We start from the raw sequence: 143,005 nt of genomic DNA, 5'->3' as shown, positions 1-143,005 counted from the left end.
GCGCCCACACGCCCCACCTCCGCCGGGCGCCGCGCGGAAGGGGCGGCCGGGAACCGACGCCCCCAATTCGCTTCCAAGGAGGAGCGACGGCGCGACCACTCCGGATTTCTCAGGAAGGCACCAAGGTGTGTCCGCGCCTTCGAAAGGCTTCGGCCATCGCTTCCAAGGGCTTCTTGCTGCAAGCCGAATGCAATTTGCAAGGTGTTAAGAAGCGTCCCTTACTCCTCCGCCTCCTTACTCCCTCTCCAAAGCTTACGAACCCCTAAATTTGGGACACCCTCCAAACCTTTCGTGGGGCGAAGACCGCGTTTTGTAGGACCACCCACTGAATAATTGATCCATCAAACCGGGGGGACGTAGTATCAATTACTCAGGGTTTTTTTTTGGGGGGGGGAGGATCTACCACGGGTGCCAACCTGAATAAAATATTGGAGGGGGGCATATCACATGACACGCTGCACGCACACCATTTGAATGGTAATGTCCATCAACTTTGGGGAGCCCTGCCCCCTCAAATGTTTTATTGGGGGACTGAAGACCCCTCAGCCCCAGAAGTTGGCTCCGACCTGCAGAGTGCAGGGTTTTTGCTCCAAACTTTGACACAAGTTTGGAGTGAATGGGACAATGTTGGGTTTCTGGGGGATACCTATGACCCCCAGTCTGAGTGTCAATTACCCATATGGGGGGCCCTACAAAACATGGGATTTGCCCTACAAAAGGTTTGGAGGGGGTCTCAAAGTTCAGGGTTCATAGTTAATGGAGCTGCATTTATTTGGTGGTCCGAATGTGTCTCCTCAGATTCAGCGCCTGGTTTAGCCTTGCTTACCAGGGAGTAAGCCTCATTAAATGCAGTAGGACATGCTTCTGAGTAGACCTGGTTAGGTATCTGCAGCTAAGGAGTAAACCCTACTTTAATCCAGAGCTGAGTCCCTAAGGCGGTTGGAAGCGCCTTGTTCACCTCTTTCCAGCAGCTCCTTCTGCCAAGCTGGTGCCAAACATCTCGCTCTGCTTTCCTTTGGACCACATCAGGGTAGGCAGGGAAGAAAAGAAGGATGGAAGGAACATAGGATCATACAATGGGAAGGGACCCTGGGGGTCATCTAGTCCAACCCCCTGCAATGCAGGAATCTCAACTAAGCCATACAAAAAAAAACCCAAAAAAAACCAAAAAAGCTCCTTTATAGCTTATTAGACCATTGGTCTATCTAGCTTAGTACTATCTGCACTGACTGGCAGCAGCTCTCCACGGTTTCACCCCCAGGTCACCCCCAGCCCCACCCAGAGACGCTGGGGCTTGAACCAGGGGCCTTCTGCACACAAGGCAGGTGCTCTACCGCTGATCCATGACCCTTAAAGGGAGGGATTGCTGTCTGGAAACATCTGTGGTGATACATTGTGGCAACATTTCACAATCCTGTAAAAGCCTTTGCTGTGGGTGAGGGTGGGGCTAGGTCTGGCTGCGTCCTCCAGCGTTATCAGAGCCCCACGAGGCAGCATGGATTTCATAACCCTAAAGCTACGTTGGACTTTGTAAGGGCGTTTCTGCCCAGAAACACCCTGTGCTGTCTTGTGTTGGTTTCTTTAGCATTAAACCACCAGACCTGCCACCTGGTGTCCTCCCAAAGGCTTTCTCACTGAGTGGTCTTCAGCTGTTTGTTCTACAACAGTGATCCATGCGATGGTCACCTCCAGGCTTGACTACTGTAATTCGCTCTACGCGGGGCTGCCCTTGAAGCTGTCCCAGAAACTCCAGCGGGTACAGAATGCTGCAGCGAGGCTCCTCACGGGGTCTCTGCCATGGGAGCATATTCACCCAGTGCTCCCGGTGCAGTACAGGGTCAGATTTAAGGTGCTGGTTTTGACCTTTAAAGCCCTTCACGGCCTAGGACCCTCGTACCTACGGGACCACCTCTCCCGGTATGCCCCACAGAGAGCCTCAAGGTCCATAAATACCTAGTGGTCCCGGGCCCTAAGGAAGTTAGATTAGCTTCAACCAGAGCCAGGGCCTTTTCAACTCTGGCTCCAGCCTGGTGGAATGCTCTGCCTCATGAGACCAGGGCCCTGCGGGATCTGATTTCTTTTCACAGGGCCTTTAAGACAGAGTTGTTCTGACTGGCCTTTGGCTTGGAGCCAATTTGATTCCCTCCCCCTCTTTCTTTTTTCTTTTCCTTTCTCCTCCTGCGATGAGGCTACATTTTAATATTTTAATGTTTCAGTATTTTAATTGTTGTATTTTAACCTTGTTTTTAAGTTGCATTCATTCAACTTGTTTTTATTATTGCTTGTTAGCAGCCCTGAGCCCGGCCTTGGCTGGGGAGGGCGGGGTATAAATAAAAAATATTATTATTATTGTTATTAATACAACTCCCATCATCCCCAACCATTGACCATACTGGCTGTGATGGAAGGTAGTTGCTGTCCAGAACCTCTGGAGGGCACCAGGTTGGAGGAGGCTGTTGTAGATTCTTCATCAGCAGACCTGACTTGGTGGTGAAGCAAGATTTCCCCCCTCTTGTTAGTACAGCAAATTCAGTTGTGAAGGCTGAGGTCACACATCTTCAAGCCTCCTCCAAATCTCCCCATAGAGTTTATGTAACTCAAAACAGTTACAGTGGTGCCTCCGGTTGCAGACGGAATCTGTTCTGGAGCTCCAGTAGGATCCTGAGGTTTTTGCAACTGGAGGTGCCTGTTCCGTGCATGCGCGTGACACGGTAGAGCACTTTTGCACATGTGTGCACAACGAAACCCAGGAAAATACTTCCGGGTTTGCTGTGCGCGTATCCTGAAGGATACATAACCAGAGGTGCTCGTAAGCAGAGGTACCACTGTATTTCCCATTTTGGTTCAACTCTCATCTCCGCAGATTCACTCAGATGCATCTCCCAGTACCTAATTTTGAGGACAAATCCTGCATTCTATACTGCAGCTCAGTTAATACAGAAAAAGAATGTGAACTAATTCCTTTGAGCACACGCAGAGTGCTTTTCCCAAGGAGGGCTTCAGGCTTTTGTGGACCCGTGAGCCGGATACTGTATGTAGACCTCTCAAGCCCACATTCACTCTGCCCACCCATGGTGGGACTTTCACCTGGGCATCTCCAAAAAGGAGGACCAAAGAAGGTACAGATTGATAAAACCTTTTTAGGAACAATTACTATAATTAAGTAAAATTATAGTTGGGAAGACTGTGGCTAGATGATGTGTAGGCCGTTTCCGAGCACAATTCAAAGTGTTGGTGCTGACCTTTAAAGCCCTAAACAGCCTCAGCTCAGTATACCTGAAGGAGCTTCTCCACCCAACTCTGTTCTGCCTGGACGCTGAGGTCCAGCGCCGAGGGCCTTCTGGCAGTTCCCTTGTTGTGAGAAGCAAAGCTACAGGGAACCAGGCAGAGGGCCTTCTCGGTGGTGGCGCCCGCCCTGTGGAACGCCCTCCCATCAGATGTCAAAGAGATAAACAACTACCTGACATTCAGAAGACATCTGAAGGCAGCCCTGTTCAGGGAAGTTTTTAATGTTTGACGTTTAATTCTATTTTTGATCTTTTATTGGAAGCTGCCCAGAGTGGCTGGGGAAACCCAGCCAGATGGAAGGGGTATGAATGAATGAATGAATGAATGAATAAATAAATATTACAGGCCTGCTCAGCCTTCTCTCCAGGTGCAATGCTAACTGTTGATGGGCAAATGCAAATGCCACACATCTGATCTTTCCCTTGACCTTTACAGGTTTCTTTATTTTTGAACTGGTCTTGGATCAGATTGCCCTTCAGACACTGCCATATGTAAAACATTATTCCCATTTATTACATTTTCAGTCCTGCCCTTTCTCCAGAAGGAGCCCAAGGCCACCTAAGCTCATGGTAGGGCTACCAGGGCAGAGGGAGAGGAGGAGATGGGCGGGGCAGCAGCGGGTACTCCAGGCAGCCTGCTTGGGGCTGATGCGAGTTGTAATCCGAAGCCACTGGAGGATGCTGGGCTGGCAAAGCTAAGAACAAAGACATGAGAGGAGCCTGCTGGATCAGGCCAGTGGCCCCTCCAGGCCAGCATCCTGCTCTCACCCTGGCCAACCAGATGCCAGTGGGACACCTACAAGCAGGATCCAACCACCAGCGCCCTCCCCCCTCCTGTGGTTTCCAGTGACTGGTACTCAGAAGAATTGCTGCCTCCAGCTCTAGGGGCAGAGCAGAGCCATTGTGGCTGGGAGCCATGAATTTGTCTAGTCTTCTTTTAAAGCCCTCTAAGTTGGTGGCCCTCACTGCCTCCTGTGGGAGGGAGTTCCATAGTTTAACGACATGCACGTGGAGAAGTACTATCCCTTAGCACTGCCTATGATTAGGAGATGCCAGTAGGGTTTTTTTAATAATGTGTACAGTTGTTTGCTTCTATTATAATACCCTTAAGAAGGAACAGTAAAGTTCAAAGGACTTAAGGTCATTCTCCCCCCCCCCCAACAACAAACTTGTCTTCTCCAATGCTTTCCCGGTGGTTCTTTCCACCTCCTTTTTAAGCTATGGATTGGTTGGTTCAAGTTTGCTTGTTTCTGGTCCAGTGGCAGCTAGCCAAATGCTTCTGGGAAGCCTGTGAGCGCAGTAGGAGAGCATCTCCCTGCCCCATCATTGTCCCCATCACCTGATGTTCAAAGGTGTGCTGCCTCTGAATGTGGGGATTCCATCCAGCAGTCAAGGGGCCCGTCCAGAGGACAGATTTATTGTGCATTCTTCCCCACTTGCTTGAACAAAGTTTATGTGGAGGTTAGATTTTATCTGGCCTTTGTCGAGCATTTCTTCCGGTCCGTTTGTTGGGAGACTGTGTTGGGAGTCCCTTTTTCCAAGAAAGTGCACTTGTCATGCTAGGGTGGCAGAGCACTTTAATCCACTTTAATTGCATTAATTAAATTTCCCGGTATGTGAATCCCTTCTGCAAAATGCTGGTGATCTGGAGGTGCCCATAGCCAGATATCTGCATACATGGGCACTGTCCCAGAAAGAGGAGACAGCTGAGTGCCATTTTGATGGTAGGTTGCCATTTTCTCCCTAACCCCCCCCCCCTTTAAACTCCCTGACTCTTTTTGCCTTGTGGAACTTTCTCATTGGCTCTTCCATTGTGGCATGTCAGCCCATGAGAACCTGAATGGGGAGTTTCTCTGACTGGAAACTTCAGCTGCCCACTGATTCCAGTGAGGACTGAATGTACAGATTGAGAGAGGCCTTATAATTGCTCCTGAATTTATGGCACTGCACAAAGCCATAACACATCACAACTAATGATCTTAAATGGGCCATTGACAACATACCTGTCTCTGTTAAGCCAGTGAATTGTCTTAATTTTCTGCTACGTACCCAGTTAAGTATTTTCTTGTGTAACAAACCTATTTTCATGCTTTTGGCTATGAAATGCTCTTGTTACCTACCAGAACCATTACATATACTCAGCATCGCACAGGATTATATTGTCTGTGCCCTCTAGGTTTTGTGTGTGTGTGTTTTGCTTCTAGTTCTTAATGCATGTCAACCTGTTGGTGCACCTAATGCCCTGGATAGGAATTCTTTTTGCCATGGACTATTTTTAACTGTCCCTTCTACACCTGTGCATTAACAAACAGCTTCACCTGCAGGCAATAGAATGTATCTCCATGTTGCAAAAAGCTTCAGCTGCCAATTACTGTAGCTCAGGCTGTTCTTAAAGGCACAGGAGCAGGGTGGTCCATCTTTTTTCCTGGTCAGTTGGCAACCGTACGTATTTGAGAAAAGACTCCAATCATATGCTTCTTTAAAATGGGCTGCTGTCAGGTCCCATTCATATAAATGAGAGCCAGTGAGAGCCAGTGTGGTGTAGTGGTTAAGAGCGGCAGTCTCGTAATCTGGTGAACCGGGTTCATGTCTCCGCTCCTCCACATGCAGCTGCTGGGTGACCTTGGGCCAGTCACACTTCTCTGAAGTATTTCAGCCTCACAGAGTGTTTGTTGTGGGGGAGGAAGGGAAAGGAGAATGTTAGTCGCTTTGAGACTCCTTCGGGTAATGATAAAGCGGGATATCAAATCCAAACTCTTCTTCTAAATGTAATTCCTCCCCCACACCCTACTCTTGGTAAATGGGATGTGGGTGGAGAGAGGTAAAGAATCTATGGACCAGATTTGCCCCAAGGACCACTGTTGCTGATTCCTTATCAAATAGGAAAAAAATGTTATTCTTTGGGCATTGTAAGAAAAGAAGGTTCTGTGCAACCAGCGGAAGGGGGGGATTGAAGGCGCCAAGGGAATTTAAATTATTTAAAGCTTTGAATATTTATTTAAGTAAAGTTAAAATAAGGAAAGACCCTTACCTAAGCTCTTGGAGGAGAGCAGATGACTCAGTGGCCTGACTCTGTTTAAGCAGCATCATATGCGCAAGTCTCTTTTTTGAATGGTACTGTATCAGTATTAACAGAGAGGCCAGAAGCAATGTTGGTTTGCAGTCCCTCAATAAAGAACTACTTTACTACTATGCATTGGTCACTACTACCCATTGGCAACCTGAGTCTCTCCAGATGTCCTTGGACTCCAACTCCCCAAAGCCCAAGCCAGCATGTGGTCCAGGATCATGGGAACTGTAGTCTGATAACATCAGTGCCACAAGTTCTATATCTCTGGGAAGCTACTAGTGTAGACAAGACAAGTTTAACTATTAGTCGGTCTTAATAGCTGACCCAAATGTTAGGCCAATGATGACTAAGGTAAAGGTAAAGGTACCCCTGCCCCTATGGGCCAGTCTTGCCAGACTCTAGGGTTGTGCGCTCATCTCACTCTAGAGGCCGGGGGCCAGCGCTGTCCGGAGACACTTCCGGGTCACGTGGCCAGCGTGACAAGCTGCATCTGGCGAGCCAGCACAGCACACGGAATGCCGTTTACCTTCCCGCTGGTAAGCGGTCCTTATTTATCTACTTGCACCCGGGGGTGCTTTCGAACTGCTAGGTTGGCAGGCGCTGGGACCGAACGACGGGAGCGCACCCCGCCGCGGGGATTCGAACCACCGACCATGCGATCAGCAAGTCCTAGGCACTGAGGTTTTACCCACAGCGCCACCCTGGGTGACCAATAGGAGGATGGTTGATCCTGCCTCTTGGCTTCAACACTTGCCGGCCATTTTTGTTGTGCAATTGGAAGAGAAATTGGGAAGGAAGATTCTCCCAAGGTCTGCCAAATGGGTAGCTAGGCATAAGTGGGCAGGACATTGTGAGAGGAATGTGAGAGGTACAGTGGTACCTCGGGTTACAGACGCTTCAGGTTACAGACTCCGCTAACCCAGAAATAGTACCTCGGGTTAAGAACTTTGATTCAGGATGAGAACAGAAATTGTGCTCCGGCGGCGCGGCAGGACCCATTAGCTAAAGTGGTACCTCAGGTTAAGAACAGTTTCAGGTTAAGAATGGACCTCCAGAATGAATTAAGTTCTTAACCCGAGGTACCATTGTATATTTTTCACTAGACAACTTGTTAAGTGCAGGTGACTAGTAATTTTACAAACCTTTATCATGCCTACTCAAAACTACTAGTTGCAACCTTGCAAGTCTTGCTTCATGAGGAAAATGTTCCACATGCTATCTCACCTCTCTGATCACCCCTCTGGAAGACAGCAAGGTATATCCAAAAAGAAGAAAGTGGTTGAGCACAAACCTTGAAGATGGGGAAACACGAAACCCTGTCCTCATTCTGAGAAGGGTAGAAACAGGATAGATTATTAACCTTCCGTTTGCTGCAGCTCTTAATGTTCTTGTAAACCATTGTGAGATTTACTTGACATACAGATACGGTTGTCATTTCAGTGCTGACCTCAGCCAAGCTCTCAGCAAATCCACTCTAAATCAGTGATGTGGCTCCACAATGGGGAAATAATTTCCCTACAAATGAGGCCTGAGAGTTTTAAACAATGTAGAAAATTCATTAGTCAAAGATTGAGATGGGAGGGGGTATCCACTTACAGCTGATCCCTAGTGGAAATGTATCCTCTTCTGATAACATTGTAGTGAATAGTTGATTCAGTGTGTTTAAGAGGATTCCCCAAACAATAGATAACTCTACTGGTGTCTTTTAATCTGGGGAACCCCATATCGTCATTAAATAAAGGCCATAGCCATAAAATTGGTTAACAGCAGGGAAGTTAACTGATTGTGTCAGATGTTGGCAATGAGGACCCCTGTATCTGGTTTCTCAAGGCTCTCTCTGCCCCCCCCAAGTGGTGGCACGCGGATCAGTTGTCACAGAGAATGGGCCAATCTGTCCATTCCAGTTCTCTTTCTCATTTCCCCCCATTATTAAATTCAGTTCTCCAAAAATCCTCATGATTTTTCATCAGCATTTTAGTGCAGATTCCTCCTAATAAGCATGTACAGTGGTACCGTGGTTTAAGTACTTAATTCGTTCCGGAGGTCTGTTCTTAACCTGAAACTGTTCTTAAGCTGAAGCACCACTTTAGCTAATGGGGCCTCCTGCTGCTGCCGTGCCGATGGAGTACAATTTCTGTTCTCATCCTGAAGCAAAGTTCTTAACCTGAAGCACTATTTCTGGGTTAGCGGAGTCTGTAACCTGAAGCGTATGTAACCCGAGGTACCACTGTAGTCATATGCAGCTTTGTCCAACAGATACATTTTTGCAAGCAGTTTCCCCTAATAGAATACTTTTTTGTATGTTATTTTCATGAAAATATTTGTGTTTTTAGGCATGTTTCCCCACCTCACATGTATGCATTTTGTACATAGCATTTGCTTTGAGAACTACATCGTAAAATTTGGAGAAGTGTGAATTTCAAAAGATACCTGTTTCACTTCGTGAAGTGCAAATTAGACAGTTGCTCATTAAAATGTAAACAAAATCCCTAGTCCTGCCAAAGTATATGCGGAGCAGTCATCGCCTTCACCAGCTTGCCTGTTTAGCTGAATCTACCTTTGTGAAAAGGAGACCCGTTGAGCAATGCTGTGGCCAATACTTAACTTTTCTCAAGAACTGTGCCCCACAGCTCAGGGACAGAGCACACCTTTTTACATCCTTGGTTTAATCTCTGGCATCTTCAGACAAAAGATCTAAGACTTCAGGGCTGGAGAGAACATGGGCCTGAGTCAGTATCTCTCAAAGCTCCTAGCAAGAGGCACATTTTTGGATGTTTCTAGTATTGACAGGGGCCTGAAGCCAAACACAAAGCCCTGCCCCCTCCCAATCCATGAATAAAATCTGACTGGGACAGCAGTAAAATGCTGGTGATGGAATAGCATCCTCCACCACACCTGAGGGTATCTGGCAAGCTTGAGGGACAGAGGGCAGGCCATGGGGCAGACACAGCTCTGCCCTCAACACCTCACAGTTGCTCCTTGCCCACCAGCCTCTACTGCATGGAGCAGCCGCCATACATTTAAAGCGCATGACTTTCCCTCAAGAATCCTGGGAACAGAAGTTTGTTAAGGTGCTGGGAACTGAAGTTTTGTGAGAAGGAGTAAACTACAGTTCCCAGGATTCTTTGGGGAAAGCCAAGCCTGTTAAATGTTCGGTCTGTATGCTGGGTCTGCATAATGTAGGCCAGCTCTGTGTTAAACTTCATGTGTATCAAAATGGTGATATATAACAGCATTGGGTGGAACCAGAGCCAATAGCGGGTCTTTTTCTTGCTTTCTCCCACGTTGTTTCTGTCTCCCCTCTTGCCTCCCTTTGCTGCTGGGGGATGGACAGATCATTCTTCCAAGAAATCTCATCTGATTGCTTGCTGGGGGCTTCTTCCTCCTGCTAGTTTTCCATATGTTTTGGCTCCCCCCCCCCAGGTTCTCCCTTTCTTTCCCCTGTGCCTTTGGCCTCTCCCTCTGGCTCCCTCCACCCCCTTGAAAATAAGTTTGAGGGCCACATGAAATTAAGATAAGGGCCACACACAGACTCTGAGTTGCAGGTTCCCCTGAGGTACCACTAATGCCTTTGCAGTTTTGCTGTCAGGTGTCAGTGAGAGAGTGAGTCCCAAGTATCTTTCTCTAGAGCAGGGATGGGGATCTGTGACCCTCTAGAAGTTGTTGGGCTCCAACTCCTATCAGCCCCAGAGAGCATGGCCAATGGTCAGGGGCGATGGGCGTCGGGGTCCAGCGGCACCTGCAGGGCCACAGATGTCCCCCATCCCTGCTGTCGAGGGAGCCTTGCTCACTTGGCGCATCTTTTTCCTGACTTCTGTGGGTTGCCACACCCTACCTGCGGAATGTAGCTGTTTCAAGGAAGGAAGCGCTCCAAGCGGTGTGGTCCCACCCTCTGTCCTGCCCTGAGGAGCAACATGCTGATAAGCAGGAGGCTGTGCTGTGCGCACGTACAATCCTGCTGGCCCTCCAGTTAAGCAGGAAGCCCACACCTTTTGTCTGCCATGGGGCCCACTGCATTCCTGGTTTATCACAAAGGCATCAAATGGAGAGGCATGGCCCTACACCAACACACTCACATCCCCCCCCCCGCACACCCACATGGTGCTCTGATCACCTTTTGTAGGGGCAACACTGCCAATTGTCACTGGAGTACAAAAGGTCACAGGCCAATACACCCAGTTCCTTGCATGCAGGGGTGAGCCACTCATGTCTCATCTTCAGGGATCATTATGGGGTGCACGGAGAGGTCGCTTTACAAGGCACTTCTGGGCTAATTGCAAACTCCAGCCCATTCCTGCTCCAGGGGTTGGTTACCTCCTTAGCTGTCTCTTTGATCTCTTCTGTGGAGGAGGTATTAGGGCCATCAGTTCAAAATGACAGGCAGAAGCATCACCTCCACCTCCTGTTCAGGGAAGTTTTTAATATGTAACGCTGTACTGTTTTTAACACTTGATTGGGAGCCTCCCAGAGTGGCTGGGGAAACTCAGGCAGATGGGCGGGGTATAAATAATAAATTATTATTATTATTATTATTATTATTATTATTATTATTATTATTACTCCAGCTTTTGCAGCAGTATTTATTTACCATTCCTCCCTCAAACAGCAAACCTTGAGGCCCTATGCTGAGCCTTCAAACAGGGCCACTCCCAGGCAAAGTAGGGTTTTTTCTTGCATAATCGAGGGACTCCCAGGGTATGTGTGGAATATGGACTTTTAATTAAAAGAAAAGGAAGAAAAAATGAAACCAAATTAGTTCATTGCCCTCTAGGAGCCATGGGCAGTTGAATGTCAGATTAGCAGGGAAGGCAACCAGGGAGCAATATCTTTTGGAGTGAATACTGTGGACCCCCATCTTATGCTCAGCCACTATATATGTGTAAATCAGGAGTGAGGCATCTGTGGTCCTTCAGGTCTTGGTGGACTCCAGCTCCCATTAGCCTCGGCCAGCTTGGCCAATGGTTAGGGATGATGGGAGATGAAGTCCACCAACATCTGAAGGGTGACAGGTTCCCCACCCCTGGTGTATATAAACCTTTTAATATAAGGTTTATATACACCAGAGGTGGAGAACACCCTGGGCTCCTTTGGGAGGAAGGGTGGAGTATAAATTTAATTAACATATTACCCAAATGCCATAAATCACCAGTGATCGCATTCAAAGGGAACCAACCCAGGATATGCATTGGAACTCCTGAGGTCCCGTTAGATATTAGCTTGCTTGTAACAGTATCATTATCTTCATCTTCTTAAGACAAAGTGGGCAGGCATTAGATTTCTCAGTTTGGGTGCCAAAATGTCTTGGGTTGGGGTGAGGATGTGCTACTCAGGAGAAGGACAGGAATTGGCAGCAAAACCATTGTTGTAATGTGGAGGCTGGTGTTTTATGTATTGATTTGATTGTTCCCATTTTTATTGGTTGTAAGTTTTTTGTAAGTTTTTCGACTGGGTTGTAAGTCACTCAGAGATTGCCCTGTGATAGGCAACTGACTGACGATATTGTGGTTTCACAATTTTCTGATTCTTTTTGAGTATTTATTGCTGTAATCTGCACTGAGCTCACTTGACAACGATAATAAGCAAGCAAGCAAACAAACAAACAAAAACCCCTCGGATTTGCTAAGCCCTCTCCAAGGTGACCTGGCTGGGGTAGAACTGGTTTTCTTCTTTGGGACGCAAGAGTTAAGACACATAAAGCAATAAGGAAGAAAAGTTAACACCTGAGTGTGTGAAGAATGCTTTCCCCTTACCATCAAGTCATCAAAGACGTTTTCATACATTTATTTACTTATTTTCATTTATTATTGCATTTGAATCCCACATTTCCTCTAAGGAGTTCAAGGTGGTGTACATTAAGGTTACCAGACGTCCCCGTTTCCCGGGGACAGTCCCCGGATTTACAAACCAGTCTCCATACAAAATCCATTGAAGTTGAAAAATGTCCCCGGATTCATTGAAAAAAATCTGGTAACCTTAGTGTACATGCTTCTCCTCCTCCCCATCTTCTCCTCACAACAACCTTGCAAGGTAGTTTAGGCTGAGGCACAGCCCCAGTCTTCCCTGGCTGGAGTCGATGGAATTTTTTGTCCAACATCATCTGGAGGGCCGATAGTGAACTACCCCTTCCTTGCCTCCACATTTTAGACCTTTGGCCTCTCCTTTTAGAGACTGAGCACAGCACGGCTCTATATTGCATAAGGTGCTCAACCATGAGAACCAACACAGGAAGCAGAAGCTGATAAGCTTATCAGTTATGACAAACTAGATGGGAGAACTCACCTTGAGGGTGTGCCCCATAGAAAGGGACTAGAGCTGAAACGAGGGTTTGTGAATGGGGCCTTAATTTTGTGCGCGCCTGGGTGTGGACTTGCACTCCAGTCGGAGTGGGTGGCTTGGGGGGGGGGAGGAGTGGGGAGTGGTTGTCAGAGTTGGCAAATGGAGCAAGCAGGGTCAACAACCCCTAGTAACGTACAAAAATAAAGCCCAACCAATCAAGAAAACAGAGCAAGAATAATAATCACAACAGCATCAAAACATACAAAATTGTCCAGCGCTAGAGAACAACAAAATGAGAAAAATTTAAGGGCAGCATCCAATACCACTAAAAAGCACAGTCCAGAGGAGTGGTCTTTACCTTCTGCCTGGAAACTCTGCTACAGGAGGAAAGTAGAGCCAAAGCAATCTGGGTCCCATCACTGAGGAGGCCTCTGCACACGTCCTTGCGCCCTGAACTTCACACGACAAGTGCGAAAAGTCTCCTGAAGATCTCAGAAGTTCATACGGGAGGGAGTGGAAACAAATCAGGGGGATTTTAAATTACACAAATCTTTGGGAAGGGCCAAGGCTCAGGAGCAGAGAATCTGCTTTGTGTGTAGAAGGTTCCAGGTTCAATTTCTGGGTTGGGCTGGGAGAGTGACCCCTGCCTGAAACCTAGGAGAGCCCTTGCAGACAATACTGAGCTAGGGGGACCAGCTGCCTATGTTCCTGTAAGTTTAACATACCAGGCCAGCTTCCATGGGCCAGACTCCTCTTGGTCTGATGCATGAAGTGGTTGTCCTAATGGACAGTAGGGCTGGTTCTAAGTTAACCCCCCCCTCAATGTTCCCCTTATATTATTGGCCCTCTCCAATGTTGGTGTCCTTACCTGGTGGTGATGGAGGAATCAGTAGGGGCAGTGCTGTGATTTGTGCCAGCTTGCTGCAAGCCGCCTGCCATTTTAAATTTCCCACAATGCATCTGAGGTAGCCTTTCTCCAAGGCGGGTGGGGACTTTGAATGGCAGGGGCTGCAGATGCCAGTGGCAGGTTCTTCTGGCACACTGGGGCTTCCACCAGCAGCTCCCTGAGAATACTGCTTGTTGATGCAGGTCCCGGCAAGTGTACATATACATATATATCTCCTGAGTACAGAGATTAGAAGGGGAGTGGAAAATGTATGTGTGCATTTCTAAGCCAAGTAAAGCCAAAAGGTCGAGCAATACAAGTCATAGCAATAGGTGTGTCACACTACTGTGCAGAGCACTCCATGCTAGTGGCCTCTGAAGATGAATAGGCAAGCAAGATCAATATTGTAAATACATACCTAAAGAGGGACAATGACTTTCCATTGGGAGCTTGCCACTCCCAGGATTTGTTGAGCCCCAAAACCAGAATATATGATTTGCTGGCAAGTTCCAATGTGACACTTTTTTGAGGTGTAGTGTGGGTTAAAGTACGACAAGGTTAAGACCTTGGCTTCTCTCCCCCACTCCCAATTTCTGAGTGCTACCATTTTTAGATCCCTATAGTGTCCACTTATCCTCTTCCTTGCAGACGGTTCCATTTAGCCGCTGGCAAGACATGATGAGAATTGTAGTCCAGCAACATGTGGTGGGCCATAAGTTCTCCATGTCCTAAAATAGGTGTTCAGATTTTAAAAGAAATGGGTCCCCAAATCCATATTTGGATTAAAGGCGGTTTCTGGGCCTGAAATGGTTTGAGGATGTAGAGCAGGGTTTCCCAACCTTGGGTCTCCAGCTGTTTTTGGACTACAACTCCCATCACCCTTAGCTAGCAGGACCAGTGGTCAAGGAATTGTAGTCCCAAAACATGGGAAACTCTGATTTAGAGGGCCACAGGCTCCTCACTTCAGCTGTATGGGAACCTTGCCTGGTATCAGGCTCTTTGCCCTCAGTAGTAACCCGCACTGCCTTCTGGAGCTAGGATAATATCCTGCTGCCGCATTCCTCTCTTCGTTGTGAGATGGTCTGCTTTGCTCTCCCCTGCTGGATTTTGCAGCCTCATCACAGATCTTCTCCACCACTTCCCTCACCACACCCATCACGGCCAGCTCCACTCCTTTCTGAGTGTTTATACTGCAAATATTTGCAATCTCTCTCTCCCTGGTCAGCTCCTTTGTGCAACCGGACAGATTTGTTTCTTGATCTTCTCATCCCTTGAGCATTTAAAAATTCATGTTAAGCTGTTCTTCTTTTGGATAGCCCTACAGGTTTCGGAGAGGTCAAAGATTTGCTAAGAATAATGCATAGTATTCTGGGGTGCGTCCACAAGCAATGTAAAGAATAAGGCTTGACCTCTTTCTTCTGGACAGCACAAATAATGGAAAGTGCCCAGAACTGTATTGTTTTGTTATATTTGTTCTCTTCTTAAAAGGCCACGAGAATTGCCTTGCCGTTTATCCAGCAGCTCTTTTCTAACAACAGCCCAGCCAGGTGCCCTTGGGAAGCTCACAATCAGGGCCTCGTGGCCCCTCTCCAGGTGTTGTTTTTTTGCCCCCAGCAGCTGGCATTTAGAGGCATTCTGTGTGTGGTACATGATGGGTCATTGTAGTTTTCAGTGGGATAGGCTTCTGTCTCCCCAAGCCTAATTGCTCCGTGGGAAGATGGCAGAATCTCCTGGATATTGCAGCTGGGAAGTCAGTCTGAAAATGTGTGTATTGTGAGTGAATGAATAAATGGGAACAGATGTGCATAAATGGATGTTTATATGCTTGTGTGTGGTTGTGTATGAATAGGTGTGTGGGGGGGGGCTGGCCACTTTGCTTTGGCCCTGCTTTCTATTGTCATGTGGCCTCTAGCAGGTTAGCCATGAGGGAATGCAGCTCTCAAGCGGAAATAAGAGATTGCTCATTCCAGTTTCAGGAAATCAATCTCTCTCTCTCTCTCTCTCTCTCTCTCTCTCTCTCTCTCTCTCTCGAATTTGCCACCAATCCATCTTGCAGTAATGAGTTTCCCAAATTAACCATGTGTTACAGGAAGAAGTGCTTTTTTTTGTCTGTCCTGAATCTATTGCCTATGATCTTCATTGGGCTATATTATTATGAGAGAAGCAGAAAATGGTCTTCTCTCTAGACTGTGCAGTCATACCTTGGAAGTCGAACACCTTGCAAGTTGAATGTTTTGGCTCCTGAACGCTTCCGCAGCTTCCAATTGGCTGCAAGAGCTTCCTGCAACCAATCGGAAGCCACGCCTTGATTTCCGAACATTTTGGAAGTCAAACGGACTTCTGGAACAGATTCTGTTCGACTTCCGAGGCACGACTGTAATTTTATAAACTTCTAGCATACCCCTCCCCCACCATGTTTGTATTCAAATGATACTCATAATCATTCCCCAAATGGCAACTTACCATGTTGTATATTAGGGATGCAAGCATATACAGTTTCCTGGGAGTGAATCCCATTGAACTCAATGGACTTATTTATGAGTAGACATGCATAGCATTGTGCAGTAAATCACTTAGCAAGATGGCAGCATTGTCCCAAGTGGTGAGGAGCGTTTGCCCTAGTTGCTCGCTTCTCTAGATTTCTCCCAGAGTGTCTTTATATGGTGAAATTGCTCTGCTTACATGGCAATGTATCACTGACCATGCACATTCCACAACAGTGCTGAAGTCTGCTCTTAGTTCTTTGTTTGCACAGAAGCCTGGAACACAGCACCATCAGATAATTCAAAAAGAACAAAAGTGTATATGCCCTTGAACTTATTTTATACGTCAAAACAAGCATTAGGCTATTTCATATCATATATCTGCATGACTGCAGGGCTGTCCTCTTCAAGATTCAAAAATATTTTCTCTACATGACCACTTGGTAATTTGTCATTTGAGTTCAGCAGGGATGACCAGTTATTCACCATTTTCTGGTTAATCGTCACATCTGTCTTGGTGTTAAACTCTTTCCTACATTACACATCAGACATCACAAAGTTTCTCCCTCTCATTCAGTGGCAGCCCACCAGTCTTGAGTGCTGGATGAGTGAACCTGTATGGTACAAACTTCTTCAAGCATTGGTCCATCACATTTATGCTTTACATTTTGAGGTCAATACATTTACAATACACTTACATTTTGTCTTAGAGACAAAAACAAGGCACAGTTCCCTTAATCCCCCCCACACCCATTTATTTGGGTCAAGGCAGTTGGTGGAAGGGAGCTGTTTGCTTGTGTTTTAATTATGGGGCGGCTATATAAATGAAGTGAGTAAATAAATAACCCCACCAACCACATTATTTCCCTGATCATCGAAACCTCCCTCCCAGAATCTGCTGCTAGCCTGGCAAATACCTGTATGGTGCCATACTTTTTAAAATCTGCTGTGCGTATAATATCAGCTTCAGAGGGGCAATTTTGATCAGGGAGCCAGTGTGAGGGCATGGGTTGTTTTGTTTGTTTCATTTCATGGATTTAGGGTGGCCTTGTAAGCAAGTCAACTGATATCATTGAGTCTACTCTTAACTTAGGTGGACACCACCCTTCTATTCCACCCTTCATCAAGTTCTGGGGTGAAATGCTCCCTTCCCCAGTGCTCTGATACTGAGCCCCTGCACCCCACACGCTGCTTTAACTGGAGGCCAGGAAGGGAGCTCTGATCACAGACCTCCAGACTTGCATCAGTTTTAGCCCTCAGGTGTGCATGAAATAGCTTTCACTCAGACATCCCTCCCCGGAGAAGATCTCTGGCAGATGCCTCTGGGGTTAATTCTCTACATTTCCTTCCTCGTAGCTTTGCACAACCAGTGACTGTGGTTCTCCCTGATTTATGGTCTGAGTGGAAGCTGGGACTTCTCACTCTCATTCCTGGGTGAAGTCATGAAGCATTCCAGAGAGAAAGCTTTATCAGTTCAGCAACCAGCCCCCAAATTCTACAAACCCCTAGATGGGAATGGCAGAATCTCACCTCAGTGAATACTGTCAAGAGGCAGCATCTGGCCATAGCAGTGGGGGTGCAGGGTGAAGCCTCCCTCCCGACGTGGGTGGTTTTGCTGCGGAGGCTGAGGTGGTTGCAAGGTGGGGGCATTGGGCTTTTGCTAGTGGGATCATGGCCAGTCTGGCACTCCCTCTGGGGCTCACTGCCATCCCTCCCCATCCCAACAGGCAGCAGCAGATTATTTATTTATATAATTTACTCAAAACATGAATAGGTAAAGGTAAAGGTACCCCTGCCCGTACGGGCCAGTCGTGTCCAACTCTAGGGTTGTGCGCCCATCTCACTTAAGAGGCCGGGAGCCAGCGCTGTCCGGAGACACTTCCGGGTCACGTGGCCAGCGTGACGAAGCTGCTCTGGCGAGCCAGCACCAGCGCAGCACACGGAAACGCCGTTTACCTTCCCGCTATAAAGCGGTACCTATTTATCTACTTGCACTTAAGGGTGCTTTCGAACTGCTAGGTGGGCAGGAGCTGGGACCTAGAGACTGGAGCTCACCCCGCCGCGGGGATTCGAACCGCTGACCATGCGATCGGCAAGCCCTAGGCACTGAGGTTTTACCCACAGCACCACCCGCGTCCCAAACATTAATACCCTGGCTTTAAAGACCCAAGAACGACTCCCACTGGAGCAAACCACAGGCCCATCTAGTCCAGCATCCTGTTCCCACAGGGACCAAACATGATGCCTCTGAGAAGACCACAAGCAGCACCTGAGGGCAACAGCACTTTCCACGTTCCCTGAGCTACTGGTAAGGTCACTCCCACACCATCTGTTTGAAGCACATGACTTACAACCCTGGGAACTGTGGTTTACCCCTCACAGAGCTTCAATTCCCAGCACCCTTAACAAGCTACATTTCTCATGATTCTTTGTGGGAAACCATGTGCTTTGCATGTAGGATGTGGGTGTGGGCCTACTGCCTCTGGTGGTGAAGATATCACCGTTAGCCAACAATCCTTCTCCTCCATGAATCTGTCTCATCTTATTTTAAAGCTGTCCAGTCTTTGCTGCACGGCGGCTTACAGCATCAGTTAAATATAGATCTATATTATAGAATAATGGTAACAAATAATAAAAGAATAATGTCTTCCATAACTTCATCCATGCTGCTGCCCTTTTCTGATGTTCCCTAGGAGCGCACAGAGCAAGAGCTTGCAGAGGAAGGAGTTTGTGGTTGCAGCACCACGGAGAGCTCCAAAGGTCAGAAGCAAACCAATCCCTTCTGAGTTCCTGCCTTCAATTTACCTCTCCTAGGCTGTGCCCTGGGGAGCCAACCCTCTGGGCACTTCTCCTGCATTCCAGGGCCTCCTGGCTGGTGCCTTTCCTGCCTAGGTGGACTGAGGAGTAATTGTGGGAGGCACTCAGTTCCTCTGGTCCAGGGGAAGGCACCCACCGGGACCCTGGCTCCAGCTCTATGGGTCCTGGTGCTGTAGGAGGTGGTTCAAAGGACTCCTCATCTTCCAGTTTCAGTACTCTCCTAATGCAATTTGCTCATTTGCTTAGAAGCAACTGTACTTCTGCAAATTTGCACTGTTCTCTGCTTTGACTGCCCTATTTAACTCAAAGTAGACTGCTGTCCATGTTCCCCCGCCCTCTTTCTCTCTGTATTTTTGTTGGAAGCCACTCAGAGTGGCTGGAGCAACCTAGGCAGATAGGTGGAGTATAAGAAATATGTTGCTGTTGTTATGTCAGGAGGACTGGGTAAAAGATTGGCCACTCTGTCTAGAGTCTCTGATTTTTATTTTTATTTTTAGTTTCCCATCTGGTGTACAGAGCCAGAGAGATTGTAGAACCTGAACTTTCTTTGATCTTTGTCGCAATGGGTGTGGCAGAATCTCTCTCTCCGATCTAGCCTCCTTTGTTTGCACATTCCTGTCTCTTTGTTGCCTCAGATTGCAGCAGGCTGCCAAATAAAACAAAACAATAATAACAATTATATTTAGAAAGTCTTTCCCAAACTAGAAAACCAAAAAGCTTGAATGTGATCAATCCAGAATGCCCTGCTGGTTGAAAAGGGGAAGGGAGACTCTTTGCTCCTTAGCCTTTCTCTTTTGTGTGTGATTTGAATGTTTCAGCTTCTGGTTTTGAATGTGGCTTTTTTAGGAGTTCAAAGAGTCTTTATGTACCCACAGATGGTGCTAATACATTGCCAGCAGATGCATCACCCTTATTCCAAAGCTTTCATAGTGAAATGCAAGTTTCCTTTTCTTTTTCTTCTTTGCAAGTTACTTTGCTTCCCCTACCACGTTTCCTCCAAGGAGCAGGTAGTTTGCCTGTCTTCCATTTTATCCCAACAACAACCCTGTGAAGTAGGTTAGGCTGACTTGCCCAAGGTCAACGCAGGAAGCTTCACAGCTGAATGAAGATTGAATGGCACTCCCAGTTCTAGTCTCTCAATCCACTATAATGTGTCTCCTGATCTACCTGATTTGGGCTTCATTGAAAGGGGAGCAAATGGCTATTATTTAAATTTCATATTAGTGTATTTTTACTGCTACAGAGGGGCACATGTTGGATTTTCTGTCCAAGGTGCCAAAATAATTTAACTGGCCCCCGGGGGAGGACACAATTTGTTGCTTTACCTCAAGCTCTGATCATTCTGTGGCCACATTTCACACCATACATTTAAAGGACTATGATATCTCTTTGAACAGTCATGGCTCACGGCTTCCCCCAAAGAATTCTGGGAGCTGTAGTTTGAATTTCTTGGGGGAGCCATGAGTGTTCCAAGTGGTATCACAGTGCCGTAAATGTATTAAGTGAACACTCTACTTGCCAGTGAATCCAGGCTCTACCCAGCACTGCCTCTTTCCCATCTGGTCACCGTCTATGTTGTAGTCAACCATTTGTGGTTATCAGATGCTGTCCAGAAGGACATGATGGAGATGCCAGACCTATATGGCAGAGAGTGTCACATTTAGTCCATTGACAGCACTGTGCCATATGGTGAACTAGGCCACTAGGCCAAGTGTTGGGAGGGTGGTGGAAAACTGAAGAGGGGATCCATAAATCACAGGCGGCCCATCCCAGCTTGTTAAGAGGAATGTTTCCATTCTTCATGTCACCCATAAAGTTTATCTCTACACTCTCCAGGTCACTGGAATTTATTTAGAGGAAGGGTGATAAGTCTTAGAGAATTTTTTTCTTCAAAAAATTGCCTGAACTCAGCATTGTTCCCCTAGGTGTGGCTGGAATGCGTGGAGGGGGGTAGTCAGGGGCTATTTCAAGAGAGAAAATGTGCTTTGCTGAAATGCGATGCTTGGCTCAAAGACTAGTTTTTGCTGGTTGGTGTGGAGAGGAAACAGGATCCCATTCCCCAGCTCTTCTAGCCTGCAAGGTTCCTCTCTGGGACCTGTGTGAGCAGGATGAGAAACAGATGCAGGTGATGCAGCACGTAGCTTTGGCTCAAACCATTTAAGGCTTTAAATCAGAGGTGGGGATCCTGTTGTTGTAAGATGCTGTTGGACTCCAGCTCCCACCATCCCTGACAATGACTGAGACTGATGGGAACTGGAGTCCAACAAAATCTGGAAGGTCACAGGTTTGCCTTCCATTACTTTTAAAACCAGCACTTTAAACTGGGCTGGAAACCATCGTGGCTTGTGCAGCAAAGGCATTAACAAAACTGCCCACCTCACCTCCATCATCAGCAGCCACATTCTGCACCAAATGAAGTTTCTGAACTATCTTTAAAAGTAGTCCCAGGCTGGGTGAATTACAGTAGCCAAGCCTGAATGAACATTCTACGGACTAAAGATCTGCAAGACAATCAACCAACACACACACACACTGGATTGGAGGGGGGGGGAGTAAGAAGGCAATAACCAACTTGACTGCAAAATGTTGGTGACATGTTCACGCCCCAACCCTGTCCTTGCACATAGAAAACTAGCTTGTTAGGTAGAAGGCTAAAGCAGACCAGTGTAAGAACCAAACGGTGGACTAGATGAGCCTTTGGTCTCTTTTCCCCTTCTTCTGTTCTTATATGTACTAACTCAATCTTATGCATGCCGGCTCAGAAGTAAGTCCCATTGCATTTAATAGGGCTTATTCTAGGGAAGTGTATATACATTGCAGCCAAAGTTGAGTTTCCACACAGAATTGTGTGTTGTTGTTTTTTAAAAAAACCACTGGGATTTTTTATTCTGTGGTGCTTATAACTGCCTTTTTGGGTGTTTCATGGACAAAAGACAGTATATCAAATCAATAAATCAACTTACTCAACAAAATATTGAGTGATTGGTCTGGCTTTCTGGAATGTATGTTCTAATGAAAATGTTTCTTTGTTGAGACTTGACTTTTGAGATATATAAAATAAATACATTGTTGTACTCAGTTATAGACCTGGCATGGAATTTTCTGCAATCCAAGAAACTTTCTTCCCAAGTGTGCATTGGGATTGCAGCCATATAAACACAAAGGTAAGTCTCAGTAAATAGCCAGGATAATTTTCTATCCTCACCTGCTGCTTCTCCTGGATCTTCCACGCTAAGGGATGCCAACAGAGGCAGGGGAGCGGATAGAGGCTGCATAGGGTGAGTGCTGCAGAACAGCAATAAAATATGGATGGAGAAACAGGCCAAGTAGGCACCTGGGAAGTCAGAATCTGACTTCGGTCCCATATGCACCCATCACAATGAACATGCACCGTGGGTTATGCTGAATGCTGTAGGATAGTTTGCTAGTGTGCTGTGCACGTGCAAGAATTCAGCAATTTGCAAAAACTCTGCTAATTTAATGCACCTTCTAAGCATCAACACTAAAAAGTATAGAACAAGGATGTGGTCCTCTAGATGTTGCCGGGTTCCAGCTCCCATCAGCCCTGCCTCAGCCAGAGGAGAACTGCAGACCAGAGAAGCCGGTATAAGTTGCAATTTCAGCTGAATTTTGGGGGGGACCACTTGAAGCATGTGTTGTGTTGAGCTATTTCAATTGCTTTTGTTTGATTTGCAAACAGCTGTAAAAGTCTGTAAATTTTGATAATAGACCCGATTTGCAATGGGGGTTGAATAATATTGATTGCAACTGTATATATATGTTGTGTGTTTGTGTGTGTGCGTGTGCTCTTATTTGATTTTGGTTTCCATTTCTTGTCACTTTGCTGTTTGCCATCCGGGGTTGCTTTGGGAGGAAGGGTGAGATACAAATTCAACAAACAGACATGTACCTGGGAATACGTCCCACTGAACTCAATGAGACTTAACTTCTGAGCATAGGCTTGCACATTGATGGTCCTGCTGCTCTAGAGCATCTCTATGCCAACCAGGCATTTTGCAAAGACATTTGTTTTTCATTTGTATAAATAAATGCTTATGCTACCACAGTGTCATGTCACACTCAAATGAAGTCAAATAACTTTCTGGGTGAGTGCAGAATAAAAACTCAAGCTTTTAAAACAATATTGACAATACCAGAATAATCAACATCAAAACGCCCTGCTGAAGGACTGACATTTTGGAACTATTTGCAACAGTTCTTTAGCCTAACTGCACAGTGTCCATGTTGATGGATTAGACAGTGAACCTGTTAAAAGGCCTGCCTGGCTATGGGCATGAATGAAAGGGTGTCACCTTGGCTGGGATGCATGCTGACTGGGCGAGGCAGGTAAGTAAACCGTCTTTTGCCAAGCTGAAAGTTGATCTGTCAACACGGCACGTTCCAGTATTTTGCATTTGCTTTTGCTTAAGCAAATGAATGAGCTACCTATGGGAAGCCAATAAACCATATATTACTCATGCAATGACATTATTCAGTGTCTCAGGAATTGGGATTGCCACTTTGCATTTTTTATGTTGGTTTCATCAGCTGGAGTTATATTAAAAATTGACAAGTCACTGGTTCTGGGTATATACCCCCAAGTATGGGGCCCTTTTGGTTTAATTTTCATTAGTTCCAGGAGGTGACCCACGTCTAGCACCAGCCCTTGGTCAGATTGGGCACTAGCCAAGGGCCCCAGGACTCAGAAGGGGGCCTCAACAGCTCAACCTGCCACTCCCTTGCTCATTGCCAGCTCCTTCCTCTCAGAGCCTGGCATGAAAGACCATATTCCCTCATACGAGTATGATTCTATCTAGAGTCTGAGATGCTCCGGAGAGGCCCTTCTCTTGGTCTTACCACCTCTCAGGCCTGTTTGGTAGGAATGCAGGAGAGGGCCTTCTCAGTGGCTGCTCCCAGACTTTGGAACTTCCTCCCTAGAGAAGCTAGACTGGCTCCTTCTTTGTCTTGCTGCCAGCAGCTAATGACTTTCTTGGTAACTGATAGCATGGCACCAGACCTTTCATGAAAAGCAGTTTCACATTGGTATGTGTCAGGGAACTGCCATCAGCTCAGAGGCGAGAGGTGGAAGGGCAGTTGGGTTACAGGGAGCCTCCAAAGATCGTGAGAAGCAGCACGTCCGCCGTGGAGGAGGGAAGCCACGCCTCTAGTGGGTAAGAGATGCAGGGCTCGGAAGATGCAAGGGAGAGTCAGAGCACCGTGCGTGAGCAAAGCGGGAGGGGGGGGAGGCAGGTCCCCCTTTGGCCATGCCCTCTCTGCGCAGTCAGTTTACATGCAGAGGAGAGGCGTAGGATGGGGGTCAAGAGACTACTCTGCTGGGGAAAGTTCAAGGACCGCCCACTCTCAGATTCTGCTAGTGACTGAGCAAGACATGGAATTGAGACGTTCTGCACTGTGAATGTTTTTGCACCGATAATAAAGCCTTTGAAAAGACCAGCGGGTTTTTGAAAAGACCAGCGGGTCTTTGAAAAGAACCAGCCTGTTCGCTCTCAAGCAAACACACCGGCAGGCATAACAGTATGGTTTTAATAGATTTTATACAGTGGTACCTCAGGTTACAGACACTTTAGGTTACATATGTTTCAGTTTACAGACTCGGCTAACCCAGAAATAGTACCTCGGGTTAAGAACTTTGCTTCAGGATGAGAACAGAAATCGTGCGGCGGTGGCAGCGGGAGGCCCCATTAACTAAAGTGGTGCTTCAGGTTAAGGACAGTTTCAGGTTAAGAACAGACCTTCAGAACGAATTAAGTTCTTAACCCGAGGTACCACTGTATATGTATATGTATACAGTTTTAATTCTAGCAGTTTTATAATGATTGTTTTTTCCTATGTTTTTAGTGGTTCTTATTTTTATCTGTAAACTGCCTTGAATTCTGTCAGAGGGAAAAGGTGGATATTAATAATTCCTTGTGCCACTACGACAGTTTAGTGTGCTGGCTGGAAAGAGTTTTAAAAGGTATGAACATACAGTATACATTCTAATTAAAAAGTCCTCCTAGGCTCTGCAGAAAACCCTGGTGCCAACCCAGGCGCTCTCCTGGCCACCTTAACACCCGGCTTCTAAAAGCCTTCTGCCTTGGCCCTTTCTCAGAGTCCAGGTGCTGAGGGAAGTGGCAGAAAAGTCACCATGGGAGGAGGAGGAGGAGGAGGAGGAGGAGGAGGAGGAGGAGGAGGAGGATTGGTGGCGCTGCCACCACAGATACGACGGTTGTTGGCTGGGGGGTTAGTGGAGGGGCCCCAGTGGCTGGACCATGCACGGGCCTCATGCGGTCTGGTGCTGGGCCTGAGGTGTCAGCCTGTGGCAGCAGGTACTAGGAGCCAGAAGCCGCTGCCCCTAATTCCTCCAGAGCCAGCCCAGGCATTACCCTCTGTTCCCACATAACCTGTCCTGAGCCCCCTAAGGTGCCCCGATGCCTCCCTTCATGTGTGGAGGAGGACCCCATTCCATCCCCGGTGTTGACGTAAGATTCAGCTGCCAGTGCAGAGGGCTTCTCTACAGGAAACGTGAGAGAGAGGAGGGATTGTGTTCTTCGTTGCCTCAGGCTAGTTCTGAACCGAATGCTGTTCTCATTTGTAGTCCTTTGCCACTTATTCACGGGGTAGAGGGCGGGCTCACCTTCCTTTGGTGGTGGAGGTGACGGGCGACGACAGCAGGACTCATTCTGACGGCTGCTCTGGGTGGCGGCTCTTTCATTTCCCCAGAATTTATTTGATTTGATTATCTGCCTCCACTGGTTGAGGCAATATGCTAGGTACTGGGAATTGCCAGTGGGGGAACCACCCCTCTCCTTCTCCCTTCTTTCCCAGTGGTGTTCTGGTGGAACTATGTGAAACTAGGACCTGGGATGTCAGGGTTCGAACCCCCACTCGGCCATGAAGCTCACTGGGTGCCCAGGGGCCAGTTGCTGTCTCTCAGCCTCACCTTCCTCACAGGGTTCTTGTGAGGATGAAATGGGGAGGAATATTGGGGCATATATGGGGAACACTCCTCCAATCCCGCAATGCACACCTATTCTGAAGGGCTGCTTTGAGTAAATGTTGTGTAAGAGATCTTTGTTAGGGGCAAGGACAGGAGCAATGATCCTCTTGACTGCAGGATAAATCAGATGTGACAGTGCTGGGGTTTTCCTCAAGGGAAGTTTGGGAAAGACCCTATTGGGGGCCTTCACTGCTGCTACACTTAAGTCAGTGATAACGATTAGGAGTTGTCAGCTGATTAAAACCATTTTAGTGGGCTCACCTTCTTTACAATTAGGGCTGAAACCCTTTCCTCACCAGTTTTCAGACCCATTTGTGTGTGGTGAAATGGGATGGGGGTGGGGGCGGCGATGGTGATGTCACTGAGTTTCAGAGTAGCTCAAAACCCAGGGCTGTGGAGGCAAAACACACCCACTATCTCTGGATCTCCTTCTGGTGGCTGCCATTTCCCCCATCTCCAAAACTTCTGTGACCAATACTGATCAAAATTTGACCCCCAACTGATATTTCCTTCCTATCAATTCATCAGCGAAAGCTTTCTGCTCCTTTCTGTGACTATCTAGTGCAGAACCACTTACTGACAATATAAGCAAACATATGGAAATAATTGGATTTGCATAATTGATTTGCATAATGTCAGCACACAGCAGGACCCATCGTTCTTTGGTGCAGAACTTGGAGTATGTTGGCCAAAGTCTGGAGGTGAGCCGCTACAGCCTGGTTTATTGCACTGTAACACCAGAAGACACTCCAAAACAGTGGCGTGGGCTGTGCATGCTGCCCTCAGATGTGGTGGGTGCTGTGTTAAAGTAAAATTCTGGTTTCTGTGTGTGGAATAGAGGAAGGCATCACTTTTTCCTCTGACAGGCTCAAGCGGCAAAATGCCTTGGACCAGCCCTGCTTTCATGATACCCTAAAATCAAGAGCCAGAGGCAGCTACTCCACTCTACCTAATGACAGGACTGTCTCAGAGCCTTTGTTGGACAAGTTTGGAGAAAGGAAGAATTAATAAAGCAAAGAGGGTTAGCCATGGTGGTTTCTGGCATGGAGGCCATTGGGCTCTGTCTATTTCCCAGGGAAATCCTTAAGAGCATGATGGGGTTTGATTCTGGAATCAAGTCAAAAGCTTGCTCCCTATCCAGTAGTCACTGAATATTCTTGAAAATCAAGTAGTGGTCAAGTAGCAGGATTTAAGTTGAATAAGCAGAAAACTAAAGTACTGGAGAAAAATCTAACAGTGGTTGAAAGAGAGAAGTGAAACTGTCTTAAAGGTGGCAAAAAAAGTGAAATATTTGGGGATTAATTTGACATCTAAGAATGTGAACTTATTTAAAGATAACTATGACAAATGTTGGACAGAAGTAAAGAAAGATCTAGAAATATGGTCAAATTTGAGACTTTCCTTGTTAGGCCGAATTGCTGTTATTAAGATGAATGTTTTGCCTAGAATGTTATTTTTGTTCCAAACATTGCAAATCGTGGACAAAATGGACTGTTTCAGGAAGTGGCAGAAAGATATATCTAAATTTGTCTGGCAGGGCAAAAAGCCCAGAATAAAATTTAAGATATTAACTGATGCAAAAGAAAGAGGGGGGTTTGCCCTGCCGGACTTAAAACTTTACTATGAATCAGCAGCGTTTTGCTGGTTGAAGGACTGGCTACTTCTTGAGAATACAGACATTTTGGATTTGGAAGGGTTTGATAATAGATTCGGTTGGCATGCATATATATGGTATGACAAGGTAAAAACTCATAAAGGTTTTAAAAACCATATTGTTAGGAAAGCACTATATAATGTTTGGATTCGCTATAAAGATCTGTTGGAAAATAAAACCCCAAGGTGGCTGTCGCCAATGGAAGCTAAGGAGGTGAAAAAACTTAATATGGAAACTAAATGGCCAAGATATGGAGAAATTTTAGAACAGGAGGGTGACAAAGTGAAATTCAGAGCTATGAGAAATTGAAATCGAAAGTACGAGATTGGCTCCATTATTTTCAAATAATGGAGGTGTATAAACAAGACAGGAAAATTGGCTTCCAGGTGGAGAGATCAAAATTAGAAACAGAACTGTTAGAACCCAATACTAAGAATATGTCAAGAATGTATAACTTGTTGCTGGAATGGAATACACAAGATGAAATGGTTAAATCAGCTATGATTAAGTGGGCACAAGACATTGGTCATGACATTATGTTTGCTGACTGGGAACAGTTATGGACCACCGGTATAAAGTTTACGGCATGTAATGCCTTAAGAGAGAATATCATGAAAATGATTTACAGGTAGTACATGACCCCAGTCAAGCTTGCTAAAATTTATCATTTGCCCAATAATAAATGTTGGAAATGTAATGAAATTGAAGGTACTTTTTATCACCTTTGGTGGACATGCCCGAGGATTAAGGCCTTTTGGGAAATGATCTATAATGAAATAAAGAAGGTACTTAAATGTACTTTGCATAAGAAACCAGAGGCTTTTCTCCTGGGCATGGTTGGCCAATTGGTGTCAAAGAGAGACAGGACGGTCTTTATGTATGCTACTACAGCAGCAAGGGTTCTCATAGCAAAGTATTGGAAGACACAAGAACTACCCACGCTGGAAGAATGGCAGACAAAGGTGATTGACTACATGGGACTGGCTGAGATGACTGGCAGAATCCGTGACCAAGGAAAAGAGACGGTGGAGGAAGATTGGAAGAAATTCAAAGTCTATCTTAAGAACTGTTATAAAATTAATGAGTGCTAAAACGCCAAGGGTAGGGAAAAAAAAAGAGATTACAGCTGTAAATGATTAGGTAAGAGAGAAGGGAAAAAATGAGTAATTAATTAAATTAAGTGAGGATTTGCTGAAGAAATTTTGAAATAGGGATGCAAAAAGGGGAGGTATGGGGAAGTCGGAGAAGTAAGATTTATGAAAAGAAGGTTTTGAAATTATACGTGTTTATGTGTTTGTTTGTTGATGTATTGTGTATTGTATTGTGTTTAATATGTGTTGGAAAATTAATAAAAATATTATATAAAAAAAATGAATATTCTTGAAAATCAAATCAGTTGATTTTACTAAAGAAGACCAATCCAAATCAGGCTAGGCGGGGTTCACCTCTCACTGCTCACAGGAACATAGGAAGAAGCTACCTTGCAGCTTGTCAGACAACTGGTCCATCTAGGTCAGTACTGTCCACAGTGCAGACTCCACACACTGACTGACAGTGGCTCTCCAGCGCTTCAGGCAGGGGACACTCCCAGTCCCACCAGGAGATGCCAGGGATGGAAGCTGGGGCCTTCGGTAATGCAAAGTGGATGCTCTACCCACTGAACTTGTGGCCTTCTCCAAAATGGAGCTGGTGAGGAACACCTCCTTACAGAGGCTCATTAAAAACCGTGAGCCTAACGCAAACATGGGGGTATTTTGAGAGAAGTCCTTGTCAGTATATCCAACTTCACAACAGTATAACGAAGCCCCCAAAGAAACAGGGATATGTATTCAGCAGCCAGCCCTTCCCAAGTTCCCATCACCTCTCTCACAATGCAGAACATTCCTCTGTCCGCCCTGCCTCCCTCCTAACTGCCAAGAGAGCCTGTCTGACTACGCCAAGAATAACAGGCACTGTCTTTATCCCACCTAATAGCTGCTGTGTAAATATTGCTTCTCCTCATATCTTAATGTCTTCAGACTAAACACTGTTAAATTTGACAAGCTTTATGAAATCTTGGAAAAACAATTGGAGGAAAATCCCAGAGCGATGGTCAACCAGGATAGTCTAATCTACAGAGCTATAAGGGATACAGCTGATAGTCCATAGAAGCGTCTCTGTATCTTCTGGGTCAGAATGCTGTGGACGTGATTTTAGGCTGAGAGCTTCTTGAACAGAAGCTGCTGTGTTGGAGTTTTTAGTGCACCTTCATTTAAAAAACCTCAAAAGAAAGGTCAGAGAACCTTCATATGCCAACAGGGCTGTGCTGTTGCAGGAGTCACTCACCATTCTCATGTGAGGGGCAGGGCTGGGAGGCAGCTTCTGAAATGTTGATGTCTGTGCCTGTCTGCTTTAGGCAAGCTGATCAGTTTTTTAAACTCTTGAATTTTATTCAAGTAATTTATATACCACTGTATATTTCAAAGAAAATTTCAAAATGGTTTACAACATCCTAAAAAAGACCACGAATAAAAGCATTTAAAATTAAAAAACCCACATTCTAGAACACCACAAATAGACAAGATCAATTTAAACTGAAACAACTGGCATATGAGGAGCATAAAACTACTAGCAGATCCAAATTACAAGAGACTTTCAGCCCCACCCACCAAATATACAAGCATGCATTTATAGGTAGTGGCAGGGCTCTCAGCTGCTCAGCTGTAGTTTACAGGGTGTGTTGTTTCAGCACTTTAGCCACACAACCACACCAAAGTCCAAACGTTGCAGTGTGGCAACATTCATGTTGCTGCACCAGCCAGATGGTCTTGCATGGCACTGGCCCAACTGCCCTACCAGGAGGGAGGGGGCCTTAGGAGAGTTAACAGCACCCCCAGATCCTTCCTGTTCATGGACCGCTTCTATGGAAGGCTTTTCTCATCATTGGCCAGAGCAGGACGCCTCTACTGTGAAGTTTCACCATCAAGTTTGATCCTGGGTGGCTATACTGTACAGGCTGGTTAATTAGGCAGTGAACTACCAGGGTGATGTGGCTATACTTCTGCACACCATGTTCTGTCGGTAGGAGGGATTCAAGCAGGACCTGCCCAAGACATTTTGTGGCCTGAGGGGAAGGACAAGATGGCATCCTCCCCCAGGGCACATACAGAAGCCAAGTGGATTGGCACTCACAGCTTGGTTCATTCACTGCACTTCAACACCTGCAGCCTGAGGCAGCTGCCTTGGTCTGCCTCATTGCAGGACTGGCCCTGATTCAAGTTCCTTGGGTTTGCTTGGCCTGCCAAAGCTCCTCATTCCTAGAAGGGCAAATTGCCCCTCTGTTGCAAGTATCTCTCTGTTTATATTGTTCTTCAGGGAACAGAACCGGGACAGTGCAGTCTCTGCAGCTGGCTTGCCCTGCCTTTCTCTTGCCCTTCATTGTGTGTTGTGGCTATCATAGTTGAACGGCAATTCCGAAATGGTCCTGCATTACGTTTTTCTTTTGTGCAAAGTGGAGAATGTCTCTAAAGCTTTGCATACACCACAAATTTAAAGCACATTAAAAAAATTCCCCCAAGGAATCATTGGAAATTTAGATTACTCCGATATAGCTACAACTTCCAGCACCCTAAAAACACCACAAGTCCCAGGGTTCTTGGGGGGGAGGGGGAGAGATGTGCTTTAAATGTTTGGTGTGTATGCAGTCAATTTAAGCAAGGATGGGGAATCTGTGGAACTTTAGATGTTGTCAGACTCCAACTCCCACCATCCCTGATCAGTGGCCATACTGGCATCCTGAGCACATCCAGCCCAAGGAGGACAAATGGCCGGTAGTTTCATCCTTAATTGACAAAGCAAAGTGCTTACAGTAGCTCCTAAGGTGCACTGAACACACATACACACATGCAGTTGGCATGTGTAGTAAGTAGCTGGCATCTTCTCGCCAGGCTTGCACTCTGAACTGGGTTGTTGAAGCAACAGCATGACCACGTTGCCCCCACCCAAAATTAAGTGCCCTTGTCTAAACCTGCGACTTCTCCTACACAGAAGGTGCTGTTATGCCTGCCTCCTCAAGACCCTCCTGGTCATTGGAGATAGCAGGAAAGAGGATGGCAGAGATTTTATGGAACCGCCCCTGGATCAGCCTCTAACCCCCCTGCCTCTGCCACCCACTCCTCAGAGCCCTGCCAGACCCTGACAACTGGCCAGCGCTGAGGGGAGTTGGAATCCAACAAATAGTATATGGAGGACCACAAGTTGCCCCTCCAGCCTTAGACACTGCCCGGACCTTTAATTTATGGGAGATAATGGGGATCCCTGTTCTATCAACTTGGAATACATATCACACCTTCTTGCTAGCATGGGGGACAGGATCTGTTTTTGCCTTGAGAGTGGACACAAAAAAGCAGCAGGGTGAATTTGGGCTCCAGTGTGTTGAGGTTGCTTTGAGGCAAGTACGGCTGCCTGTCCCTGTGCTTGCCTCTCCACTCCCATAATTCCTGCTCAAACTGGTAGATTTGTAAATAAACAGAAATCAAATTCACCTTGCTGGTGGGAAATGCACCAGAACTCTAATGCAGCCTAACAGCCTTGCCTGCTGTTTGCTAAACACAAGTTAGACCACACCTTAATCCACATCTAGTAGCAGAAAACCAGGGGTGGCTGCCCTCTTCTCGTTCTTCCTACTTACTCTTCTGCCAGGTGAATAGTTATCTGCACAGAAGGACAGAATTCTCACTCCAGGGAGGCTGGAGCTGCTTTGGCTGAGAAGTGGAGAATACATTCCACAAATCAGCCGAGTTCCTTGTTTCAACCATTTGCCACCAAGTGTACGCTCAGAGTAGAGCTGCAGACAGACCTGCCTGGCCAGTGTGCAGCTGTGTACACAAATGGCAGTTTCAGGTGGACTTGATGCATCCCAGGTGGACATGTTTTTTCATCCACATGCTGCTGCCCTCATCCAAGTGGCAGGTTGTACTTTCCCTCCGGTTAATTTTCCCAGTCCAAGGATAATCTGATAAAAGAAAAAGATCCAACATGCACCTCAAAGGTCCATCTCCCCTTCCTTGCCCTTCATAGCACCTGCCCTGGCATTCTCCACAGCTGCTCATTAGCGTTATCACCACTGCCTGCTGAGCAATGCAATTTGGCAAAACACAGGCCTAGAGGAGCTGATCTTATCCAGCTGGTGCCAGGCTCCTGTTTGGTTTGGTTGAAAAGCAGCCCCACGCCTCCTCTGCACTCCATCTCTCTTAACAAAGAGATGAGGAAACTGATGGACTTTAAGGGCAAGCAGTTCAAAGCAGGCTGATCAAAGCAACATTCCTTTTGAAAACATAGAAATAAATCTTAGCTGAAGCTGGAAATTCCCTCTCCATTAATCCAAGGCTGGTTCAAGTTTGTGAAGGGAGCATCCCCCACACCTGCTAGTACAGAATTAATTTGGGGTGTGGAGAAAGTGGGGAGTAGATTTGTTTAATGTGGCACAGAAGCTTCTTGGTCCCAGTTTGATGCAGGATTGTGATGTTATTTGTAAATTTAGTTCTTTTTCTTTTTAATGGCTGCTCATGTGAATTATATTTTCCATGCCTGTGGAGCTATGTTGCTGCCATTGGTGTGGACTGAACGTAGCAGGATGTGTCCATCAAAAAGGTGCATTACCTCCAATAATGTGGGAAGTCCACTGCAATTCCACTTGCAGTTCACAGCAGGAGAACAATTCTTAGGAAGTGCTAGGAGCTGCCTGTCTGGAAGCATTCCTAGCTGCAAATTGTTCAAGGAGATGTACAACTCAGCACAGCTCACCTAAGAAGGCTGTTGGTGCTCTACAAAATAGTCAGTGGGATGAATAAAGTTGGTTTAGTTCTGTACATGACACTACATCAAACTATGGCTTAGCATGAATGAGTAAACATGTAGGTTCACAGAGTGAAGATTGCAGCCACAGTCCCCCTATTCTGCTCCTGCTGCTGCCATCCTCCCCAGGGATAAGCCATGGTTTGGCTTAGCATGTACATCCCAACCTGGGCTCATGCAAATCATGAGCTTTAAGAAAGGTTTGCGCTTGGTTTACTGCTCATGATTTGTCTGGAGGAGACAAAGCATAAGCCTCGGTTCAGCCATAAGTTATGTATACTTGACTTGCAAAGGAACCATGGTTTGTCCTCTTAACCAGAGTCTGTGCCAGTGCATGATTAATTATGAACATTTAGAAGAGAGGGGAGAATTGCTCTAGAGTGGGAGGATGGGGTATGCATCCATAGGTTGGCAGGTTACAACAATTTAAAATTCAGAATTAAAAAGAGTTAAAAACAAATTACAGTCACAGGAATAGGGTGGGTCCTGAAAACACACAGTGTTAAAAGCCAGCGTAATTGCAGTTTCCCAACAAAAAATGGTTACAAAAAAGTTTATAGGGACACAAAAATGTGTATATTAGTTAAAATAACATACAAATTTGCATCATATTATGACAGTGTTTGTGCTCAGTGTAGCATATGAACAAATTTGCTGAAATGGACAGATCCGTCCATCTATTCCAGTGAACCAGAATGACAACTACGTCAGGCCAAAATGTCGTCATGACCAAACCGGCCCTCAGCTTCACCTTGAAATCCTGCCTCAGTCAGATCAGGGTGCAGGCTTAATCCTGCTGTGTTTTCTTCAGATGTAATCTGGATTAGCAAATCAAGATTCACTCAAGACGACCCAAATGTTATTGCAGATGAGCACTGGCTCCTTCCCGGCTGGGACAACCCTGGTCTGATTAGGTGCTCATTTATGAGCGAAGGCTGCACAGTCCTGCTTCCTTTTATTGGCCTGTCAAGCCTAAACTGCTGGGACCCATCAACTGGATGAAACCCAAACATCAGATAAACCTCAGTGAATCTCCTCTGGGTCTGCTTCTGCTTCAGTGAGCCATTTGCAAAGTCAAACAAGTATGTCCCCAAACAAGAAGAAAGGCAGGTTGAGAGTGAGTAAAGCCACCCTAGAATGAATTTATTGGACCTTTGTTTTTATTGCCAGGATGTGTCTGAAGTGTTTTGAATGTTTGAGTGACATCCCATCTCGTATGTTTCATAGAGAGGAAAGCCCTGTGCAGATAATTAGATTTATTTTATTTTATTTACTTAAGAAGATGATAGTGATCTTTGGTCTTAACAAGCTCCCAGCCCTGGCAAAAAAAGTGGTTTATATAAAACCTCAATGTAGCCTTACCTGTAAATCTTGCAGGAGCTGCTGCTTAGGAGGCCTGGAGACAATGGGGATTGTTTAGGAATTTCTCCCAGGTTCAATTTCTTTTGCTCTATTGGTATAAAATTTTGTACCTTTATTGTTGAACCCTATTGTGAATTATGTGAGGATTGCTTAATTTTATTGCTTACTTATTCAGATGTTTTTGTTCACTGCTTACGACTACTTAAACTTGGTTCTGTTTTTGTAATCATGTAGACCTTTCCATCTCCTTCATGGATCACTGCCTTGCTGTGGCGAAGTTGAGGCTCCAATACTTTGGCCACCTCATGAGAAGAGAAGTCTCCCTGGAAAAGACCCTGATGTTGGGAAAGATGGAGGGCACAAGGAGAAGGGGACGACAGAGGATGAGATGGAAGTTCTGCGCAGTGTGCTCTGCCCCGGCTTGCCCCACCCTGGGTGCAGGGCATTTGCACCGCCCCAGGCGCCTGAGCAGCTAGCTATGCCACTGGCTGGAGTTTCAGCACACTTGCCAAGGGCAGCCCCATTTCAAGCGCATCACAGTAATCAAATTGGAAGTTGACCAAGGCATGTATCACTATGACTAGATCTGCCATTTTAGGAAGGAGCACAGGCTGATGCACCAGTCAAAGCTTTTGATCTCAATGCATTGATGGGGTTTTAGGCACACATACAGGTTTATGTACATGCAAGTTATATGTACACAAACTCACTCTGCATGATCCTTACTGTGCACACTCCTCTTGTTGATTATCTTCCAAAATATCTGTGCAGGGAGTCAGTGCACTTGAAATTGAGAATATAGACCCCCCCCCAAGAATCTGCTGTTGCTGCCTGGCCAGATCCAGCCTATGAGATTAAGCAATTGCCAAGATTTGGCCTCTTCTTTCTCCAGATTCTGGCATATCCAAATAATTATGGAACATTGGAGCGGGACTCCATTGGGGCAATCTTAGATACATTTATGATCCATATCTCATGGAGTTTTTTGGTAAAAGGTTTTGAACATTTGTTACTGCCACTGACTTTATTAGCAGCTGGGTTCTAAAAGTTTTGCATTTTCCCTGCACTCATATAGCAGGTATCAGGGAGGCCCTAAGCTTGCATTCCGTGGCCATACTTCTTTCCAGCTTAGTGTGAATCAATTAAACATAGCTGCCAAAGGGCATCTGAGCAAGTAAAAGGTGTCATACAGGGTTGTAACACAAGAGAAAGTGTAGGGTATCTTCAGAATGTTGCAGTTACTTGATAGTAGGTTTTTGAGTCATCCCAAGAAAGGGGGCTTCTTACTTGGGCTTTGAAAAGTTCTCTGTTCGCAGGGAGATGGCTTTGCAGGTGGTTATCTGGAGGCAATTTCCATGTTGACATGCCCACTGAAGAATCTTTACATGTCTGCCATGGAGCTTATGTCCATTGCTGGATTTGGGGTGGGAGGAGATGCATATCCTAAGGTAGGGATGGGAAGACATCACGTTTCTTTGATCTACTTGGTTCCCAACACCCCCCCCCCCCCGAATCTACCCACCACTATGTAGAACCAAATGGTGAAAATGTTCCAGAAGGTCTGTAAGCACCATCTTGGTAGTCTATTTAACCCCAAGACTAATTGGTAGTTGCTGCAAGAATGAGCTCACATATCTTTATGCACTTGCTTTGATATATGCTAATTGGCTTGCTTTGATGTGGTGCCTATCTGTGGGCTTGGGATGCTTGGTTATTGGCATAGGGAGGGGAGCTATCCATTAGCAGGTGGACTGATGAGAGGCTCTGGCCAAACTGATTTGGCTGTTTTTTGCATAAGTAATGCCTAAATGCTTTCCCAGGTGTGGACAAGTCATGACAACTGCTTGCTGTTTCAGTGTTCGCCCTGAGTCTGTAACTGCGGCAAGACTTTGCAGGCTCTGTTGTAAGATGATTCTTCTAATTAAGCACTAGAACTGATCACTCTCAGGTTTTTGACATCCTTCTTTGGTTTCCCTGCACGAAACCACTCGCATGGGGCCTGTGGATCAGGACAACCACAGAGCCTGTTAGAAATAAAGAGCAGGGTACTTCTGAGCACATTCAGAGCCTAGGGCTTTGTTTTCAATACCAGAAGTGTTGTGACGTGGGGTTTGTGATTTCAGCTCTCTTGACATAATATGCTGGAGTCAGTTCTCTAGTAACACTTCTTTATTAGAGCAAGCAAGACTGAGACCTGAGGAGGGGAGAGCTACATTTATAGGGACAGGGAACTAGCTAGAAAGGATACATTTCGGAGGGAACAATATCAGGCAATCACAGTCCTGCCTTTTGGAGGGAACCAATAAGACAGAGGATCCAAATACAGCAGCTTAAATGAACCAATAGTAGCTGTACCCTCTGGAACCAAAAGGCAGTTACTTTACCCTAATGCAAATACAGACAATAATAATAATAATACAGACATAAAATCCTTTGACTCAATACACAACAAGAAGTGCGCTGAGTACTGCTCACCACCCTTTCACACAAAAGTCCACTCCTGGCAAGTGTTCCTCATTTCAGCAGCCTAACTTAGGTGTGAAAGATCATTTTGTTCTTGCTGTTCTTAAGCAGTTGCTTTTATTCTGATTTTCTACTATTTTTTTAATGTTTTTTTATTAAAGATTTTTCTTGGTTTACAGAAGTACTGTATGTGCATTGTCTCTTTTTTCAGGTTGTAAAGTCTTTTCTACAGATCAGTTACATTTGTTATGAGTCATTAGTGTTGAGTACAGTTTAAGGTTGGGGAAGAAGGGGGGGAGAGGAGGGGTGGTGCTGAAACTTATACTCTTTTTTACAGTGTATGTGTGGGGATTATCTACTATTGTTGAAAGCTACCCTTTGCTCTATGCTGTGGAGTAAGGGTGGGATTTAAAACTATTTTAAAAAACGATATAATAAAACAAACAAACAATCTAAACAACTGGGAGTCAGACACCTTTTCCGACCAGCCTTGCAAATCACCTAGAGCGCCAGTAGACCCCAATCCCCTATCTGTCCAATCCTCTCTTAAGGCACAGTTAATATGGGCCAGGCCTGTCGGACCTCACAGTTGCTCGTTGTAACGGGAGGGTGTGCCTGGGAACGCTGTGTGCTCTGATGTGCATGTCATGTGCAGTTTCAAACCTACCATTCTAAGCAACTCCTTGCTCTTTGTTTGTTTGTTTCATCTATTAGGAATTGCTTCCTGTGAAGCATCTTGAAGCGAATTCAATGGCTGTGCTCCACCTCCACTGTCAGAGGCAGTGTGCTTCTGAATGCCAGAGGCTGGGGATCCCACATGGGGCAGAGTGTGGTTGTACTCAGGTCCTGACTGCGAGCTTCCCCTAGGGGCATCTGGTTGGTCACTGTGAGAACAGGATCCAGCAGGGCTCCTCTGATGGTATTTTGCAGTGCAATGAACACATATGCAAAACACCATACCTGAGTATGGATGCCAAGTGATGGACGATTCCACCCAACCTAATTACATTGTCAGTGGGTTTTGGGCAAATCTTGCCCACCTTTCCTTTGCCTGATGTCATATCTGATGTCCAGCATGGGAAACTTGGCTTGAAATTTCAAGCTGTGGCTAAAATGAAGAAGCCTACTATATGTGTGCTCCTGATTCTTTGCATCAAAAAGATGTGCTTCCCGAATTTGGCACTGTTTTCTGTCACTCTGCAAATAATCAGAAGTAATAATAATAATAATAATAATAATAATAATAATAATAATAATAATATCTTTATTGTCATTACCCCTCTCGGGGACAACAAAATTACTTGACTGCTCCATAAAAACACTAATTAAAACAATACAGTATAATACAGCAAGGAAGATTAGATGACTTTCAAAGTCCAGGCTTCCCATTCAGGGCCGAGATCGCTCTGGAGAAGAAGCTGTTCTTAAGACGGCTCGTTCTTGTAATTGCCTTAATCGCCTTCCTCCTCTGCAGCCTCTCTTCTGTTTACGGTCTCTCCTGTGTCTCTTTACTCCCCAGTTCTTTGAAGTCAAAAAATCTTCCTTGCAGACGCGGAGACACTCACAATTTGTGCAGCACTCACTCCGTAGCAGAATAGATAACATGTCCTGCCGACTATAAACAAGTCTATTTTGGCAGGACAAAAAAGGCAAATTCTGAGTTGAGGAGCAACCAGCCGCTGCATCTACACGCGCCGCCATCTTTTACTGCACTTAGAGTCCGCTCTCGATTCTTCCTTTGAAGTGCTAGTTTGAATTCAAGCCGACAATATAAAGGATCTACCTTTGCAAGCATAAAATGAGCAGCATCTATAAAGGGTCCTCCCCCCCCCCCCCAATTAGGAATTCAAAATCAGACTTGTTGTGTCACCTGACATCATGGTGACAACAGGTGATTGACAGGGGGGCAGCCTTGCCCACTTGTCAAAATGGCCCCAGGGGGAGCTCAGGATCCAACCTGCCAGCTAGTTCCTATTCTCCATCTTGGCTGCCTACACTTACCTCAGAGTAAACTTCATTGAACTTGGCAGGACCTACTTCTGAGAAGACACTGGTTGTATTTTCAGAGATTTAAAAAATCAGTTCACTTTAAAACAATTATTGCACTACCAGCATCATAATAGAGGCCCCTTTTTGAGATATTGAATGAAACCCAACATAGCTTAAAATGTTAGAATCATAGAATCATAGAATCATAGAGTTGGAAGAGACCACAAGGGCCATCGAGTCCAACCCCCTGCCAAGCAGGAAACACCATCAGAGCACTCCTGACATATGGTTGTCAAGCCTCTGCTTAAAGACCTCCAAAGAAGGAGACTCCACCACACTCCTTGGCAGCAAATTCCACTGTCGAACAGCTCTTACTGTCAGGAAGTTCTTCCTAATGTTTAGATGGAATCTTCTTTCTTGTAGTTTGGATCCATTGCTCCGTGTCCGCTTCTCTGGAGCAGCAGAAAACAACCTTTCTCCCTCCTCTATGTGACATCCTTTTATATATTTGAACATGGCTATCATATCACCCCTTAACCTCCTCTTCTCCAGGCTAAACATGCCCAGCTCCCTTAGCCGTTCCTCATAAGGCATCGTTTCCAGGCCTTTGACCATTTTGGTTGCCCTCCTCTGGACACGTTCCAGTTTGTCAGTGTCCTTCTTGAACTGTGGTGCTCAGAACTGGACACAGTACTCCAGGTGAGGTCTGACCAGAGCAGAATACAGTGGCACTATTACTTCCCTTGATCTACATGCTATACGTACTCCTATTGATGCAGCCCAGAATTGCATTGGCTTTTTTAGCTGCCGCGTCACACTGTTGGCTCATGTCAAGTTTGTGGTCAACCAAGACTCCTAGATCCTTTTCACATGTACTGCTCTCAAGCCAGGTGTCCCCCATCTTGTATTTGTGCCTTTCATTTTTTTTTTGCCCAAGTGCAATACTTTACATTTCTCCCTGTTAAAGTTCATCTTGTTTGTTTTGACCCAGTTCTCTAATCTGTCAAGGTCGTTTTGAAGTGTGATCCTGTCCTCTGGGGTGTTAGCCACCCCTCCCAGTTTGGTGTCATCTGCAAATTTTATCAGGATGCCCTTGAGTCCATCATCCAAGTCGTTGATAAAGATGTTGAATAAGACCAGGCCCAAGACAGAACCCTGTGGCACCCCACTAGTCACTCTTCTCCAGGATGAAGAGGAACCATTGATGAGCACCCTTTGGGTTCGGTCAGTCAGCCAGTTACAAATCCACTGAGTGGTAGCATAGTCAAGACTGCATTTTACCAGCTTCTTTACAAGAATATCATGGGGCACCTTGTCAAATGCCTTGCTGAAATCAAGGTAGGCTACATCCACTGCGTTCCCTTCATCTACCAGGGTTGTAATTCTGTCAAAAAACAAGATCAAGTTAGTCTGACATGACTTATTTTTCAGAAATCCATGCTGACTATTGGTGATCACAGCATTCCTTTCTAGGTGCTCACAGACTGTTTGCTTAATGATCTTCTCCAGAATCTTCCCTGGTATTGATGTCAGACTGATTGGGCGATAATTATTTGGGTCCTCTCTTTTCCCCTTTTTGAAAATAGGGACAACATTTGCCCTCCTCCAGTCTGCCGGGACTTCGCCTGTTCTCCAGGAATTCTTCATAAAACTTAGGGAAGTGCCGGGTGAGATCCCATGGACAGTAATACTAAAAGGAAAGGGAGTTCATGATGGCTGGGAGTTTGTTAAGAGGGAGATAGTAAAAGCACAACTTCAGGCAATACCAATGAGACGGAAACATGGAAGGTGCCTAAAGAAGCCAGGGTGGCTATCTAAAGAACTTTTAACTGAGTTAAGACTAAAAAAGGATGTGTACAAAAAATGGAAAAGTGGGGAAACCACCAAAGAGGAATTCAAACAAATAGCCAGCACGTGTAGACACAAAGTCAGAAAAGCTAAAGCACAGAATGAACTCAGGCTTGCTAGAGAGGTTAAAAGCAAAAAAAAAGGCTTTTATGGGTATGTTCGTAGCAAAAGGAAGAACAAAGAAACAGTGGGGTCACTCAGAGGAGAAGATGGTGAAATGCAAACAGGGGACACAGAAAGGGCTGAACTACTTAATGCCTTCTTTGCCTCAGTCTTCTCAGATAAAGAAAACAATGCCCGACCTGAAGAATTTGGAGCAAATGATTCAGCAGAGGAAACACAGCCCAGAATAACTAAGGAGATAGTACAAGAATACTTGGCTAGTTTAGATGTATTCAAGTCTCCAGGGCCAGATGAACTGCATCCAAGAGTATTAAAAGAACTGGCAGATGTGATCTCAGAACCACTGGCAGTCATCTTTGAGAATTCCTGGAGAACAGGCGAAGTCCCAGCAGACTGGAGGAGGGCAAATGTTGTACCTATTTTCAAAAAGGGGAAAAGAGAGGACCCAAATAATTACCGCCCAGTCAGTCTGACATCAATACCAGGGAAGATTCTGGAGCAGATCATTAAGCAAACAGTCTGTGAGCACCTAGAAAGGAATGCTGTGATCACCAATAGTCAGCATGGATTTCTGAAAAATAAGTCATGTCAGACTAACCTGATCTCGTTTTTTGACAGAATTACAACCCTGGTAGATGAAGGGAACGCAGTGGATGTAGCCTACCTTGATTTCAGCAAGGCATTTGACAAGGTGCCCCATGATATTCTTGTAAAGAAGCTGGTAAAATGCGGACTTGACTATGCTACCACTCAGTGGATTTGTAACTGGCTGACTGACCGAACCCAAAGGGTGCTCATCAATGGTTCCTCTTCATCCTGGAGAAGAGTGACTAGTGGGGTGCCACAGGGTTCTGTCTTGGGCCTGGTCTTATTCAACATCTTTATCAACGACTTGGATGATGGACTCAAGGGCATCCTGATAAAATTTGCAGATGACACCAAACTGGGAGGGGTGGCTAACACCCCAGAGGACAGGATCACACTTCAAAACGACCTTGACAGATTAGAGAACTGGGCCAAAACAAACAAGATGAACTTTAACAGGGAGAAATGTAAAGTATTGCACTTGGGCAAAAAAAATGAAAGGCACAAATACAAGATGGGGGACACCTGGCTTGAGAGCAGTACATGTGAAAAGGATCTAGGAGTCTTGGTTGACCACAAACTTGACATGAGCCAACAGTGTGACGCGGCAGCTAAAAAAGCCAATGCAATTCTGGGCTGCATCAATAGGAGTATAGCATCTAGATCAAGGGAAGTAATAGTGCCACTGTATTCTGCTCTGGTCAGACCTCACCTGGAGTACTGTGTCCAGTTCTGGGCACCACAGTTCAAGAAGGACACTGACAAACTGGAACGTGTCCAGAGGAGGGCAACCAAAATGGTCAAAGGCCTGGAAACGATGCCTTATGAGGAACGGCTAAGGGAGCTGGGCATGTTTAGCCCGGAGAAGAGGAGGTTAAGGGGTGATATGATAGCCATGTTCAAATATATAAAAGGATGTCACATAGAGGAGGGAGAAAGGTTGTTTTCTGCTGCTCCAGAGAAGCGGACACGGAGCAATGGATCCAAACTACAAGAAAGAAGATTCCGCCTAAACATTAGGAAGAACTTCCTGACAGTAAGAGCTGTTCGACTGGAATTTGCTGCCAAGGAGTGTGGTGGAGTCTCCGTCTTTGGAGGTCTTCAAGCAGAGGCTTGACAACCATATGTCAGGAGTGCTCTGATGGTGTTTCCTGCTTGGCAGGGGGTTGGACTCGATGGCCCTTGTGGTCTCTTCCAACTCTATGATTCTATGATTCTATGATTCTCAAAGATGACTGCCAGTGGTTCTGAAATCACATCTGCCAGTTCTTTTAATACTCTTGGATGCAGTTCATCTGGCCCTGGAGACTTGAATACATCTAGACTAGCCAAGTATTCTTGTACTATCTCCTTAGTTATTCTGGGCTGTGTTTCCTCTGCTGAATCATTTGCTCCAAATTCTTCAGGTCGGGCATTGTTTTCTTTATCGGAGAAGACTGAGGCAAAGAAGGCATTGAGGAGTTCAGCCCTTTCTATGTCCCCTGTTTGCATTTCACCATCTTCTCCTCTGAGTGACCCCACTGTTTCAATGTTATAAATGAAAGCTATGGCTCATTGCTAGACTATAACATTTTGTTCATCTCAACCTTCTGAGTTTCATCTGGGATCCCCAGATGATGGACGGTCTAGAAACTTAATAAATAAGAAAATAAAATCTGAAACAAAAACGTTCCTTAAAAAATGGGCACTGAATATGTAGCTCTCCTATTTACATTTTGTCATCAATGATTAAAACCGAATCTTGCCAATGAATCAACTAAAGCTGTAGTTGGTTGATCTACAGGTTAAAATTCCCGCAAGCTTTAATTTAGCTTTGAGATATGTTTCCTAAACCCAAGTGTTCAGTGAGGTTTACTCACATATAAGTGTGAATAGGATTGGCAGCCTCAAACTTTGTGGCTATGAGGTCAATCTTTCTTCCTCTCACCCCCCTGGTTCCACCTTCTGAATACAGTCTTGAGAGATTAATCACCTATGGATGGCCTCCTGCAGGTTTGCTCATAGTTGCAGGTGTGGCAGGGGTCACCTTTCAAAGCCTTTATTACAGACTGATTCTTTTCGCAAGAAATTTGGCTTTGGAAGTGGTGAGACAGACCTTATCTGGACTCATTCCATTCAGACTAATAAAATGGTGATTAATTCATTTACAGAAGTACAGATGTAAGCCTTCTACAAAGGCACCAAACTGCCAAAAAACAAGAAAAAAAATTCTTCTTGAGATAGGACTTAGGAAAAGTCAGCAAAGGTTTAACTTTCTCCCCTGCCCCTTGAGGCATGAATTAGGGAGAGCTAAGGAGGATCCCAAAAGAGGTTTTCATCCATTACGTTCAAGGGTGACTTGTTCCAAGGGTAAGAGTCTGTCACCGCAGTGAGCAGAGAAGTGAGCATTGTCAGAATCCCAGCTTTCATTTAAAAAACAGTCGCATTTTTAGCCCTTAAGGCTGCAAAGACCAGCTTTTGTAGGCAATCCCTTGGAAAATCTTAGAATGAGGGTTCAGCATGACTTCAAAGGGCGGGACACCAGAGTTTTCAGTAACTCCTTTCCTACCCCTTCCAGTGCCAAGCAGAAGAAATATTGTGTCAAAGGATATATGCAAATTTGCACCAATTATGTAAGTCACAGATTTCAGCCATTGGGGGTAAATTTAGAGCAAAGGTGTGTGGGGGTTTTCATGGAGTAAACCCTGCTGCAGTTATGATCTGTCTGTGATCAACATTCAGTCCTTCATTTGCAACTAAAAACTTTGCTTCTTGCCAAATGGTTCTCTGCGCACACAGAGTCCTAGTAGGAGGCAGGATGCAAAAGGCCTTGCACCTTTCTGCACTTGTGGAGAGGGAAATCTCTGTATGGAAACCTAGTTCACACCCACACTATACATTTGAAGCACCCTTAAAAGGGCGCTGAGAGTTCTCCAGAGAGCCCACCTCTTCAAGCTACAATTCCCAGCATCCTTAACGAACTACAGTTCCCATGATTCTTTTGGGGAAGCCATGCCTGTTAAAGTGATATAAATGAGTGCTTTAAATGTGTGATCCTATTTTTTCATTTAGATCTTTGTGAAATCCAAGTCAGCGGCCAAAGGCCCACTTTAACGCCAAACATGATAACAGGCTGACCATATGTATCATTCTAATGTGTATACACCTTTGTACATGAAAACTGCACTGTGGTACTTAGGAGTATTATTAGAAATCACCACTATGATTATTGGTTGTGTTTATACTCTCAGGAGACATTGGAGCTATTCCAGCTTTATTGATAATACCCACCCAGGACATATTTCCTTCTATTCTTGTACAGTAGTTTCTCCAACCTCTCTTTACAATCACAGTGCAGGCTAGACTATTTTTCCAGGCTTAGCCTTGCACATCCAGCTCATGATTTGGGAAGGTCTTTCACTCCCAGCAAATGAGGCTGCTGCTTGCACTGCACGGCCAGCCAAGTCATGGACCTTGACAGGCTGGGTACAATCCAGGTTCTTTTGTCCAGAGAACTATTGTGGCACAAAAGCTTAATTACCCCATTCGTTCATTCTCTGGCTCAGTTGCTCAGTTTTACAAGGGAAAAATGGATCACATAAGCTCTGCATTGTGGTTGCTTTAGTTATAAGTGTTACTGACCTGGCTCCATAATTCCAGAGGGGTAACCATGTCAAGTCCATTGCTACAGCCAAATCTACAAAGAGTCCTGCGGGCAACACCTTAAAACTGAATGTGGGACAGGAATAGCATAGAGTTAAAAATGGTTCAGATCTAGGGGTTAATTTCTCCTGTCACCCAAGGGTCAGTGGCTTCCCAAAAGGCCTGTGAGGCTGCCTGTAAATTATTTTACTACCTAGGCATTGGGTCTTTCCCATTCTAATTGGGTTTTAATTGCACTGCTAGGTTTTAGATTTGTTTTGTGAGCCACCTGGAGAACGGATGTTACCGGATAGCTATACAAATTCAACTATTCACAAATTGGCTCCCTGCCCATCTGTCCCCCTCCAATGTGCTTAAGTCCTTCCCATATGACACAGTCATATTGGATTGGACCACATGAGTGTCTCCCATGCTGCAGAAGACACAAAGCTATCTAAAGTGGGGTGCTGGGCCCAGGAGCCCTGTCCTGTGAATTAGATTTGTGTTGGGAGTCATGTATCCAGAGTCAGTCTAATAGGAGACTAAGCCAGGGGGAAGAGCTCTGCTACGCATACCGATCTAGAGTGACTTTGGGCCACATCAACAACATACATTTGAAGGGCACAGTCCCCACCCCCACAAGAATCCTGGGAACCAAAGTTTGCTAAGGGAACTGGGAATTGTAGCTCTGTGAGAGGTAAACTACAGTTCCCAAGCTCCGGGGGGGGGGGGGAGACCATGTGCTGTGAAGGTGCTTTAAAGATGGGTGTGGCTGTTTATTTGCCACATGCATGCAGTGTAGTGTAGTGTAGTGTAGTGTAGTGTAGTGTAGTGTAGTGTAGTGTAGTGTGTGTGTGTGTTTGATGAATTGAGTTTATGAATATACTGTACTTGTTGTGTATGGTGGTGCATGATGCATTTTAAATATTGATCTGGACTAATCAGAAAGATTCTTGCCAGAACAAAGACACATTACCTAATTTATGGCCTTGTGGATTTCAATTGGACTGCAGTTCCTTTCCTTCTACTTCTTCTTTTTCCTAGTGTCATCAAGTTCCCCTTTTTGCTAGTGGATAAGAGAGAACAAACAGCAAACAGTGTCTTCATGTGTTTGAGGAGAGGGAAGGTGCAGAAATGGTAACATTCTATCAACCATACTCAGGGCTTTAGATTCTGCAATGGAATCCTAGAACCTGAAGGGATAGGGGAACCTCTAAATCTCGACTCCCTAAAATACATTTTAGTCCAAGAGATTTTGCTACCTGTGCTACCCTGGGCTCTTTTAGGTGGAAGGATAAGAGAGAAATGTGGTTATCAACAAATAAAGGCATCCCCTCTCATTAGTTCACATGGGGCACAACAGAAAGTTTGAATGTGGAGTTTTAACCTGGTGCTGGAACATTAACTGCCAGTCAGGTAATTGGCCCAAGGCAAGTGAAATTTGAAGATGGTACTTGTAGGCCCCAATCCACCCTCCTTTCACTCAAAGGCAGTTCAACTCTGGAGCTGAAAATCTGAGGGGTGTAATGGCAGTGGCTCCTTTAAAAAGGGTCTGCGTGGTGTTGCAACCTATTTGCTCTTGGCAGATCTCCCTTTTGCTCTGCAGTCTTCCAAGCTAAGGTATTAGATTTTAGGATCTTTCTGCTAACATAATTTGCGTGCTTAGGGGTTACGCACTGCTGTCAGTTCTGACACAGAAGTGACAAATTGCACACTTGGTTGAGAGCAAGCAGGAGAATTTGGTACAGCTTGCTTCCAAAGTGTTTTGCTGCTGCTTTCAAAGTAAATGAGGCGTGGGAAGCAAAGCAAAAACTTCATGGTACAGGGCAGCAGACAGTTGCTTCACAACTCAGGAATGCAGAGGGGCACACAGGTTGAGGTGCATTTTTCCCTCACTCAGGTCCTTAACCCCTTGGAAACCTCCCGCACTAGGCATAGGTTGATGCCTGACAATAGACAGACTCCAACATGTCTGCATTTCCAAGCCTCCCCCCTTGGTATCTGGGTCCTGGGATCCATGAAGATTAAGCCAGAAGGGGCCTCCCCCATTGCACAGGCCCATGACTTGCAAAACATGTCCCAACCACCACTAGTGTGTGTCTTTTGTCTTGGGTGTGATCCTCTTGCAAGCTCTTCTAATTCTACAGACAGATCACACTGACAAAATATAGGTGAAATAACGCCTTTCTCAGGACTGTGCTAAACTTTGGGAGCTTCCAGTCCTGAGGTTCCCTTGTAAGGGAAATGCAGAGGCAGGGGTATTTTCAGGGGAGAATCAGTGGGTCCTCAATCTGCAGACCCTTTTAGACCCAGGTGGGAGGTAGTGAGAATGGCCCATGGGGGGAGGGGGGAGTTGTGGGGGGGGGAAATGGTTGGTGTGTAGGAGGTGAAGGGTCTTGCTTGCAGGCTTCATAGAGGCATCTGAGTGGCCAACTGTGAGAACAGGATGCTAAACCAGATGGGCCTTGGGCCTCATCCAGCAGGGCTCCCCTTATGTTCTAATGTTGCTTATATTTGCATTTCCTAGGACTATAGAATGCTACCTTATGCCAAGTCAGACAATTGTTCCATCTCGGTCAGAACTGTCTCCATCCCTAGGGTTTCGGACTCAGTGACATTCTCCATTTTACCTGAACTTTCTGCATGTGAAGCACATAGATCAAGGCTGGGGAGCTTGTGGCTCTTCTGCTGCTGTTGGACTCCAACTCCTATCAGACCCAGCCAGCATGGCCATGGTCAGGAATGATGGGAGCTGGAGTCCAGCTACCTCTGGAGGGGCACAGGTTCCCCAGCCCTGTGTTAAATGTACATTTCTGCTGGAGTATCTCAAAGTCACAATCTCTACCAAACATGAACAATTGTAAAAAATATATATTTAAGAACAGAACTTTTTTTAAAAATGTTCAAAATCAATCTGGGCAAGGAACATATTGTGCACACTCAGCTGAGTGCTGGTATTAAAAGCAGATTCTTTCAACCTGTGCTAGATCAACAGCTAATTCTGATATCTAAATTGTGGTGGAACAGACAAGTCGTTTTCCCCCACCACCAACCAAAGACCTCCTAACCCTTGAAACCTGCCTCGTTTGTTTCTTTTCATGAACCCGCTGCTGTTGGCTTGGCATGAATGTCACATTGACTTTCTTGCTGTACTCCCTTTCTCATTGTCACTTTGCAGACGCTAGGGGTACGTGCCAATTCACATTCCGATGCCTAAAATACTTTCTTTTCTTAGGAACATAGGAAAAGACTTGTGTCCAGCTAGTCAAATATTTTCTGCATCCAGCTTCTCCAGCCTAGTGCCTTGGATATTGTTGGGCTACAATTTCCACCGCCCCTGACCATCTGCCATTGGTGACGAGGGCTGATGGGAGTTGTGGTCCAAATGGCTGGTCTGCACTGGCTGCCAAATAGCTCTCCAGGTTTTCAAATGGGAAGCCTTTCCCAGTCCTGCCTGGAGATAGCAGGGACCCCCTCCACAAAGAAACAGGTGCCCCAGGTTCTGCCATGTGCTTGCATCCCTCCCACAAAACCATGGCAGTACAGAGGGCTCCCTATCCTGACACCATATCTCCCACTTTATTCTTTCACATGGCAAACCTGCCAGCTTGGAAGTAGCCCCAGATTGCTGCTTCAAGAAGCCATCTGGAGCCCTCCTCAGCTAGCAGACCTGGAAATCGACAGGGCTCCTGGTTATATCTGCTCTTCAGGGCTGACCCTCCTGTTTCAGAGTGTGAGGCAGCAACCTCAGGTGGCAGGTGCTGAGGGGTGCAGAGCTGTGCATGCCTCCCTCTAACTTTTTCAGACCAAATTCCGGGACATCTTCCCCCACAACACCCCACCATGCTGCTGCCATGGTCCACCACTCCCCCCTGCCTGCCCAGGCCGCCTTGGCCCACTCGCACGCACGCTGCTGCCGCACTTGTTGTGGCAGAAGGAAGCCACTTCCTCCACCCCAGGTGAGAGCTACTTACGGAGTTTAACACCAAGTAGTTTGTGGAGGAAGCTGTGTTGGGCCATTGGCAGCTGAGGCTCCTCCACTTTGCACGTGCACACAGACCCCTCTCCTGGGGGCTGATGTAGGAAAGAGAAAGGGGGCCATCTTGGTAGGCACCAATCCCACTGCTGCCCCAGGAACTGCTTCTGTGACCCCCCCTCTGCAGGCTGTGCAAAATCGGGTGCCCAGAGACAAAGGCAGAGCCCAGGGTGCCTTCAAAGAAAGGGGAGACGTCCCGCTTAAAACGGGGCACTTGGCAGGTATGCTACCAGCCTTGCAACCTCTACGCCAGCCAGATGCCCTCAGGGACAGTGGAAGAGGCCCCAGGCACAGGGCCAGTGTTGAAGGGAGATTCAGCTACCAGTCTAGGCAGCTTTGGCAGGTGGCATGGGGTGGCACAAACCATCCTGCCCTTTGATTCAGACGGCAAAATGTCTTGGGCCAGTCCTGCTGCTTTTGCATTCTGCACAGAACAAGTGTGAGGAACAGTTTCCAGCCTGAGGGTCACACTCCCTTGTGAGCAACATCCTGGAAGCCACAAGTGGGTCGAATTTGTCTTTCTGTGGCAAGCTGGCTTCTACACATGTGCACACACACCTCTCCATTCTCCATCCTGGCAAGCAAAAGGTATTGTCAGAGTTCAAGAAAACAAGCTAGCTTGTGTTATTAAATATGTTTACAGATGATAACATGGACCTGGCAGATAAACCCCTGATAGGATACGTATTGATATACTGCTGCACATGTATCTATTGCCACTTTTGGAGGAATTTTAAGGAGCTAATTTAACAGCACAGAATAAAAGGGTTTGGCAGGCAGCCCTAGCAGAGAAAGTTACACGCCACCTAAGAGTTGCTAGAGGAAAGGAGCACAAAGATACCTTTGCAAGAAACTGGTGAGGATTTATTGCTTATGCAAATAGTTCAGGCATCAAAGGGAAATCCCTAGGGTGTACTCCAGTAAGTGGATTTTTGAAAGGTTTTCTCTTTTTATTAATTTAAATCTCTGCATTTTGTGTGGGGTCTCCACATAGATGCCTCTTGGTAGTTCAGTTTCTGGTTTTGTCCAGTTGGTTATTTTCTAGCTTTTGTAACAATCTTTTCTCCTTTATTATTTTTTTTAATTGGTTATATTAGTTATATTGGTTGTACAACTTAAGACAATAGTATAAAGTATTTTTTGTGTGTTTAAGGAGCCATTCCAGTCAGGCCAAAGTATTCAAAGAGTATGCAAAGCAAGGCTGTTGAGGGGTGTGGCCTGGCAAGGAGAGGCTCAAGGACCAGGTAGGAGGCCTGTAGGCCTGCAGACATTCCTCACCTGACATAGAATACCATGGGGCAGTGAGTCCCCCTTAAAAAAGGACCTGCCACATTAAAGACCAAAAGTGCAGCATTGACACTATAGTAGGTTTGCAATGAAATTGCAGCAGCTTTTCTGGGGACATATCCTGCAAAAACAGCTGGAGTGAATACATCCCAGGATCTTTTTTTCCTCACCCCAGACTTTACAGGACCCCTCTGATTCACACAACACAGCTGATAAGGGGCAGATACATAATGTGGCATGTTTTGATCTCAACTTCCAGAAAGCTTGTGGCAGCTGGAATGCAGATCTAGTCTATCAGACCCTCTTGCCTGGACCTGCCCAAGGACACAACTCACAATAAATCTGGCTCAGGGGACATATCTTCACCATTTTATGATTCACCATTTTAGCAACCTTCAAAGTTCTGAAATGTTGTCCTGGTCCTGCTCAGCACATATTTTATTTTCCCTCCTTCCTTCCTGCACATTTTACTCAAGGCAATTACGCAATGCATGGCCAACCTCAAGCAGTGCTGAAGAAGTTCCACCAACATCCAGCACTTCGGTGAAACCATCTGTGTGGATACAAAGATGCCCCTGTTGGAAGGAACTGCATATGCAGCAGCTGCAACTTCATAGGCTGTTCGTGGTGCAGCATCTTGAAGAGCCAGGCCACCGTTCGCTTGTTTGTAAACAGCTAATTTCTTCCACGTTGGGCAGTGCTGCAAAGAAACCAAACCACAAGGCTCCACTTCTGTGTGCATTGTTCCCACCTGTGTGTATGCGCATCCTTTGGAGCCCAGCATATTGCTCAGAGTCAAGCCCAAATGGATTTTCACATAACAACCAGATGAATTTGGCCCTGAAATCATCATATGTTCTCCCAACAAAATCTAAGGGGTTGAGCCTTAAAAAGAACAGAACAGTCATTAAAAGAACAGAAAAGTCAGTTGCTGCCTTTGGGCTTCCATATCTACTGAACTACCACCACCCCAAGCCCATTTTACCTGGGCAAGGATGGGGAGCATTCCTTCTTCCCCACAAAGCCTAATTCCCTATGGGGGGGGGAGTAGTATGGGCCACATACTGGTGGTAGGCGGGGCTTACACACTCACTCACATTAGGAAGAGAGGCAGGGCCAAATTCAGGGGTCTGGTGGGTCAGATTATGCTCCTATTCTAGAGGTCTCTCACCCCTGTCTTAGAGAACCCACCCCCTGGAGTCTGGGGAAGCTTCTAGGCTGTGTACACACTATAACTTTGCAAAGCACATTGTTTCTCACAAAAATTCTGGGCACAGAGGGTCTACCACTGTGTGTGTCATGGTTTGACTTGATCATGCCTTCTACTGGCATGAGGGTTGGCCAAGTGGTCTCTGGCTGAAAAAAGGTTTCCCATCTGTGCTCTTCACCTCCAGCTGCTCTTTAAGACAGTGGCCAGTTGAGATGCAACTCTGTGCTATACAAATGGTAGACACATCTCTGCAATGGTGCTTGAGGCTGAAGACTATGGCTGTACTATATATTATACCTCTAAAGTGGTGTTCAAAGCTATTTATCCCTGCAGAGCACCATAGTTTACTGGGCACCATAGTTTACCCCTCACAGAGTTACAATTCCTAGCATCCCTTAAAAGACTACAGTCTTTGGGGGGGGGGGGATGGGTTTTGAATGTGCTTTTAATTTAAGGTATAGTGTGCATGCAGCATTAATATAGCAAACATGCAAGAAGGAAACATTTAATTGTCATGCAATAGTCTGAGTACAGGGGGAAACAGCCCTCCACCCCAATAACAGAACATACCCCTTGTTCCCAGGTGTTGCAATTAGAGCCTTTGCAACCATCAATGTTTGCAGAGTGAGCTGTTGTTTGTGTGGACACAAGACATTTTTTCACTGCTTTGCGTGTGTGTTGCATTCTTTCCCACACTGAGCCTGCATAGGACTCACAATCTTTCTTGCTGTTTGCAGAGACTTTTCCTAGTCATGGCAAGAGATAAGCACATTCCTATCTTCTGTGCTCAAGTTCCCAATAGCAAGGGGTTCTGGGCGTGGCAGAAAACAGCAAAGGAGTGAAGGTGGAGTGGCAGAACCCCCAGTGGTAGGCCCACCCCATTTATTTTTTCTTCATCACTGTTGTTTTAAATGGGGAACCTGAGGAGGGAGGGGTGTCCTAAGGGAACCTCATTCCTCACTTTTGGAATTTTCTGCCACAAGGCAGATCAGTGGTTCAGGGGCAGAAGTGGCTGGTACCTGATAGGGCAGAAGGCAGGGAGACCAACAGTAGGTGGTGCCAGAGCCAATGACAGGCAGAGCCACCTCTTGGACTGGTTGTAAATATCAATGCAGGCAGGTGGCAGGCTGGCTGAGAGCAGACTGAGGTTGATGTCCTTAAGGCGACAAAGGGAGTGGCTCTGTGCCTCCCTCCCTCAGCTGTCTAGAAGCTGGATGGCAGGCTGGAAAGGCAATGAGAGCGTCATGCTTCCCTTCTGCTGGAATCCAAGGCTGTGGCTATGGGATAAGCAGGACCCTCTTGGGGGCTTGATGCTGTGAACCCCTCCTTCATAGGCTCAGGTTGTATATCTGTGCAAATAAACCATATCTCATAAAAACACCAGTCTCTGCTGTGCCTCATTCCGAAGGAAACACGGACCCTGGAACCCCTGGAATCTTGCCCTGCTTGGAGACTGGGGTGGTTTGCAACATTATATACATCACATGAATATATGGTCATACCCACTCATTCAAAAATCACACACTCATTGCACACAGCACTTCACCCTTTCCACTCTATTCTCACTTCAGCAAAATACTCAAAACAGCCAACAACCCCAAATCATGGGCAAATCCTACAGCTGAAAAAACAAAAGACCAACCATTTCCTCCTCATCTTTCACCTGGAGCAATGCAAATGCCCTCCCACTATCCCTCACCTACCAACAGAGTCAAAGCTGATTCCCAAAACCTCACAGGGAGCATCCCAGTTCATCAAATAAAACAAAACAAGTCTCCCTAAAAAGAACAAGTATACCCCAAGAACAACACATTGAAGAAAGGACAAATCATAGCAGGACTTATCTGCATGCCATTTGGCTAAAGACCATATTAGATATCACTTTGCATTTTGTTGCTTAACATTGCTCAAGGTTGAGGATCTGATGCAGGTTCAGGGGTGAGGGACTGGAGCTCCTTGTTTAGCTTATACCCTTGGGATACAAAGAGAGATGACTGCATGCAAATAGCACAGATCAGTGAGTTAAAGAGAACTAGATATTTAGATGCCTTAATTGGCTAGAGTTGGTCATTTGCAAAAATCCCCTTTCATTCCAAGGCTCCTACAAGTGTTTAAAGTAACAGATTACTCCTTTCAGATTAGCTTTCTTGTCTGGTTTTGGAGGAAATGCTTTCCAGAACAAGGGATCCAAACACAGCTGGTTAACTGCTTGCACTTAAAAGGCATACCAGGAGTGATGCCTGGAGGTAACCAGCCTCAGCCACTGCTTCACCTCCTCCTGCTGCCACCAGATAAACAGACCATTAGCATTCGTAGCCTCTAATGGGTTTGTGGATTGTTCTGTTATTGTTTTTATTATGTATTTTTATATTATGAACTGCCCTGAGATCTACAGATGAAGAGTGGTATATAAATTTTAAGAGTAATAATAATAATAATAATAATAATAATAATAATAATAATTATAATACACAGAGCCCAAATAACATGGGCCTCTTCTTTCCTCTGTACTTCCTCTAGCACTTGCTAGGTATGTTTGAAAACTGATGGTGAAGGCAGAAGTAATATTTGCACAAAGAAAGGGGTCAAGTTCACTTCATGTACGATGTTAAAGGAAAATATAATGAAAATGATGTATAGATGGTATTTGACTCCTGTAAAATTAGCAAAGGTATACCACAACAGTGATAATTTATGTTGGAAATGTAAAGAAAAAGAGGGTACTTTATATCATATGTGGCGGACCTGCCCCAAGGTGAAAGACTTCTGGGAGAAGATTTATAATGAATTGAAAAAAAATGTTGAAATATACATTTATAAAGAAACCAGAGGCCTTTCTTCTTGGAATAACAGGTTTGGAATTGCCCAATAAAGATGTTAAATTATTTTTGTATGCCACAACTGCAGCTAGAATTTTGATAGCAAAGAAATGGAAAACACAAGAAGTACCAACAGTGGAAGAGTGGCAGATGAAGATGATGGACTTTTTGGAGCTGGCTGACCTGACTGGGCGAGTCCGTGACAAGGAGGAGGAGGAGTACCAGGAAGAATGGATAAAATTTAAAGACTATTTAGCTAAATATGTTAAGATAACCTAATTGGAAAAGCTTGCAAATACAAGATCGGCCTAGGATTTAAAAATGTAAGGATAGGAATTGAGATGTCTTAAGCCAGATAGAAGGAATGAAAGATGTTAAGTGACAAAGATAATTTTTCTTTGAGAAGATAGATTTGGGAAAACCGTTAAAATTATATATAATGAAATTCAATCAGGGGGATTTGAGGAAGTCACTTAACAACGTTACCAAGTTTGGTTTAATTACAAACAGGATGTATGTATGTTTGTTTGTTTGTCTGTTTGGTGTTTTTTTTTTTGAAAATTAATTAAAAAATTGGAAAAAAGAAGTAATATTTGCACAGAACAATTGAAACTATGAGACTGCGCCATCTTGCATAGCTGCTAGGAATCCAAAAAGCACTGCACTCAAACCCCATTCAGGGGCAGCTGGGGGGGGGTTAGCCGGCAGACAGCACCCACGCTCCCACATGTGTACTTGCCCTATACTTATGGGGATCTGCTGCTGCTGTTAACATCTGCCCACCAAAGCTGGCGGTGGACTGTGGCTCTGATGCGCACTAGTGATGCTCAGTGTACAGTTACAGAAACACCGTGTTAGAACCTTTCAGACTCTGGCCTTAGTAGTTTAGGTAAGATGCAAAGCTGCCCCATAGTGAGTCTGACCACTTTCCCATGCTGACTGCCAGCATTTCTCCAGGGCTCCAGAGAGGGAATCTATTCCAGACTGACCTGGAGATGCCTGGGATTTGAAACCCGTACTGGAGGAGGGTGCTCTTTAGCTAGTAACGTGTTACATCAAAATGTGGTGAGCTGGCCCACTCCCTGCTCACTCTGCTGGGTCTCTGCCCCCCCAAATCTTGCCCTGATGGCTCCACTGATAGGAACGATAAATTTGTGCCATAAATAAGAATCTTTAGCATTTGTACAGTGCTTTCAGCTGTAAGAATCAAATGTGCTACATGATCACTAAGTCAGCTTCACAGACTATGACTGTACAGCGGTACCTCGGTACAGGCACCAGTGGTAATTCGTTCCGGAGGTCCAATCTTAACCTGAAACTGTTCTTAACCTGAAGCACCACTTTAGCCTCCCACTGCTACTGCGCTGCTGCTGCACGATTTCTGTTCTCACCCTGAAGCAAAGTTCTTAACCCGAGGTACTATTTCTGGGTTAGCGGAGTCTGTAACCTGAAGCGTGCTTAACCCGAGGTACCACTGTATACTGTACATGCCATGCATTTACAGCATAATTAAAGTCCATGACTCCCCCTGCCAAAGAATCCTTAGAACAGTAGTTCACCCCCCACAGAGCTACAGCCTCCAGCACCCTTAGCAAACTACAGTTCCCAGGAGTCTTGAAGGGAAGTCATGTGCTTGGATGGTGTGTATGCAACCGTGATCTCAGTCATCCTCATGACTGCTCTGTGAAGTGGGTTCCCCATGCAACCTGGGGACCCCATGCAATCTGCAGGGGGAATTCTCCCGTCAGTGACTTCAGCAGGGAAGGGAGGCGTCGGCTTCCTTCAGCCCTTTACGGTGATCCCTGGCAGGGCTGGCCCACTCATGAGGCAAGGTGAGGCAACTGCCTCAGCCTCAGGTGGCAGGAGCCACAGGGCCAGCAGATCCCAAGGTTGGTCTTTCTTCCCTCGCAGGAAGTGGGTCGCTGTTTGGGGGTCAGCCTCATATGCCCAAATGCCTTGTGACCACTGCGGAAAGGGACTGAGGCTCTGCAGTGTTTGCCACAATCTCTGGTTGCTTAAGGGGGCAAGGGGCACTCAGCCAACCTCTGGCACCTGTGTTTGTGTTGTCAATGGCAGCCATTTTGTACTGGCACCCTCAGCATGTTTATCAAAATATTAGTATCAGCACCTCAGTTTTTACAAAAAGCAAATGCTGCTTACAGGTAAATCTGCAAAGGATTGTGTTGTAAATCTGCAATGCTGCCTATGCTCTTACAAGGTACATTTGTCAGAGCTGGTAATTAGCAGCTAGATTTGCACATCAAAGAACTTTCTGGACCATCAGTTTGTAGCACAAAAGACAAGCCTGTCTCTGCATTGAAATAATTTTGAAGAACTAACAAGGGAAGATCTGCATACAGAAATCCCACCTCATATCTGTTTTAGCCCCTAATTTGCTCTTTAAAGGCAGTGGGTGGCGATCTGAAATTGTGTTTGTCCCCTCAGTCATTTTTGGGGGTATTATTATTAACGTCAACTTTATTGGAATACAGAAAGTATGGTGAGTTACAAGGAGTTATTTCCATGAAGAACAAGAATGGGGAGAAAACCAGGATAAAAGCAGAGACAAATATCAAAGCTTTAACTAAAATTGTCTTCCTTCCTTCTAATATGGTCTTTATCGGGGGGGGGGGGGGATCCTTTGTACTTGTATGGCTATTAACACCGGCAAGATATACCTTTTTTTATCTTGAACAGGTGTTTTGCTTTGCTGTTCAGGAGCTTATTCCTTTAAAGTTGTTCTTTTACTTCCCAGTGGAAGTTGAATATTCACTGTCTTGCCTTGCTCCCATTTACAAGTCCGCGCAGACCTACACCCCCGGTCTCCACTTAACAGAGCGGGGCCCCACCTGAAAACGTTCCTCCCCGGTGTCGAAATGTCCGGGGAAAGCCGCGTTAAAGAGCTCCAGCTGCAGAGGCCCCTTTTGTGCAATTCCCCAAGAGCGAGAAGGGAGGGTCCCCTGGACAAACTTGGGCAACTGCTGCCCTCTTTGGGCGTCTCGGCCGCAGGGAAGCCTCGAGCGGGGGCAGAGGGTTCGCTTTTCTGCTCGGGGTTACCTTCCAGCGAGAGAAGGGTTAAAACAGGTGCGCCCCCGCCGTGGCGAGGCAGGCCCGGGCTCCGCCCCTTTGCTTTCCAAAAAGCCACTCAGGTGCTGCGAGTCCGCACTCGGCCAGGACCGCGCCCGCCCCCTCGCCCGGCAGCGCATATAAGGAGCTGCGCGCCCGCCCGACGCCCAACCGCCCTTCGCAGCCCGCCCGCCCGCCTTCCTTCCTCCCGCTCGACCCCGAAGGCGCCACCATGAAGAGGACCACCACCACGTCCACCTCGTCCTTCCGCAGCGCCTCCTCGGGCCCCGCGCGCTCCTTCAGCAGCCGCTCCTACACGGCGGGCCCCGTCGGCGCCTCGCGAGTCAGCACCTCCTATGCCTCCTCCAGCTACGGGGGGAGCCGCTTCGGCGGCGGGGGCTTCCGAAGCAGCTCGTCCTTGGGCGGCGGCGGCATCACGGCCGTCAGCGTCAACCAGAGTCTGCTGGCGCCGCTCAACTTGGAGATCGACCCCAACATCCAGCAAGTGCGCACCAAGGAGAAGGAGGAGATCAAGACCCTCAACAACAAGTTCGCCAACTTGATTGACAAGGTGGGGCCGCGGGCGGGGGCGGGATGGACCCCCTGGAAGCAGGGGGCGCGCGGAAGAAGTGAGGCCCAGTGGTTTCAGCAGGGGGGGGGGACTAGAGGACTCCATGGTTTTTGTTGACCCTGTGTGTTATTGTGGGGTTATAGACGCGGCACCACCAGCGCCTTACAGGGGGGAAAGGGGTCCCTGGCTCCCAGGAGCGTAGAATCCCAGATAAGATGGGGGAAATTAAATGGTGAGGAGGATGGAGGTGGGAAGCTGTAGGGGGGCAGCCCAAGCAGCCGGTTAGAGTCGACCTGCGAGGAAACCTCTGTAAAAGTTCGCATCTCTCTTCTATCAGCTGATCTATCCTTAATGAAGGAGGGTGTGTGTACCCAGGTGTGAGATGGAGGAAAGGGAATTCGGCAAATGGCAGTCTTTATAGTGAAGGAGAAGCACAAGAGAGGCCTTTGCTGTGCAGGCAAAGAAAGTGAAACCTGGATTCTACTCGGGGGTGGTGCGCAGGAATCTGTGTTGGAAACGAGAGGCTAAAGATCGCTTTTAAAGAGCACATTCATGGGCTGAAAGTTTCCTGGACTTTGCTCACCCCTGTGGTGGGGGAATCAGAGCTGGTCCGGTGTGTGATCAGACCAGTTGAACAAGCGAAGGCTCCTCCTACAGGTGTGAGAGCCGACTACACAAAAAAGTTCTGTCTACTTTCCTGGTTAAAAAGGACGTGGGTAGGGAAAGAGAAGAAACCGTAAGGTCCTCAATCACATTTTCTATCAATGACTCACCATATATCATTGAATGCCCTCCCTGGATGGAAGGGCAAGCTGCCCCCTTCTGCAGAGGCCTTAGTCAAAGGTTATGAGCAATTTTGTTTGCCAACAGATGGGGCTTTCCTAAAGGTGCCTTTTGAGGCTGCAAACCTTTATGCAACCACCTGGGAGTAAGCTCCGTTTAACTCTGTGCTGTTTACTTCTCAGGAGCTATTTTGCCAGGTGCTGCCATAATGTTTCCACTCTCTAATTATAGTCTATCTGTCAGGAGTGGTTGCAGGATTGGGCTGTCTCCCGTTGCTGCCATTCACAATTCCCTCTGTGCTCTCAACCTCGATCAAAAGTTTCATTCTCACTGACCCTGACCCTGGGCTAACACTGAGCAGGCTAATCATTAGAAGCAAGCTTTGAAAGGCTGCCTGCTAACCAGTGGTATGGGTCCCCTTTAGACATCCATTTCCCTGTGGATTCTTTGTTGGCTGTTTGCAGTCTTGGGGACCCCAGCATGCACTCTAGCTAGTGAGATTCCTGTTTACCCTCCCGTGGTGCTTTCTCCTTTTGGGAGTGAAAATGTGAAGACAGCTGCCCTTGGTCCTGCCCTGTGGTCTGACTCCTATTGGGCAGCTTCCTGTGAGCTGGGTTTCCGAATGTCTCTTTTGAATACTAGTGGGTAGAAGCCTTCAGACTTCCTCAAAGGAGGAAGAGTAAAAGCATTTCCCCTAGCATTAACTATCCTCAGCCTGGTGTAACCAATTGCCAAAGTCAGGGCCATTGCAGGAGCAGGTAGGAGGGAGGAAATATGCAGGTATGAGAGGTGAAGCTGAGGAGAGGGAGCTTACAAACTTTGATCCTGCAGCCAGCTTCTGAACTCTTATAAGCAGAGTTAGAAAGTGGAAGCCTTCTTTCTGTATGGCACCACTTATGCTAAAGCAGAATGGGAAGAGGGAGAGAGCCACCAACTTGAATTCCATGTGCATTCCTGGCTATGCCAAGTTTTTACTAAAGAATATCAGAGACTGGATTGCAAAATTTGGAAGGTCCTCCTCTCCTATAAGTTTTCTGCAAAAGTTCCTGCATGGTTCCTGTGGCAGGCTCCTTGATACACCTGGACGGGGCCCTTCCAATTTTTGTATTGTCTCCGAATTTCCAGGAATGCTTTCAGTTAATTGGATTCCTTTGCATTCAGTTCATGTCAGGCCTCTGTTTCCTACAAAAAGATGCAGAGTTTGAAATCGGGTTTATTAAGAGACCAGGCGTGGTGTTTGAATGTGCACCAGATGGTACCTGAGTGGAGCCAGACAGGACTCTGTTAATTATTAGTGTTAATAATAAATAATACAGGAGTCACCAATTGGCTCCACACCTTTTTAGCTCTAACACTGCTGCAGCTTCTCATGTCTGGAGCCTACAGAGATGAAGGGCTCCGTAAGGTTAGACAAGAGGGCTTATCCACACTTCCTCTAGTCCCACTGCTCCCCCCGCCCCGGAAAATAGCTCTTTAGCACTTAGAGCAAAAGGTAATTTCCCCCAGATTGTAGTTTGGTGTAATTTAGAGCAAAAGAGTGCATTTTCCCTGAGAAGGGAGCAGGAAAACCACTTGAACCTGTTTCCTAGGAAGGGCTCAAGCGGAAGTGTGGATGAGCCCAAATACAACTCTCTCCACACTGAGGGCTGGACTGTTTGTGGTTAGAAGGTGTACACAAAGACACTCACTCCATTGTTGTTACTTGCCATCTGACAGGGCTTCTGCAAATGGCTTCCAGGTCCAAGTCTTAGTTAGCGCTGCCTCAGATGAAGCACACAACCTAAACACCAGCAATGCCAACTCACCTGTATGTCTTATCACCTGGGGGTAATCTTATATGCTTAAATCTGGCTTTAATAAGCATTTTGCCACTACAACCATGGAACTGTAGTTCTTTGACGTCGGGGCAATGAACCTCTAATTCAAAATTGATTACTCTCAACAAACTACAACTCCCAGAATCTTTTGTTCATGTTAGGGCTGCTGGAATTTCCCGGACATAGCCAGGATTCGGCTGTTGGAAACAGCGCCTGCGCGTAAATCGCTTTAATGTCCGGGAGAATCTGGACATGTGGCAACCCATGTTGGAAGTGTAGATTTTGGCAAATTTCCTTTAAAATAGCTCAAAAACTTTTTTTTAGATTTTACAGAAAAAGCCCAACAACTTTTGTGTCCAGATTTTCACTTTTTGAAATATGGAAACCCTAATGGTGGTGGTGGGGAAAGAAAGCGAGGCTTGTGGAAGTGGTATAAAACAAATAGGAAGTTCGCCCTGCTTCCTTTGCCGTAGAGCATGAAAATGGTTGCCAAGTGGCCGTTGCTTTTAATTGCTTCCTCTGGCAGTTGTTGCTATGTGGCCTTGTAGCTTGTAATATCGATCAGATTCCCCCCCCCCCCCTTGTTGGTGCTGCTGAAAAGTTTGCCTTCATAAAGTTCTCCGATCCATGATAGTGGGCTGAACTTTTGCTGTGTGGAAAAAAAACTTTTCACAGGGAGCTTTGAAAGTGGTCTCCATTATGGGGCCCGCTCTTCACTGCAGGAGGATGGGGTGAGGGAGAAGGAGTGATAAATGCAAGGCCAAATGTATAAAAGGGGGAAGACCTCTGGCAAACAGTAGGCACTCTGAACTAAAAAGCTTTCTCCTGTATCCTGGACAACCTTTATTAACACACACATATTAGGCTGAAATTAAGCTGCTTTTATTAACCATCTGTTTATGGTGTTTGATGAACCTGGGCAACAGCTGTCAAACAAGCTCCTAACCAGAGGCCTGCTGGTAGTCTAAAGGTCTTTTATTTGGCCCGAGGCCTTTTAAGAATGTGCCCTTCAGTCGTTTCTGATCTGCAGAAGCAGCAAGGTCCTCTCAGTCACTGGTGTCTCAACAATGGCTAGTAGCCATTGGTAGTCTTCCCCCTGCAAAAAAGTATATTGGGATCTGAAATTTATTTAGTGTGGTTGGTAGCTCTGTGTTGGGGGTAAACTCCCAGGATTCCATGAGAAGCCATTGCTTTAAATATATGGTGGGGGTGTGCCAACTGTGAGATGATAGAAGATTGCACCATTTTGGCATCTGAGGAAACAGGTGGAAGAGACTGAAGACTTCTACAGAAGTGAGCTTTCTATGTTGAGTATTTAACTGGATGGAATCCCTTCTGTTCTCCCCCCCCTTGCCTCCAGGTTCGCTTCCTGGAGCAGCAGAATAAGATGCTGGACACCAAATGGAGTCTCCTGCAAAACCAGAAAACCACCCGAAGCAACATGGACGGCATGTTTGAGGCCTACATCAACAACCTGCGCCGGCAGCTGGATGGCTTAGGGCAGGAGAGAGTGAGGCTGGATGCTGAGTTGGGCAACATGCAGGGCCTTGTAGAAGAATTCAAGACCAGGTGAGTGGGGGGCAGCTGGGTTATTGCACCTTCATCATTTAATCTTCCTCTGACTAAACAGCATTAAGCTAAACCTCAGTCACACCTGTTGTCAAGGCTGTGAAAATTCCATAGTTGCTCTGGAATCAGCTCTACTATTTGGCTTCCTGAAGTTACTGCATTTCTTCCTTTTTAACATAAAAGTTGTTAGTCCACACCAATGATGTGAATGGCTCCCTATATTAAAGTTGGCAGTGGTGTCTGATGGCTTGGGATCTGTTTTCCTGACAATGACCTTTTGCTGCCTATATGTCTGATTAATGCAGATGTAATAGTCCCAGTCTCTGGGTTACAGTCCGTGCTAACCAGGTTCCCCACTCTAATCAGGAACGTTAGCAAACGCTGCTGAAGAAGGAACCTGATTGGTGCTAATATAACTTTAAGATGGGAGGAGAGGAATTCTTTCCAGGGAGCAACTGTGTTGGAGCAATAAATGCTCTTCTCATCTGCTTCCCCCACATTCCTCTTCACACACCTGTGGTCACTCTCAAGGCGGAGTGGGGCTCTAGAAACTTGCAACATGAGAAGGGCAGATTGTATGGTGACTATTTTACTGCTTTAAGATCTTCAACCCTATGTTTCTAAGATGCTTCAAAGCTTCTGGAGAAATGAGAATTAAAAAGCATACAAAAAACAATCTCTAAACAATGCTACACTTGAAATGAATTGTTCCTTTTAAGAGGAAGTAACAGATGGAAGACATTTTTGCAGAATCTTAAAATGGTTGGGTCATAAACCTGCACATGGTAGCTTTATCCCCCCCCCTGACTCTTCAGTCAAGTGTACACACCATGTTACCTGAGTGTGCTGTTCTTCTTCCTTGTACCGAGCACAACTACAGCTGCTGCAGTGCACCACCAGCAGGGTGAACGAACCAGTCTTGCAAGTGTCTGACTATTTCCAAAATGAGGCTGACACATATGGACACCCTGCCTGCCTCTCCAGACATACTTGACAGTGAAGGGAATACTGTTCATTAGGGTTGCGAGCTTTCCCGGGACTGGGAGGGTGCAGGGGTGTGGTACCTGGGAGCTCCAAGGAGACATCTCTGACCCAGAGGGAGGAGCCGGGCAGCCTTTGGTGATTAGACCACAACCCACTCCTGAGCAATCTCCAGAACAGGATTAGGATCTCCGTCTCCATGCATTTTTTACATATATTATGTCTGTGGTGGTGTCTGCCACTCATGCACCTTGCCTCACAAAAGAGGAAGAGAAAACAGACTGGAATAACATGTTGAAAAAGGGGGCGGTTTATAAAGAGGAACACAGCTGGGATTGGATTGCACCTGAAGACAGAGGCTGCAATCCTATGCACCTGGGGATGGAGATCATGTGGTCATCAGGATGCGGCTCTGCTCGTTAATTGAACAGGATGCTAGCTGAGTGTCACCTTAATTTTGGTTTGTGAATTGAACCAGCTAAAACCTAATTTTGGGAAGTTAAAGCTGTTGGGACTGAACCTTGGTAGGAAGTTTATGATGTCTGATTCCTCTGTTTTAGAGGTCCTTTGGGGTTGCATGTGGGATATTTAGAGTTTCTTAGGAGAAGGCATATGCACACTCTGCACATGCTCAAATACAGTGTCTCCACACATGCTTCCCAAAGCAGTCTTTGCACCAAAAGCATGTGGCCTTGGTTTAAATGAAGCCATTCTAGGCCCACTAAACTAATCCATCCTGTTCCTTTTCCCATTAGGTATGAAGAGGAAATCAACCATCGTACTGAGAAGGAGAATGAGTTTGTCCTTTTGAAGAAGGTGAGTGATTTCCTAGCTAGTGATTATTATGCTTTGTAACAACTTCGTAGAGGTCTTTAATTATAATGGTGGCTTGTGCTCTACCTCCTTAGGATGTGGATGAGGCCTACATGAACAAGGTTGAGCTGGAGTCCCGTCTGGAATGCCTGACCGACGAGATCAACTTCCTGAGGCAGTTGTATGATGAGGTAGGCATCACCTTGAAGGAAACAGAATGGCCAGCGTGCCAAGGCTTCCAGGTTCAATCCCTGTCATGTCCCTGTGGCTGGTCAGCATGGGCATTACTTAACTAGATGGACCCAAGCGTCTGGTGCAGGACAAAGCAGGTTCCTATGGGCTTTCCTCCTATTCTGCTTGGGAATGCCAGGGGGAACCTGTGAAATAAGAATAGGCAGCCCAGACATATCCATGGACTGAAATCATTACTAGTATTTATTAAATCTGTTTACTGCCCCATACCCACGGGTCTCTGAGCAGTGCATAGGATAAAATCACAATATCAAAACGCAAAATACACAAGCATGCGAACCTCCCTGGGGAGAGCTTTCCACAAACACAGAGCCACTGCAAAAAAGGCCTGTTCTTGTGTTGCCACCTCCAGACTTCTTGTGTAAAGAGGCTATCAGGGTCTTTAAACTTTATAGCAAATCTTTTTTCCCACCTCCATGTCTAATGCTGAAAATCTTTTTAGCTTCCTGGCCCCTGGTCTTAGTAAGGTTTTAGCTATTCTTACTAGTGTGTTGAGACATGAGCAAACTCCTCCTTCCAATACCGTTAAGTTGACTTTCCAGTGGCTCAGGTTTAGCAAACCTTATCTTATTGGGCTGCATATGTGAAGGCATTGTTGGGCAAAGTGTTTCGCTTTCTTCCAGGAAGCTGGGCTCCTGGAAACGTTGCTCTAACCACTAATAACATGGCCTAGGAAATCTCCGTACAGGTGATGGAGTAGAACCAGCATGGGGAACTTGGGGCGCTCTGGATGTTATTGGACTCCAGCTCCCATCATTCCTGACAACTTGGCCATGCTGGTTGCATCTGATAGGTGTGGCAGCCCAACATCCCTGTCCCTGACCCTAACTGTTGAAACCTCTTGCAGAGAAGAGGGCTGTGCCCTTGTGGCAGAGCATGTACTTTGAGGCCTTTCTTGGTTCATTGCATAATATATATTTTTTAATTTAAAGCTTGAAAAACAAAAGATGATGTACAAAAGTTAACATCAAGTACCAAGCATTTTTTAACAAAAACTGAGAGGAAATAAAGAAAAAGAGGAAAGGAAAGGACAAGACTTCTGATTCTGTATCAGCTGTATATAGACTTACGCAAAACACTTGCTCCAGAATAACATCTAATTCTTCTACTTTCCATAAACCAACCTTTTTTCAGTCTTCAAACCCAGATATCCAGACAAGTTCCATTTTCCTTTTCACAGTCAAAAGTCCCTAAGAGATTTATAAATGTCAACGATTACTTTTCTCTAAATACGTCAACTCTGCCATCTCTGACAAATCCAATAATTTTAATAACCATTTTTCCATAGTAGTTAATAGTAAGTCCTTCCATCTTTGTGCATATAGCATAATCTCTGCTGTGAACAAATACTGAAATAATCTTCCATAATCTTTTTCTAGTTGTGTATCCTATTAGTCCCAGCAGGAGGAGTTCTGGCTTCAGTTGAATATTAAAATCTTCTGTATTAATGTATTTGTATAAATTTTTAAAGCTTTTTAAAGATGTCCACCAAGCATGATAAAATGCCCCTTCATGTTCTTGAAGGCCTTTTTGGTTCCTCATGGCTGTTTGCTTCCTGATCATGATTAATGATGGTAATACCAAATTGCCTCCAACTTTCTCTCCATGCAGGAGCTGCGTGTAATGCAGTCTCAGATCAACGACACCTCTGTGGTCCTGTCTATGGACAACAACCGCAGCTTGGACTTGGATGGTATCATTGCTGAGGTCAAAGCACAGTATGAAGAAATAGCTGCCAAGAGCCGGGCTGAGGCAGAGAGCATGTACCAGATCAAGGTGAGCCCCCCTGCCTTGCTCACTCCTGGCTGGGCTAGGAGTTCTTGTTGTTTATGGTGCAAATTGGCATATTACGAGGGGGGGTGACCTTTTGATCTGTGCTTCTCCATGTTTTTTGTTGGTATTTCTAGCTAGACATGAAACCCCAGTAAATGGTGAGAAACTTCATGTGAATGAGCTTGAGGATTTTCATATTTATTTGCAATAGGTTGACTCGTTCACCCTCAGTACTCTGCGAACTATTGACTGTGTTATCATCACAGTCCTCACATCACATTCATGCCATGTGGCCAGGGAGAGTGAAACTTCCCACAGTGCCAAGGATGTAAATCTTTGCCTTCTAAAACCCTGAATTGCCAACAAGTTTACATCTGTTCTACTTAGTGAAAGACGGCCAGTGTCAGCTAACATAATTGAAATGGCGTGACTATATTGAAACAGGATACTTCCACCCTTGTTTTGCACCACCTTTATGGTAAATTGATAAACACTGCCCCATAATTTCAGATTAAAAAGCAACAATCCTAGCAAAATAATCTGCTTGGACTCAGAGTATGGAGGAAATCTGCAACATCTGGAGGGGGAATGTATGTATAGACTGCTGGCAAGAATACCAAGGGCTAGTGTCCTTCCAGTAGATTAGCTAACTTTGCATGTGAAATTTGTTAGAAAGGATCCTGAATTTTCTGAGTTTTTGCATAAGGTAGGGTTGCCAAAACAACTGCCATTTACTGGCATGACCTGCAGAATGGTGTTCTGACAAGGGTCGGTGGATTCTATTCTGAAATGCCCCTGAATTCCATGTGCTGCATCTCCTGGCTTCTATGTTGTCTGATGGATTTATATTTTTTAATTGGAAGTGAGCTGCCTTGATCCTAGAATCTGCAAATGGGGTGGGTGATGGGAGTGGGGCTGCCAAACGCATGCTGGTGAGCTTCAGTATTTGAGATGATGGTGGGTGGAAAGTTGCCCTTTGACATCAACCACGTTAATCATCATAATTTGGCATAAAGTATGAGCAATGTGCATAACATATATATTATCTCAGTGACAACAGCCCTGTATTACTATGATCATCCTTGTGTTGGAGACGGAAGCAGGTGAGGCTAAGAGATAATAGCTTGCCTAAGGCCACATGAGGAGAGTTTGTGGCTGAAGTGAGATTTAGGAAGTATTTGTGCATTGTGACTCATACTCTTAGCCACTCCAGTGTACTACCAGTTTTCTTGGAAGTTGCAGGAGGCATATGCAGAGGACCTGCCCCATTCGTATTGTACCTGTTCTCCAAGAACTTCAGGGGCTGACCCTAGTTTAGCCCTTCCAATGGGACGTCTTGGGTAGCTTAGGAGACAATGACTTGGCCACCCCCTCAATTTGTTTTGTGCCTGGGCTGCATTACACACCGTAACATTTAAAACATCCTGACATGCTGGGAACTGTAGCTTACGCCACTCAGATCTACAGTTCCCAGGATTCCTTTTTTAAAGGGGCAGGAGTGCTTTAAATGTGCTTTAAATGTATGGTGTGTGTGGTGTGTATGCTATGTTAGACTCATGTCTGCTCTGAAATGTCAATAGGCCTTTCTCAGTCTTTGGTCCCTAGATGTTGATGGGCTACAGCTCCCATCATTCCTAGCAAGTGGACAGGGGTCAGGGGTGATAGGAGTTGTAGTTCAAGAACACCTGGAGAACATCTGAGAAAAGTTGCTCTATTGGTGGGAAGAGAAGAGCCCCACCCACCCAACCTGCAGCATCCCCTCTGCTCACCAGTGGAAGACACCCCCTCAGTCTTACGGCAGCATTAGGGCACTGGGGGAGGGTCACAAGGTTGCCCTTGTGTATGCGCTGTGTGTTTTAAGTGTTTAATCTGTCTGTCATGGCAGTAGTAACAGGGCACTCCATCTGAGTGTCTGCAAAGGTCTTCCCTTGCTGGATTCTTGAGATTCTCTGACCCTCGCCTTTTACTGAGAGCCACCTTTTTGGAAGCTGTTCCCAACACATGTCACATTTGTCTCTTTTTATCTCCTCCCTGTAGTATGAAGAGCTCCAGTCAGTGGCGGGCAAGCATGGAGATGACCTCCGCAACACCAAGAATGAAATCAATGAGCTCAACAGGATCATCAACCGGATACAGTCAGAAATTGAGGGTCTGAAAGGCCAGGTCAGGAGGCAATGTTTGTGATTGATGCAGTGCCATATATAATAACATTAGCCAAAGAGGCAGGCCTCTGACCTCATGGAACTCAACCACCTACTGATATTGCTCCAATATCATATTGGTTGTGCTTTCCTTCAAGTTCCATTGCTCTTGGCAGAACTTGCAGTGCACCATTTCCCTTGAAACTGAAGCACCTAGTGTTTTCAGTGCTCCTAAATGCTTGGTTTTGGAGCAGACAGAACAGCTCCTCCTCAGTGTTCATTTCCAGAGTGACCCTAGGAGCCAGTCCTCAGTGGCTGTCTCGCCTCCTTTCAATCGTGACTGTGTTATTTTCAGTGGTGAAAAAACTCCCCTTTCTTTCATGCAGACTGGGCAGCTCCAGGACACTGGAGACAGGGACCCAGAGGCAGAAATAGGACTGAGTCTTTGGCACACACACATATGCACATACCCATATGCACTCTGGAGCACTGCACCGCTGCTTCTGGCTTTTGGGATTTTAACAGGCCGTGCTGAATGTCTCTCTTGCAAATGGGAAAACCATTGGGCTCTTCCTTTTTTCCTCTCCTCCCCAGCGTGCTAATCTAGAAGCTGCCATCACTGAGGCTGAGGAACGTGGGGAGTTGGCCGTAAAGGATGCCAGCAGCAAACTGTCTGAGTTGGAGGCTGCCCTGCAGAGAGCCAAGCAAGACATGGCCCGCCAGCTGAGGGAATACCAGGAGCTGATGAATGTCAAGCTGGCTCTGGATATAGAGATCGCCACCTATAGGAAGCTTCTGGAAGGAGAAGAGAACAGGTGGGTGCCAAGACAGGGCTCTGACATGTGTACTTCTAAAAAAAAAAGTGCTCTTGGTGGCATTGGGGTGGTCATATGGGATGTAGTTTCCAGTACTGCTTGTGCCTGCAAAAATTTTGGGGGCTAATGTACTGCTTTGTTTCCAGTTGGTGCATGTTCCCTTTCTTCTGTAGTAACTATACTGCAATTCCTCTGGGATGCCTTTTCTTTGTCCTCCTTTTATTACACTGATTATTAATGCCAGTGCCCCTCCTGAAAGCTACAGTGAAACGACCAGTAATGCAGAATGGACTGCACTGTCCAGTAGAAATTCACCTGTAAAGCATCCACCACTATTTTGTCAATGGCATGTTCCAGAATACACCTGCAAAACCCCCCAGCTCTCTGGAGCCCCCTCTCCTCCCACCCCCCACAATCAGTAGCACATTCTGGCAGCAGCATATGCTCCAGTGCTCTGTCCTTGCATGGGTGTGCAGCAGTTGGGATTGCCAGCACATAGACAAATGCTTCCACTTCCACATTTTTTGTCCCTGCTTCTTCTGTCCCTGCATGCTGATCTTGTTTTTGCTTTGTCTTCCCCTCCACCCACTTTGGCAGGCTGGAGTCGGGGATGCAGAACCTGAGCATTCAGACCAAAACAACCGGCTATTCAGGTAAGCAGACTTTGCAACTTCATTGAAATAGAGACATAGGATGAATCCACAGGGTTATGTGGAAGAGTCATGGCAACTAGATTTCCCTTTTCTATATTACAATGTTTTGCTGGTGATACACCAGTTGAAAAGCAGATATAGCCAGCGCTACCAATGAGAGGCAAAGCCAACTCCTTCTAGATTGGTCCTCATCCTCCTCTGAGTTCTACATGGGCAGGAGGTTGACAGCCAGTGCAACTCCTGGAATGGCTGAAAAGGGCTGCCTGGCAGGTTGAGCAGTGGGCAGGGCACTATTTGTCCCAGTTAACCAACCTCCATTGATAGGTGGAAATTTTGAAAATACAGTGGTACCTCGCAAGACGAATGCCTCGCAAGACGGAAAACTCGCAAGACGAAAGGGTTTTTTTGTTTTTTGAGCTGCTTCGCAAGACGATTTTCCCTATGGGCTTGCTCCGCAAGACAGAAACATCTTGCAAGTTTGTTTCCTTTTTCTTAACACCGTTAATACAGTTGCGACTTGACTTCGAGGAGCAACTCATAGCACGCGGTGTGGTAGCCTTTTTTGAGGTTTTTGAAGACTTTGGTGATTTTTGAAGCTTTTCCAAAACTTTTCCGACACCGTGCTTCGCAAGACGAAGAAAATCACAAGACGGCAAAACTCGCGGAATGAATTAATTTCGTCTTGCGAGGCACCACTGTATATGGTATCCACTATCTATGCTTGAAGGAGCTGGGAGGCCCCCTGTGTCATGTATTCCCCAGTTTCTGCCAATAATAGGAGCAGCAATATCACCCCGGGGGGGGGGGGAATAAGGCTGATAATTCCCCAATGCAGATTGTGTTATGGTGGGCGGGGGGGCGGGGTCCCAGAAGCATCACCGTTGCCCTGAAATCAGTTCTGTCCCAGAGTCCTGACCAAGGGCACCCTGGGATGCCCAGAGGAAACTTTTTAACAGGACTGCCCCACTGTTGCATGGATGACTCACATTGTTCTGGGAACTGATTAGCAAAATGCATATGCATATACATTTAGTTTCCATCCTTTTGGCTGCTAGCCATGCTGCTAGCCATGATGGCTATGTTCTGCCTCCACTTTCGGAGTGATTGCTGACTGTTAATTGCTGGGAATTGCAAGTGGGGAGAGTGCTCTTGTGCTCAGGTCCTGCTTGCAGACTTCCCACAGGTGCACCTGGTTGGCTACCATGCAAACAGGATGCTGGGCTAGGTGGGCCACTGGCCTGCTTTAGGAGGGCTGCTCTTGTGTGCTAGAGATGTTAGCTGGGGCAGCTTCTTCCCCTGTTTAGGGTTTGGAAACACCACTCTGTCTCTAATATTAAACTCCTTTGTTCCCACCCAGGTGGTCTGTCCAGTGGCTTCAGTAGTTATGGGGGTGGCTACAGCTCTTCATACTCAAGTGGTGGATACTCCATGAATTCTTCCCCGCTGGAGAGCTCTGCAGTCACCAAGTCAAGGGCCATTGTCATCAAGAAGATCGAGACTCGGGATGGGAAGCTGGTGTCTGAGTCCTCAGATGTGCTGTCCAACTGAGATGCTGTTTGCATCCAAAAAGAACCACCTCCAGCAGTTTAGAGTGCCTTAAATCCAATGAGCCTTCTTTCATCTAGCCAGGTCAAAAGGTCAAGGGGAGGGTTGGGGAGGGAAAAGGGCAGGAGAAGGGGTAGTGGGGCAATTTTCTTCTTCTCAACCTTTGCTGTGGGGCATCAGATATCACAAGGGGGACCTGCAACACACCTTAATTACATTTTAGTTGCCTCCAGCATGGTTTTGATGTGGGAGATGGCTTTGTAACTCCCACCCCCTTTGCAGGGCCAAAGTGGTGGTTAAAAAAACTAGACTGGGGCACTTGGTTAAGCATTTAACAACCCCAATAGTCCACATTTAATGCAAAAGTGAGCCCCAAGTGACTCTCCCAAGTTGGTAGAGCTAAGGCATAGGCCTATATATGCATGATTACTTGGGGGGCTCATTCCCATGTAAGCACCCATAGGATTGCAGCCAGGCAGTCTTTTTCATTCCTATGGGACTTGTGGAGTAAATGGGTCAGGAGGATGGACTGCATTTCTTTTGTTTTTTTCTCCCCTCAAATGTTATCTGTGCACAGCAAACCTCTCACCTCAGACTTTGTTTAATAAAAGCATTAATTACACAAAGATGTCGTTGTTCATTTTCTGCACCCAAGAATCACTTGTTTTGTGTAGGAGGTATGCAGCAATAGGGAGCTGTGGCATGTTCTGGCTTCACTTGGGTTAAGGAGAAAACTGATGCAAGCACAGAACCAAAGCAGGTGGTGATCAGGAAGCAAGGCCCTTGGTGCCTTGTTCATCTATTAGCTCCAGTTGACACTCCTAGGCAATACTGACATGACATGTGGCATACAGGTGGAGGACCTGAGTCTCGGATCCTAATTCATACTACATAATCACTCCTGCTTCTGTTTCTAATGGAGTCTAGAAAAATGTCCACAGTAAGTTCCCTTGAGACATCTAGGGCTGGGCGATATCTGGTTTTCATCATATTGCCAGCTAAATGATGGTTGGTTGGCTTCACGATTTTTCCCACATTGTGATTTTTGCATAGCACAAACATGATTCACAATGTATTGCCAGGCAGAAAATGATGAAACCGATGTCACAATACGAATTTTAAGCTGGTTTTGAAATAACACGATTCTCCAAACAACCAGCTTACACTGTACAGTGGATGCTCAGGTTGTGAACGTGTTCCGTACGGGAGGCAAGTTCACAACCCGCAGTGCCACGTCGATTTGGTGCTTCTGCGCATGCGTGACCACCAAAGCCCTGAAGTAACCTGTTCCGGTACTTCCGGGTTTCGGTGCATCCGTAACCCAAAAAAAGCAACCTGAAGCGTCTGTAACCCATGGTATGACACTACGTGTTCTTCATAGACGTTAGTGGGCCTGTCTGCAGGAGTGAACCCTTTTCACCCCCACAGGGCCACAGCTGCCACTTACTCTGGGATTCTGGGTTTTTTTTTTGGGGGGGGGATGTTGCTCCTTGGTTGTTGGACTGCCACAGCAGTCAAGGAAGAGGGAGCTTTTATACACACACTCAGAATAAAAGTGCTATTTTTTCAAACAACTTGCAAACAAACCTGGAACCTGGTCACTAAGCCCAGATAGGGATCTTAAAATGCCGGGAAAATATAAAACTTCCCCAACAGCCTGAATTTCAGTGGCCACAAATGGCAGCAACACCCCCACCCCCACAGAGAGGGCCTTCTCTGTAGTGGCGCCTGCCCTGTGAAATGCCCTTCCATCAGATGTCAAGGAAATAAACAACTATCTGACTTAGAAAACGCCTAAAGGCATTAATGTTTGATGTTTTATCGTGTTTTTAGTATTCTGTTGGGAGCCACCCTTATTATTATTGCCCTTACTAGGGGTGTTTCTCGCTGAAGCCCTTCCTGCATCTCACTCTTCAGGCTTTTTTCCATCAGAATTCCCACCCTCACCTACAAGAACCAACAGTGGGATTTTCATCCATTCTCAACCCCTTGCAGTTCATCATCCTTAATTGGGGGGGGAGGGGAAGAGGCATTGTGGAAAATATGGAAGCATTTATTGCACATGAACATTTTAAATTAAACTCGGCAACCCCTGTCTCTGCCACGAGGCAGCGGCAGCTTCCTCATCTCTTCATTCTCATTTCTTCATCCTCTTTTAATTAAAGTGGCATCTGAAAAATAAAATCTCTAGCGGTTTCTGGAGATCAGTGCGAAGACCGTCGGCGAGTCCGGGCCGACACCGGGTGATGGCTTGGCTTCCAAACGTGGCAAATCTTTGGCATTGCGGGAGCACCTGGCTTTCCCAGCTTAAGTCTCTGTCCCACATCATCCCCCACAGGAAGCAGGCTGGGGGGAAGACCGGAAGTGACAGCCCAGGATCCTTCGTTCCGGCCTGTGGCGGAGAAAGAGCTGGACTCGGGAGGTGATTGTGCTTCTTTTTCTCTTTCAGCCAAGCTGTGGTTATTATCAGAGGAGACTGGCAGCTTGGAAACTGTCCAGGGCACTGCGCCCTTCCCCACATATGGACGGAACAGACAGCTTGACACTAGGGGGCCTGAGATCAGACCAGCACCGGCCGCTCCAGCGGCTTCAAGTATTCCCTTTTTTGCTGGGAGCAAATGCCTTTGCTGCAACTCCCAGTCAGGGCACAATGGGTTTTGTAGGATCCAAGCCCCAGGGAAATCGGGGAAGAGGGAGGGCGCTGGGCCTCGAGAGCCTGCAGCCTCTTTCTCTGTGAGGAGCAGAGGTGCCTGGCCTCTGCAGCAGTCTGTGGGGCCCGGTGCCTGTGGCCCTGCCCTGCTGGTGTTGGCAGTGCTCCCCTTCTCAGTGCTCACAGCGGACGATCCTGGCGCCTCTTTGCAGGGCAGCAGCGGCAACACACCTACATGGAGGGCAAGGCTGGGCCTGCTAGGCTTCTGAAGCTGCTTGTGGCTTCAGCTGAGCTTTCTCCATAGCCGTGCCATAAGGAAGTGAGCGCTTGAAAAAGCCCAGCTGTGGAGGAAACACAGAGACAAGATCAGGGCTTATAATGTAAAAGGTACAACCCAGGAATCTTTTCCGGGGCAAACACCACTGCAATGAACATGCCTTGTGCACATCTCTAGATACTCACCTTCATCGTGATGGGGAGACAACCAAAAGAAGGAAAACTCCCCCAGGAGACATTCCCAGCATAGTTTACCCATAACAGTACAAAACAAGAGTGGGACTGCTCCACCCATCCATCCAGTGAGTCTTGTAACACTACTCTAGCCCACTGCATCTTATAGATCCTGCCTGCTAGTTTTCAGACAGATCTCCAAACTAGAAACACCCATAGGGTAAAAGCAGAGAGGTTTTTGCACAAGTCACAGAAATTAGGGTTGCCATATTTCAAAAAGTGAAGATCCGAACACAAACGTTATTGAGATTTTTTTGCAAAATAGCAAAAAGGCAGGAAATAAAATTAAACCAAAACTCTGCAGTCAGAATAAATCATGAAAATTAAGCACACTTAAGACTCCTTCACACGAGTGTACAAATCACTAAGTCTCTGTTGAATATGTGAACTGACTACATCAAAATGCAGGGCAAACACAGAAGTTGGACTTGCAGCAGCACATTCTCACATGCAAATTGTGACTGCATGTTGTAATCATCAAGCGACCAAAGATGGATTCACATGTGTCATGCTTTTTTCCTTCTTGTTGTTGTTTGCACTAAGTCTTTCATTTCCACAATCCAAGAATTAGGAACGTTAGGGACTGAGGGGGAGGCTCACACATTACAGCTGCTCCAGATTCCTTGCGGCAGCAGCTACATGTGAAGGGCAGAATTGCATTGCTCCTTGCTGCCTGCATCATACATGACATCACACATGACACTTTTAGTTGCACAGAAAGCAGAAAACACACATTTGCAACTGTTGGAGGTGCTTCAGCCAGGTAACTGCAGTGTAGCTGCAACTCTCAGTTGAGCATGCAGGCAATGGCAAACCTGAATTTAGCTCTGTGCAATGTGCAAAAATGACTCAAAGTGTCTATGAGGGTGCGGGGTGGGTATTGCAGGGACTAGAAATAATAGAGAAAGGAGGGGGGCTAGGAGCTGTCCAGAGTGCTGAAGCCACACCCCATTATTACCACTTGGAATCCTGCACAGTGTTCATCTGGCATTTGGAATTTTATTATTATTTGTTCATATTGCTCTCTGCAACTGTAAGGCCAAGAAACTGCTGTTAAAAAGCATTTGAAAGCAAAGCTTTTTAGCAGTCTAGCATAAAAACGTGGAGCACCCTAAGCTGATGAATTTAGTCATTACAGTCCTACTTGCAGCTGGTGTGTCAGAGATTCTAACACCTTATCCCCAACTCTGAACCTTGCCCCCCCCCCACTTTCTCCCAATTCAGTTATCCCACCTTGTATAGAACATAGATGAGCAGCGCCAAGAGCAGCAATCCAATCAGAATGGCTAAGATGATGATCCAGAGAGGAACCCCCTGACTGGTCTCTGCCTTGGGCCAGTGCAGTGATGTTTGCACCTGTCAGCAGAAAGGAAGCAGGAATAAGGTTATCACCTGTCTTGCATCCAGAGGCTGCCAACCATTCAAGTTCAGTGGAAGCCTCATGTACAGGAACAGTCTCCTCAGTATCAGGCACAGAGAACGAACACCAAAGGCGGCCATTCCTTGGTTGTGAGCTTCTGTCTAGAGGTATCTGGCTGCCTCCTATTGGAACCAGAATTCCATGGATGGACCCTGATCCAATCTAGAAAGATCTGCAAAACACTCTCTTTGATCAACAGCATGATTCAACAGCTGGTTGAAAGAAGGCCCAATTGAGTTCTATGGGACCTATTCCCAAGTACGTGTGTGCAGCAGCCCTGGCTGGTGGGCCTAACTGGGTCCCCAGTTTTTGTGATTCTAATGCTATTTGTAAGTTACCTTGGAAAGATCTGCATCCTGAAAGCAGGATACTACTATTATTGTCACCACCACCAAGGATTTATAACAATAAACATCAACAATAGTTAATGGTAATGAATACTGACCTTGAGGTAAGCGGTGGGTTTCTCTAGAGGCTGGATTTTGTAGGGCACTTTCTGCACGTAGTAGACAGCTTCGCACTGTATGGTGTGGGGATTATTCTCTTTCTGCAAATGTGTAAAGGGGATAAAATAAAAGTGAGGGCCAGATCCTGGGATGCCCTGGGTTAGTATGTGGCCAGCTGACTCTGAAGAGACCTAGTGTGGAGTCAAACATACCCTCTTCCCAAGGGATGAGCCTGCAAAAGTAAATGTATGGGGAAGGGAAGGCTTCCTGCAGTGAGTATTTTATTTAGGCAAACAGCATTTCCATGTGGAAGAGAGGGTCAGACAGACAGACACCAGCTGCATGCCTCTCTTCATTGCTCCACCACCAAGAAATAAGTGCTTTGATTCTTATCATCAGTTGCAAGTCATTCTGGGGCTTGTTTGCTTGGAAAGCGGGATATAAGCCTTTATCATAAAGAAATAGATCTCATGTGGATCCACTGAGCCAAGTCAAGAAGTGTGGTGTGTGTGGTGTGTCCTTCCAGTGGAGGCAAGAGGGTCTGGGAAAGGTGGAAGAGCTTCAGGGGTTTCAGCACAACACACCAGATGCTGTGAAAGCCAGCCAGCACCCAGCAATCTCTTCCTCTCTCTCTCAAGTCGATTCTTAACCCGGAAATCAAATCTGCAGCTGTAAAGTGAGGCCTGGAAGAGGCTCCCGGCAGGTGCTGTGCTTACCAGCTGGAAGCTCTTGGACCAGATGCGGAAGTAGAGGCGCAAGCTGACACTTTTCTGTCTCTGCACTGCCCCCATGTGGCAGCGGAGCTGGAAGCACTCCTCGTCATTGCATTTCTACAGCACAAGAAGGAACCAGAGTCAGAAGAGAGCCTGAGGCTGAAAACACCCCCAGAAACCCAGTTAGGCCACCAGGGCCAAAGGCAGCGATCGGATGCAGCAACAGTGCTTCTAACAACTAAAGCGTAACTCCTGGGGAAAGTCATCATGTCTAAGTGATTCACAAACTTTCTCCCTGACCCACGACCCTTTGAAAATTGTTGAGGGTCTTGGCAGACCACTTAATGATTTTTCTGCCGGTTGCTTAGGAACTGCAATGTGCTGTGCACATGCTGTCTCTCAGCCTTTCCCTCTCTTTCTCATGGCTTCCTTCCTTCCCATGTACTGACTTTCCACTCCTTCCAAGTGCCTTGTCGGTCTCTTCGCCCCATCTTGGCCCAGCTGCAGTTTTCTTCCTCAGAGGAGGGCAGCACAGTCTCCTCTCCTTGCTGCTTCCACACTTTGGGAACCCTGCTCTAAAGCTATAGCTGGGAAGGGAAATGATAAGGGCTGTGCACAACTTTTCATGCCGACGGAGATCTTAGAATCACATGAAATCATTATGTGAGCAAAGGCTGCGGAAGAGCATGAGGAAGGGATGCATTAGGGCAGCGTTTCTCAACCTTGGGTCCCCAGATGTTGTTGAACTACAACTCCCATCATCCCTAGCTAGCAAGGCCAGAACTCAGGGATGATGGGAGTTGTAGTTCAACAACATCTGGGGACCCAAGGTTGAGAAACACTGCATTAGGGGCTTTGTCAGGCTGCAGCAGCAGCAGCAGGAGGAAGAGAAGGGAAGCAGGACCACTCCATCAGCTCAGCTGGACCAGCAACTTTTGGCTTCTCCTCTCGCATTCCAGGTGGTCATTGTAAGCGCTCTGTAGATAAGAGCAAGTGCTCAAGTTTACGTTTTTCTTCCTACATGTTATGTATTTTAGACTGAAAGTCTGAGGGCAGCTAACTGATTGCTGTAGGTCACTCTGGGTGATTTTTTTTTTCCAGCTGAAGAAGCTACAAGGCTTACCAGAGTGTTCAAAACTCCATCTTGTTTCTGCACATAGTGCTGCTCTGGCCAAGGTGAGGCTGCTGAGCTCTGCTCCAGCTAAGAGAGAAAGAAGGCACCTTTCTAAATAAGTTATCAATAGTCACGAGCCCATTGTACAAGCCTTTCTATAGTCAGCTGTGACCCAGTGATCCAGTTTACATAGTATATACTCTAGATGCTGCATTTCTGCTCACTCCACTCACCAACCCCACTGCCATTCCCCCCACATTAAGCTCCCCCTGCAACAACTCCTTCTGCCTCAGATGACAGAGGCATAGCCTTAGCACAGCCACCATGGCTAGGAGCCACCGATACCCTCCACCAATTTGTCCAATCCCTCTTTAAAGCCTTCCTTGTTGGTGACCATCACTGAGTTCCATCCTTGAACTAACATTCCGCTTCTTTGCATGTCCACGAGTTCTGCTGAATCAGTCTGAGCAGGAGTGCAACAGGAGATGCACAGAATTTATAAGAAAACAGCTGATTCTTTCATTGAGGTTTAGCAGTCTCCTTCTCTGGTAGTCAATCCTCTCTCTCACTTAAAACAAAAAACCCTCCCCATCCCATTGTTCAAGAGAAACTCAGCTCCTGGCTCTGTCTGTGTCAAGAAGCAGGCATGCAGGGTCTCATGGAGACACCATGCTTAACGGTTTTTTCTTTTCCAGCCGACCAATGGAGGCAGGTTACAAAGGCCAAATATATGCCGGGGGCAAGAGAAGCTATTGGAGAAATGTTGGGGAAGGGGCAAAGCATTAGGGTTCCTGGCACAGAACAGGATGGGGATGAGTTACAAAGAAGGTTCAGAACCTGGCCATCAGATTGTCAGAGTTTTCAGGAAGGAGTCAAGAAAATACCAAGAAGCTTGAATAATTAAAGTGGATCAAGGCGATCTGTCTCTATGGCAACAAATCCACTTAAAAACCCCAGAAACTGGATTTTTGCAGTTTGGAAAGTAATGGGGAAATGCATTGAAAAGTGTAAGATGAACAAATGACTAATAGAAAGATGTAGAAACACCCCAAAGGCAAATTAGGATGAATGCTCAATGTCATAGAACCTCCCTACAAACAAATTAAAATGAGCGCCCAATAAAGGATACACATAATCTAACTTCTCTGCAGGCTTCGTGCAACCAAATCAGGATGAATGCTTAATAAAAAGGCTTGTCTGGAGGAGAGGCTGGCATTCTGCATTGTGAACGCTGAGTTCCCCCACCCACCTAAAAATGCTCCTACTACTCAGCATTTTAATCCTGTGCTGATAGGGAATTGCACTGTCCCTGGTTGCAGAGGCTGAGCTCCAGGCCCCAAACTCACATCCCCGGCCAGTCCTCTGCAGAGTCGCTTCTTTTCCCGCCCGCTGACCAACCATTACCTGCAGGCGTGATGGGTTGAGGAGGTGGCTGGAGGTGCAGTTGGCTTGTGCCACGTAGCGTGTCATGTACATCACAGCTCGCCCTTGAGTCCGGAGCGGGCAGCTGATGTCCAGGATCCCCTCGCTGATGGCACTTGGCCCGTCATTCAAAAACTGCAAGACAAATGGGAAGAAAACAAATCGCAGGGACATCGGAAGCTGCATTACGTCACCAAGTCAGATTATGAGTCCATCTGGTTTGGAGTGGTCCGTTATGACTGGAAATGGCTCTCTGGGGGTTGCAAGGACTGAGAAGTTTCCCCTCACCTGCAGGCAAAGCAGATGCTCCAGCACTGAGCTACAGGACCCTCCCCCAAAGAGGCGGCAGCAGGGATGGGGGTGGGGGAAAAGCACAATGATCTAAACATGGTGGACAGGCCCAGTGGTTACAGTGAAAGGAGGATAGACAGACTGGTACTGTTTTAAATAGTGGCAAGCCAGGTGCTTCCAGGAATGAAGCAAACACTCTCTCCTGCAGTTTGCCCTTTAGCACCCATTATCCAACGATACACTGCCTCTAATGCTGGAGGTTCCATTTAGCTATCAGTGCTGCCAACAGATTTCTCCCTTGTGAAACCTTGAAAGCTAAGAATATGAGATAGTGTGCATGCCATGATTCTTCAGGAACACAGAAGAAACACAGAAGACAGCACTGGGCACAGGGTTCAGAATTTCACCTTTCCCCCTCCTTGCTTGCTAAGCAGAGGTGTGGTTCCAAAAGCAAGAGTGATCCTGCCCATGCATGAACTGCCGCCACCCTTGCACTCTTGTCCTCAGCGGACAACACCCACCTCATAGACATGGCACACCCCGGGGCCCACGTCTTGTTCTCGTTGCAGCGCTCGACCTGGGAGCAAGCCAGTCCCTGGAAGGGACACTGTCTCTGGCATGGATGCTCTATAGAAGGGGAAAGGAAGGCACTCAGACATGCAGAAGAAAAAGCCATTTTAAACAGGCCAGAGCAAAATCCTTATGAATTATTTAGGCTATTCAAAATGGCAAAAAATGCAAAATTACGAAACTTTACAGAATTGCAATAAAACTAGTGTTGCAAACTTGAAGGCCAAAGCCCTCATCAGTTGCCTTGTATTGTTTTCTGGTGTAACAGCAGATTTTATTGCAACTTTAAAAAAATCTCTCTTTGGTAATTTCAAAATGAAGATCCTTTTCCTAACCCCCTTTTTCCTCAGCAATATCAAATTGTAAGATCTCTGGCATTGGTATCATTTATTTATTGAAATATTTTTATTGCTCCATAAATTGTTCAATGCAGCTAACCTAGATTCTTCAAAAAGGTGATGATAACATCCAAGAGGGAAAAATAGTAAATTAACAAGAACAACATGCCGCCCATCTGACTGGGTTGCCCAGCCACTCTAGGTGGCTCCCAACAAAATATTAAAAACACTATAAAACACCAAACATTTTTGTTAATATGCTTTATTTGTATTTGGATTTGTCTACTTACTGAAACAAAAGAGTTTCTGATGCAGAAGCTACAGCTCGTGTGGCTCACAGGAGCAGATGAAATGAAGTAAATAAGCATTACTGGCAGCACGACTCTCTGCTGCTGAGAGGGCTGTGCTGGTTGCCAATTCACTGCAGGGCAGCTTCAAGCTTCTTGTATTAATTCACAAAGTCCAAAGTTCCTAAAGGACCACCTGCTCTCTTATGCCCCCCCCTCAATCACAGATATCCTCTGACTAGCCCAGCCTCCCGTGGGGAAAACAGATTGAGTGTGAACCAGCTAAACCGAAGTGTCTGGAGCGTTGCCTTAGTGCTACTTCAGAGACAGGATTCCTAGACCTGCTTCTTGGGGCTGCTACAAAGGATCTGATCATCGGGTGAGATTCAGCTAACTAGTCCTGAGCGCAGAAGCCAACGCAGGGGCTTCCTCTAGCTCAACCAGGGCTTTCCCCCCTCTCCTTTCCCCATAGATATGAGCTAGAGGGTTGAGGGAACCCCCACAACATTTTTAGGGGGAGCAAAGAGGGAGGCAGAGGGGAAAGTCTCAATGAACGAGCAGACCTCACTTCATGAGTGTATATCCCCCCCCAAAGAGAGACAGGGCTTCACCAGGGAAGACCTATAATTTACCCTTTGGGGACTGAAGAGGAGATGTGGGGGCCTCACACCTTCTTATTAAAACAATTAATGACCATGCCAAACACTTTGCTTCTGGCGTCACACTCACCCCTGGGCTTTGAGATGAACGGCAGCCTCGACACGCAAGGGGAACGAAGCCACCTCACTGTGGGAGTTGTTTGCGTTCTTGCTGTAGTGAAAGAGACATAGTTATATGTGACTGTATGTAGGACTAGCACTGCACAGAAGAAGAGTACACAAGCAGCAGCTAGGAAAGGGGTTGTGGACCTTCATTCAGCCCCAAGAGCCGCATTCACTTCTGGGGGCCACATGCCAGAGGCAGGTGGGGCCAGAGACAAAAGTGGGCAGAGCAATGGGTGGAAATTGTACCTCTGTAGTTTTTACACAGACGCATGCACACCCCTCTGTCATCAACCCAGGGAAGGAAGAGGCATGACCAGAGTGCGAGGACACATTCCACTTGGGCAAAAAGCCCCCGTCCCCCGGAAAGGATTAAAGAGGAGCAGGGGGAAGAGAGGGGGGAATTCCTTTGCACAAGAGGACCGTGTTCTGCACTTAGCTGGATCCTGCCCTGGGGAATCCTGCGGTTCCTCTGTCACAGGGATGGGGAACCTGCAGCCCTCCAGGTGTCATTTGGCTTCCAGCTCCCATCAGCAGCAGCCATCATGGCCAACGGACAGGGATGATGGGAGTCCAGCAACAGGCTGCCAATCCCTGCTCTGTCAGCAACGGAAGACAAGCCTCCCCAAAAACCAGCTCACCCATTTAGCCCTGGTCCTTCCTTGCAATGCGCCGCCCTGGGGCAGGTAACAGGGGCAGCTATGGGGAGAATTTGGGGGAATTCTCTGGCTCATTTTTACCTGTGAATCTGAAAGTCAAATTGGATGGATTTCTTCGCATCAAGGTGAGGCACAGTAAAGCGTAGGCCACCCCAGAGCTAGGCGAGATACGGAAAAGAGAAGAGTCAGTATCTGTGTCCCTCCCCCCACTCTCCACTGTCAATGGCTGTGTGTCACCTGAGGCAGCGGCCTCACTCTGCCTTATGGTAGAGCCAACCTTCCTATTCTGGGTGAGTTTAGCTAGCCCTACCCTAATTGGTTAATCCTCACACACGGGTGGGATGAATAACCCCCCAACAGATAGCTCCCACTTGAAGGAAAAGGCACTGTGCCCCATATATATGCTCTCCCCATTATTATGAGTGTCATCACTCTCCCTGCTTGCAGCTTCCCAAAGGACACAGAAGCTCTCTCGTACTTTGTCGCTGAGTCCCCTATCACAAAGAGATTAAAGTGGCTCTGATCACAGCTTGCTAGTTTTGCCTTGCTCCAATGAGCGGCCCCTTCGCACCATAACCATATATCCCTTCACCACAGTTGACTTCTCATCTTATGGTATCCCAGGCTCTCCCAGCACACCCCAGTCCTCTAGCCACCTGCCCCTAACAAGACCCCCTTGCCATGGAGTGCAGACACTCACACTGGTGCCTGCCTTCATTGGATTGCCGAGGTCACAGAAAACCATGTTGGTGTCATTCACCGTGTCATAGTGGCAGCTCAGGCTGGAAAGGTTCTAGAAGACAGAAGGAAACAAGTGTGAGAAGAGGAGGGTGGACCTGCCTCTGCCTGAGCTCAGGGGTTGGTGCATTGCCCCGACCTCACGACAGATGCTTAAAGTATGTGAGTCGCATCAAATGTAGCAATTTCTCATGTGGCTATTGCAGTAAAGTGTGTCCCCCCCCCCCCAGAGCATGGCGTTGATGCACCTCCTTGCCAAGGGCGCAAGGGACCACACTAGCTGGGACCACGGGGAGCTGTACTCTAAAACATCTGGAGGACATCCGGTGGGCAGAGACTGGGATGGTGGGTGGAGTCATTTTCCCAGCCCCACCCACAGGTTGACTCAGAAAGTCTGCTCTCTGAGGAAATCAGGGACATTATTTTATTTTTTAAAAAAGAAATTTGAGAGCATTTTAATATACCAATCGAAGCAATCAAGCATTGCAGCCTCACCACAACCGCATTCTCTGGATCCCTCAAGAGGGGGCCATGATAGTTGCAGCTGCAAAACCTATTATTAATTTCTAGCACAGATATATCCACAGACATTCTACCCCATGAGGACTAGACCTTTTCGCAAAAGCCTTTCCTATGTTATTTCAAAAACCCACAAAGGATAAACTTGCTGCCTCTTCTTCTTCTTCTTCTCCCTCCCTTTAAAGATCATACTCAGGAACCCACCATCATATATCTGCTTTCCCAAAAATTGAGAATTGTGCTTGTATCTCAGTTCCAAGCTTTGGGAAAGGACAGCCTCTTCATTAAGTTCACTCCCCCCTGGCCAGGAGGGGTTGCAAGATGATTTGCCTGCAGAAGGATGAGCCCCCCCCCCCCCAGCGGAGGCACGTACCCCATGATTCCGCAGAACCCCCATGTAGTCTGCTTCCGGTGGGATGGTAACGTGGAGCTCAGCCTCATAAGCACCACCCTCACCGCGGTTCTGGGCGTGGAAGGTGAGGTTCAGCGCATTCTTGTCTCCCAGGTAGACAACAGTTTGGTCCCTGCAACAGACCCAGCAAAGAAGGAGAAGGAGAGCACACACGTATCAGTGAAGATCCAGGATGCCCATTTTTAGGAGGTACAACATAGAGAGCAGACATTTCAGACCATGCAAAAAACAATGGCAAAAACTGTATTCAGTTTCTCCTCCACCCTTCATTTTGGACTGACATGTGGAACAAAGAGAGTCCCAGAAGTGCCTCAGGTAGATTCATAGAACTGCAGAGTTGGAAGGGACCACGAGGGCCATCTAGTCCAACCCCCTGCAATGCAGGAATCTTCCACCCAACATGGGGACTGAACCCACAAGCCTGAGATTAAGAGTTGCATGCTCTACTGACTGAGCTATCCAGCTATGCCCCCCCCCCCTCTGGGCAGCTCGCATTATACACAGGATTATAAATGAAAATGGGCCTCTATGTTCAGTGTGCATGCCAGGCACAGATCTCTCTGTGTAAAAAGGAGTACCTATTGTGTCCTTAATACTAGTGCCATATATATATATATATCCCATAACAAAGGCCTCCAAGAGCACTCTTTGAATGCACCCAATACTGAGTGTTTAGCATTTGCTGAACTGAGATCTCAGGTCTCTGCACCCTGGAATGGAAACCTTGTGAAGGTAGGAGAAGGGCACTGAATGTGTTCAGCAGGATCCCTAGGAAGATAGGAAGCGACCTTCTACAAAGTCAGGTGACTGGCCCAGGTCAGCAAGGTCTATACTGATTGGAAGCAGCTCTTCTGGGAGTTTCTCCCAGCCTTGCCTGGAGACACCGGGGCTGGACCTTCTGCATGCAGAAGAACATAAGAAGAGTCCTGCCGGATCTGCCCAGTGACTCATCTAATTCAGCATCCTGTTCTCACAGTGACCAACCAGATGCCTGTGGGAAGCCTGCAAGGAGGACGCAGGTGCAACTGCACTCCCCCCCCCCCCCGGAATTCCCAGCAACTGGGATGCAGAGGCATAATGCAGTAGATGTTCTTCCATGGAGCTACAGCCCACCCCATTGATTGCAGACAGATTCAGATAGGAAGGGGTTGTTGGTGCTGGATGAACACATGCCCTCCCCTTAATTCTTTTGCAATTGCCTTTTGCAATTCTTACTCTTTTACATTATTATTAGAAAGCTTACTTTTAAAAACATTTACATATGGGCAAGATGCTGCTGACATAACACAAGAAGTGATATAATCTATGTCCATGTGCTATTAGATGGGAAAGGCACGAGATCAGCTAACAGCAGAGAAGCAGGAGCCGTTGCTGTGGGTAATAAATAAGAAGAGCATAGTTTGGCCATCTTTTTATCCCGTCCAATTGCACTTCCATTTTACAACAGCCGAGGGAGCCAAACTGCTGAAGGTGAACCCTTCTGAGGGAAATCACTGCTCACCAGCCCCCCAATGCCAAAGGTGTGCATGTATTGTATTATATGTTCTGATGTTCCCACGTGGCCGTGCTGGAGGCAGATGCGCTGGTAAGAGGGAATATCTGATTAGCAAGAGAGTAGAGCCCTGGAAGAAAGGAGGGAGATCAGGACTTCTGCAGAGGGTGCCAAGAGCTACAATCCCTTCCTGAATCCACAAAAGCAGAGGGTTCAACATGTGTAACAAGGATGCAAGGGGGAGTGGGGGATCTGCCTGAATATTCTGGGTGGTGGATAAAGCAACAGAAAGCACCCAAACTGCCTGGCTTTTTCCATGTTTGTGATGCCACAGAGCGAGGGAAGAGAGAGCCTTACCCAAAAACGTCAAGCTGAAGGTCAGGGACACAGACATTGTCTTCACCACAGTCCAGCTGGATCTGGGCCTGGTGGGCAAAAAAAGAAAAAAAACACCTCTTTGCCTGTTTGCCGACACTAAAAGGATCACGTTAACCTATTACTATGCTGACATAACCATAACATAAGCTACAAAACTACAAAAGCTGTATTTGGTTGAACAGCTAAACCATGGCGTAGAACTATGTTCATGAGCTGCAGTGAGTCTTGGGCTTGCATGCTTCCCATCTCCTCCCGTGCAGGCAGGGAAAAGATGCTGGCAGCATTTTCTTGCTGAGTCCCGGAATTCTGGCTTCTTGTTGTGCCCAAGACTGAGCCACTACTTCAGAGCTGTCGTGTTTTGAAAGTGACCATTAACCGTTGGATAGCCTGCAGTTCTTCTTGAAACGAATAGGGACATATTCTAGACAAAGGGCATTAGGTTTCCCTGTGTTGTAGACCTTACATGCTTTTGGGTTATTATCTTTCCAGAAAGGCTGAGTGTCGCTGCACTGCAGTCTACCCTGCCAGGGAGGAGAGAAGACCTTTCTGTATCCCATAGCACCAAACATGTGTTCATGGAATGCTGGGAGCAACTGCTGAGCAACCCTCCAACCCGAGAGTACCTTCTGCTCAATGTGGTTGTGTGTGAGGTAGTTGAGGATGGGCTGCAGACCATGTGCGTCCTGCGGGGCCTCTGGATCCAGCGAGAAGTTGAGGGACAGGTGGATGGGGGAGAGCTTGTCGCGGAATTCAGTCTCGTTCTGGAGAAAGAGACAGAGAAGGGATAAGGCACCAAGGGCATGGATCCCATGCTGCAGAGAAATGCTTGCTGCGCCATGGGGTGACGGGTGCTCCTCTGACTCTTCAGCCAAACTGCGAGGGCTGCAGGTGCAGTCACACGCCGGCTACTGTGGGAACCCTTTTTAGATCCCTGGATATGGGTGCTGGGAAGCAGAGTCCAGCACATCTGGCGAACCCAGAGGTTAGCCACCCCTGCACAAAGCCGTAACTTTCCTTGCAATGAAGTGCAGAAATATGCTGAAGAATAGCCATGCCCAAGAGAAGAAGGCAGAGCTTGTGGGCACAGACTGAGACTCACCCTGAGGTAGATTTTCATCTCGCGGCACTCAGAGTTGGCACCGTTGCGGATTTGGAGGGTCTCGACTAGGTGGGGCTGGCGGGAACGCAGGAAGAGCGCTCTCTTCACTGCCCCTTTCTGTTTGAGGTGGTCGAGGTGCAGCTCCACATTGAACCCTACGCATGCAGGAGAGAAGAAGATGGGGTCAACTGAGATGTGATAGCACTATGCCCCAGAACGCAGCCCAAGAGGGGCTCCCACATCAGTCCCAGAAGAAGTACTGATCACCCACAAGATATAACTCTTGGTTTCTTAGCAAAATGGCAGTCAGGGAGGGCTCAGATTGATGCTTTGGTTGTTTGCAGGCATATTCTGCAACATTTCATTGCTTATGCAATAATAGAGGTGGATTTCTACCAGACCACCCAAACATCATTCTGCTTTATTAATTGTTCTGCGATGCTTCCTCAGAGTTACAGCATTTTTGGCACCTGGAAGGGACACTCTTGCACTGTACTCGGACCATTGGTAATTTGGGGTCTATGGGTCACTACAAGTGTGGCAGATGCTCTTCCTGCCCATTTTCATTACAACTGAAAGAAATTTACGATGAGAATACTATTTTCAGATTTGTTATACGTCAATTTAAAGGTAAAGGGACCCCTGACCATTAGGTCCAGTTGCGCACGACTCTGGGGTTGCGACGCTCATCTTGCTTTATTGTTGGCCTCCAGTGCCTCTCTCAATGTTGCTGGACTCCACCTCCCATAATTCCTGAGCATTGGCCATTCTGCCTGGGGGTGATGGGAGGTGGAGTCCAGCAACATCTGCAGGGCCAAGGTTCCCCATCCCTGCTGTGTAGCCTTCTGCTTTCGCCATGCTTTCTGTTCCAGCTTCTGGGTCCCAGAATCTGAAAACTTGGCTTGACCTCCAGCTGATCTTGGCCTAACTCCAAGGCCTCCTTGATGCTAAAGATTCATGGGAACATAAGAGGAGCCCTTTGGATCAGGCCAAAGGGCTCCTCTAGCCCAACATGCAGTTCTCCCAGTGAAGAAGAAGAAAAAGAAGAAGAAGAAGAGGAGGAGGAGGAGGAGGAGGAGGAGGAGGAGTTTGGATTTGATATCCCGCTTTATCACTGCCCTAAGGAGTCTCAAAGCGGCTAACATTCTCCTTTCCCTTCCTCCCCCACATCAAACGCTCTGTGAGGTGAGTGGGGCTGAGAGACTTCAAAGTGTGACTGGCCCAAGGTCACCCAGCAGCTGCATGTGGAGGAGTGGAGACGCGAACCCGGTTCCCCAGATTACGAATCTACTGCTCTTAACCATTACACCACACTGGTCAACCAGATGCCTGTGGACCAGCTGTGCTAGACTCTGAGACAACTTCTTGATGCCAGCACTTGTCAGTGGCATAGATGCCACCCCTTCCCCATATTACTCACCAATGGAGTCGGGCACATGTTTCCCAGATGCATTCAGACAAAAGCTCAGGTTGATGCTGTTGACATGGGAGAAAGGGGGGAGCAATGAGTCATTGTAAGAAATGAGTGAAAGGCAGTGCAGTCTAGGGAGGGCCAAATTGGAATGTGAATGCCCTGGGTTCAGATCCTTGCTCAGTCAGGGGCTCACCTACATCTCCACTACAGCAGAATGACATTATTTAAGGGCAGGAGTAGTCAACATGGTGCCTTCCAAATCCCATCAGCCCCAGCTGGAATGGCCAATCGGCTGGTGGGAGTTGTAGTCCTGAAACCTTGGTTATTCCTTGTTAAGGGCCGACCTCAAAGGATTGCTTGCTTTAATCACTGTAAAGCACTATGGTGCTATAAAAATGTAAATCGCTGCCAGGAAAGGAGGCTGGTGCTCTGGACAGGGTGCCTTCTGATGCAGCTGGAGTTGAAACAGAACTTCAAGGGGAGGGAGATAGAGGAGATCCAGTGGCACGCAGGAATGCCACCTATTTAAAAAGGAATGGCTATGGAGATAGGAAAGATGTGCCACGTTCTGTCAGTTCTGCCAGGAAGGAAACGGGATGGGGCAGCAAAGGGAATCTGGGCTTTGTTCCCAGGGACACAGGTGTTCCAAGGCAGAACAAACTGAAATGCAGAGAAGAGGGCCACAAAATGCACCTGGCCTGAGGGCAACACTTCTAGGTGTGGAAAGGGAAGCTCATTCAAGAGGCAGATTCTCTTGATGCAAGAGTTGGGGTGGGGGGAGAGCGGCTAACGTGATGGTGGGGTGGTGGTGGTTGGGGTGTGTTCCTGTCTGGATGACTCAGCCTCTCCTCCCAGCCATGTGGTCCCAGCCGGGTCACCAGCCTATTACAATCACCCATTCATAGTCAAGTTGGGCAGGTGGCCAGGGCAACCCCCACTTCTCTCCAGTTGCTGAGCAACTGAAAAACTCAGTTCATAAATATCCCCCCAGGCCCCTTTCATGGCTAGAGGATCAATACAGCCCCTTCTTAGCTGGAGCAAATCTGGAAGGCACATGCTATTTTTGTCACATGGAGACCACATGAAACCGATCTCCATTGTGACAGCTTATTTCACCTCTGCCGTAAAATGTCACAAGACTATCTGCTTACTGGTTCTGCTTTGCCTGGAGTGAATGAGTTAGTGCAAGCACGGAGGTAAGGGCTCCTAGGGGTTTGTTCATGCAGGAGCCTGCGAATGAGGTTCCATGTGGTGAGAAGCCTCTAGGTAACAGTAGAAGCTCTTTGGTTATGACAGCTGCTACAAGCACCCACAGGGGGGCTTCCTTCCCGCTCCCAGCACTGCTGCCCACTAATATGCAGATCCATGGCCATTGTTTTTGAAAAGGACAGCCCCCCCACATTTTAAGCGTTTCTGGAATTTTACAAACTGTTGGTTTTTTTTAACACTCCTACAGTACCATACCATTAAAAAACAACGCAGACACCAGGATGCACATGCTAGTGCAGGTTTAATAGTAAAAGGCCTCCTGTCCTAAGACTCCCTTACTGAGAGATAAGCCCTGGCACTGATCTCAGATGGGTCTAACAGTCACAGCTCTCTTAGGGCTTGTCTGCATGGGACTCTTCTCTTTCTCCCATCAGGTAAACACCAGAAAGCATCCTGGTGAGAGGTGGGGAGCTTTTGCTCGTGATACTCCTTTACAGTGTGGAAAGACACTGCTTTTGAAATGGCTCACCTGCCGCAGGAACACAGGAAGCTACCTGACACCAAATCAGGCCACACCCCCTCGCAGTGTGGTCAACACTGACCAGCAGGAGCCTATTTCAGAGTTTCGCACAGGGCTCTTTCCCAGTCCTACCAGGAGATACTGGGGGTTGAACATGGGACCTTTGGTGTGCAGAGCATGTGCTCTGCCACTGAGCTATGGTCCTTCCCTATGGCTTACCCCAGAAGACTGGGAATTGTAGCTCAGAATAAGGCCAACAGAGCTACAGTCGCCACAGTCACTTGGGGACCATCAGGACTGTACCTTCCACTGTGGTTTCCTTCCAACATCACTCACCAAGCAACGGGGGTTCCAGTGCCCTCTAGGGTGCAAGCTCTCTCCTCAGGGTTAAACATGGTGGGGAAGATGCTGAGAGTGGCACTTGCATGAACGATGGGGCGGCCCCTGCGAAGGTAGGCAAGAGAGGGAGGGAGAGAAAGAACTGTGATGTTTTTACCATTTCACCTGTCTTTCTGAACCTTTCAAACTCTTCTCCCCCAAATCGAGGGGTGGGGAGATGCATTTGTCTGCATCCCCATCCACAATCCTTATGCACAGTGCCTACCTGTAAACCAGGGCTGTGTCCATTCCAAAGGCTCCCACAATCAGATCTGAAGGGTGGAGAGAGAGAAAGTAGTGGACAGGCAATGAGCTCTATCTTGTTGCAGATTTTGATACCATTTTCCAGGGGTTGGTTTCAAAAGAGAAACTTAGCTCAAAGCTGCTTATGTGTCACATTGCCTATTGTTTCTCAGTGGTTATGGGGAAAACCACTTAGCACATGCTCAGAGGAAGCCTCCTTTATTGCTCTTCCTTGCAAAGTCCTCTGAGATAAGGGCAAATCAACAGCTGCATGGTTAGGGGCAGATAATGCTCTTATGCCCAAGTTTTGCAAAGATAAGTATCAATGGACCACTTGAACATAGACAAGGGTGGTAGCCTCCTTGCATGACTACTGCCCTTCAAGTGAGAGTCTCTTTGGAGACCTGATATTAAATGCTCATTATAAAGTGGGTGTTTATAAATGCCATTGCAGAGGGCTTTTACAATACCAATGGGACACTTTCTTGCTTTCACTTTGCCTTTGAGAGCATTCTGAGGGTTGCCTCCCTGAAGACCTAAATTTATACCGGATGTTAACATGCTCCTTAGGATACAAGATGCCCAAACTGGCTGTTGGATTATCTGATCAATCATCAGGAATATAATAATTCCCTCTATTTCCAACATGCAGGGTTTGAGTGCCGCTGCCTACAGAGCCAAAATGGCACCATACATGCACGAGGGAGGTATCAAGAGCACAAAGATCTTAAAATAAAAACCACTAAAGCTGTAAGAAACCCCAGACAGTTCAGTGAGGATTGAGCGTGCTCAATGGCCACAGAATGCTGAAGAGGGTGGAATGGGAACCCGGGTGGGAGGAACTGCCTAGCATCCTAGAGAGCCTGGCTGGCTGGCTGATACAGTGAACAGGAGCACTCCACGTGGCAACGCTTTCTTGCAGATCCCACTTGTGTATAGTATTTGGACTTCCTTAAGCTGTTACTCAATTGCACAGAGAACCATACTGCCTCTGTATCAGGGTCAGGCAACAGAGTGCCCTCCAGATATTGCTGGACGATGAGTCCCATCATCCCTGGCCAGTGGGCGACACTGGCTGGGGCTGGTGGGGACTTGGGAGTCCAACAACTTGGCTAAACCTGCTCTATAGGATAAAGAGTTTGCTGGGTCCCCTTTGGATTTCTGCCTTTAGCCAGAGAGAGCTGGGACAGAACCTGGGACCTCATCCATGCAAAGCTACCAAAGATAACCTATGGCTCTTTGATCCTCCAGATGCCCCATTGCAGCCTTTCTTGTGGTTTCACACTCAGTCCTCACCTGGGTAGCCGTTTCCATCCAGGTCCTTAGCCCCACGCATGGAGAAGCCAAAGAAGTCTGGAGTCTGGCCAGCTGGCCAGTGGCCCTGTAACACCTGAGAAGGCTTGGGGTTCAGTCCGCCAGGCCGGCCATTGTACACATAGACCATGCCTTGCTGCTCCTTGCCACCAAACGGGGCCCCAATGGCCACATCTGCAGGAACAAATTCCAGCGTCAGCATTCATTCAGTTATTTGACAAGGCGTAGATGCCACTCGATCTACAAACACCTCTTAAGTGGCTGGCATGAAACAGGTGCAGGTGAACTTTGGCCCTCCAGATGGTCTTGGACAGGGGTCAGCAACCTTTTTCAGCTGTGGGCCGGTCCACCATCCCTCAGACCATGTGGTGGGCCAGACTATATTTTTGGGGGGGGAAATGAATGAATTCCCATGCCCCACAAATAACCCAGAGATGCATTTTAAATAAAAGGAAACATTCTACTCATGTAAAAACACGTTGATTCCTGGACTGTCCGCGGGCCAGATTGAGAAGGTGATTGGGCCGCATCCGGCCCCTGGGCCTTAGGTTGCCTCCCCTGCTCTTGGAGTTAAACTTTCAGCTGCCCCAGCAAACATGGCCAAGGGTCAGGATGATGGGAGTTGGGAGTCCAGCAACCACGGGAGGGCCAAAGGTTCCCCACCCTTGACATTAAACAAAACACTCATTTAAAGAAATGTCCATGTGTTGAAAGCAAGTTGGCCTAAAGCATTTCAAAACAGAAGTAAAACCAGCAGCTAAAAAAAAAAAGAAATAACAAAGCACAATTACCTGTTAAAAATAACATGTCAAATGCACATCTGGACAGGCTTGATTAAAGAAACGAATTTTTAGCAGGGGTTAAAAAAAGCAATGCAGTGACAATTGGAATAAAGAAAAAAGAAGGACAGACTAACCACCATCAATAAGGCAAGGCACCAGTTCTTCCCGTTTGCTTGAGACTGTTGTCATGCTAGCACCCTTGAGCGCATGCACAGCCAGCTGTGACTGGCAACTCTTGCCTGTGCGCAAGTTGGAGGGTGAGGGAGAGAGGGGTGGTAGTTAGGCGGCCAGAGGGGAACTGCCATCACCACTGCTGAGCTGTGAGCTGAGCTGAGGGGAAGGCCAGAAAGGCTGAGAGAGAGGAGGGCACACTGGAACTGGAAGCCGTTATATTGCTGGCATCTGTCTGGCTCAAGAGACAATGGAGTGCACCTCCAGGGGTGAAGTCAAACTACTGCATTAGCAGCACTGAAATGACCTCCCCGGGGCACAAGCCTGGGCAGTGTGTATGGAGGTCCTGGGCTGCCCAGACACGGATCCACTCATCCTCACTGATGTGGTCCAAACAAAAGCAGAGCAATAAGTTTGGCACCAGCTGGGCTGCAGGAGACTCCACTCCAGATTTGTGTAGGTTTTAATCCTTAGTCTTTCTTCTCCCAAAGATGCCCCACAAAGCAGCAGAGATTTAGGATCAGAGTTTTCCTTCTCCTAGATGGACTCCCTTCCCAGGTGGACAAGCCGCACCTGCCCCTCACTTCCCTCAACAGCACATGTAGAAACTGTTTTCTTGACCGTTGGACCCACTCTTGGTCTTGCCCACTCATTCCGCCAGAGCCTTTCTTGGCAGTGGTAGTTAGATAAATTGAGTTGCTGGTCTTGGTCCTACAGAGCCCCCCCATCCCTCCCCACTTTAGACGGTGAAGGGTCTTACTTCACTTCTTTCAAAAAGGAGCCCAACTGGATTAAGGGATCCTCCTTCTCACTCTGCTCAGTTGTCCCCCAAATCCCCCAGGCTGCCTCCATTAGTACTCTAACCAAAAACCACACTGAGAACCAATATGGTGTAGTGATTAGTGTGTCAGACCAGGGTTCAAATTGCAACTCAGCCATGAAGCTTGCTGAACAACCTTGGTCCTGACACTGTCTCTCTGCCTGACCCACCTTACAGGGTTGTTGTGAGGATAGGAGGAGGAGGGGGGAACCAGGTATGCCACCTAGAGCTCCCTGGAGGAAAGGTGGGGAATAATGTAATAAAAACACATAGTAACCTCTTCTCACTCTGCACCCTCATCCCCCTAACTCCTGTGCCCAGGGAACCCCAGTACAGGAGCTCAGAAACGGTTTCGCAGGATTTGTACACAAGAATGCACACTCTGCTCCAATTAGTTTTAATTTTTGCTGCCTTTTCTCTCTTAGCTGCTTTAGAAACTTCTGAGTTAAAAGGTGAGACAAAAGGAAATATTTTAACACAATAAATTAAAACAATGGAGAAGAAGAAAAGCATCAGGCCTTAGCCTCTTGTGCAGGACTGTAGCAGAAACCAGGAATTTCAGTACCTGCTTCAAGGTGTGCCCAGACATACATTGCACGATGCAAATGTGCAGTATGAACCTCATCCAGCAGATGGCAGCAAAATCACATGTAGGGCTTTCCTATCCGGCTACATACACAAATATGGGTCACAAATACCTATAAAACTTTTGTCCTGGGTTGCATCTGGCTGTGATCAGAATCCAGACCTTGCTCATAAATGTATTCTGAAAGGGCAGGAGGAATCATTGCTCTTTAATGATTTTGGAGCCCCTCTGATTTGCCTATGACATTAAAGGAAAACTAATCTACTGTATGCTATCTTGAGTATGCAAACTATGTCTAGGGCGGGGAACCAAATCAGACACACATTTTCTGCTGAACAGATTGCTGCCTCCTCTTTCAATGTACCACATTAAACTTGATCCCCACTTTGCTTTGTTATTTTGTGGGACACTTGTCTGGCTGGTTCAAGAGGGTTCCCTAATGGGAGCCTGTGTTGCAGGGGGAGTCGATCACCAAAGGTCCAGCACCTATAACAGCTGAGTAGAGAAAAGGGGAATTCAGTAAGTGCACACTGCTTTAAACAGCTGCTCTTGCCCAAATTATCCCATCTACACAACTGTTAAAGGTACATGAGCTCAAATGTCGAAATGATGGGCTTGACCCTTCTGTACATTTAGTTATATAATGGCTCATGAGATCAGGACTCTGCAGATTCAAAACCACATCCCAGGGCTTGCTAGTGGGCTGCAAGAAAGCAAACAAATTAAAGCTGTGGCTCTTCAGATGCAGTTGGACCACAATGCTACTGTGCTGCTGCATCAGATGAGAGGAGATTGTCCAGTCCCACTCCTTGGACACTCCTTGGAAAGGCACAGCCATTTCCAAGGGGGCTGCCAGTTGCATCTCTGTGCGAGCTGCTACTCTCCACTGGCCTCCTTCCATTCAGGAAGCATGCCTGAACAATACAACATGCAGATGCAGTTTGGGAGTGAGCAGGCATTGATTGGGGCGTGCTTCCAATTTTAACTCATAAAAAGCTCCCTAAAATCAACCAGAGTACCTTAACCTCAGCTATGAAAAATCTGGGAAGGGCGGGAGAACTGCTTTGAGTGGAACAGGGATCTGGCATCAACGCCTGTGTGGCATTGTGAAATAAAGGGAGGCTAGAACTAACAAGCTGTTGGTTAATCCTGCTGTCAAAGTGAGAAAGTTCAAGAAAGGGCAGACATTTAGCAACAGCAATAAAATGAAAATGTCCTCATGGATGCTCACAAGTTGCAAGAAAATTGTTAGGAACTTGATAACTTTTGACGAAAGGTGGGATGCAACTATCTGGGGCAGCCCACCCCTGCATCTCCTTGTCAAAGATCCCTACCATTGTAGCCGTCCTGGTCAAGGTCTCCCAGGGGCGCAATAGCACTGCCAAAGCGACCAAATTCTTGGTGACCAGTAAGTGCGGCCGACGCCACTGGCTCCATGCCGTACAGCTGTTGCAGGAAGATGTAGACTCTGCCCACCTCCTGCACACGACCATCTTCTGTTTTTTCCATGTATAAGGGGGCACCAATCAGTAGGTCATCTAGGCTGCATGGTGGGGTGGGAGGAGAAAGAGCAAGAGCCTTAAAATCACCAACTCTGGATCCAAAAGGTACAAAGAGCTCACTGCCGGGGTTCAGAGAAGCACTAGTGGAAGTGAGAGAGCAGCAGGGTCTAAAGGCACAAAGCCCCCCTCCTCAACCATCGCCAGAGTATCTCCATGGGGTCTGCACTGCCCCTTCCCTCTGCTATCCATGGCAACTCTCTTCCTCCTTCCTAGACAGAGCCCACCCAAAATCTCCCAAACTCAAACATAGTCAAACATTCCCACAGCTTCTTCTAGTGTGGAGAAAAGCGCCCCCCCCCCTCTCTCACACACACAACTAGTGATTGTGGTCACCCTTCCTCAACACTCACCTGTCACCGTTTAGATCAGTGGCAGCCACAGCATAGCCAAAATAGGCAGCCATCTGTTGAGGGAAATGACAGGCAGCTGGTGAGGCTGAAGGATGTCAACATGGGGCAGGCATCCTGCAATCGTGACAGACTGTCTGCTAAGGGCGGGACTCTTGACTCCCCACAGACCCCTCAGTCCCAGGCCACGTCTGCATTGTATATTGAAAGTATCTTCATGGTCGCTTTCCCCAAAGAACCTTGGGAGGTGTGTTTGTTAAGCAGGCCAAGAATTGCTAGGAAACGCGTGTTCCCTCCCAGAGCAACAATTCTCACAATGGAACTCTGGGAATTGTAGCCCTATGAGGGGAATTGAGATCTCCTGACAACTTGCAGCATAAACTACACTGTTCAAAGTGGCATAATTCTGCTTTAAATGCATTGGGCAGATGGGGCCCCAGACCAATCATGCTACCTGCACACCTCCAACACAGGATAGTTCCTTAAATTTCTGGGGTTCTCCAGGGCAGCCTTCTCCCACTGGGAGCCCTCCAGTTGCTGTCAGACTACAACTCCCATCGTCTCTGACTACCAGCTGTGCAACAACACTTCTGTTCAGACAGATAAGCACATACAGGGTATACTCTGTACGGAAAACCAAATTTGACACCCTGCACCCAATCAATCCAAATCCTGTACTTTTGATACACTGAATCACAGCACAGACAAAGTCCTAAGGCCCCAGGGAGCCTGAAAGCTAGGGAGTTTTTTAAGTGGGGAGGAAATAGGACTAGTAAACACAGTGGATCTCAGGAACCATCATATGTTTCTATTTCTTGCTCTGTCCTTTCCTGGAATGAAGCTCAGACCTTAACGCAGGTGTGGCCTGCAGGTGTCACCCTAAGGGATGGCAATGGAGCCATGCCTTTGTCAGAGGTTGGGCATGGCCCAGCTGCAGCATCAAGACCCTCCTTCCTGGCTTCAGTGTGAACAGTGCAGCCATTTACCTGCTCTCCAGAAAAGTTGTACAGGGGCCGAATGTCACTTCCATTTAGAATTGTGACCTGGAAAGAAGGAAAGAAGAAAGGAAGAGAAAATGAGAGGTCTTCAGTCTCATGTAGACTGATCCAAAGTGATCCAGCTGGAATCCTCCACTAAGGCACTGCTGGATTACAGTTCCCACAATCCCCAGGCAGGACGGCCAATGGCCAGGGATAAAGGGAGTCATAGTTCATCAGTGCTCAAGGGACTCAGCTGGGAAAGGCTTGTTGTGGCAAAGGAGCCAACCCTACTTCTCCTGACAGGGATGAAAAGGGAACCGAGGAGTCTTTGCTCCCAAGACCCAGGGTCTCCCTTCTGGCCACGTACGCATTCTCCTCCCACAGCTGGGGAGTCCTGGCTACCAAAATAGAAACCTTTTCTTTAAATAATACTAATAATTTATTCAAATCACTGTAATTAATTGCTCTTATCACTAGGACATTTTCCCTTCCTTCATCCACATAGGCAGTTTGTCACAACACTGGTAGTACTCATATATGTGTGTGCATGAGCTCATGTTTATGTTATATATGTGTGCATGATTAGAATTTTCTTGAGTCGTGAGTCAGTTTAATGATTGCTTGTTATGTATTGTATTGTATTGTATTGTGTATTGTATTGTGTATTGTATTGCTGTACACTGCCCTGATATTTTATGAGAGGACAGTATAGAAATGCTATATTGTGGGGGACGCCAGCAGGGAGAGAGAGAACAGCCCTGAGGTAAAAAATATCTGTTTTGAGTCTGGATGCCTCCTGCACTACAGCCCCAAACTTAGAATGCAGAAGTAAACCTCACCCAAAGGGTCCCACAGTGTGGCAGAAAATGAGTTGGTTGTATTGCGGGAGCTTTGGGTGCCCTTAGCACCACTTCTGCTCAAGAAGTGGGGCTGAGGTTCCTCTCAGACTGCTCTGTGGGCAACTAAGTGTCACAGCAAGGTCACCGAGAGAAAGGCTGTGCCAGGAGGAAGGAAGGCCACGTCACATGTTAGAGGCGAAGAGAATCGCAGCCCAAAGTAACCTCTGCAACAACATCATGGGGTTGGTTCTTGGCCGCAGCCAAACGGCCGCAGGGAAATCGGATTTGTTTGGTTTCGGGCCTCTAGATTTCCCTCATCTTTAGAAATGCACCTGTTACCATAGCAACCCACAGGGTCAACAACAAACATGCAGCTGAATGGTGCCGAATCAGGAGAGGGTGAGGAGGAGAGAGAGGCTGGCGTGTCATGTGTGAGGCAACGTCTCACTGAGCTCACCCTGAACTCGTGTGTCCCGTGTCAGGGAAAAGTCACAATGGCAAGGGATCACGGGAGCCAAAGAACACACCAGCGTCTCCAGGTGGGATGGCACCCACTTTTAACTTGCACCTTCCTGTGAGTGGGGCCCTCCGCTAACCACACAGGTAGGGGAAATGCGAAGGGGCTATACCCAAAAGCACACCGGTTGATGCCATGGCACCACGAAGCACCAGCACAGGACTCTTCAGCCCGGATGTGGCCAGACATGCCTCTCACAGAACTTCTGGGAAGGAGCAGCGGAGGCCGGTGCCCACTGGGACGGGTAGGGCAGAAGACTGGCAGGCCAACAGTGGTTGGAGCCAGAGCACAAGGCTGGCAGAGCCACCTAATTCTGGTTCTGTCTCCATCCACCTCTCTCCTGAGTTCTACAAAGGCAACACTGAGACTAAGGAAAAAGGAATTTGGTGGCCCATTGCCACCCCCAGAACTGGTTATAAGCAGGTGGGGACTGGCTAGGGGCAGAGCCATAGCATGGTTTGCCAGTGCCCGGGGCGTGCGTGCGCACAGGGGGCGGGGTGCTGCTGGAGTGATCCCCCACTGGAGTCAAGAAGGGCCATGCTGTGCCACCTGCCTGCCCACGCAGGGTGGAGCTCAGCTGGGTGGCACAGCCCTTGCACCATCCCAGCCTCGCAAAGCAGCTCAGGGATGGCAGGGCAGTGTGAGAAGGACGCAACAGCAATGTGCCCTTCGATCACAGCCTTGCCTGCTTTGCCCAGCGAAGCATTCAGATCAGATTCCAGCCTTGTAAAGTGCTGCAGGGTTGTCAGAGCAGCAGGAGGAGCCAAATGCACCCCACCCCCGAGAAAAATGTGGCAAGCCTTCACCCCGCCCCCTACACACATGATGCCCCTGACTGGGGGGAGACGGAGGTTGGTGGAGCAGTGCCCTGATAGACCAGCCTTGTCTCAGAAGCAACTGACTGCTTGCTGCATTGCAAAGAAAAATGAAGAATGTATTGAGATTTCAAATGGCTTTTAAACAACTTTAAAAAATTAAAAAATAAAAACATAAATAATGCTACCAGTGCTACTTTATGGGCTGGATTCAGAGAGTCCTGCTAGCACAACACGATTCGCTTCCCTTCTCCAGTGCCCACCCCCCGGTCGGCTTGGGGTGGGGGCTTGGGATAACCCCCAGAAAAGGAGGTGGTTCCATCAGGCTGCGCCAACAGAGCAGTTTCCTGAATGCTACTTTGAATTTCACCCTCTGGGTCTGGTCCCCTATCTATCCATTAGTAACCCAAGTAGAAAGGAGATAAAGAGTATTTCTCAGGCAGCCTTCAGCAACCTGGTTGCAAAACCTCCAGAGATTGCTGGACTCCACCTTCCATCGGTCAAAGCCAGCGTCCTCAGGGATTAGGGGATTGCAGTCCAGCTACATCCCAGAGGTTATCCCGTTGGTTTAGGCCAGTGTCCTTCAGCCTTGGGGCCTCGTATGCTGTTAGACTAGAACTCCCATCACCCCTAGCCTGGCTAAACTGGCTGGGGATCATGGGAGTTGTAGTCCAACACAATCTGGGGACCCAAGGTTGAAGAGCACTGGGTTAGGCTAGCCAATGAAACTGCTCTGTTTCAGCCCCTGGAAAGTATTTTTGGGGGAAGGACTTTCCAGTTTGTGGATCAGGCATTAAGAAGGTCTCAACGACTTATATCAGAAGTTGTTAAGAGAATGTTCCTGGTTATGAGCAGAAGTGGAGATCTAAGGAAGTTGTTCTTTTAAGGTCCAAGCTGTATAGCAGTTTTTTAAATAAACACTCTTGTAGATGAGCTTGCAGCTGGAAGAACCTGAGGCAGCATCTTGTGCACCTGGTGCGGATGGTGGTGAGGGGCATCTGGAGCACTTTTACAGAATTCCTGACAACCCACCTGCCATCCACAAAAGGTCTGCTGCCAAATTCTGTGCTAGCCCCTAGAGCACATTTTCAAGGGAATTACTGTATGGCCAATGTTCCAGCTCTACAAAGCAGGCAGGGGGACAGGGACACTCAGCCAAATGATGCAAAGGTTGCCAGGAAGACTAAGAGTTCCAGTACACACAGAGAGTGGGGAGAAAGGAGGCACAGGTTTGGCTCTTACATATCCATAAGTCAGGTTTCCTTTAGGAACGCCAGCCACAAAGTCTGCAAGAGAGCAAAGGAACACAATGCAATCAGTGGCAGCAGGAGTCCGAACTGCTGCAAGCACACTGTGAACAGCAGAATACGGCACAGATCATAGACCCTGGAAGAGGAGGAAAATACATACATACAGTATGACCTTTAAGAAACCAGATAATAATGCAGTGCGCTATTTACTAATCCCAAGCCCTTATTATGAGTCCCTCTCATGGGAAAAGGTGGGTTATAAAATAATAATAATAATAATAATAATAATAATAATAATAATAATAATATGAACCCCAATCTCCTACTGCCCTCATAATTGCACTCTTATTTAACAAAAAATAGAAATAAATTTATTATAATTTATTTGAAAACCTATTTGTTGTCTTGGGGGGAGGGGTAGAATTATACAACATTTTGGAATCTTGACGTGTGTGATTTACTCAGAATGCAATGGAGGTAAATATTTTTGGCACAAGGTACACATAAACTGGACTGTCACATGGAAGATGGAGCATGCTTGATTTCTCCTGCCCCGGAGGGGTCTCCCTCAGGAGGTTGTGGACTCTCCTTCCTTGAAGGGTTTTTAGGAGATTTTGGATGGCTGTCTCTCGTGGATGAGATTCCTGCATTGCAGGGGGTGGACTAGGCAGTGTTTCCCAACCTTGGGCCTCCAGCTGTTTTTGAACTACAATTCCCATCATCCCTGACCACTGGTCTTGCTAGCTAGGGATGATGGGAGTTGTAGTCCAAAAACAGCTGGAGGCCCAAGGTTGGGAAACACTGGACTAGAGGACCTCTACAATTCTGGATTCTCTGCTCTCCAAACCAGCCCTACCACCCATGCTGAAAATAAGCCCATTGGTACCTTCAGTGGCATCTCCGCTAAATTCACCGACCGCCACAGAGTAGCCTAGGGAGAGGGAAAGGAGAAACAACATGATTAAGGGGGGGTGCATGCCACTCTACACCTACCAGGGCCATCAGGAAACGCTACTGCCATTTCCCAGCATGCCATGCGGTACCACAGGTTGCCATAGGTCCCATAATGCCAACTAGTTAGTCAGCAATCTGGCCCCAGGCTGAACATCGCTAGGAGGCAAAATCCTTCCCTTTGGAAGAGATGGGAGAAGGCCCCTTCTGGGTTTCTCTAAAGGTAAGTGCATGTGGTCATTTTTGCAGGGAAATGGAAAAGGACAGGTTGTGGGCTCAGTGGCAGAGGCTCTGCTCTGCATTCAGAAGGCCCCAGGTTCAATCCGCCGCATCTCCAGGTAAGACTGGGAAAGAGCCACACACCCCCTGAAATCTGGGAGCGCAGCTGCCACTTGGTGCCGAGAAAAGTGTGCCAATAGTCTGACTCAGTACAGGGCAGATTCCTATGTTCCTCAGCATCAGCAGGAGGTGAAAAAAGTCTGTGACTGGGTTGAAATAAAGGACACGGAGTGACAAATTTCACCATCATAGTGTGGTTACGCTGATGTAACCACATCTATCTCTTAAGTAAGATTAATTCCAGAGCATTTGGGGTACCCCAGGATGTCCTTGCTGACCCTGAAGAGATGCTTATGCATCATTCTGCTTACTATTTGTGAATAATATCAGCACTTCCCATGAACACTACTCACCCCCACCTCATGGATGAAGCAAGGGGTGAACTCAAGAACCCTGGATCTGGTAGAGATCTGCTGACTCTGAAGTTCAGGGAAACCTCTGATCCACTGCCCATTGACAAAGGCTTGATCAGAGGCCCCCCCTTTCTAACAGGGCCCAGATTCTGAACTGAGCAAGTGCTGAAGCGCAAGAACCACCTGCTCAGCCAACCATGAAGCACAGAATGTTGCCCATTCTGGCAACCAGCTCCCAGGAAGAAAATGCTACCCCCTAAGGCAAGGATTAGAGAACCTGCGGCCTTCTAGGTGTTCATCTCCTCCTTAACCTGGACTTCTGGGCTGTTGCAAGATCAATCAACAGCCTCTCCTGTTTGTTGCTCTTATTGTGGGAAAGGGGGGAGCACAAAGGATGGGAGGTCAACTGATAAGAGAGATGTGTTCTGATTGTATTTTAAAAGAATTTGTAAAATTTAATATCTGTCTGTCTGTCTGTCTGCCTGTCTGCCTGCCTGTCTCCATCCAACTCCTCCATCACTCCCAGGCAGCACAGCCAATGGTAATGAATGACAGGGTTTCAGGACCCCACCTCCAGCACTGTCCTACGACAACGATATTCTCTTTCTCCAACCTTTTCCTTCCATCCAGCACTCACCAAGGTAGCTGTCATCAGCCTTGAAGTTAGCCTGACCCGTCTTGAGTTGACCTCGAGCCTCCAGGACTAAATAATTTGGGTCATATACCTCCACAATGGCATCCTGTGCTGCTGAAAGCACCTGGCCTGAAGGGAAAGGGGGGTGGCAGTTAGAGGGTTGGACTAGGACTGGGAAGGCCAAGGGTCAGATCCCCCACTCCCTCAGGAAGCTCACTGGGTGACTTTGGGCAAGTCGGCTACATCTCAGCCTAACTTACCTCACAGGGTTGGTGTGAGGATAAATTCATTTATATAGGGTGGCAGTCCAAAAAGCTTTGCAAACATACAGCTCAGTCCCTTCCATTAATTTCAGGGGACCTACTGTGAGTAAAACCTAGCCAAATAATTTCTAAACAGTCCTTCATCAAAAGAGATCTCAGGACTGTTTACATACAAGGACATTTTTTAAAGAACATACTATATAATAAACACTGACAATAAAGCCACAATAATAACAACAACATAACAGGAAGTTATTCTGTGTGCCACCTCTTGCTCCTTGGAGGAGAGGCAAGATAAACATTAAATGGATGAATGAATGAAGTTATCCTGAATTTGGGGAACAGGAAGGTGGGAGATGGGGGGAGAAATTGGGGATGTCAATATCCCCACATGCAAGGAATCTGAGGCAGTGACCAGCTTTATGGATATGCTGTGATTCCACAGGAACACAGAAAAATTGCTCTTCCTGGGAATCTCAAGCTTTCATTTTCTTTTCCTTAAAAGAAAAAAGAACAGAAAAGAGTATGTTGCTAGTCCTTATGGTTAAGAAGGTGCGTTTGAAAAGGAGGCACTTGATCAGCTAAATAAATATATAAATCTCAATCAGCTGGACCAGTGAAATAAGGATCAAATAAATATTGCCAAAATAGTAATATTTTTCATAATAGTAACAAAGAAGCTGGGAGGGGGGTCACCTTGCCAGTAATAGCTTCCGGGGCCACCAAGGAGAACACGTCCAGCCTGCCAAGACAACGAAAAACATTAGTTTTCCTCAGAGGTTTCTGAGCCAGTTCACCTGACCTTTGCCTTGAGTTTTCCCCTTGTATCTCCACAAGCGCCCTGTGAGGTTTGCTGGGCCAAGAGATGGTAGCTGACCCACAATCACCCAGCCAGCTTTGTGGCTCTTCAGGGGATTTGAATGACTCCACTTCCCGTACCTCTTGACACCCACCCACTGACATCCCCATCACTTCAGAGATCACCCCGGTCACATTGGACCACCCTCAGCTCAGCACCCTGTCTCTTAGCAACCAGGCTGTGACTCACAAAGGTCACACAGGAGCCACCAATGATGCAATCAGAAGACACCTAAAAGCAGGGGCTTTAGGCACTGGACCAGTCTCAGGAGGTACCTGCAGGCAAGACTCAGCTGAACATAGGTGAGGAGCTGGAAGACTGGCAGCAAAAGCATTTTTGAAATTGTCTTAGAAAACAATATTTTAGGTAACATTAGATCAGCTTTGTAGATCAGAAGCTACCAGCCTTTTACAAGCCCTCTCACTCGCCTGCATGGAGTCCCGGGTTGCCTAGGGTGACCAGGGGAGCTGTCAAGTACAAGGCTGATGAAGAATATCCAGATGGCTACAGGTGATGCATGTATGTGCACAGGCTTGATAGGGAAGAAATTCCCAAGCAGCACCCCGCAAACTCTCAGCACATCTTTCCCCTGTTCTATATAACCAGAGCATTACTAGCAAGGAAAATGGCAGCCAGGTGTCCCATAGAGTTGGGTTGACAGAGAGGGGAAATAATTGGCCTTCTGCCCTGCCCTTCAGATGTTAAAAGGTAAAGGTAAAGGGACCCCTGACCATTAGGTCCAGTCGTGGCCGACTCTGGGGTTGCGGCGCTCATCTCGCTTTATTGGCCAAGGGAGCCAACATTTGTCTGCAGACAGTTTTTCTGGGTCATGCGGCCAGCATGACTAAGCTGCTTCTGGTGAACCAGAGCAGTGCACGGAAACGCCGTTTACCTTCCCGCTGGAGCGGTACCTATTTATTTACTTGCACTTTGACGTGCTTTCGAACTGCTAGGTTGGCAGGAGCAGGGACCGAGCAACGGGAGCTCACCCCGTCACGGGGATTCGAACTGCCAACCTTCTGATCGGCAAGCCCTAGCTCTGTGGTTTAACCCACAGCGCCACCCGTGTCAAAAACGCAACTTCCCTGACCGGGAATCGAACCCGGGCCACGGCGGTGAGAGCGCCGAATCCTAACCACTAGACCACCAGGGAGCTTCAGATGTTATTGGACTCCAATTCCCATCATCCCCAGCCGGCATGGCTAAGGAAGATGGGAGTTGTACTCCAGAAACCTATGGAGGGCAGCAGATTGGGGAAGGCCGACCTAAGCACAGGAGCATTTACCCATACAACTCATACAATTCACCCTCCTGTGGGCTTCGCAGGCTATACTGTTTTCCAGATTGGCATTACAACTGGGGCTGCAGACAGCTGCCATGTGGATGCGTCTACAGTGCCTGTTATGTATCCACAGCCAGCCCCCCTCATGCCAAGGAGACCATCTCTGTCCCAGCCCTCAAATACAGGAACCCATGTTCCGCCCATGTTCTTCGCAGGGATGGAAACTCACCTTTGTGAATTCAGCACTAAAGCCACTTTGGCAGTAGCCTTGAAATCTGAGCCCGCTCTTTTCTGGCAGGAGAAGGAAAGACAAAAGGGGTGGGGGGGGTGGTGGAAATGGAAATTCAGAGGTGCTGGAAAAAGTTACAGTATAGAAGCTTGAGGATACAAGAGAGGATCATGCCTTTTGCAGCTGAATTATGCATTGGCAATCAGAGTTTTTGAATATGTTCTGGTAAGCTTCAGATTTGCCTGTTGCAAATATTTGTTCATATTTGCATGACTAATAAATGTGTGACGCATGGTGGGGTAGAGGGCCTGCTGCAACCAGCATTCAAAATGATCCCTTCCAAATACAGGGTCCTAGTCCCCTCACCCACCAAACTGAAGCCACCCTTTAATTGGAGCCAGAAATCACCAAACAATAAATATATCCCCGTCCATCAGAAGGTGGTCCTGTCCACAGGCTTACAGATGAATTATTGGAGAACCACCAGATCAGTGCACTTGGAGGAGAGAGAGAAGGAGGTTGAAATGCTTGCACTGACAGAATAATTGTGAGTGTGTGATGCTGATTCCTCCCTAAATAAGCTGTTCTGTCAGACAACACATGAACAGGAAGCCAATATGCCTCAGGTTGTGACCAGCTTCTAACAACAGAACTGTTACAATAAAATAAATGATCCAGCCTTTCACCTCCAAAAAACCCTCACAAAATATGGGCAACCAAGACAGCATTAGAGCATGGGCAAAGTGCCATTTGCCTGATCACAGCCAGACTTTCAGGCATATACTTTAGAAGGAGTACTACAGCTGTGATGAAGCACCAGAGGTCCAGCAGGGAATCCCAGCCCTGGGCAGAGAAGAGGAATCCCCATTTTTATTATTCACTCTCCATTAGCTGGCAAAGAGATAAACAACGATGACTTTCCATTTTTAATGTCTGATGTTTTGTTGTGTTTTTTTATATTCTGTTGGAAGCCACCCAGAGTGGATGGGGCAACCCAATCAGAGGGTGGGGTATGTCTTCTGATGACATGTGAATTATCCACCAAGTATGGTCTCTGGAGACGGGAACAGTCTTTTCCTTTGGCAAAGTGGGGGTCTAGGGCTTGAAGCTGCGCGTTCAGCATTCTCTTTCCACCACAGGCGCTTCTCCTTTCAGGCAGGCGCCCCCTAGCCTAATTATCAAGAGGCCACAGCAAATAATAATAATAATAATAATAATAATAATAATAATAATAATAATAATAGTAATTCCTTGGGAAAGGTTTCTCATCTTAAGAGAACAGTTTGGCCCTAGGGAGAATATGACAACAATAATGCCTTGGGAAAGGATCCTCATCTTAATAGAACAGCTTGGCCCTAGGGAGAATATGACAACAATAAGAGAACCCAGGCTACTGTGCCCACCCTGCCCTGCTATAGCCTATTCTCCCTTTGCTTCACAATAGCAAACCTTCAGCATCAATAATTTGGTGGGTGAGGTGGTGGAAGATACAACACAGCAAGGGGCAAATTGGCTATATTCTATTACTATGCTGTCTGTTATTGTTTTTATTATTGGTGCTCTGTAATGCGTTGTGTTGCACACTGTCTTGGGATCTTTTGATAAAGGGGAGAATATAAGCTGAACTCATCTTCGTAATCCTCCTCCTCTTCATTTTCAATTCAGCAATGACTTCCCTCAGAGCTCCGAAGGACAGCTCTTGCTTGTGTGCATCTGTGGGGGACCAGGAATCCTTTTGCCGGAAGTCCCTCTTCCAGAGCTGACCTCAAGCTATGCAGTAAACTCAGCAAGAGCTGCTCCTTCTGGCTCTCTAGAGACTGGAGTGGCCACTGTGAGAACAGGATGCTAGACTAAGTCTTTGGCCTGATCCAACAGGGCTTTTCTTACGGGGGGGCCCCTCTGCTGGTGGCACAGCAGCCTTCTGGTGATCACTGTATGGGTGTCCCCAGGGAAACGCTCCCAGCTTTTCCCACACCCACTTCCTACTGCTCCAGATTATGCTTAGGAAGCAGCTGGCTGGCTGGCCCTTCGGTTCATCTGCCGTGTTCTTTCAGCAGGAGGGACGGCTCATTAAAAGGGGTTAGTACAAGGGACAAGGAAGGGACCTCTATAGTCACTCATACTTCTTCCAGCTCCCTAGTCCAGTGGATGGCAAACCTTACCACCACATGCAGCTCCCATACCTTCACTGCCCATCAACAGGCGCAAGTCAGCTGCACAGTGGCACACAGCTAAGGCAAGGGGGGGGGGGGAGCCTAACAGCACACAGATGCACCTCCATGGAGGAATAGCTACAGATCAGGGAACCCAGAACCAACACAGCACAGACACTACTGTGTCCCCTTCCTTCTTTCTCAAAGACTGAGGAAATCATAGAGAACTGATTTAGACGTCCAGTTTAAAGATGAACAAGGGGAGAAAACGTGGTCAGCCCCTCCTTTATGCACATTCATTTGGGCACATTCAATAAGTTACCTTAAAGATAATGTTCCATTAGTTATACAGCCGATGACCAATTAGCACATGTCAGAAAGACATGTAATCACACACAGCACCAAACTTGGAAGTGACTGAAAATGTCACAAAAAGTCATAAAAGGGGTGGACTTCCGTGCACTCGGTCGATGTGCACAGGGGCCGGGAATGGAACCTCTGCATGAAAGGGTTGCCAACTGTCTTAATAAACCTCATGGTCCCCCTTATGTTTACCAACCATTTATTTTATTCAGCAGATGTGCTGGTTGGTTGTTATGGTTTTATATGTATTTTTTGTGGTGTCCAGTGGAATCTTCTAATGTACTTCTACAAAAATGCAATACAGTTTTCTTAAAAAGAAAGAAAGGCTGAGGTCCTGTGCAAGGGCTGAATGAACCCCTGCAAGGCAGGCACCCTCTCCAGAGCCCCTTGTTACCTGAGCGGCAAGGTGCGTATTCCACAAACTTGGTGAAGTTGTTGATGGACAAGAAGCAGGTGCCCACAACCTCATGCTCAGGCTCGTCATTGTAGGTTCGCCAACTGTACAGGGGGGCGCAGGCCTAGAGGAAGAAGATGAGCCTGGTAAGCAAATGGAAAGGGCTCCACAGTCTTCATTCATGCAAAGCATTTCTACCCCCACACTTCTGATGGGGAAAAAAACTCCCAGGGCTGCTTACAAACCAATATAAATAACCCAGCACTCTGGCCTATGGCACAAAAAGGAAAGGGGTCGGGAGGGAAGACGAAAACAAGCAACCTCATGCACGGACTCTTAATGTTACAAAGTTCTTACAACCACAAGCTTTCAGTTTTAATGTACAGAAGCTGGGAGTGACTTGTGGCCAAAGCTCTCACAGCTGGAGTCAGACTAGCCCTGTACAATTCAAGGGTCAAACACTGCAGCTTCAGCAATGCCAACGACCTCTGTAGAGATGTGCCACCTTCTGAAGATGACTGCCCTGCAACATCCAGGCCTATCTTGCGGCCACCACCCTTTCCATTATCTCTATCCGCATGTGGCCAGATCAGGACATTGCTCTACATTGTAGAGTCTACAGCAAAGAGTCCCAAACTGTGTCAGAGCCATGAAAAAGGTGGAAGAATTCCTTGGTGATTTAAGGCACACTCTTTGATACATTCACCAGTCACTCTCTGCACCAACACAAGCACTGCCATTGTCCCAAGGGAAAGAATCCAGGATGCATTAGAATTTCCTAAGGCAGCCTCTGCTGTAGTTATCCAGCATAACAGAATCCTAGAAGCCCCAACACTGGACAAAAAGCAGAGTCCCATCTCTAAGTAGGAAAAGAGGAGGGGTGCTCCAGGCCAGGAGGCAATGTTGACCCAGGTTCCCCTGAGTTGCAAGGAGGATGCCTTCCTGGGACCCAAGATATCCAGCCACCATTTGGAGAAGCGCCATAGATCACTAGTAGATCATTTACTTGGCATGTAGAAGATCCCAGGTTCTCTACACCAGCATCTCCGGGAGGGACAGAGAAATCCTGGAGAGCTGCTGCCAGCTGGTGTAGAGAGTCCTGAGTTAGACAGAGCAGTGGGGGAAGCTGCCTATGTTCCTGTCACATACACACTGTTTGCATTTTGTACTTTAATTGATTTTGTTCTGTAAACTAACCTTGTATTCAAATAGGATGAAGGGTGCCTTTTTTAAAAAAAGGTTTCAAGCAAAATAAAGTAAGGTTGGAGTGAAGTGTGCCTCTCATTTTAATTTAGAAAGAAAGCAACAAGGTATGTCCTAGATGTCAAAAGACTGGAGGAAGCCCTGCCCTGCAGCAGGCTAGTTGGAAAGGACTACAGGGAGCATCTTGGGGGAAACCAAAGAGAAAAACAGGGTGTCCTAGTGAGGCCACAGGGTTGCTTGAACAACGGCCAACACCCGCCTGCCCACACACACACACACACACACACACACACACACACCACACACTTTGCATTTCCTGCAGTTCTTACTAACTGCATCCTTCCTGCCCTGCCCCCATATGACAGATTTTGGAAAGTTGAGGAGTTCAAAGCACAGTTTGAAGTTCAGCAAGGTAACTAATAAACTGCAGGGAAGCAACCCCCCCCCCCAAAAAAAAACCTCTGGCAACCCTAAAGCAACACCTGGAAATGAGCATCTGACACTCTTAGTACTGGGGAGATTGGGGTGTGCATTTCAAAAAGGACATTTTTTTAAAAAAGAAAGAAAATAAAACTTGGTTGGGAAGGGATTAATAAGGAGATCAAGTTCCCCCTGCTCACCCATCTCTTTTTAGAGGAGCCAGACAGCCTCTTTAGACAGAGGAAGATCAGCATTATTGTATGAAATCTTCCTTCAAGTCTACATCAGTTTGTCACAAACTTTATCAATGGACTTTGATCACAACAGGACACAGCATTGCAACAGTAGCCAAAACAGGGGTTTCTGACACTGGGAATACCTGGCCTCTGTGTGTTTGTGTGGGTGGGTGGACTTAGATATGCAAGAAATCTAGAAGGGAAGAAATGGCGTTGCCGTATTAGAGATTTCTGGGTTTCTTACAGTGCAATCTTGTGAATGTTTACTCAACAGTGTAACAGCATCTTGTCCTCACAGTGGCCAACCAGTGGCCTGCTCTGAGAAATCTGCATCCATGACCTGAGCACAGGAGCCTTCTCCCCTCATGTGGTTAATGGCAGCCTTAATTAAAAGAACCCAGCGAAAAATTGGGAAAGTGACAGTTTTCGCTCTCCAGTTCAGAGGGATCTGGTTTCACCAGTGCCAATACAGAGGCACCGTTAGCCCTGGTTATCAAATATTCAAGAAACATGCGACTTTGGGCCACTGAAGGCACATAGATCACATCTGTGTAGCACACAAGCCAGGAGTGCCTAGGACTTAGCTATGGCAGCTCCAGAAGCCACTGAGGCAGGAGCTCTCACAGCTTCCATGCTGCAGAGGGGTCCTGTGATGAGAAGGAAGAAGCAGCTGAAGACAAAACCTGAACCGCACCCCCCCCCCACCCTGGCGACAAGCTATTTGCTCATTCATCCTGATGTGTTTCCACAACATTTATGCAAAGGCTAAATTATATCCGGTCTTTATTGAGCCTTCATGCTGGTTTGTTTGCAGCGAGGTTATAGGGCAATGAGCATTCATCTCGATCTTCTTGTGGGGTCTTTTAAACATCTTCCCATTATTCATTCATTTATCACACATTTTTCAACACACTTTTCTGTCATGACCCAAACTCCAAAAAGTTCCCAAAAGCAAATTTGTTGTGCTAGGGTGACAGAGCACTTCAATCCATTTCCAATATGCAGACCTAGAATTCTGGTATGCGCTTAAATCTTTCCTGCAAAATTGTGACCATCTGGAGATGGTCCGGGTTCCCCCGGTCAACCAATTGCTTATGCGCTTTGCCAAATTCATGCCACGACTCCGCTCTTACCAGGATGGAGCTGCCATGTGACCGCACTGTGGCTCCAAACCACTGCAGCGATTTGAACTCCATTTGCTCCACCATCCCATTAAAGTCCTCCATGCGGGATCCTGCTGGACAGAGAACACAAAGGGGTCTGGATCAGTGTTCCTCAAAGGCTTTCAGGTACCCGGGACACAGCTTCCTTCCAGCATTCTGGATTAAAATTTTACTCTCACTGTTGAAAGAAGGTGGATGGGCAGAGACAGATGATGTAAATCATATACACTATCATTTCAGTCAGCCCCTAGAACAAGGATTGTAGCTTGGTGGCAAAAGCATCTGCCTTGCATGCAGAAGGTCCTGGGTGCAAAAGACTCCTGTCTGAAACCCTGAAGTGCTGCTGCCAATCAGTGTAAGCAACACTGAGCTCGATGGATTAATGATCTGACTCAGTACAAGGTAGCTTTCCATGTTGCTATGCTGCTTTCCTGTGTTTTCTATGGGATAACCCAAGGACTATTGGCCCCAGGTATCCTGACCTCCCCTTTGCCCAGGCACATCAGGATTCTGGGACTGGACCATTCTTTGGGGGCAAGGGGAGTGTTTCTGGGAATCCCCAGCATCCATCAGGTGCAAAGCAATATGAGGAGACTGAGTTGTGCCTTTTATTCCCTTCCAGGGGTTGATGCCACTACTCACACACAGTCGTACCTCCGCTTACGTATCCCTCCACTTATGTAAACTTTGGGATACATACGTGGCAAACCCGGAAGTATATTTCTGGGTTTTTGCCACATGAGCACGTGCAGAAGCAGTCCCTCTGGTTGCAGAAACCTCAGGAGCCAACCGGCACTCCGGAACGGATCCCATCCGCAACCAGAGGTACCACTGTATTGGCAGAGAAAGAGAGTGAGAACAAGAAGCCTAGACTGATGGACGCATTTAAAAACAGCCTTCCCTTTCCCCACCGAGGCACAACTCAGCTCCTCTCAGAGCACAGCATATGATTTGAGAATTCCTGGCCTCTTGGTGGGAGAGTAAATAGGAAGGCACCTTATACCAAGTCAGAGCATTGGTCCTTTGACCAGTGAGGAAGGCAAGCAGGCCCAGCAAGCGCCGCGTACCACGGTGGTTCTGCACGGCATTTTCTATCACTCCCCACAAGTCTGCACTTGAACATAATGGTTCAGAACATGAGCTATGAGCAGTTCAACTCTCAGCTGATCTGTGAATTTGCTGGTTGGCTGTTGGTGAACTGCTGTCTCTCAGTCTTGGAAGCCTGTTCCTTTTCTATAATTTTGGGAATAACAATGCTGGCCTGCCTTACAGGGATGTTGTAAAGATTTCAAGGTAATGCAAAGCACTTTGAACACTAAGCACTATTGTTACCCTGATATTGTCCTCAGACTGGTAGCGGCCATCCAGGAATTCAGACAAGGAAGGAATCTTTCCCAGACCTACCTGGAGATGCTGGGATAGGAACCTGGGACCTTCTGCACTGCAGCTCCGGGTCTCTTCAGCCTCTACTCCCCCTCTTCTTCCCCCTCTGCTTGACTTGTTGCCTTCTCTGGCTCCATCCCACCACCACAAATACTTCCAAAATCTCCACTTTTCACTGTTTTCCTAAGATGTGATCATTGCCCCATTTGGTTAATTCCCAAACTGCATGCCAGGACACACTACTTTTTATTTCAATCATGAAAATCAGTGTTAATGGTTCTGTGTTTTATAGGTCACGATATCAACTAAATAAAAACAATATAAAAAATTGAAATACATAAATAAAGCATAAGAATAACCAACATATTGCAATTTGTATTTTGTTTGCATATTGTATTGTATTTTTATATTTACTTGGCGGTACTGGGAGGATACAACAAATACTGTCTTTCACAAGGCAACTGCCAGAAACTAACTAAATGAAGGTGATTTGTGGTCACCCTCAGATGTGGCAGCCCATACACCCCTGCACTAGTCATGGCTCCGGCCTCCGAGGAGAGCCTAGGAAATTCTAGAAATTCTGCCCCATCTCAGCCTCAAGTGCGACAGGATCCTGCCATCACTCCTGCTGCAGAGAATTGCCCACCCACAGAAAGGTTGTCCCCTGCAGCCCTGAATGTTTCTCCACTTTTTTCCAATCAGGTCCAGATCAGCAGCTTATGCAGAAAATGTACTAAATCCATGTGGAGTGCTAAGAGGGAAGAGGGCTTCCCGTTTTCATTTAGGGTGTGGGATGGAGCTTGTGGGAAACAGCCTGATCTGAGGCTGTGAGCTTGCTATTCTCCCAGCAGTTGTTGCCTTTGGCTTTGATCCAGACCAGAAGAGGCATCCCCAGCCCACTGGCTCTGGTTCCTACAAGGCCCTTCATATCAATCCAATGGGATGGAGGGATAACACCCTCAGATCTTGCAGGAACGAGCACCACTTAATCCCTTTCTTGCAAAAGAAACCGCCAGGCAGTGACCCCAGAAGACCAGGTATAAAACAAATGCCAAGTCTCACAAGCTACTTCTGGTCCATTAAGGGCATTTCCAATTCTCTCCCTCTCTCTCAATTTACTCTAAACTAAAGGAACTGCCAAAAATACAGTTTGGTTCCACGTGGGCATTTCCAGCCCACCCCTCCACCCTTCTTTAATTCACATCACTGCCTGAAAAATCAACAATCCCTGCAGTTTGCAATTTCAAAAATCCCACACCGCCACTGTGAACAATGCTCCAGAAATTCCTCCCCTGTTTATTCAGAAAGAGAAAATATTTCATAACATAGCACTGCTGCCCATTTTCCCCTTCAAGATTTCCCATTGTTCCCATCTGGTGGGGAAGAGGAGACTGGAAGAGGAGGAGGAGGGCAGGACCAGGGAGGGGGGAGGTTGTTCTTGTTAATCAAAAACCACTTAGGCCCCACAACCCTCCCTAACGGTGCGATCTCCACTCCAGTGGTTCTTCAAACTCCAGTCCAGGAAACTCTGAGGTGCCTTGGATGCCTCTCAAAGTTTCCGCAGTGAGAAGATGATTGGCAGTGGCAGACGCGCTTCCTTGCCATGCTTGATCTTTCCCTGCAACTCACAGCCCGAAGGAAGCAGGGGCCGCGATGAGAGAGAACAGGCTGACCAGTGCTCCTAAGACCCAGACCATTACCCACAAGCCTTTGCAACGTGCAAGGAGTCCTCAGCTGGGAAACAGATGTGGAAAGGATTCCCTCAAGAAAGTAAGTTTCCAAAAATCTGTTTTATTCCATAGACACATGAAGAAGCCACAACATGGGAAGCTACCATAGACTGTGTCAGACTGTTGGGTCTACCTAGCTCAGTACAGTGGTACCTCTGGATGCGAACGGGATCCGTTCTGGAGCCCTGTTCGCATCCTGAAGCGAATGTAACCTGCGTCTGCGCAGGCGCGGGTCGTGATTCACCACTTCTGTGCATGCACGTGACGTCATTTTGAGCGTCTGCACATGCGTGAGAGGCAAAACCCGGAAGTAACACGTTCCATTACTTCTGGGTTGCCGCGGAGCGCAACCTGAAAATGCTCAACCTGAAGCTACTTCAACCTGAAGTGTGACTGTAGTGCCTACACTGACAGGCAGTGACTCTCCAGGACTACTCCTGTCTGGATATTAGGGACTGAACCGGGGACCTTGGCTCTGCCCCTCAGCCGCCACCCTCCCGCTCACAGTAAGCCAGGGTGGTGAAGCGTTTCGTGTTGCTAGCGTGCAATGGATCAGGTCTGAGGAAGCCTGGACTCAAATCCCTACCTGGCCATGGCTGACCATGAGCTAACTATGGCCTCTCGCAGGACTGTTGCAAAGATCAGATCACTGGGGTGGGGGGACGGCACTGTGCTTCAGCTTCACAGAGGAAAGAGGCAGGGAATAAAAAGGTAATAAACAAAACATGAAACAAGGAGTCTCTACAACAGGAATCTTTCCAGCGCTACTGTGATGGCTGCTATGATCCTTTTGTTTCATTTGTGAATGCAGTTCAAAACAAAACAGGCTCGGCAGCACAGCCCTCCCTCATCCCAAATGGGCATGAGATCAAACCCAACAACACATATCTCAAAATGCCATGACATACTGTATACATAAGAATTTGGCCTGTGTTTTTGTCACCAAACCTAAAACCCTTACTCTTTCTTATAAGACATTCAGTCCATTTTGCTTATTCAGTTAACAAAGTTCTTCGCCTTCCAAGGATTATATGGGCTCCAAATATGGATATCAGGGCTGCAGTTCAACAGAACTATAGAATCGTAGAGCTGGGAAAGGACCACCAGGGTCATCTAGTCCAACCCCCTGCAATGCAGGAATCTCTTTGCTCAACACGGGGCTCAAACCCATGACCCCCAGATTAAAAGTCTCATTAAGAGCTATCCTGCATACTCAGGTACTTGAGCATAGGCTTCATTTACCTCACTGAGATTTACTTCTGAGAAGACTGTAGGAAAACAAAAGGCCTTACCAATCAGTTGCCCTAGACAAGGTCTGGTGGACCTGTGGCTTCCAGAAGTTGCTGGACTGCAGCTCCCAACATCCTTGATGGCTGGCCGTGCTGATGGGAGTTGGAGTCCAACAACATCTGGAGGGGGCACAGGTTCCCCAGCTCAGCTGTAGATTTTCCAGCTCATTTTTTTTACATTGCCATATTTGTAGTTTCTGGGGAGGGAGGAAGTATTCAATTTAAAAGCTCCAGAAATTAATATCCTTGTAATGACTCATTTTTTTGCTTTCAGCAATTCTGCCTGAAAACAAGAAACCTCTGTGGAAATAAAATGCTCACTTTTGGAAGGATTAAAAAAAGAAAAGCATTGTTCTCTCTTGCTCTCAGCACACCAGTACCCAAGGTTTTACCAGCCACCTGGAGAGTAGTTCCCCAGATTCAGGCCTACGCGGAAGTAGGGGCTCCCTGAGCAATGGCCTCTTTGGCTCTCTGGCTGGAATCTGATCTCTTGTTCTCAGCTGAGCCAAGGAAACTCTCTCTGGCCCACGGCCACTGGGGACCAGCCAAGTCAACACAGAGCCGTGCGGCCAGGCAGGAAAGCCCCAGGCCAGGCCAGGCCAGCTGAAGTCCAGGCCTTTCTGAGCCACAAAGTTACAGGGGTGGGGGCAGCTTAGACCATGGGTAGGAAAACTAAGGCCTGGGGCCGGATCTGGCCCAATCGCCTTCTAAATCCAGCTGGCAGACGGTCCAGGAATCAGCATGTGTTTTTACATGAGTAGAATGAGTCCTTTTATTTAAAATGCATCTCTGGGTTATTTGTGGGGCATAGGAATTCGTTCATTCCCCCCCCCCCAAATATAGTCCGGCCCCCCACAAGGTCTGAGGGTCAGTGGACTGGCCCCCTGCTGAAAAAGTTTGCTGACCCCTGGTTTGTACCCTTTCCTTCTCCCACAACACAGAATGGCTTTGAACCTAAAGGGAGACTGTCAACATTTGCACTTTACTCTGCCTGTGGGCGGCTTTTGATCTCTTTATTCAAGATTAGTTCTGTGTTTTTGTTGTATTTTCACTCCAACCTTCCTGCAGAAGTTCACAGTACACCATTCTCCCCCCTGCCCACAACAACCCTGTGAGGTGGGTTGGGTCGAGAGACAGTGACCAGCCTATCATCAGCCTAGCTTACCCAGCTGTGCGGAAGGGATGCTGTTCGAAGGTAGCGCGCATGCTCTTGATGCAAAAGGTCTTAGGCTCCATCCCTAGTGCCTCCAAGTTGAGCTGGGGAACAGTCCTACCCAAAAACCTAGAGAATCGGTGTAGATCAGGGTTTCCCAAACCTAGGTCTCCAGCTATTGTTGGACTACAAGTCCCATCATCTCTAGCTATCAGGACCAGTGGTCAGGGATCATGGGAATTGTAGTCCAAAAAAAACAACAATTGGAGAAACCCTGAGATAGAGAATACTGAAGCTAGATGCAGCACTGGTCTGACTTGGTGTAAGGCAACTTCCTTTGATCATCCACATTTGCCTTCATGGCTGCAGGGGAACTTAGAACTTGGGTCTCATCAGAACTTGGGTCCAACACTTTAATCCAAGGGGTTGACCCCCGTGGATGCCCATGCTGCCACAGAGGCATTCACCCTTTCTCCCTGCTGCTCCTGTTGTAGTCAGTCAAACAGGCTGCAGTGTGTGCTTAGCTACAAGGTGTGTGTGGTGCTCACCACAGTTGCTTTAATTTGCAAATGTCTGGCTCTCATAACCACAACATCACCCCAGCTCTCTAGGGACTGCATGGCTCTTCTACCCTGTAACTTGAATAAAATATTCGGGGGGGGGGGCAGGTAAGGCCTGTCCTGATCACATGTCACGGTGCACACACACCATTTGAATGGCAATGCCCATCAACCTCAAATATTTAATGGGGGGGGGGGGGCAAAGGGACCTTAGCCCCTAGGATTTGGCTCCTATGCCTTTAATCCAGGACTGCACTCTCACACTCATAAGCTCTATGTGTCAGGAATACACAGGTCCCTGACAACACACTCGCAAATAAATTCATGAAGAATCCCTGCACAGGGCCGCCATTACCTGGGGGTGCAAGGGGGGCACCTGGGCGCAGAATTCTGGGGGTTGCCAGGCACCCACCGCTGAAGCAGCCTAAGTCTTAACTATCTACCTGTTATGAAATAATAAATAATTTTGATTGAGCTTGAAAAACAAAATACATATATACGTAGGTATTACCGAAATGTATGCCTACTATTTCACTAAAGGACTTTATGCACTCATTTACCAAAGATCACAATGGCAGCGCTTGTGGGGTGCTGGGTGGATCTTTGCACCCCGGCAGCACGTATGCTAAAGACTCCCCTGCCCCTGCAGTTGCCTGATTTGAGTATGGAGCTGGCCTTTGGTGTTTCTGGCAAGGGGAATTTGGGCAGGCACCTCTGATCACAGTCTAACAAACCTCTTAAGACCGTGACCATAAACAGAAGCCAGCTGCATTCCCCTGTTCACCATCCAAGCCAATGAAGCGTTCTGGGGAACTCAAAAGCTTGCATGCAATTCTGGTTGGCCTAATAGAGGCTTTGTCCTACTATGGATTTTGTAATTGCTCTTATAGACTGACACAGTTGCCTTTATTTTCTGAATTAAGCAGGGAAGAAAGAAGAAGTGGGAATTCGGGGAATCTGGAGTAGCCGTTCTGCCCAGACACAGAGGTCCAGCGCCGATGGGCTTCTAGTGGTTCCCTAACTGCGAGAAGCAAAGCTACAGGGAACCAGGCAGAGGGCCTTTTTGGTAGTGGTGCTCTCCCTGTGGAACGCCCTCCCACCAGATGTCAAAGAGATAAACAACTACCTGACATTTAGAAGACATCTGGGAAGTTTTTAATGTGTGACATTTTTATGTATTTTTAATCTTTGTTGGAAGCCGCCCAGAGTGGCTGGGGAAGCCCAGCCAGATGGGTGGGGTACAAATAAATTATTATTATTATTATTATTATTATTATTATTATTATTATGACTGAAAATCAGAGTAAAAATTGGAGGTGGGTGAGGGTGGGCAAGTAGCCAGCCAGCTCTTACCACTGGCACCTCCCAACCCCACACATCCCGCTTACCTTTGCTGCTGTCAAATTCAATGGGTATACAGCTGCTCTTGCCAAGGGGCCAGGGACAGTAGTAGACAGCACCCCCCTCCGTAACGTCCACCTGGCTTGTGTTGGCCTTGGGTGCTCCCACGAGGACACTGGCACTGTGGAAAGGAAGGGAGCAGGAAGCAAAAGGATGAGTCGCCAGATGCGCCTTGAGCCTGTCAAAGCTCCTCCTGCCCTTAAACTCCTGTTCCTGAAGGGGCTACCCACAGATTGCCTCAGGCTCATGGAGTTTCTACCTTTGGGGCCCACTTTCCCCTCCCATAAATTGGAGCCCCACAACTTGCCCTTTTGCCCCCGCAAAATCCCTTCCAGCTGTCACTGTTTCCTTATAAGTTTTCCCTTTTGCTCATGAACACTCAGGTGAAGCATCATGCATACATCACAGATACATCATAAATATGTCACAAACAGTGAGGGGTTTTCTGGTAGAAACCAGTTCATCAGGCTTGCCCCCAAAGTCCCTTACCCACCACCACACCCCCATCAAGTGATACAGTAGGAATATTTACAAGTTCCTGGTTTTCTGGTCAGGTTATCACACTCCTAATCCATTCCTGGGTGGTTTGCCATTTTCCACCCACCTGCCAGGATGCCAGTGATGATCTCTTGTACAAGAGGCTGCTGAGTACCTGGTCTCAGGCTTGAGGGATTATGGCTGCTCACATCCCATAATAAGTCCCCCCCTTGGTAGCCATTTGTTTCCTGAACAGAACAAAGTTGGAATGGTGCAAATCCATACTGAAGCGACTTTATATGACTTTCTAAAGTTTCCCCAGTGAGCCAGTACATAGACACATTTATCAGTGAATTGTTGGATTTGCTAATGTGCAGCGGGAGGCCCTTTGAATAGAGATAGGAAAAAACTGAAGTGTTTTGCGGGGACATTTGCAGGAGTGATTGTGTTGAGTTTGGTAGATGGGGTGTGTGTGTATGATGTCTGCTGGAGGGGCAACCCCCCGCAACCTTTACATAAATTCCTGTAACACTCTCCTGGGAGGACAGTGTCATTTTGGCTACAAATGGAATGACACTCACACCTGAACCTGAACACTGGGAATAGATGGAATGATAAGTTTTTGGAGTCCAGAACAATGTGGGCTTGCAGTAAAGAAATGCTGTGAGCTGCTGGCAGTTCTGATAGGAGAAATCCACTCCTTAGTAGCCTTTCTCCTTGTGTTCTGTAATGATGCATCTCAGTGGTCTTCCTGAGAGCCCCCAGCCCACTAGCAGGTCTGTTTGTTTTGCCTGCAGGCTCAAATTATTGCTTCCGCCTTATTTAGCCTGGAACGATATCCATGCCAGGTTCCTCTCTCCCATTCTGTTCCCCAACTCCTGGCAGCCTCCCTATTCTCCCTTTCCCCTACCCTACCCCCCCACCCCCTCTTCAGAGCTCCCCTCCCTGGTGCAGGACAAAGGCCCCTTGTGTAGGCAGCCAGGTGTACAATTCAGCAGCTGCAAGCAGGCAGTGAAGCCACCCCTCCTGGGGCCCAGAAAGAGGCCTGGGAAAGAGCTTAAGATACCCAGCAGTGGCAGCAAGAGCCCCACAATATCGGAACAGAGGGGGCGGGTGGCACACAGCAAGGAGAACATCCGCAGCGCTGCAAACCTGCAAGACTCATCCGACTGCTAGGAGGGAAGCGGTGGGAACCCAAAACCACCTCCCTCCTTTCAAATCTCTGCAGGGAGCCGACTGCTGATTCGTAGCCCAGACCAAAGTAACTGGGAGAAAGAGCAGCCTGCCAGGATTCCCAGCCCGACTTCAAAGTCTGCTGGAGAAACTCACACCAGTGAGAACCAGCAGAATGATTTAAAAAAAAACACACCACTCCTGCCTCGAGAACCAAAGGAGGAATGAAAGGGAAGGAGAGACAGCAGGGGCACATCTACCCCCCAACCCCCCCCCCACAAAATCAGCCGTGCATTCTCCCTGGCAGGCGTCCATGCAGGGAGAAGCCAAACTGCAGCCACAGGACAAACCAAATGTCCATGGAGAAACCTGACAAGAGAATCTGCCCAGCTCAAGTTCCGCCACAGCTGTGAAACTTGGGTGGGAAGGCATCTCATGATTTCTAACAGGGGTCAGCAACCTTTTCCATCCATGGGCCAGCCCACTGTCCCTCAGACCATGTGGTGGGCTGGACTATATTTTGAAAAAAAATATGAATGAATTCCTATGCCCCACAAATAACCCAGAGATGCATTTTAAATAAAAGGACACATTCTACTCATGTAAAAACACACTGATTCCTGGACTGTCTGCGGGCCGGATTGAGAATGTGATTGGGCAGCATCCGGCCCACGGGCCTTACGTTGCCTACCCCTGATTTCTAACATGGAGTGTGGGTTTGTCCTGTTGTTGGGGCTTGGCCAATAAGCTCTTGAGACCTGGAGATGCTAAACTGAATGGGAACTTCTGCAGAGTTTTGATGAAAACACTAATGCAGTGTGTGGGGCTTCTCTTTACTAAAGGAAAACCAACCCCACTGGGAGCTAAGACCTCTAGTGAAAGGCACCCAAAACTAGGGCTATTCTCACATTGCATTCAACGAGTGTACAATCTATGTGCACAATAGCTGAGTTGTATGGCTGTAGTTATTCACATGTAACATTCAACAAGTTTGCCATTTACACAAATAGCTGAGCTGTACAAATCAGGAAGTGTTCGCCCTTCCACACAAACACTTGTCCAGAGACAGCTTGTACCTGCATTCAGTGTAACATTTGAACAAGCCACCTGTGTTCTGCATCCAGGGATATGTTTTCAGTGAGGGCAATTTTTGCAGGAAAAATATAAAGGACATCAAAATTCAATCTCCCAGCACATCAGCAAAAGAAAGCTAATGGTAAGTCAAACTAAGGAAGGTATTTTCCCCCCCATGGAATGCATAAGAAAGAGACTGGAGCTCATTACATCAGGAGGGTGTAGTCATGGGCCCTAATTCCTGTGGATTTTGGAGGGGGGAAGTTACAAAAAAAATAAAAAAATGGAAGAAGATCATGACTGAGGAGCTTTCCAACTGTCAACTTAGTTTCTCTGGGTAATAAAACTGGTTCAGTCCCAACAACTCCAGAACTTTTTCTCTCAAGTCTGTCTTGGTTCATTTGCATATTTGTTCAACCATGCCCCACAAAATCCAATAATTTCACCCCAAATTCTATCAGGGATTTGCCTGTAGGGTCTGTGAGTACAGACCCCAGGAGTATTAGCTATTTCAGATTAATTCATCTGGGAGTAATGACCAATGACCCTGTTGATAAGTATTGCAGATCACTAGTTTACATAGTCGCCAGAATTTTTTTGGAGCAGGATTGCATTAAAGGGGGTTGCATTTACAACGCAAACATGCCTTTTGAAATATCTGCCCCTGCCATGAAGTTGCAGTCCCATAAGGAACAGAGAACCCGAGGATAATGGCTAGGGACACACTTGAGTCTTCCCTTCCTCAAGTAGCCTCTCTGACCATATTTTCACAAGTAGATAGGAAGGCCTTTATCTAATCTCTGTTTGAGGAACCTGCTCCTTTTTATCATCTCAGCAACAAAATAAGCAATGGGATATGTTAGTCCTGAGGTCGTCAATCTAAGGACCGCAGGCTGGATACAGCCCACCAGGCTCGTTAATCCGGCCCGCAAACCTTGCAGACCCTGCTGCCCGCTCGGTCAGTCCCCGCGCCTATCAGGCATGGCGCAGAGGCCTCGCCGTGCAGATACTGACTTCCGTGACGTGGCATGGCTTCTGATTGGCTGGAGGAAGCTGCTGCAGCCAATCAGAAGCTGTGGACGCCTCTGTGCACCACCCCTTCCTTCCCGCTAAGGTGGTCAAGCGGGAGGAACTGGCAGTGGTGTGGAGGCTGCCTCTGCTGCCCAGGCCAGTGGTGTGGGCTCTGTTCCCCGCCGAGACAGAGGACGCGAAAGCTGCCGAAAACGAGGCAGCGTTGGCGGCTGCAGTGTGAGTGGCATATGCGGGGGGGCCTTTCGGGAGGCGGTGGGTCTGGCCCCCCACAAGGTCTGAGGGACAGTGGACCGCCCCCCTCCTGAAAAAGTTTGCTGACCCCTGTGTTAGTCCATCCTTTCTCTGGGAGTGGGGAATCGATCATACAAAACAGGGTCAAGAGGTGTCACTGGCATTGGGAGTAAGCTACTCCTCAGCCGGCAGAGGGCAACCATCCAGGACAGCTCCGAGGACGGGTTTAGCTACCTCCTGCCTTCGTTATTTGAAGCTGGGAATCACAAGGGAGGAGAGGACTGTTGCACTGAACAGTCCTAACTTGTAGGCTTCTCATAGGCATCTAGCTGGCCATCGTGGGAGCAAGACACTGGACCAGATGGGCATTGGGCTTGATCCAGCTGGGCTTTTCTTGAGTTCTAAGCTTCTTAGCAGGTGGAAAGAGAGATTTCAAATGACACAGCATTGTTTATTCCCATCAGTTGCAAGTCATTGTGTTGTCAAGTGGTAAGATAACAAAGTAGCTGCATGTGTGAACCAGTTTGGTCTGCTACACACAAACACAAAACATTCCCTCCCAACAAATGTTGGGAGGCTGTCACCCTGTCACATCCTCAGGAAGTCAGAGAGTGGGGGGGGGGGCATAAGACATAGCACTGTTTGTTTCCCTCAGCACTGTACTGCTCACAAGCCCCCTGCTCTCCGATCTCACAGGCACTGCAGCTGCCTGCAAATATTTTGCAGTGCTGGGAATATCAGGCTGCATTGAGTGATCAGGTACTTCTTTCCTTAGGGGTGGGGAATCTGTGGCCCTCCAGACAGGCTGGGCAGGTAATGGATGGACTACATCTGAAATAGCCAACACTGCTCTAACTTCCTTAACCCCCAGCCAGGGTTGTTGTCCAACAACATCGGAATGGCCAGAATATGGGCTACCCCTGCTCTCTGCGTTACCTGATCTATGTGGCAATCTGCAGGGGTGGGGGGAAGGTTCCATCCTGCAGTTTTCAGCAACTAGTATTCAGAAGCAGGACATTTCATATTGCGTGTTAACAGGGAACGAGGAGCCACCCACGGAAAAGCAGTTTGCTTACAAAGAGATCTGGCAACGCACCGGCAACACTGCTGCAACATCCACATAAGTTCCCAGACTGCCTTCTTGACACAATTCAAGGTGCTGTTTGTAGATTTATAAAGCCACTAAAAGGCTCAGGTCTCACATTCCTGAGAGACTACTCTCTCCCTTATATGTTGTCAGAGCAATGCTGCCTTTCTGACCACATAATCCAGTCTAAGGGGTGTGTATGTGTGTGCATGTACAGACACACACACTTGAAGAATAGCTCAAACAAGATTGGTGTTGGCTGAATCAACACACACACACACACACACACACACACACATGCTTGCAACAATGACCTTTAGCACATGCATTTTGTACCACACCTGGGCCCAAAACATCTTGCATGAGCATCACACTCACTGACCCCCTTGCTATGGAATTTCCTTCCACTGCAGACATGCCAGGTCCCAGGCAGAACATTTGAGACTTTCAGCTGAAACTGTCTCTTTTCCCCAGTGAGCTCTACTTACAAAGCCTTTCTATCAAGTGTGGAGAAACTTCGGCCTTCCAGATGTTGCTGAAGTACAACTCCCAGCAGTCCCAGAAAGCATGACCAGTAGCCAGGGCAGATGGGATTTGTAGTCCAGCAACATCTAGAGAGGCACGCAACTACAGTCAACAGGAAGCAAGCAAAGTGCATTGTGGCTCAGACATAACCTAGAGGAGCAAGACCCAGAGCTGGGGTGGCTAACCATTTCTGGCCTGATGGGGTAACCTTCTGCCCTCCAGGAAGCAGTACAGCCCCCCCCCCCCCCCGCCGGCATCCTAGCTTCACCACTGTCCTGGTAGATTTAACTTTTTGCAGGCCCAAATCAAGTCCCTCATTCTCTTCGCCTTCAAACTTCCAGCTCAGTCAAAAGATCTTGATTCAAGAGTAAAGAGGAAACTGTGATGTCGCAGGTGTTAACAGCAACAACAACACAGCCTCAAGAGGAAACACATGGGGCATGAAACCTCTGAACATCTATCAAGGATCTTCTGCACATTGCAGAGGCTTCTGGGATATGAAACCTGTGGCTCTCCACATATTGTCGGACTCCCAACTTTCCTCAGCCCCAGCCAACATGCAAAGCAATCTTGCAGCAACCTTCAAAGACTCAACAGATTGATTGTGGCATGAGCTTTTGTGGACCAAAGCCATGTGTCATTAAATGCATAAGGTGTTACTTTCAACTGGCAGGACATATATGTATGAGTATGGAAGCGAGGAAAACTGATAAATGGTGGGGCCAAAAGGCCATGAAATGCAAGACACATTGTCTGAAATGTCCAGCAGCAACACACAAAAGCAGAATTGGCAATAGCAGAAACCTTCCTAGCTGACTACTGCTGTGGTGGATTGCCACTGTGCTCAACATGTAAGCATCTGAGCTTGGCATAGAAATCTCTCTCTCTCTCTCTCTCTCTCTCTCTCCACCACACAAATGTAGCACCTTGTGCCCAGCATGGTCTAAGAATTCTAAGAAACCAAAGAAGTCAGGCCAGTTTTGAAATCAGCGGCATTTTCTAAAGGTTCAGTCCCTTATTTTCATTCAAAATGGTGCCCAGCCGTATCCAGACGCAGTTGACAACCTGTTTCTTGATCTTGGGAACTGTAATGCAAAAGTTGGTTACAGTAGCTCAAGTGGTATCCAAATGCACTGCAAACAAACAAGTTTCTGAAATATAGAGTGGTGTGTGAGAGAGAGATTGCACCCCTTGCATTGCAAGATTTCCCCATCCCACCCCCACCCCCCATTTCCCTTCTATCCCTGTGCAACACACAGATTGCTGTCAACAGAGGAAAAACAATGAATCTGTTCCTCATCCTGCTGACTCAGTGCTGTGGGTGAGTTTTGTTGCAACATGCTTTCAAGGCTACTGCACAGGTGAGGCATTATGGCTGAAGAGCTCAAACCTAGATAAGGACTGCATATCTGGAGATCTTGTCTCAGAACTACAGGTGCCGTGAGCCACAGGTGGGCTGGCTGCAGGGGCAATGACCCATGGGCCAGCTGCTGGAGAAAGAACCACACTGGCCTTGGTCATTCAAGGCACAGAGTCCTTTGCTCCTGCCTCTTAATAAACCAGAAGGCAAAAAGACAACCTTCTGGCAACGTGTGCAACACACGCTGCCAGCTTTGTGCAGGTAGATAGGATTCTAGTGGCTTCCAATATACAGGATTCACTATTAAAGGAGGGTCAAGAAGCATAAGTAGGCGGCCAGCCGAAGGGGGAAATAAATCTGATATGCGGCTCTGTCTTCCTTTCCTGCTGCATGTTCCTGCTGGGGACCATTTGGTCAAATGCCAGGAGTCAAAACAAATCTGACAGTCTGGGGCTGCACCAGCCCTCAGGCCATGGCCATTCCCTAGACCTCTGAAGGCAGCCTCTATTTTCAGGTGGGTGAATCAATAGCCAACAATACGCAGGGCTGGTTAATCTGCAACCAGCTGGAGAAGCAGCTGGTCCCGCTCTGAGGCCTTTGATGATGATAATGGCGGCAGCAACCCAAGCTGGCACTCCACATCCGTCTCCCTGGGAAAAGGAATGTGGATTATGCTAGGCTGGAGCTGTAAAAAGGAAGATGCAGGGACACTGCTCAGTGGGAAGAGTGCAAAGGTTTGATTCCCCAGCAAATTTTATCCCCAGCATCTCCTGGTAGGGTTGGGAAAGGCTGTTGTAGACAGTACTGTGCTAGATATATCTTAGAGCTATGACAGTCTCCATCACATCTTCAATTCTCCAAAGGAGCGCAGGCCCTGGTTGAGAGCCATGACCCATGGAATCCTATGCACAGCTTGGAAGGGATCAGGGTGGCCAATGGTCTGATTTTGTAGAAGACTGGCATCGTCTGTTCCTAAAGAAGAATTCCTCAGTGAGCTGGCCTGTGTATATGCACCACCTTCTCAATTCTCCATCTGTTTCACGAATCTGAGGAGATGAAGCTAATAAGGGTCAGCTTGTACTGGCACATATATTATTACCCCGTGGCCACAGAGTTGGATCTTTCACAGATGTGCATCTCTCCACAGCTCTGCTGCCCACCACCTCCTTTTCCTCCTGATCTTGGTCTGCCCTGCTTGCCACTGTTCAACAGAGCCTGTGCAGGCAGTTACAGAGGAATGGAGGAAATCTGCTGTGCCCCCCCAGCATCTGTCACCCCAGCAACTTGTTCACTGTAATAGTAAGGGCTGCCCAGCTTCCAACACCCATCAGCCCCAGCAAGCAAGGCCAGGGGTCGTGGGTGATGGGAGCTGTAGTCTGGAGGGCCCCAACTTCCTCGCCCTTGCCCTGCTCTGTTCTGCTTTGGTCAACCACATCTGGAATACTGTGTCCAGTTGTGGGTGCCGCAATTTAAGAAGGATATTGACAAGCTGAACCGTGTGCAGAGGAGGGCGACCAAGATGATCAAGGGTCTGGAAACAGAGCCTTATGAGGAATGGTTGAGGGAGCTGGAAAAGGGGAGATTGAGAGTAGATATGATAGCCATCTTCAAATATCTCAATGGCTGTTCCATGGAAGATGGAGCAAGCTTGTTTTCTCCTTCTCTGGAGGGTAGGGCTTGCACCAATGGCCTCAAGTTGAAAGAAAGGAGCTTCCGACTAAACATTGGAAAGAACTGTCTGACAATAAGAACTTTTTCAGGAATGGAAAAGACTTCCTTGGAAGGTTGGAAGGTGGTGGACTCCCCGTCGTTGGGAGGTTTTCAAGCCGAGATTGGGTGGCCATATGCCATGGTTGCTTTAGCTGAGATTCCTGCATTGCAAGGAGTTGGCCCTTGGGATCCCCTCCAACTTGACCATCCTATGAATCAGAATCTAAGCTCCTTAAGGGGAAGAGAGCTGCCTTTTTGCTTGAGTTTGTCAAGCGCTGGTGGCGCTGTGTAAATAAATAAATAAATAAATAAATAAATAAATAAATAAATAAATAAATGGATATGGGGTGCTGCTGTCCCCATGGTCCCTGGAGACGATGGCATCCAAGCATGGACCGAAGCTCTTTGCAGCCAATCCAGACACTGAGCAAGTCAAGCTAGGTTTGCCATGGAGAACCCTTTTAAGAGACAACAGAAGGGGTCTGATTCCAGAGCAACTGAAATCTCACTGGCATGATTAGCATTGTGAGCCCAGCCATTGCCAAGTCATCCTTTGGGTCCCTCCAAAGAAGTCAGTTGGGGCTGGTGAGCACAGATGAAGCAAGCAGCCACAGACATTTGGCACCGAAAAAAATACAGAAGCTGTCACAAGGCTGAGCCAGAGGGCTTGCATTTCAACCAAGAAGATGAGAATGGGTGGCAGAGGTCAGGGGCTGAAATGGGAGAGGTCAGCCAGTGGACAGGGGTCAGGAAGAGGTCCTTTCCTGACCTCCCATGCAGGCTGACCTTCGGCCGCAGCTGAGGAGTCTCTTGAGAGGCAGAAGAGATACTGCCTCTGCACAAGTCCTGCCTGTTGTAGCAGTTCTGCTTGTCAGAGTGGAGCCAGAGTGTGAGCACGTCGCAGGCATGCAAGAAGCATCAAGGATACACTGGGCCATAGTTTTGCAGTACAGTATCTGCTTAGCATGCAGAAGGTCCCAGGATGGATCCCCAGCAACTCCAGTCAGCACTGGGAATGCCCCACACCTGAAAGTGTGGAGAGCCACTGCCAGTCAGAGTAAACAGTATTGAGCTAGATGGGACAGTACAAGGAAGCTTCCTACATTTCTTTGATAGAATTGGAGCAGCAGCCTAGACCATTTTCATTCCATTACGGCAGCCTTTCCTGGAAATGGACACTGATTAACGTCCCTGCTTTGATGGCAACATCTAAAACTATAAGCCTTCTCCTTATTTCCTTTCCTTTCCAGCAATGTGTTGAAGAAGCACAGTCAGTGAGAACTGTTTCATCCAAGCTGCTGTACCTCTTCCAAAATGTCCATGAAACTTTCAATAACACCCACCCACACTTAGTAAAGGTGATCTGCACAGGACTTAAAAACCTTACTGTAATTGTCACTACCCTTCCTGGTCTCTGAACACATCAACCAGGGACCCTGCGTTCCTCAAACTCAACTGGAGAGAGAGAGAGAGAGAGAGAGAGAGAGAGAGAGAGAGAGAGGGCTCAAAGCTGCCTCTGGCCTGGTGCCGTCTGGGGTCCTGCCAGCTGAGCAAGGGAGGGAGAGGCACACCCCTGGCTGATGAGCAAAGAGGAAAGCTGGCTCTAGACTAAACCAGGAGCAGACAGAAAGCCATCAAAGCTCTCTTCTCTCCACCCCCTGCCAACTCTGAAGGGTTCTCCCCCTTGAATCAGAGGGAAGGAGTCACTCAACCACATTAGCCAGACTTTCTGCAGTGGGGCTGGATGCCACCAACACCAATGTGACAGTCACTTCTCCTCTCTGTTACTTTAAACTGCCCTGCAAAAGACCCCTCTGCTTCAGCCACTGCTCTTTACTGCACCTTTGGTACCACTGGATTTCCCTAGTCCCATCCCATCAGCTCTTGGGCAGCCCCCCAAATCTACTCCAAACAACCCCATCCGTGTCTTGCTCTTTTTAAGATGGAGTATAGTATCTCAGAAACAAGTCTCATCAATGTTGTGCACAGTGCTTTGCAATTAATTTATTTCATAAATACACTGCTTGATTGCAAAGAAAACCCCCTCAAAACATTTTACAAAAGGTAAAACAGTAAAATCAAGGAAAATGTACAGCCACACTTTAAAACATACAAAAGTTAAAATACTACAACAAATTAAAATTGCCAAAACTTCCTAAGCATCTGGGTAGGCTTGTCCAAGCAGGAATGTTTTTAGCAGGTGCCAAAAAGAGGACACTGAAGGAGCTTGCTTGGTCTCAATAGGCAGGGAGCTCCAAAATGCAGGCACTGCCACAGTAAAGAATTGAGTTCTTACAAATGTGGAACGGGGATTATGTGGCACCTGTCATAGTGCCAGTTCCACCGATGGAAGTGGTCAAATGGGTCCATGTAAGGCAAGGCGATCCCGTAGGTAAAGTGGTCCCAAGTTGTTAAGGGCTTTTGACAATACAGTGGTGCCTCACAAGACGAAATTAATTCGTTCCGCAAGTTTTTTCTTCTTGCGAGTTTTTCGTCTTGCAAAGCACGGTTTCCCATAGGAATGCATTGAAAATCAATCAATGCGTTCCTATGGAAACCGACTTCAGACCAGGTCCGGGGACAGTCTGTCCCCCGAACTCTTCTGAAGGCTGGGGGGGGGGGACAAGGGCTTTTCTTCCCACCCCCAGCATTTAAAAAAACCCCGGGACAGCGGAGGACTTCTCCGCTGTCCAGGGCGATCTTAAAATGCTGGCGGGCGGCAGCGAAACCTCCGCTGCCACCCGCCAGCATTTTAAAAAACCCCAGGACAGCGGAGGACTTCTCCGCTGTCCGGGGCGATTTAAAAGCCCCCAGGAAGGCAGGCGGGGGGGAGCAAAAACCCCGCCGGCCTTCAGAAGAGGTCCAGGACCTTCAAAAGCCGTCCGGGATAGCGGAGAAACGAAGGCTGGCGGCGGGAGGAGGTCTCTCCGCCCCGCCGCCAGCCTTCGGAGGAGGTCCGAGGACAGTGGGGAAGACGCGCTGCGCTTCCCCGCTGTCCCGGAGATTTCCCTATGGGCTTTCGTCTTGCGAAGGAAGCCCATAGGGAAATTCGTTTTGCGAAGCGCCTCCAAAACGGAAAACCCTTTCGTCTAGCGGGTTTTCCGTCTTGCGAGGCGTTCGTCTTGCGGGGCACCACTGTAACTTAACCGTAATTGTGCAGGACAAAGGTCTCTTCTGGAAACCCTTTTTATTGCACATTCATGATGCTTTGTGTCCACAGTGCTATACTGGGTTGACCACATGGACCTGCTTTCAATACTGTGCTTGCAAAGGTTTCAGGACACATTTAATTTCCAATCTGTGCACCCTACTGCTGAATTCCTGTAACTTTTCATATCACAAATGGTCTGGGTTTTAAGTTGATGCACTGTAGCCCCTCTGGGTGGCAATAATCAGCATTCAAAATTAGCTGAGCGGTAGCTGCATTTTGCGGCTGGCTGGCACCTAGCATCTCCACCTGCCTGGGCAGGTGATTCAAGGGGTCTGCAGGGTAGTGCAGCAGCAAAAGACACAACTTTTGCTACTGCGCTACCCCGCAAGACAGCTGATTCACCCGTAGCGCAGCAGCAAAAGACAAGTCTTTGTTTTTTGCTGCTGCCGCACTGCCACTCAAATCAGCTGTTTTGGGGGGTAGCGCAGTAGTGAAAGATAAATCTTTTGCTGCTGCGCTACCCTGCAGACCCCCTGAATCATCCAGCAGCAAAAAATAAAAATACTGCTATCTGTCTTTAAAAAAGAAATCCCTGCCCCACACAAATGGTAACTAAACATTCTGTTTTAGCACCCGCAATCCAGGTCCCAGGAGCCATATGGCTCCTAGCTTTTGTATCCCAGTTTCTAACCCTGGCCAGTGTTTGATATTAGCCAAGCATTTGGCACCTGGCTTTTGGCCACTTGCGACCAAGTGAAGATGGCTGGGTGCCAGGATGGCACCTGACATCTCCACTATCTGGGGATCTTTGGATCTGCACTGTTTTCACACACTAATTCCCCATCCTGTAGAACTCTATCAGTTATATTTTATCTGCACAATTGGAATGAATTTCTGGAACCAAAATGCTTTTTCTGTGCAGCCTGATCAGGAGCAGTCGCCTTTAAGAGGAAGAGGTCGGCAACAACCTCCCCCTGCAAACAAGTCACACTGCAATCAACTGAACGTAGCCAGCCAAGCTCAGGACCCCCTAACCTCTCGCATTATCAATACAAATAAATAAATAAATACATAAACAAAGGACCTACCAATGTGATGCTGACACAACCGCCCTACACTAATAATACGCAATAGAACAAAAGAACAATACCCCACGTCTCCTTCCCCCAAATGCAAGATGTCTATGGCAAAAGTGTCAATCACTAAATGTGAACCAACTCTGAAAAAACTACAAATCGAAAGTGGAGACCACTGATGTACCTTCTCTTTTCTGTTTGTTTTGTAACACACAAAAACTTTTAATAAAAACTAGGAAAAGAACAATATATATGTGTGGACGGCCCCTGGATCAAGTGACTTTTCTTCTTTAAGTTCTCAAAGCTCTTAAATGAGCTCAAGGTTGTCATCTGAACAAGCCAGATGTTTACTGATCAATCACCATCAGTCCACCCTTTGAAAAATATGACTTTAGAGCCCTCTTGCCCCAAAATGGAAACTAGATGTTCTGTTTTGGTGAACATAACCTTGGTCTAAGGTGCCATTGGGTGCCTAGCTTATATATCTGAGTTTCTAACGCTGCACCCACCATAAAGTAGCTCAGGATTGTCTACATCGATTCTCAGCAGCTCTGCGGGGTTTCAGACCAGGAGTCTTTTCAGGCTCTACCTGGAGGTGCCAGAGATCAAACCTAGAACTGAATATTCAAATGCAAAAGACAGCAGCTCCTGTACCTTCAGCTGTTGCCCAGAAGAGGGAATTTCAAAAGTTGGAGCTTCCCGGGCAAACTAAAGCCTCTGAAATTCCTCCTTCCACAAAAATGCAGGAGCCCTGTTCACTTTTATGTCTTGCCACCCTAACCTGGCACCTTCTGCTGGCAAAACAAGTGCTCTACTACTGAGCTACAGCCGTCCCTCTACCCCATGGGCCCAGAACCCACAGCCTTGTGGTTTTAACAGCAACATGCCCCTACCCTACCCACTGAACTACCAGACCCAGTGGAGCCTGAAGCTATACAGTGTATTTGTATACTCAGCAGCAGCTGCCTTGCTCTGGTTTTGGAAGCCGTTTCTTTGTAAAATTGCCATAGTTCCCCCACCCCCAGCTTAAATAAAAACTTAATACAACGTCTTTCAGTGGATCTGGTTGTACTTATTATTGGAATAGCTGCCACATTCAGACACATTTACTATCTGGATAGGCACAGAAGAGAAGAAGGAAGGAAAGGAAGCAATAAACTAGATTTGTGTGTCCATGCACATACATTTACATGCACGCGCACCAACTTCAACATGCACACATCCTCCTCCCAAAAGCAGAGACTTAACTTCCCCTGGGTGGGGGAAGATCTATTGTGTGTGTATTGCAATGTACACTCAGTGTTTTTCCGAGAGACAAAAGGAGGACAGTGATTTAGCAGGGACAGGAACCATAAAACAGGGACAGTTGGCGCTGAAGCACCAGGCTTGCTTAGCCTGCCAGGAAGTGAATGCTGCGTACAGAACCCACCCCTTGCACCAACCAACCCTTCCTGCAATAAAAAAGCTAATGCTGTCACTTTCCGCCCTGGAATCTCGGCAAGGAACTTTGTTTTGGCAATCCATAAAAAGGTCACATTTGCAAGAGCTGCAAAGAGTTTTGCACTTTTTCCTTTTTTTAAAAGCTATGGCTCAGTGGAAGAATATATGCTTACCATGTATAAGTCCCAGATCCAGACCCCTGCAGTTTAAGAGACCTCAGGGAGCGGAGCTGAGCAAACACCTCTGCTGGAGATATTGGGAGAGATGCTGCCAGTCAAGAGTAAATAACACTGAGCTAGACTCTGTATAAAGCAGCTTTTGATATGTATTTATGTTTGTTGTCTGTAGTTGATAAGAACCTATTTCCAATTGTCTCCAGAGTCTTGGAATGGCTTATCACATCTTGCCCTGAGTCTCTCGTTTCATTCAGACATTTCATCCTATGTTACAATGGTTGTGAACAAAGATCCACCAGTGTTTGCGGGGGGTGGGGGTGGGGGGAGCACAAGAAACATTTGGACTTTTTACTGGAAAAGTACCTTTTTCACGGAGCTGGGGGAGAATCATGGACTTGGTCCTCTTTTTTTCTATAGAGGACTTCTGTAGCAAGGGGACAACCTCTGTGAAGAGCATCATGTGTGTCTACACAGAAGATCTAGTACCATTGAGAAAATGGGTTGCCATTATGTAGCAATGCCTGACATTACTGCATTTCAAGGAAATCAAGCCATGTCATTCAGGACAGCCAATGAGACCCCACTCAAAGCATGGAATGATGCTATATCACCATAACACACGACATCAGGACATTACAAAGGACTCATCCATTTAGAACACACAAACTGAAAAACAAATATTTTGAAAGAAGCAGGGGTTGGGGGAGCAAACAAATTACTTTTTAGGGCTTGCCTCTAAGCTGTTAAGAAAGCCTCCATCTAAGAGGCTGCATTCGTTTCCCTACAACTGTACACAGCTGAGACCACGACACACATGTAGAGCAGGAGCTTGAGAAGAGTGATTTTGAGCCTCTGCAGGCTGCTGTTGGTGGGCTTTTTGCTGCATATTCTGCAACATCTTTTGGTGCAACAATACACATTATGGCTGTCAGGAAAAGTACTCCTGCACTAAAGCAACAAACACAGAACATCACCAACAGCAAAATTTCTAGTACATTTACATTAGTCCAGCAGAAACTTACAGGATCACGCACTGATTGAAAATGAAGCAGTTTCTCCACCTTGAAACAGTATTGAAGGAGGAATTGCCTAAAACCTCCCCAATAATCACCATGAGGAAAATAACATTTGGAGGGGCCTTTTGAGGGAACAATCCTCTGCTAATTCTGAACTGCCCCTGACCCAGACAGAATGAGCATAACTACATCTTTACTAATACCCTGAACCAGAGATATTAAACATCTCTGAGGGATCCTTGTGGGCCAACTGCCAACTCTTTAGGGTTCAATGCACGTCCCTCCTGTCTTCTGTCCAAATCTAGATCCTAGACCAAAATCTTTTGCCAAGAATTTCAAGCAACAGCCTGGACAAAGACATGCATGGAATGTTCTTTGTCCCTTTCACTTTACGTAATTAATTAGTGACTGCTACTCAGATGCCAAGCCAGCCATTGTGAACTTGTGCAGTACCTGGAAAGGTTGCCACTTCTTAGCAATGACTTAGCAGAGAAATCATCTTCTTGGTCCAATGTTAGAATCATAGAATCATAGAGTTGGAATAGACCATAAGGGCCGTCGAGTCCAACTCCCTGCCAAGCAGGAAACACCATCAGAGCATGTTGATCTGTTCAAACCTTGTGTCTTGTGCTCAGAATTATAAAATGCTATGAAAAGGGCTGCCTGACCAGGAGACCCCCCTGAGCTCTGCAATATGCAGCAGTTAGGACCATCTTGCTGGCTGGATTGTTTCTAGGGAGCCAACCATGGTGGTTTGTGGTCACTGCACACCTGCTCTAGCTGCTTAGGCAGACACTTCTTTGCTTTGATTTTCTGCAGCTTCAGGCCCCTCAAGTGAAGTATGGAAACAGAAGAGGGGAAGGGAAAGATCAGCAGAAAGGAGAGGGCTGTTGGGCATTGCAGTTGAATTTGCTGGTCCTTGCCTAAGAGCCCTGGAAGCAGTCAAGGAGCAAGGGCTGCCTGGAAGCTCAAACGTGTGGTGTCAGTGCAAGACCAAGTGCTTGCTCAGAGACACAGAACCTGCTGGAGTCAATTCCCATCAGCCCAAGCCAACATGCCCAATGGCAGGGGATCATGGGAGTTGTAGTCCAACAATAGTCTGGAGGGCACCAGGTTTTCCCAGGGACAGGGGTGTATAGGGTGTTAAGGTAGTGTTTCTGGTGGGGGACACATTGTACTCCTTCTGGGGTGGTCTGCCCACCTTTGGTCCCCACCCTGCACTCAGCTCCCCTGTGGCTCCTAGAAGCTGCCAGCAGGTGACAGCAGCCACACCCCAGGAATGGCTTCAACTGGCCGGCTAAACCAGGTGAGGGTAGCTGATGGTCTCAAACCCTCAGTGAGTTAGGAACTTGCCCTGCATGCAAAGACAGGCTCTGGTGGATTGAGCGGACCAATAGTGGGTCCAACAGTCAAGAAGGCAGTTATACATGTGCTGTAGAGGGAAGTGAGGGGCAGGTGGGGCTTGTCAGCCTGGGAATCTGGCCCACCAAGCAGAAAGAAATGCTGATCCTAAACCTCTGCTGCCTTGTGGGATATCTTCAGAATAAAAGGCTAGGTTTTCCAGATTGGAATCCCTAAGGTGATTGGATGGTTCCTTGCACACCTCCTTCCAGCAACTCCTGCAGCCCAGCTGGTGCCAATTGTACTGCTTTCCTTTGAACCACATCAGCAAGGCCGAAAGGGGGAACATCATCTGGGCAGGCCAGGACCTCCACACACACTGTCCAGGCTTGCACCCTGGGGGGGGGGGGGCACTTCAGTGCTGCTAACACAGCAGTTTAATTTCATCCCTGGAAGCTCCCTCCCTCCATTGTCTCTCAAGACAGATGATGCCAACAACTCCAGGGGCCTCAAAATAGCACCCATGCTCTCTCTGCCACGGCCTCATTTTATCTTCACAGGCCTGATCCTAAGCTACTGTCAGACTGTCCCCATTCCACACTTGACAGACAGATATTATTAACTCAGATCCCTATTCTATTCCAGAGCTGGGGAACTTGTGGCTGTTCAGATGCAGTCCCGGCCTGATCTAAGGTCGGTCACAACAGCACCACTATCACCATACAAATATATCTCGGGGTGGAAACCTTACGGCTCTTTGGATATTTTTGCAATCTAACTCCCATCAGCCCCATACAGCATGGCCAATCACCAGGGGTGGTGGGAGATGAAGTCTAACAACTTCTGGAGAATCACATGTTCCCTATCCCTGCTCTATTCCTTCTTGGTAACACCAGCATCCTTGTAGGAGGTGTGAGTGAGAGAACTCATTGCACTCTCTTCTTGACTACTGGCATGAAGAGAACCAAACAAGCATCCAGATGAAAGATAAAGCAAACTGGACCACGGAACTGTCATATCCACTCATTATCAAGAGTCGCTACAAACGTGACAAAAAAGAGAACCCCATGTGTGGGGTAAATAACATGCAACCAGCGCACACATTATGGCTGGTATATGTGCAATGTGCTACTGAAGGCTGTCCCACCCACCCCTGTAAGCAGCCTGTGGCTTTCCAGTCTGCATGCACATTGCAGCCTATGTGCAATCATCACACATAAAGCAGGGCTGCATCTTATTTCCTGCATGCAAATGCATCCAGTATATAGGAATGTTATCACATTTGAGCCAGCCACTGTGCTTGCTAAGCACAGATGAAAGATCCTCACTCCAAAGTCTGCTTTGGATCTCAAAACACCCTGCTAGTACTCCAAAGACAATCTTGTTTCCTGTGGAGAAGCCTAAACCAGGCCACAGTGGCGGAGAAAACACATCACACACAGCACCGTGCTTTGGCTTTCAGGCAGCCTTCCTAGAAAGTGGGAGCCTGAAGAATCAAGTTGCTGCACATGCCAGCCCATCCCTGCTGAGGCACGAAGGGCCAGGACTCCTGGGATCTATCTCTGTCTCCTGGGGAGAGGAGAGGGCCTGGCGGTTTCAGTGTCTGGCTCAGAGCCAGGGCTTGACACCAAGCAAGGCAGCCTGCCAGGTGCCCAGGACGACTGGGCTCTTTCTGAGCAGCGTAATGTTGGGAAGGATGCTGCATTTGCTTCTTGCAAGCTCGCAGAGGGCAGAGCCCAATGAGAACTTCTCCAGACAAGTGCAAGCACTACTGGGAACTGCCTGAAAAGGAACATCCACCAATTCATATCTGGAATCTGGCATGATGTCACATTAAGTTCCATTTCTGCCCCTCGGCTGTGGGTGGACATCTGACTGAAGGGCGCCTCATTTGCTTCTGCTTGTGTGACAGTGTTACTGGGATGGTATGGATTAAATGGGGGAAATGGGAGGGCATGGGGAGTTTCACCAATCTGGGAGGAGCTAATTTCCCTTACAACTCGTTGACAAAGAGAATGCAGATAGGCAAGTCCTGATTGGTGTCAGCACCTGGCATGCTGGGGCAGCTGCCAGGGCCCAAAAAACCTTGGCAGGGCCCAAAGTGATGCCTCCCTTACTTGTTGTTTTTCTGGACCAGCACACCCATCGGCTGGATCTAGTCACCAGGCCAATTTCCTGCAAGTCCCCAACCTAGCATCACTCTGGGTAACCAAGCTGCTACCTTCCAGATGTTGCTGGACTCCTCCTTCCATCAACAGCAACCAGTGTGGCCAATCATCAGCAATGAGAGGAGCTGCAGAGTCCAGCGACATCTGGAGGATAGTGTTGGCTGCGGAGCATTGTGGGAAATTAAAAGAGCGTCCACACCCAGGCTGCTCAGCACTGCTTGGCATGCTCAGAGCCCTTTCAAACCTGGAACCAGCCCTGGCTGCATGGAACCAGATGCCAGTAAGTGAGAGGCCCACCCCCACCACCTTGTGCGATGTAATGTAGTGGGTAGAGTGATGGGCTTACACTGGGGAAAACGTGGGCTTAATTTTTACAAATGCTCACTTGGTTATCTCGGGTGTGGTCCCCTTCTCTTAGGCAAACCTGCCCAACATCTGGAGGGCTACAGGTTCCCTATCCCTGACCTCAGAGGAAGGCCATTCTTTATACAATTTCCAGCACAAACTACACAGAATCGTGCAAGGGCCTCCTTTCCTCCAGTGACCTTCTGGCTCACTGCATTAGGTGGAACCTGGGCTTGCAAGCTTTATAGGGTGGGGACTTTGAGCCTGGGTTTCTTAGCTCTCTTAAAGCCAACACTCTCATCGCTGAACTACGCTGGTTCTTCTGAAGCATCAGGCGCCATTTGCCACATTATAAGGGTGTGTCCCAAGTACCGCTCATGGCAGATTAGTTACTGCTTTCTTTCTTTCTTTTAATGCTCAGAAACCATTCTTTCATCTACACAATCAGGGGATGTTGAAAGAAACTTGGAAGGGTGGAGTTTTTCCTTCCCAACTCTCCACTGGTGCACTTTTGTGAGCGAGGGGCAGCTCTCATCTCAGGGTATACAGCATATATTCCCTGTGTGTCAATTAGAAGAGAGTGCAAATCTAGGCATGTATACAAGTTCAGAGATTTTCAAGAAGATTGCATGCATGTTTACTTGGGAGGATGTCCCAGTGATTTAAATGGAACTTATTCCAAGCCACTGCACACTGTATTGCACCAGCATTTAAAGGTCCTTCTGGAAAGCTGGGCCAAAAGGAGATATTTGGGACTAAATCCACTACATAGCTAGTGGGCTCCTTTGGGTGGAAGGACAGTATATAAAATTTAAGAAATGATATATTTGAATGTGTACTGTTGGTGGCACTAGTTGAACACCTAAGTGAAGTTAGGTACCGTATTTTTCCATGTATAAGACGACCTTTTTTCTGAATTTTTTTGTGATAAATTGAGGGTCCTCTTAATACGGGTTAATATGCTAAGTAAGCAAGGGCTGGTGCTGCGGCAGTAGCAGGGAAATGTCAGAGAGGAGGCTGCTTAGCCGCTCTTCCCGGCTTAGAAAGAGTATTTGGTGAGTGCCACTATGCGGTGTATTACTGGGGGCTCATAGCGCCTATGGGTAAGCCGGCCCTGGTCCCACATAATCAATCACATGTCATGGCACACACACAACATTGGAATGGCAATGCCCACCAACGGGGGGGGGGCTGGCTCTTTCATTGAATTTTTTTGGGGGGAGGCTTGACACCTCTGTCTAATGGCACCACTGGAACATCCCACCCACTTGCCCAGCAGCAGCAGCTCAGTTGGGAGGTGGAAGAAATCTCGTACATGCACATGTGCCCCCACCTGTACTCCCCTTTGTGCCACATGACCCACCCCACCTCTGACTTGCGCAAGCCTTTCAGACTTCTGGTGTGTGCAGAAGCAGGAGGAGCTGCCCTACTCAGCTTGCCCCTCCTTGTCACAGACGGAGAGATATTCAGTCACAATGTTCCCACTGTCTCAAGCAGCATCCTTGCTTTTCCGATTACCATACCAGGATGCGGATGTGTCCTCGACACCCGACCCTCTAGATGCCTTGAACATCCTGGCCAGAGAGGAAGGAGATCTGAGCATGCTTTCTTCTGCTAGACGCCCTCCGCATGGGCAAGTCTGGCCGTCAAGTCCAGGGTGGATTAGCTGGATGCTCTGCTCATCATCCACCACATAAGCTGCTTTATACTGAATCAGAGCACTGGCCCATCCAGCTCAGTACTGTCTACCCTGACTGGCAGCAGCTCCCCTGGGGGTTTCAGAGAAGCAGTCTTTCCCAGCCCGACTGAGGATGCTAAAGAATGAACACCTGGGACCTGCTGCGTCCAAAGCAGATGCAAATAAGGCCCCTCTCTCAAATGTGGGAGAGGAGATCCAGAGCAGGATCTTCAGCATTTTGCCTTGCCAAATTCCTCCCCACCCACCTGCCCATTCCCCCAAACACCACAGGAAAAGCCTGAGTGGAGCAAGGAAAGTAAGTACAGTAACTTTGCTACTTCACTAAGCACACCTTTGTGTGTGTGTGTGTGTGTGTGTGTGTGTGTGAGAGAGAGAGAGAGAGAGAGAGAGAGAGAGAAGAGAAACAATCAGACTCCCACCCTCCTTCTCCGCTTTGTCCCAGGCTAGAGACCCACTTCCCTAGTCCTGGTCCCGACAAAAGGTCTGGTACCGACTGTGCGTCTCTCTCTCTCTCTCCACCCCCAACTCCAGCTCATTCAACCCCAAGCCGACCCCCTTCTTCTGTTCTCTCCCCCCCCCCCCAATCTCTGGAACAAGAGCGGCGGGACGGAGCTCCGATTACAGGAAATGCTTCGTTGGGAGCCTGTTGGGGGCGCACGGAGAGCGGCGAGGCGAGGGGGGCGCGCACGGAAAATCCTCCCGTCTCGCCTGCGGCGGGCTGGGCCAGCGCGCGTCTCTCCCGCGGAACAGCAGCAGCGGCGCCGTCGCCCAAGGGGAGTGCGCGGGGCGGAGATCCCGAGTAACGGGAGCGGGCTGGGAGGAAACGCACCAGGCGGGGCACGGTGGGTCTGCAACCACTTAGTGGGGCTGGGAAGAGGGAACGGGCGGCGGGCCAGCCGAGGGGAGGGGGGGCGTGATTTGTGGAGTCGTGCGGGGCGGGGGGGGGGAGTGGAGAGAGAGAATACACTTTCCGAAGCCAATTCAATCGGAGCCAATTCCATTTCGTTTCCCCTTCTAACTTGCTATCCAAGCGTTGCTAAATCTCCTGCACCTTGGATGGTGTGCGCGCACGTCCCTCGATCAAGTATCCCCCACCTCCACTCCCATTTCCACAGACAATCCGAGTCCCCGGATTAATGCGGGGGTGTATGTGAAGAGAGTGGAAGTTGTCCCACTATGCCCCTCCGCAAAAATATGCAGCCACCAAGTGTGTCCCCCGGCCCTCGCCTCGCCTTACCTCTGCGCGTCCGGGAGGTAAAAGTCCACCGAGAAGCCAAAGGAGCTGCCGGGGGGGCCGCGGAAAAGCGCCGGCGCCTCGGCGTCCAGGTTGAAGCCCCAAGCGCAGGGCACGCCGAAGAGGAAGAGCAGGGCCCGGGGCAACATAGCTGGGCCTGGGGGCGCGGGGTGGAGAGAAGGGGGTCTCGGTGGATGGGCTGAGAGGCCGGAGCAAAATCCCAGCCGGCGCTCCGGATGGTCGCTCGCCCGAGTCTTCTTTCTCCAACCCGCCCGGAACGTGAGTGCTCCGGAGGCTCGCCGCCTCCCCTCCCTCCCTCCCTTGCCCGAGAATGACTCACAAAAAGGAGGAGTCTCCCTCCCGCCCTCCCGCCCGCCCCCACCTCGACGGGACAGGGGGTGGGCAGGATGGATCTCATTAAACTGCCAGCGCTGCGAATTTTGGAGGGGAGCCAGGAACAGCTCTGATGAATATTTGGAAAAAGTTTTGAGTTCTAGATTTGGCTTTAAACTCCCACACACACCTAAACACACACACAACAACAACAACCACGCGCGCGCGCGCGCACACACACACACACACACAAAGCGAGTTCTCCCCCCCAAAAAATTAACTGCTCCGTTTTGCAAGCGGTGGTAAAGTTCTCCAGTTTTGCAAGAATTGATGATGTCACATTGGGGTTTTCCTTGCTTGAAGGAAATCGAGCACTCTGTGCCAATTTTTTTGGGTCGAAAGGGTTTGGTTGTGATTGGTTGCCCTGCGTTACCATGAAAACGCAGTTAAGAGTCAACCGAGTGAAACGAAATTTAATAAACCGAGTCAGGTTTTAACTTCCCGCCCCTCAAATAAAAATCTAGAGGGCTGTGTTTGAATTGGACAGGGTTTTTTTTTTGGGGGGGATGTTGATGGAGCAGAGGGATGCCCCCAAATCCTAAAGTGTTCGGATAACCAGGAGCTCGCATAGAGGAGAGTGCCATTTGCATGACGATGGGGTTCTAGACAATCTGATCACTGTATTAAACGCATGTGTCTAATAACCAGATTTGGACAACCCTGCCCACTCCCTGTGCACCAAGTTTCCCCTCCCAATGATACATTCGCTGACTTAAACGCATTTGAATGATCAGTCAGCCCCCAGTGGCTCTGTTCACAGGTCATCTCACTTCCTGTTACCCTCCAAGTGTTGTTGGATTCCAGGGGCAAGGCTGCATTCACACTGTGCTCAGCTTGAAAGAGCATGTGAAGCACACACCCCCCCCAAGAATTCTGGGCACTGTAGTTTATCCAGTACAGTGGTACCTCGGGTTAAGTACTTAATTCATTCCGGAGGTCCATT

General features: G+C 47.4%; 2 protein-coding genes and 1 non-coding gene across 5 annotated transcripts; 1 reads left to right on the top strand and 2 right to left on the bottom strand.

The window, feature by feature from the left end:
- Positions 1 to 57,881: 57,881 nt before the first annotated feature.
- KRT8 (keratin 8) lies at positions 57,882 to 72,056 on the top strand. Its single transcript, XM_028721241.2, has 9 exons — positions 57,882 to 58,288; positions 62,249 to 62,457; positions 64,194 to 64,254; positions 64,347 to 64,442; positions 66,115 to 66,279; positions 68,314 to 68,439; positions 69,012 to 69,232; positions 69,830 to 69,885; positions 71,243 to 72,056. The coding sequence occupies exons 1-9, from the start codon at positions 57,950 to 57,952 to the stop codon at positions 71,431 to 71,433; spliced, it is 1,464 nt and encodes a 487-aa protein (XP_028577074.2). The 5' UTR covers positions 57,882 to 57,949; the 3' UTR covers positions 71,434 to 72,056.
- Positions 72,057 to 73,462: 1,406 nt separating this feature from the next.
- ITGA5 (integrin subunit alpha 5) lies at positions 73,463 to 141,986 on the bottom strand. 3 transcript variants are annotated; one of them, XM_077923747.1, is made up of 30 exons: positions 141,673 to 141,985; positions 119,342 to 119,475; positions 111,809 to 111,912; positions 108,817 to 108,940; positions 105,907 to 105,968; positions 104,233 to 104,278; positions 103,277 to 103,402; positions 101,883 to 101,927; positions 100,989 to 101,032; positions 97,582 to 97,638; positions 96,599 to 96,651; positions 96,021 to 96,229; positions 92,310 to 92,501; positions 90,997 to 91,042; positions 90,729 to 90,836; positions 88,670 to 88,725; positions 87,250 to 87,404; positions 86,774 to 86,911; positions 86,130 to 86,197; positions 84,242 to 84,392; positions 83,312 to 83,404; positions 82,693 to 82,769; positions 81,921 to 82,001; positions 80,518 to 80,623; positions 79,688 to 79,840; positions 78,293 to 78,370; positions 77,173 to 77,286; positions 76,456 to 76,557; positions 75,824 to 75,946; positions 73,463 to 74,421 (listed from the first exon to the last, which is right to left on the bottom strand). In XM_077923747.1, exons 1-30 carry the CDS (start codon positions 141,816 to 141,818, stop codon positions 74,338 to 74,340), a joined length of 3,075 nt encoding a protein of 1,024 aa, XP_077779873.1. In that variant the 5' UTR covers positions 141,819 to 141,985; the 3' UTR covers positions 73,463 to 74,337. The 3 variants fall into 3 exon arrangements, with proteins under 3 accessions (XP_077779873.1, XP_077779874.1, XP_077779875.1); XM_077923748.1 differs by having other exon boundaries at positions 111,809 to 111,909; XM_077923749.1 differs by lacking the exon at positions 75,824 to 75,946 and having other exon boundaries at positions 141,673 to 141,986.
- Positions 105,477 to 105,548, bottom strand: TRNAE-CUC (transfer RNA glutamic acid (anticodon CUC)). Its single transcript has one exon. It is a non-coding gene; the product is annotated as a tRNA-Glu (tRNA).
- Positions 141,987 to 143,005: the final 1,019 nt, after the last annotated feature.

This window comes from Podarcis muralis, chromosome 2 (assembly GCF_964188315.1).
Source record: "Podarcis muralis chromosome 2, rPodMur119.hap1.1, whole genome shotgun sequence".
NCBI lineage: Eukaryota > Metazoa > Chordata > Lepidosauria > Squamata > Lacertidae > Podarcis > Podarcis muralis.
Note: the sequence above shows the minus strand (reverse complement) of the source record. Positions and strands in the feature narration are given on the sequence as shown.

What these genes read in the sequence shown, in the direction of transcription:
- KRT8 (XM_028721241.2), top strand. Translation starts at nt 57,950, where the DNA reads ATGAAGAGGACCACCACCACGTCCACCTCGTCCTTCCGCAGCGCCTCC. An exon ending in AGAGCATGTACCAGATCAAG is followed by an intron (nt 66,280 to 68,313) that starts GTGAGCCCCCCT and finishes TCCTCCCTGTAG; the next exon opens with TATGAAGAGCTCCAGTCAGT. An exon ending in TTGAGGGTCTGAAAGGCCAG is followed by an intron (nt 68,440 to 69,011) that starts GTCAGGAGGCAA and finishes TCTCCTCCCCAG; the next exon opens with CGTGCTAATCTAGAAGCTGC.
- ITGA5 (XM_077923747.1), bottom strand. Translation starts at nt 141,818, where the DNA reads ATGTTGCCCCGGGCCCTGCTCTTCCTCTTCGGCGTGCCCTGCGCTTGG. An exon ending in ACAACTTTTCTGGAGAGCAG is followed by an intron (nt 96,652 to 97,581) that starts GTAAATGGCTGC and finishes TTCCCTCAACAG; the next exon opens with ATGGCTGCCTATTTTGGCTA. An exon ending in AACCCACCGCTTACCTCAAG is followed by an intron (nt 75,947 to 76,455) that starts GTCAGTATTCAT and finishes TTCTGCTGACAG; the next exon opens with GTGCAAACATCACTGCACTG.